This window comes from Eretmochelys imbricata, chromosome 18, assembly GCF_965152235.1.
Source record: "Eretmochelys imbricata isolate rEreImb1 chromosome 18, rEreImb1.hap1, whole genome shotgun sequence".
NCBI classification, from domain to species: Eukaryota; Metazoa; Chordata; order Testudines; family Cheloniidae; genus Eretmochelys; species Eretmochelys imbricata.
This window is the reverse complement of record NC_135589.1, coordinates 13251538-13395716: the sequence shown is the minus strand read 5'-3', so window position 1 is coordinate 13395716 and position 144179 is coordinate 13251538. Positions and strand designations below refer to the sequence as shown.

The 144179-nt window shown below is 44.3% G+C and overlaps 2 protein-coding genes across 6 annotated transcripts; one reads left to right on the top strand and one right to left on the bottom strand.

Annotated features, from left to right (window-relative positions):
- The first annotated feature begins 26656 nt into the window (after nt 1–26656).
- On the top strand, nt 26657–76713 carry PIK3CD (phosphatidylinositol-4,5-bisphosphate 3-kinase catalytic subunit delta). Of its 4 annotated transcripts, none has more exons than XM_077837476.1 (23): nt 26657–26759; nt 41828–41991; nt 43898–44126; nt 44731–44960; nt 45820–45999; nt 46866–47015; nt 52306–52395; nt 54673–54894; nt 59732–59828; nt 60312–60442; nt 61693–61752; nt 62086–62253; nt 62824–62945; nt 63108–63251; nt 64431–64530; nt 67195–67373; nt 67597–67706; nt 68455–68533; nt 69590–69757; nt 70636–70759; nt 72849–72994; nt 74308–74440; nt 75158–76713. In XM_077837476.1, the coding sequence occupies exons 2-23, from the start codon at nt 41851–41853 to the stop codon at nt 75293–75295; spliced, it is 3141 nt and encodes a 1046-aa protein (XP_077693602.1). In that variant the 5' UTR covers nt 26657–26759; nt 41828–41850; the 3' UTR covers nt 75296–76713. The 4 variants fall into 4 exon arrangements, with proteins under 4 accessions (XP_077693602.1, XP_077693604.1, XP_077693603.1 ...); XM_077837478.1 differs by lacking the exon at nt 26657–26759 and adding an exon at nt 27655–27673; XM_077837477.1 differs by lacking the exon at nt 26657–26759 and adding an exon at nt 27772–27817.
- Nucleotides 76714–76765: 52 nt separating this feature from the next.
- CLSTN1 (calsyntenin 1) lies at nt 76766–138557 on the bottom strand. 2 transcript variants are annotated; one of them, XM_077837481.1, is made up of 18 exons: nt 138329–138557; nt 115746–115868; nt 106353–106382; nt 104987–105182; nt 102264–102472; nt 100933–101082; nt 100643–100828; nt 97909–98157; nt 94272–94393; nt 92748–92910; nt 88912–89069; nt 87750–87898; nt 85875–86101; nt 85235–85405; nt 84896–85041; nt 83048–83183; nt 80650–80834; nt 76766–79317 (listed from the first exon to the last, which is right to left on the bottom strand). In XM_077837481.1, exons 1-18 carry the CDS (start codon nt 138417–138419, stop codon nt 79126–79128), a joined length of 2883 nt encoding a protein of 960 aa, XP_077693607.1. In that variant the 5' UTR covers nt 138420–138557; the 3' UTR covers nt 76766–79125. The 2 variants fall into 2 exon arrangements, with proteins under 2 accessions (XP_077693607.1, XP_077693606.1); XM_077837480.1 differs by lacking the exon at nt 106353–106382.
- Between the last annotated feature and the right edge of the window lie 5622 nt (nt 138558–144179).

The window sequence follows — 144179 nt, the reverse complement described above, 5'->3', positions numbered from 1 at the left end:
TGTCGTTCTCCATGCCTGCCATGGGAATACTGACTTTGTCAAAGCCTGGGAGGCTGGCCTGAAGCTGGTCTAGCTGTTCAGGAGTATTTGGGGCCATCCTCGGTGGGTTTTATATTCCTGTTAAAGCTGTGAGTCTTTTGTTGGTAAATCTCCTCCTGCGTCTGTGTCCCTGTGTGTTTCTGTTTAAATGCTGATCTCTTCAGGTCTGTATCATTTTAAGAAAATAAAATAATTGCCATTATTGTTGTCAGTCCTGCAGATAAACCAAGCTGTGTCTGTCCTCAGCCACAGCCTTCTGTGTGAGCAATATGAAGACCTTTAAAAACAAATCCAGAAATGGTTAGTTGCATTTCTCCCACTAGGGATTAGAATAGGATGACACAGACAGCTTTTTTCCCACTTAGCTACACTAGGGGGTGCTCTCTGTCCAAGAAGAACAAGTGTGGATTTTGCATGGCAGGTCTGGCAGCAGTTTAAACTGTGTGAGCGTCAGGTTTGCATTCAGGGCATGTTTTGTCCCCTAGTTGCCATTTGTGTTTTCACATATGTACCCCAGCTGTAGTGTACTCACCCTGTGTATGCACTTGAACAATTCTACACTTGCATGTGTAAGAGACTTTCTACCCACAACACCCAGTAGGGCAAAGGGGTTTTGCAGGTGCAAAGCCCAACAATTCTATGCATACAGGTGTTAGGATTTTTTAAAAGCATGCATGCAGGTATTTGCACTCGTAAAGTGCAGATGCTGATACATGTGCATGCAATTTTGCATGACTCATGAGATCTGATGAAGGCTGTATGGATCTGGGATCCAAACTGATCCTGCAGTGCTGCTCTGGTAGCCTCTCTTCTCTTGTCTCTTTTCCTCTTCTACCAGACAGTGTCTGTCACCCATGCTGAGTTTAGTAACATGCAAAATGAGTACCTGAGAAATTGTGGCAGTGAGGGACACCTGCACTGTTACAAGCATTCTGCTTTTGCATTGCACAACTCTACCCTCATTTGTGTGTACAAGAGACTTGCAACCCACAAAACCCAGCAGGGTGACTTCCACTGAAGTCAGGCATAGTGCAGAGAGGTGCTACGCTGATGCCCCCCCGCCCCCAGCTCTGCCAATGCACCTGAGTCTTGACCTGCAACACTGCCAACTATCATCGTCTTGAGTAGAAGCTGTCAATAATTCTGAACTGTACTAGGTTGTTTGGTGGCTTCATGCTATGAACCCAGTTGTCCAATAAAGGTTAGGCTGAGATCATTGAATGCATTCTTCCTGCAACCTTATCAGAATTGGAGCCTGGGTCTGCAGAGGCACAAGGCCAGCATGTTTCCCTTCAGTATCACTGAGCTCCTTGTGATATGGTTTCTATTGCTCCTACTTTATCCAGTTAATTGTACAGTGTAAAAATAGAAGCAGCTGGTCATGGCAATAAAGCAAAGAAGCTGGCAACCCTTTGAGCAACTGTATAAATAAGGATCATTGATAGGTTTCAGAGTAACAGCCGTGTTAGTCTGTATTCGCGAAAAGAAAAATCTGAGCATAAGCTTTTGTGAGCTACACGATAAATAAAAAGATCTTCTATACTTTCCACAGTATGCATCCGATGAAGTGAGCTGTAGCTCATGAAAGCTTATGCTCAAATAAACTGGTTAGTCTCTAAGGTGCCACAAGTACTCCTTTTATTTTTAAGGATCATTGATGTTGGCTGTTGGTCTGTGCAGTGGATTGTTTGGCTTTCCCACCCACACTGACTTTTTGTCCCTAGCTGTTCAGTTCCCTTCTCCCCACTCCTTAATCTCTGTGTCATGTACAATGGTGAAATGATAAGGCCATGAACAATGACGACTTCCTTGGAATAGAGGCCTCTCCCTCCTCTCAGAAATCACTGGTGATCTCTGAATTCTGAGGGGCCGCAGGGCAAGAGGATTCGCCTTCCATCTTCGGTGGGTGCACACGACTAGGTGAGAGGGAATGAGAGAGCCGCTCAATAATTAAATGGCTGTACAAAAGGAGCCAAAGGCTGTTATCCCACTTGATTTCATGGAAGGTGTTGTGATTTGCTGCAGATCCTCGGTGGGCATTTGAAGCTACAAATCCAGCACACTGGGGAGAAAGGAAAGTGCTCAGTATTGACAAGGGAGAAGAGCAGCCTCTGTGCGGAGTGCATTTCAGGTCCTCCATGGCCACAGGAGTGTGACCTATGGCAAATGCAACTTTTGGAAGTTCTAGTTGAGTGACAGATCCTGCCCCTTTATGGCTAGCTTGGAGAGGGGTGGGTCACAGGGCTGTAGCTGGCAGTTTCTCATCCAACCGTTAACCCCATAAATGGCCAGCTAGAGTGTTGGAGGAGGGCTGAGCTATGGAAAGGACTAAAGAACAGACACAATGGCAGTGAAGAGCAGCAGCACCAGGGGGAAGAGCAGGGGGCTGCATAGTGGAACAGCACAGTCTGTGCTGGGGATGGCACTTGTTACGGCAGGAGCTACCGTGTCCCATGGTCACTATACAGAGACCAAGGTTTTAGAGCGCAGTTGGTGATTTTGGGTGCCCCAAATCCTTAGTCACTTCTTACAATCTAGCCTAGAACATCTGGAGCAGTGAACAGCTGCGGGGGCGAGGAGATGATAGTGGGAGTGGAATCGCTGGCAGCCCAAGGGAAGGCTAGTAACAGAAGGGGAGAGAGAGGAAGCCCAGGAGAGACCACGCTTACCAGTGAAAGAGGGAAAAGCAAGGGGATTCAAAGGGAATGGGGAGGGAGCTGCCATTGGACTCCTAGAAGTAGAGGCTCCAGCTTTGCAGGTGGCCCCCCACACTCGTACAGTAGCTCGCTATTTCTTCTCTATGCAGGATGGGGTCACTGGACACCTGTATCTGTGGAGAGCAGAGGGTGGAGTCATGGCAGCACAGTTCCCTTCCACATTGCCCCGGTGGAGTTCCCAGCGTCCACCATGGACTATGCATGGTCCGAGGACTTGGGTCTGACCGAGCAGCCATGAAGATCTCGCAGGAGTGGGCGTGAGACGCCAAGCTCTGGGGCTCTGCTCCCTCTTCTTAGTTTTGCCGCTCATTCAGTCCATTTCTGGCCTGGGGTCTGCCAGGAATTGTATTAATAACCCGTGCTGCCGGGGATCCGTGAGCCCTTGCCGTACCGCAGCCCTGTTTGTTTGTTTTTTCGCCCTTTTTAATTTTAACACAAAAACCCCTTGAGTCTATATAGGTTTGTAAGAAGCATTTCCCTTCAGGCTGCTGGATTTCCCCTCTCTGGGGCTCTCTGGTCACACTGCAGCGTAACCAGTTTCCCGTCAGAGTTGGTGTGGCACGTCTCACCGAGAGGGGCCTGTGGTAATGGGGTGGGAGGGGAAAGGAGCGGGGAGCTGCTGCAACTGCTGCTGCTTGTTGCCTTGATCTTTCTTCTGTCTCTCTCCTCTGGCTGACTTCCTGTTTTTTCACACCATTGCTCTTTGAAACAACAAGCTGCAAGTGACTGAGAGGACAGCTTGGGGCAGGAGGAGGTTAGTGGGCACGGAGGTGCCTCTGCCTTCAGGCCTAGCATTCCACACTGATGCATCCCAAGAGGCACCTGCAGCTGCATGTGGGGCCATGCCCATGTGAAAGGGGCTACCTAATCTCCGAGACGGGAGTGCTGGCATAGGCACATGTTACTCCAAGGAACATCACTCCTTCACGGTGTCCCTGGCCCAGGAGAGTGCTCAGAGCAGGGCTACCAGCAGGGAAAGCTGGAATGATACAACAATATTTCAGGAGATGTGACCTGCAATTGTTGAGCTGGAATTTGCCCAGGGCACTGGCCTCTTGTGGAAAGTCCCATGGGATCCTGGACCACAAGTGGCCAGAGCTTGAACGACAATTCCATCAGCATCCCCATAGTGTCCTGTGTCCACCACACCACACACGCACGCCATCCTGGGACCGCTGGGTTAAGTTCTGAATTGCCAGCACTGTTTTCAGCAGCATCTGAGGTCTCCTATCCAAATACCAAGCAGGCCCAGTCTTGTTTAGCTTGTGAGACCAGGTAAGCTCACAGCCTGAGCTGGTAAAGCTACAGGCTGCCCTAACCTAAGTGCTAGCAACTTGTGCAAATGCTGGAAAATGAGTGAACTGTTCAGAGAGGTGAGTCCCAAACTCTGGTCCATGGAGCACTTGTGCGTAGTCTGTGGGTGATTGAATGGTGCTGGTTCTTCCTCCTCGTCATCTGCAGCTGCTATATAGCATTCAAAGAAGCTAAAAATCCATTAAATACTTTCCTGGTATTACTTTTCCATGTGAGTGATGTCAGTACCTGTCACATGGATGTTGTTCAGCCATAATAGGAAGGAAGGCTTCCAGAAGGTAATCTCTGTTAAGAAATGGTCTGCTATGAGCAAGATTGAGGTCCTGCCCATAGCAAATCTACAACAAGGTCCATACTAGGACTTGTCATATCCAAACCTGCACAGTTGCAGCCTTGGAGAGTTGTAACACGCCCAGGTTCATACACACTGTGGTTACAACCGTGCTGAACCATCCATCTGGTCCAGTGCTCTGATGGTGGCCAAGAGGAAGGTGCAGGAAGCCCTGCAGCAGGCAGGTCTCGCCCAACTTTGGCTAGCACGGTTGTTACAGAATTGACAATCTTGTCCACCATGACTAAGTGATGCAAATGTGTTGGCTAGAGCCAAAAAAAAGCAAACTGTTCAGAAGCAAAATTTTGGCAGAATGGAGATAAACAACTGTGTTCAGTCCAGGCTGGAGCCAAGTGGGTTCAGGATGCAGTGTGGACAGGACTTTCTATAGAGCAGCTAGCATGTTAAAAATAGCATCCGCATGACTGGCGGGAGGGGCTAGCCACGCCGAGTGCATACCCGTCCAAGACAATGGGTACATACTGGGAGCGGCTACCCGCACTACGCTCTATTTTTACAAAGCCCCATGATTGATGCGGTCTCTCCCCCCCTTTTTTTCCTACACCATTGACTCTGGCAACCAAGGAACCCTGCTCTATTTAATTGTTCTATTTATCTTTCTCTGAGCCCGGCTGCTGTCAGCCAAAGGGTGCCAGCGTAGGTTTGTCTACTGGAGCTATGATTTACCCCTCCAGCTCAATGCATAGACATACCCTATGGCTCTGATGCTGGATGTAGCTGAGCACCCTCCGACTCCCATTGACTGAAAAAAGCTGTCCCTTTGGCTGACAGCAGCAGGGCTCAGAGAAAGGTAAATGGGGACGTTAGCTACAAAGGGAATGAGCTTGCTCTAGCAATGGTTCACCTCAGTAGGTGGTGGATGGGAAGTCATCTGTGAGCAGCTGCTGTAGGAAGAAAAGGGGAGAGATTGCATTGATTACTGAGCCTTGTAAAATAATAAGCCAAGGTAGCAGCAGGCAAAGGGGCAGAGAGGGGAATAAAGCCAGATACAGAGCCCATATCAAAGGCATGGGGAAGGATCCAAACTGAGACAGAAGAGGAGGGAAAATAATAGAGCAATTTTTTTAAATTAACTTACTCTAAGGCAGGAGGGAACTAAAAATGAACATTCTAATTTGTGTGGGTGCAGATCCCGGAAGTGGAGGTACCCTCTATACAGTTGTTATCCCCCCCAAACCCCTACAAATAAAATGCCACTTTCTTGGCCCTTTTCTGACCTCAGATGTCACAGGTGTGAAGATGGGAGAGAGCAGGGTATGCAAACACTTGCTAAGTATGTGAGGGGCTACATGACTTTGTTCTACCTGAAGCAGTTCCAGGGTAACAAAGGGATTTGGTCAGAATATTGGTACCTCCTGGTTCCTGAATGCCAGCTTTCTGGTGGGTATTAACAATTTCCTTTTTCATAAGATTACAAAACAGTGGATAGTTCAATTCAAGGACACTGGCACAAGAATGACCTGGCTGCTGTATTATTTGTGGTCTCAGATATGTTGGCAGAAGTAACTGTTTCTGTGATACAGACATATAGCTAATAGGCTCAAGTAATGGGAGTCTATTGTGTCATAAATGTAAACGAGGTGTCCCTACTGCTTGTGGTGTGAATGTCTGTGTGGTGCCCTTTTAGATTCTTTGTGTGACACCCTGGCACCCCAATATTCACCACTGTCATGTCATTAGGACATGTTTTGTGCAAAGTAGGCCTTGTGAGGTATCCTTTTAAAAGTCTTGATCTGCTAGACATTAATATCTCGTTGGATTGTGTGTGCTATCATCATATGTGAAGTTATGAAGTTTGGCTCTGTGTGTGTTACTGAAACCTGTTTGAGGTTGGAAACACCCACAAGCAGCCTTTCAGGTACGACAGTAAAAAGGCCAAACAATGTGAATGGCTCATTGAGAAAATGCACACAAGCACAAGGATTACCCCAGGAACTGTGTACAACAGAAACCTCTCAGAGATAGCACTGCACAATGGGAACTGTTTGACCCAGGACACAGCTAAAGAGCTTTCCAGCAAGTGGGAAGAAGATCTAAAAGGGGGAAAATGGCATCATAGGGGGGACCTCATTCTCCCTACAACAACAACACTTGGAAACACCTGAGGAAAAAAGACTGAACAGGGAGAAGTGATGGTCCCAGGCTAAAAGAGATTTCTAGCCTGTGTATGAAAACCTGGGAAACCCAAGCTGCAAAACCAAGGCAGCTTGTGCCTTAAGAATCTGCCAACCTGTTTATTACTCAGGGTGAGAATTTCCTAATTCATATCCTACCTATCTAGTGTGTTAAACTCAGTTTGTGGTTTTGTTTATTTTTTAGGTAATCTGCTTTGATCTGTTTGCTATCACTTAAAATCTATCCTTTTGTCATTAATAAACTTATTTTATGTTTTAATCCAAACCGGTGAGCGTTTGACTAAGGTGTCTGGGGAAAATCTCAGCTTGGTTACCACACGTGTGCATGGTCCTCTTCACATTGAGGGAGAGGCAGACCGTGTGTTAAACCCATATATTAGCCAGATTTGACTAGGGCAGGACGGCACTGCTTTGGGGTCCTAGGCTGGTGGTTAGGGAGCCTGCATGTGGCTGCAGCTTGGTGTGCCCCTTCCTGTGTGAATGCTGGTAGAAGTGCAAGCTTGGAGGGTTTTGCAACTTGTCACAGCAGCACAGTGTGAGAGAGCCCAGGCTGATGGGTCAGAGGGCTCAGTGGTACCCCAGTTCCAGGTGGCACCCTGGGGGGAACGTGTCACACTTCGGTCTTCAAGATGTTCATCCATACTGTTTTATTCATCTGCTTGGCTCTTGGCTCTCTCTCTGGTTCCCAGCGGAGATCTCCCCCATCTAGATGGACCATTATTCTGAGCCAGTATGGCCATTTTTATGTTCTCCCATGTCTAGAGTTTAGCTACTGCTTTATCGTGATCTTAGCAAAGAGTCCCATGTGTCTGCTTTCTGTGCTGGCTAGGTGTACACAGGAGTCAAACCCCCTCTCTTTCCAATGTCCTTCTCTATAACCCTCATCAATTTTAAAGAGACGTGATAAACCCAGAAGAGCAATGAAGCTATTACTATGCTTTATTCATTGGAGAAAACTGCTGCCAAATTGACAACCCTCAGCTTTCTGACGGGCAGCTCCTTGCAGGGAGTGAAGAACAACTGACCTATGGGCAGGGCCAAATTAACTCTCCTGTGGGCCCAGGGCTATTAGATTTTGTGGGGCACCTGTATACAAGTCTTTTTCCTAATTTAAAACAAAATGATCACAATTATGGCATCAAGGCTATTAACACTATACTAAACTTGCCTTTTAATTAACATAAAGTTGTTCTGTGGTTACATTTCATTCTTAAAACATGTAGAATATAGTTCAGTTAATTCAAAATGGCCTACTTCTTACTTTAGAACAGCTGGTATATTAGTTTCTTTCTGGGAGGGAGTTTGAGTGCAGGAGGGGGATTCTGACCTGGGGCAGGGGGTTGGGGTGCAGGAGGGGGTGCAAGGTGCAGGCTCTGGCCCGGAGGCACTTACCACAGGTGGCTCCCGGCTGGCGGCAGTGCAGCTGGGCTTAGGCATGCTGCATGCCATGGCCCCACGCCGCTCCTGGAAGCGGCCAGCTGTTGGCACGTCTCTGCGTACCTCCGGGGGAGAGAGACAATGTGTCGCCGTGTGCTGACCATGTCTGCAAGCGCTGTCCTCGCAGCTCCCATTGGCTGGGAACTGGGCAATGGGAGCTGCGGGGGCAGTGCTGGGGGAAGGGGCAGCACATGGAGCCACCTCCCCCCCCTCCGCTGCCCCCCCTCCAGGGACCACAGAGATGTGCCAGCAGCCGGTCACTTCCGGGAGTGGCGTGGGGCCATGTCATGCAGGCAGCCTGCCTGAGCCCTGCTGTGCCGCTGGACTTTTAGTGGCCCGAAGCTTGCGATCAACTGGGAGAGGCTCCAAGATCGATGGGTTGGTGACCACTGAATTGTATATAATTATGTTTGTTTTGTTTTTTTTCTGGGTCCCCTTAGCCCGAGGCCCTGGGCTGCAGCCCCTAAAGCCCATGCGATAATCTGGTCCTGCGTACGGGACCCAGCATGGATGAAGGACCATTGAAGGGAGTATCCCAGCATGAGAGCAGGGAAGTAGCGTGAGTGGAAAATCAGGTGTGTAGCCGAAAGGTGAATTCTGAGCACTTGCAACTGAGAGAAGTGCTGCCGATCATTCTTCCATCCATGGAGAGTCAGCACCATGAAGGTGGTTGGGGATAATTCGGTTAGTATCGATAGGCTCTTGCAGGGAACATAGAAACAAGTTACAAAGTATCAGTGACTCTCCCTATGAGGGTTCTTATCTACAGGAAATGCCCCATGTCTCTCGGTAACATGAAGTCTCTCAGAAACTTCTGGGGAATTTGTACATGGCAATCACAGCTGCTGACTCCTCATGCAAAACTTAAACCTGTGTTTTAAGAATCAGATTCTGCTGATATGTGTTTTCTGTTGGTCTCTTCCTCTATTTCTTGTTCTTTGTGGCACGAGAGAGAGCAGTGCAAGCTTCCCACACACTGCCCTCCTCACGTGGCCTAAAACTGACCACAAAGCAATGGGAAGGAGTTGCTGACCATTCAGTCCTAGGTTTTCTGCTGAAGCTGCCAACAGGGCGGCTCGGTTCTATCCAAATTCAGTGTGACGGGGGGCTTGTGGTGAAAGGAGGCTTGTCCACTAGCTACTGTGCTGCTGCGATTGCCAACTCGCCTCATGCAGGCAAGGCTGCTGGAACCAGAGGGAGCAGGTGGGGTGGGAGAACGTGTTCTCCCCTTCCTCTGTTTAACCGACGGGGGCCCATGGCCACAGCAGCTGCTCCCCTAGAGGAGGATCAAGAGTGGAAGCTACTCACAATTGAGCCAGGGCCAAGAGAAGGCCATTTAAAGGTAGGCCAGGAAGCAATGGGCTTAATCTGTAGCATGGAAGATTTAGGTTAGATATTAGGAAAAACTTTCTAACTCAGGGCAGTTAGGCTCTGGAATAGGTCTCCAAGGGATGCTGTAGAATCCCCATCTTTGAAGGTCTTTAAGAACAGTTTGGACAAACCCCTGTCAGGTTTCCTTGGTCCTATCTCAGCACAGGGGGATGGACTAGAAGACTTCAAAGTCCCTTCCAGCTGGACATTTCTATGATTCTACGATAAGTGTTCCATGAGCTTGTGGGTGCTTTGCTACCTGATTGGAAGGCTTCATTCCCCTGAACTCTGTGGATCATGTGGCCCTTGCCAATACACCTGACAAGCGCCTTGGTTTCCCCAGTATGGCACACGGGAGGGCGGGCAAGAGGGGCGGCTTCAGGTGCCATGCTCAGTATGTTTGCAAATATACACGATTCTGGCCTCCTCCTCCCTCCAGTTAGCCAGAGACTCTAGAGGAGGGGCAGCAGAATGGGTGGGGAGAGTTGCTGTGATGCTCCCTTGCTGAACAATCCAAGTGGAACCAGGCACTGAGCCTTCTACAACAGCTACAACAGCTCATGTGGTGCTGCTTCCAGTCCATCCTGCGGAAATCCTTCCTCTGCTCCAGTGCACGGAGCCTGCTGGTAAATGGGGTGAGAGAGTCTGGACAATCAGAGGTGAGGGAAGGCAACAGTTCTGCAAAGGGGGAGCTGTGGGAGACGAGGGGTACTGCTGCTGTGCGAAGAGTGAGCGTAGGGCACGTACTTCTCCATCTCCTTTGTTACAGCGTTGGTGTCTGAAATTCCATCAGCTGTCAATACCCTTCAGTTACTCCAGACCTGGGCTGGATCTGATCCAGCAGCGGAAATGTTCCCACTACTGATTACCAATTTGCTGAGCCACCTGTCCTCCTTTCCCCAGTCTCCCCTGTTCAGGCATTCTTTATTGCTGTGGATGTTTTACATGTGGTCTGGGAAAGGACTGTCTTGCATTAAGGCCAGGAGTCAGAGGTAGCCTCTGTTCCATGCTCTGCTAGATACTACTTGTGTGACCTTAGGCAAGGCTCTTAACTGCACAATCCAGAAATGTCACAAATAGAGTGTGGGGAATAATCAGCAGCAATAGATGACATTTCAAAGGAAGAGGCAACCCTATGAATAAATAATGTACATGGAGGAATGCAGAGAGCGTGGACCTTCGGCACAGAATGATCTCTACATAGATATTATACCTAGATTCTACAGTGACAGAGTGTTAAAGACCCATATATTGTACGCAGTGTTGTTGTAGCCATGTCGGTCCCAGGATATTAGAGAGACAACACAGATAAGGGAATGTCTTTTATTGGACCAACTTCTATTGGTGAGAGAGACCAGCTTTTGTGCAACACAGAGCTCTTCTTCAGGATCTGAAGGACCCACCTGTCTCTCTAAAGACCCCTGTGGCATCAGAAGAAGTTTTATGCCAGAGGCTCCATTTGGCCCCAGAGCAGATGCTTCTGAATTATCAAGAGAGACAAATTAGGCTGGGAAACAGCAAAGAGAGCAGTGTGCTTCTCTTAAAAAAGAGAAGTCTGAGAAGGAGGCAGGATATATTTTTAGTGTCAAAGGGTCTCTGAAGCTCTTTGCTTTTGCCACATAATAATCACAGGTGTAGCATCTGGCTATGTTATTTAATGCGCCTGTTTTTTGCAAACTCGTCTTTACACAGCTGGGTGAATATCTCAGTTCCTCAGAGCGTCCTGAAGTAACCCTGAGAGACTAGTAAGTGGGTGAATGTGTGGTCAGCGCAGTGGAGAGGAAACACTCTCATTGGGGACACCTTCAAGGTGGTGTGTCATATGTTTGCTGCCTGGAGAGACTCACAAGCCTCCCTGAGACCTTTAAGCTGCGCCTCATATAAAAGGCAGACATCTAAGGCGTCTCAGGCTGGTTTAACTTCTCACGCGTTGCTTTTTTCAACTGCTGTAACATAACCTAGGACCTAGATGTTGCTCTTCTGCATGCTATGGTCCTGCACCACTTAATGGTGACAACTGGTGTTCTGCTCCAGAAGTAGAGGCCTTTACCCCTTGGGCTCAGGGAGAATCTCCATTACCTGGAGCAGTATTAGGGCTCATGACCTAGAAGTGAGCTCGCCTGATATTTCATCGAGCAGAGGGCAGTGGTGAGCCATAGGCACTAGCCAGCATGGTACTTTGTCTAAGCCACATCAAAGAGCTCTTCTCTGGAGTTAAATCTGCTGCAGCAGGGGTGCTTAAGCTCCAGATCTCTGAGCACAGAGGAGACATTTGAGCTGAGGTGGGATGTTGGGGAGTGGGTATCAATCTCCCATCAGCATGGGTATTAGTACAGGGAAGAGGAAGCTGGTTCCTTTTTCTGGTTCCTTTTTCCTTATTATTAAGTCTTTATATATTCATCTTTTCTAAGACATGGAGCCTGAGACCTGATTGCTAACAATCAACTCCATCTCTTATTGACTCTCTCGGCGCCCAACTTGCCTGTCAATTAGTTTATTCTCTCTCGGTTCTTATGTGATCTTCTCTCCTTGTTAGTATCTTGGAGTGGAGCCCAAATCAAAACCCTAGACCAGAAAATGCCAAGCCCAGTAGTGGTTCAAAATCTGCAAGTGAATTTTGCAGTGTGTCTCCATCTCTACTTACTCTGATGTGTGGGTGGTGGCAAATTTCTGTCAATTTTTTCCCCCCATTGGAAATTATTTTATTTTTTATTAAACGTTTTCTCAGCGAGGATCTGCTTTCCCTGAACAGTTATTTTTTAAACATCAGAATGCTCCAAAACTTGAGAACCAACTGTTTCAATCTGGAAAAACAATTTTATTCCAGACAAAAGCTTTTTGGTTTTCAGCCAAAAACTTTTGGAACTCCCCTCCCCGCCCCCCCAACCCCCCAAGATCCGCTAAAACTGATAAAAATGTTGGCGGAAGTTTTTCAGGTTTTGGTTTTGTGATGAAAAGTCAGCATTTTCTCTGTGTGTGTGTGGAGGGGAGCGGGGCAGGGTGATGAAAGCCTTTTCTGACCAACTCTAGTATTTAGTGCCAGTTGTATGCTCAGGCAGGAGGGTTGCAGTGATATGACTAAATCACTTTCTAAAATAATTGATTAAACTAGTCTGATTTTCTTGTGTAGACAAGACTGTTTGTACTGGGTTCTCTCCTCTCTGTTTTCTTTTCCTGCCTCTGCCCCTGTATTTCACCTGGGGAATGCGGGAGTGCAAAACAGCTCATCTTGGACCACATGCTCTGGAAAGGTGAGCCTAAGCATTGAACTTTTTGTGTGGCTGCTCTGCAACATAACGGAACCTCAAAAAAGGTATGGCTGCTCATTTAAGCAAAGGAGAGTGCTGGTTACAGGGCTGTCTGCAACTGTGTCCCCTTTCATGCACCTTACCAGGTGCCAGGCCCCATGCCTTTACCTATTCTGGGGCAGAATTCCACAATTCTCCTACAGTAATTTATGTATCCACTGTACTTACCCAGTAGGACCAACTGGGTTCAGACACCTGCAGTTCTTTCCTGTGGGAATCTGTGACCAGTGATCAGACAGCCTTCTTAAAACTGAAATAGTGTCTATTTTAACAGTAGGAACAAAGTATTAGAGAGAGAAAGATTTGAAAACAACCACCAGTCTGCACACATCTCCCTTACCTAAAGTCTTACAATTCCTGGGTAGCAACTGGGGCTGGCCTCGCTTCTTCAGACATCCCAGCAGATGCCTGTGTGTCAGTCAGATTCCCCCATACAAGTCCCCACTGAGTGTTCCTTTTTAAACTGCTGTACTCCTTTGGACATTCTGTCTCCCAGGCCTTTTCCTGGCTTTGTGTCTTAACAACCGTCATGTGTTTGCAGAGAAGATCCTTGTCTGGAGCCATTCTTTTTCCTTCCTCTATGTTTTTCCTTATAGCCCCCTATTAAACTACACCAATATATGTGTCCAGAAAACCTCTCCATCACCTGGTCAATATACAGCATTTGTAAATTATTACAGTATACAGACCTCTTAACAACTGTCAGGGTGCATTTAATGCAAGAGGTAATTGACTCTTTCTGTGGAGTTTCATCCTGAGTCTTCATGCAGCCATGACTCATAACAGCACAGTTTGCTATAACAATGATAAAAATCAGTCATCCTCCCTACACAATTCCCACACTATCGCTACCCAGCTTCTCAGGGGGCAAGGCTGGCGGAAAAAGTAGTCCTTGCAGCATGCGCTGAAGGCTGTCAGAGATACAGAATCATAGAAGCGTAGGGCTGGAAGGGCTCTCAACAGGTTATCCAGTGCAACCCCCCAGTGCTGAGGCAGGACAAAGTGTACCTCAGGAAAAAATACAGCACCTGAGATCCTCAGGTGGTCTCCCATCCAAGTACTAGCCAGGCCCAGGACAGGTAAGCTTCTGAGATCAGCCAAGACTGGGTGCATTCTGTCCAGTATGGCCATATAGGCATAAACTTAACTTATGCACAGAAAAGCAGGCGACTTGTCCAGAGTCATACAGCAGGTCAGTGGTAGAGGCAGGAATAGAACTCAAGGTCTTGTGATTCTGTGTCTAGGGCCTGATCTCCTAGGCCATGCCTGTCTACATTTTTACTTTTCAATCACCCAAATACAGCACTGCAGCTATTTGAACTCAGTATCTCTGGCCTGGTAGACAAAAGCCTTACCACTAGGCCATCCAGCTGCTTAGATGCAATCAGGAGGTGAGTTCCAAAGAGCAGAGCACTAACACAGACCTACCTGCCAGCTTCCCTGTCTCTCCTATGCCGATAGGGCTTCAGCTTCATTTGCTAGGCATCCTTGTATTAATTACATTCCCCTTTAACAGACAAGGAAACTGAGGCACAGAAAGGTTGAGGTTGGGATTTTCAAAGGAGCTTGAGGAAGTTAGGTGCCCCTCTCCACAGTTTCCATTTCCACCTTTGGAACAGCTCATTTAGGGGAGATTTTCAGTGACAAGAACTCTGTGGCCTAACGGAGACTAGAATTCAGGTCTCCCCTCTCCTAATCCTGTGCTTTGAGTGTCTACAGCACTGTTAGCCTCATTCCCCAGGCACTCAGGCTGTTCTGGTAATTCATGTATAGCTGGAACTGCCTTCTTCCCCATTACACAGCACCACGCAAGGAAAGGATTTTGTCCTTCATTGTTTTACCCAATATTGCGCTGGAAAAAAGTAATTCCCCCCTCCTCACCCGTCCCCCCAAAAATTCTGCAGCTCATTGAGCTGATTTCACCATCTGTTCTAAACACGGAGCTGGAGGTGGGTTGTGGGAGAGGAACAAGAGTTGTTTTTTCCTGTTGCCAGGTACCAAGGAAACACAATAGGAAATGCAAGCTCAGGTTGTCTACAGCTATGAACTTGCTGTGCATTTAGTGCATGACCTGCCTGCACTTTCCTGCAGCACCTGTAAGATGTTGCTTCTTTTTCAGTAGTTGGGCAGAGCCAAACTTTAGACCTCTTTACTGAAGTTACCTCCAGTAGGAATGGACTGGAGAGGCAGCTTCCAGGTGTCACAGGTAAAAGAGAACATCTAACCACTTAGTCTTGGAATGTCATTTTTGTTTAAAGAATATGTAAAGAAGAAACAGGAGTTGCCACGTACTATACTTGTCCAGGAATCAACTAATGAGGACCCAGTGGAAATAAAGTTGAATGAAATTAACTCTTAAAACACTACAACTTTCCAGACAAGTGACGGCTTAGCAGGATATGTGAAGGTGTACAAGTTGGGGGTAGTTATACTGTGTCGTTGATTTTATTTAAAGTGGAAAAAAGTTTAGATGAAGGCATTTTCCTCAAACTTCACTCACTTGCTCTGGTACCAGGCATGGACATTTTCAGATGACTAGGCAAATTAGAGAATGATCAGGGCCAGTCTACTCTCAAAGTTGAATCAAAATGATAAAATTGGTTTTAATTCACAGCTTTTGTTATGTCACTGCAAATTTATGTGTAGACACTTTTTTTTTTTCAGAATAAAAGTGTCCTGTTTTGATTTTACGTAAGGCAGTATTCTGAAATGAGCACCCACAGACAGATGGGCACCGAAATAATGAAAGGAGTAAATTAAAACCCTTTTAGTTATGTTGGTGCAACTTTGTGCGTAGATCCAGTCCTTATATGTGGTGAAAATGGGGATTATGCAACAGAAGTTGGTATGTAAACACGCTAGATAAGATTGCTCTCTGTGAGTGCTATAATACAAAAATATTTATTTATTATTTACTATTTAAGTTCCAGCAGTGCGCTCAATGCTGTAAAAGAGACAGACATGAACATAGTTCCTGCCTCAAGCAGTTTACATTCTAAGGGCCTGCTCTACACACACATTGCACCAGTTCACTAAAATTGATTTAGCTATGGGTGCAACCATCCCATGTGGAAACACATCAGTGTGAGTGGATAACTTTGATTTAGCTTAAACATATGCTTTAAGTGAAGTTCCAACGATTTTATTGGGGCTCCTACTTTACTTAAAGTTAAACATATGCATAAATGCTTTTCTAAATCGGGACCTAAAAGACAGACAGACAACATGACTCACTGGAAAGCTCAGAGGAGAAAGATGGCTAGAATTTTTTAAAATTGTTAAATCACTTTTTGTGGGCATCATGGAAGAGGCAAATAATAATGAGTGATTTGAATGGCGAGAGGATGGTGACTTGACAAACTGGGCTTGGAAGGGAAATCCCTGGATAAGGGGCATATATGTTATATTATCTACACAGAAAGAAGTGAAGTTTGTGTACATATTGCAGTCTGCAAGGGGTGATGTGATACAGTATTTTCAGAAGAGAAATTTGCCTTATTTACAGCACCTAGTGCCAACATTGCAAAGAGAGAGAAACTTATTTGCAAACTATTGGTATGAAAAATTTCACTTGGTCCAAAAGGGTATGGTAAAGGTACATATGTGGGAATGGCTTTTGATATATTTTAGATACAATACTTATATCTAGCAGGCATCTCCTGTATAGCTTAGTTTGTATGGTTTCCATATCAGGCTGGGGGGTAGGGATGTATGTGTGTGTGTGTGAGAGAGAGAGAGAGACCTGTAGGCACATATTTTCTATATATCGTCATTACATAATCTGCTTCTAATATAGGGAAGAGCTCTGTATTCTTGTGGGGGATGCACTAGGTGTCCTGTGTATTGGGGTGTGTGGCCATTTGCAGTCAAAGGGAAGAAGCCAGTTAAAAGTTCCATGTCCCAAGCTTGCCACCCCATTGCCATAGTAAATTACTGCAGGAATATATTCAGGCCATGTACATTTTAAGAAGCGGTTGGTTTTGTTGACAGGTCTCCCTTGTTGCCTTGTTTAATAGTCCAGCAGGCTGTCAGCTGCCAATCTGGAATCTGGTGGTGAGCAAGGGGTCACGGGCCCAAACCAGAAAGCCTTCAAGTAACTTCCCCAAGCTCTTGGAAAGTGCCAGTTGAGTTTGTTGATTACTATAGTCGTATGGAGACAGTTACATAAACAGGTCTGTGGTTTTATTCTTGGTTTGTTCTAGTCAACAAACAGTTTAGAATCTCCGATCAGCGTGGGGAATATTTATTTCAGATGTAACACAGTAATTAGTCCCTATTATTACAACCAGGATGTCAGAAAAGCTGTCCCTAAAGACCGCAACTATTTTGTTTTAGGCTAAAAAAAATAAATAAAAGGGTGGGTGAGGGCGGTGGAGATACCATAGGTGGAAAGACAAGAAAAAAGAAAACCTATTAGGTCTTATTTCTATCCGTGCAAACTAATCATCTCACCACTGGGGCAAAGCACTTTACAAACATTAACAACATTCCTCTCAACACTGCTCAGAGGTGGCTAAATACTGTTGTTCCTACTTCACAAAAGGAGAAACTGAGGTAACAAGTTTGTGAGTTGTCCACAATCACAGAAGTGGTCAGAAGAGAGCTGGTAAAAGGTCTTTGAGATGGGGAATGTAATTCACTATATGTTTGTGCCTAGTACAATGGGGCTCTGACCTGGTTAAAGCCACTGGGCACAACTGCATTATAAACAACATGTCATAATAAATATAAGTAATGATAATATTTGTGAGTCCTTGCTCCCGCTCCTGCTTAAACTATGCCTCTGTGAAACATACCTGTCATTTTTAACAATATGTTTAATAAACTACAAACTTAAAAAAAATTTTTTTTTTTTTTTTTGGACCAAAGTTTGAGTACAAAATCTTTCTGTTACCAAAGATGGTTCCTTTTCTTCCCAGCACTGCCCCCCGGGACAACAGTTGCAGTTTTCCCAGCTGCTGTGTGAACATGTGCTGCTTCTTCATGAATTTCTTGGGTGGAAATTCCCCCTGGTTCACCAATGGAAATTTCATCCTTTTAATAGCTAAACTAACAATTTTTTTGTCTTGCCAAAACACTTTTTTTTTTTTTTTTTAATGAAAGTCTTTTCACATAACTACCTCTTCCCCCTCAGCCCTTTGGCATCAATGACTCATGCAATGGCCTTTGCTGCTTATAAGTGGTTTTTCAGGTGGTGGGAAAACTTCTTGTAACCTCTGTCACGAGCAACTGTCCATTCATGCATAACTCTGTATAGTTTCTGGTTTGGTTTGTTACATACTGGGTGTGGTTCTTTGCTTAAAAAATTCAGCATAAAACACCTTGAACTTTAATTGGGTTTTTTTAATTAACAGTCCAAAGCAAGCAACCTTTCCAGGCCCCATATGTCCCAATCCTAAAGCTGTCCTGTGCAGGCAGACAGCTGCACTTGCATGGGTTTAACAGGGCGCTGTGCATATCAGGGTCCACCCCAGAAGGAGCTTCCAAGATCTGGGCCTTAATGGAAACGGCTAATAAGGACCCCCAAAATTCCAGAGCTAGGAGATTCAAGGGCAATTTAAATATTGAAACACAAGCCAAGCTTTCTCTGAAGCCCCAGCTTTACATTGGGTAACCACTCTTACATTCCTTGTGCACCCTGTTGACTTCCAACTGGAGTTTTGGGTACGTGATGATTGAATGCCCCATCACTGCTGATATCAGACAAGGGCTATATAATCCTCCAACAGTAATTTTAAGAATAAATACCTTGGTTTATTTGAACAGGCCGTTGCAGCTAATGATGGAAATTTGTGGTTTTATGGGTCACTTACTTTCTGCAAAGATACTCCCAAGAAATTTGGGTTGCAAACCACTGAAAAGAAAGTTGTGGCATCTGTTAATGCTCGTTGTATTTAGTACCTGCGTCTTTGAAGATCCTCAGCAAAAAAAAAAAAAAAAAAGGAGTGTGTGTGAGAAGCATTACTGACTTTCTTATCCTGGGGGGGAGGGCTAGGGAAATTGGTACAATTTCTAAAGGGATAAAGAAATTAACAATGTTATTTTCTGTGTTCACATACTAATGCTTTCATTTCAACAGCGCTGCCCTTTGATGATCTCAGAATACTGTATAGACATTAAGACTTACAAAAAGTCCTGTGAGATTTGGAAATAGTTTCATCCCTATTTTGCATATGGGGAAACTGAGACACAAGCAGGCAAAGTGACTTGCCCAAGGTCACAGAGGGTCAGTCCTGGGATTAGAATTCATGAGCTCCTGACTCCGAGATCCCTCTGTGAAAAGGTTAAACTAACTTTTTTTTTTTAATTATTTTTTTGTAAACTTGTTTTGCCTCTTGTTTTATAAGTGAATAACTGACACTATGCCTTATGCTGTTAGTCCCTCATGTATCAAATAGAAGTGGGTCAGTGGCTTTTCCACCCCTTTTTTTAACATGTGGCTAATAAATTCCACTCTGCGCTCTGAAGTGCTGCTCCACTGTCTGTAAAATCAATGCAGAAGTCAGTTTATTTTTTTCCTTTAATGTTCTATTTTGGCACACTCACTCAGAGCTGGTTTCTCCAACAGGGTTTCAGAAGTTAGATTCGAAGAGGTATCAAGCAAGGCCTGATGGTTCTTTTCTCATTTTACTAATCCAAACAAGTTTGAGGGACTTTTTTTTCTTTAGAAGCCTTGTGCTATCATCAGTGATCAATAAGATAGGAATCTCAACTGTCTTGTTCCAGCTAGTTCAGGTCAGTTCTTGCTGCTTATTTTTCTTCTGCTAATATTGCTGGGGTAAATTGTGTAGTCTTTTTAAATCCACAGTGTCCACTATCCAGCCACACAACTTGAACAGTGTTTTCCCCCTAGGAATAAACACTAAAATGTGCCATTCTGTCCTTGAGACAGATAAGGTATTTTTCTTGTCTTCACCTTCCTTATTCCTGCCATTTCTACATCCTGTTTTGTTTCAGCATATGTTTTGATTCAAGGATGCCTTTTAGATGAGACTCCATCTAGGCAAGGTCATTGGAAGCTCATGCTGTGTCCTTCCCAGTACGTGTGTGGTGGCATGGTGCTGTATAACCTCCAATGGATATAGGCTTGGTTCTGTTACAACCAGCACCTGGTGCTGACCTGCTGCTGCTGTTGAGATTTTTCCCCTACTCCATCAGTCACTTTCCGCAGAGTTCACGGAAAGATTCCTTTCTTTTGTTTCCATTTTGATGTTTGTCCAGTGAATGAACAAAAAACCCACCAAGTCCTTATCATCCATATATATGCTTCTCTAGAGCTCCTGGCATCCTCCCCATGGGAAAAATTATAAACTAGCACAGAAGCTAGTGAGACCACCCAGCTGACCCCAAGTCTGGTCTGTGCAATAACCATTGCTTTTTTCATTTTCATCGTGACCACATTCAACACATCTCCTTCTTGGGAAGGTTACCCAAGAGTAAACACAGAGGAACGGAAGGAACTAAATACCAGCTTCTGTGTACGTGCTTCCTATGAGCAAACAGTAGCAATGGAGCTCCGCTTGCACCCCAGAGAAGACCCACACAATGTAGCTAAGAATGGAATCCAGAATAAAATACTAAATGCCAGTTCTTACGGTCCTCTTAGCTGCAGAATAGCCATTGAGTATGCTTGTAACCTTTATGTCCCTATTCGTGGTGTTCATCATGGTCACCTGACCTTTCCCTGACTGTAGTCAGTGTGAGATATACCTTTTTGGTGGTGCTTTGATTGACTGCCTCAACTCACCTTTTGTTCCTTGGTGCATCTGCAGAGGTCAGAAGGTCATTTCCCTTTGATAACATACCACAGTGAATTCTCTCCCTTGCCCCCTCGCAGCCCCCCAATTGCTTTAACTAGACCAAAGATTTTTCAGCAAAAAGAGAGAATCCTTTATAATACCAATTAATTGGAAGCTTTGTGTACTGCAGATTAGCACCCAGCTTTCATGCTTCCCAGAGCAGCTCTCTTCTTTCCGTCTGTTCACATCACCTAACCCTGGTATCCTTTACAATGAGCTTTGAAATATCTCCCTATATCCACACGCTCTCAGGTGGCAACTGGCATTACCCTCAGGACTACTGATCTTCCTTCTCATTGCTCTCAAACTCATGTCTTAAGGGATCATTAGCCAACATCTTTTAAAGACTTCCAGTTATGCGTTTCATTCCGTTGCTGCCTCAAAACCCTAATTACTCATCTGCGCTCACTACTCACCTCCCTGATCCTATGAGTTGTTAGGTTTTGTTTAATTTTCCCGCTACTCCGCAGTACAAGGGATTCATACCGCTGTAAAACAAAACAAGCGCTATAGCTTTGTGGCTGGGGCACTGGATGGGGACTCAAGACCTTGGTTCTATTTTTCACTCTTTTGCTGTCTGCCTCTATGATTTTAGGGGCAAGTCACTTCTTTGTGGCTTCATTTCCCCCTCTGTTTAGAAAAAGGGTGTGTGTAGGGGGGGAAGGTTACAATGATTACTCACTTTTTAGAATACTTTGAGAGCGGTAAAGGAAAAGTGTTTGGTTTTTGGTTTTTTTGCACATTGGTGTAGTGCAGATTATGGACACCCTCACCTATGAAAAAATTAGCTTGTAAAGCCAGCAGCTTTTGTTAGTTGGTTGGTAAGTGTCTTGCTTTTGGGGGTATAACCAGCCAATGAACATTTGTTCTGATGATGCCTCTGATTTGTTGTGTGCTATCACTAATGTGGTACCGCTGTTGATGCTATATCCATAATAATAATAATGGGCTTGAAATTCAAATTTTGGAGCCAGATCTGAACTTCCCTAAAGGCGAAGGGATAGTTCAGTGGTTTGAGCCTTGGCCTGCTAAACCCAGCGTTGTGAGTTCAATCCTTGAGGGGGCCATTTAGCGTTCTGGGGCAAAAGTTGGGGATTGGTCCTGCTTTGAGCAGGCAGTTGGACTAGATGACCTTCTGAGGTCCCTTCCAACCCTGGTATTCTATGATTCTATGGATCTGGGTTCTAGTTCAGTCCCATTAATAATTATTTTTTCCTGTATCATTAAATAGTCTGGTCTGGGAGGTGGAAGTGGGATTAAATTTGCTCCACCTTCTTACTGCTTTCTGCAGGGACTGTCTAAAAAAGTTCATGTATGAAGCTTCCTGTAAAGTCCTCATTGGACTGCTCTGCTGTGGCATTTTAGGTGCTTAAAGGTGGAGAATAGGGAAGCCGTAAATGTGAGAATGAATGTTCATAGCAGTCTGAGGAAGAAAAGTGCTACAGTATATACATGACAGATTTCAGAGTAGCAGCCGTGTTAATCTGTATTTGCAAAAAGAAAAGGAGTACTTGTGGCACCTTAGAGACTAACCAATTTATTTGAGCATAAGCTTTCGTGAGCTACAGCTCACTTCATCGGATGCATGTAGCTCATGAAAGCTTATGCTCAAATAAATTGGTTAGTCGCTAAGGTGCCACAAGTACTCCTTTTCTATTTCCTTAAGTATCCTCACACCTTCTTGTCAACTGTCTAAATGGGCCATCTTGATTATCACTACAAAAGTTTTTTCTCCTGCTGATAATAGCTCATCTTAACTAATTAGCCTCTCACACTTTGTATGGTAACTTCCAACTTATCTGTATATCTATATCACTATAAAAAGAACAGGAGTACTTGTGGCACCTTAGAGACTAACAAATTTATTTGAGCATAAGCTTTCGTGAGCTACAGCTTACTTCATTGGATGCTCAAATAAATTTGTTAGTGTCTAAGGTGCCACAAGTACTTCTTTTCTTTTTCATATATACATGCTAACTATTCCTTCCCCCTAACATCTGGTATAGAAGAACACTGTGAAGTCATAAGATTTGCAGGCTACTCTCTTAGGCTCTGCTCTGTGTTTATGTTCCTGACCCAGGAGAGACCGTGTGCTGCTCCAATTTAAGAATGGATGTAAAAGGCAGCAGTGTGACACTAGAACCCACTGCAGAGACTCAACTTGAGGATGGGAAAAGAGAATCTAGAATAATGGTCATCATATCTTAAAATACCAGTACTGGTATACTGTCCATTGGCCGGCTGTAAGCTCCTCTAAAGAAGGACCTTATCTTCTGTGTGTTTGTACTCTGAGAGGTGAGCTGACGAGGTCGTGGACGTCTTCCCTCTGTGACTTCCAGATTGCATTATTGTAATGCACTCATAGACTTTAAGGTCAGACGGAACCATCATGATCATCTAGCCTGACCTCCTGCTCACCCTACGCAAGCCTGACCCTGCTACGAATCCAGTGGCAAAACCACTCTTTTGACTTCAATAATAATAATGATTTATTTATTTATTACCTAGATTTTATATCATGCTTAAATTAGAGCGGGAACCAGCTACCCTTGCAGATCCACTGGAAATTACAGCTGATGCAGAATGTGGTTGCCTGCCTGTTTAATGGTGTTAACCCCATGGAGAAAATAGTAGCAATTCTCCAAAGAGTGTGATGGCTTCCTGTTTGCTTTGTGGTGCAATTAAATGTGGTTGTGGGTTTTTTTGTGTTTTTTTGGGGTTTGTTTTTTTTAAACTCCTGGCTATTGGAGCTTTGACACTGGCAGTTCTGTGTACAGGTTATAAATAAAATTATATGTGATACTATTATAAAGCCCTATAGGGCTTGGGTCCTGGGAGCCCATATGTCATTTCTCTCCCCATGTTCCACCATGGTAGCTGAGAGCACTCTTGCTAGCAGTACCTGGAGCTGAGCTGTAATAATGTTCTTCAGCTGCCCCTGCCTGCCTGCTCTGTCTAACCTTTAAACATTGGATGAGTTTATTGTAAGCTTCACAGCAGAAATTGGTCTTGAGAAGGGATTTGAAGGAAGGCAGGTTAGCAGCTATATGGATCCGTTCACAGAACATGTTCTGTGCATACGGGGTGTTGTGGGAAAAGCAAATGAGCAGGTGGTTATGATTGACATCATTGTTTGGAACAGAAAGGGTAGAGAGCAATGTGAAAAGAGGCTAGTGGATAAATATGGAGGGAAAGAGCTGTGAAAGGCCTTGATGATGAAGACAAGAGGAGAACAAATTGGTGTAATACATATAGTCATACCCACATGTGGTCACAAGATAGGTGTCTCCTGCCTTGAAAATATACTCTCGATTTGACTTTGGTGATCATGCAGCAGCAGCCCATGATCCAACACACGTACTTACTGTGTTTTATTTTCTGTAGGTGGGGGAGCTGAGCTCAGGGCCTTGTTTATACCAGAAGGACTCGGGTCAAGGTATCTTGCAATATGGGCCAACAACAGCATGAGTTGGAGGGTTTTAATTAATCCTTTCTTCCTGGCCCACACCAGTAGCTTCTTCTATCATAAAACCCAGTCAGACAAACAAATGGTGTCTTTAATGTTGCTCACAAAAAGGTGGGTCTTTTTGTTTTGCTTTTAATGTTCTCGCTTGTGGCTATGTGCATATAAAATAAATTTTGTCCCCAGTTTAGAAACTACCACACTTCTTTCACACTTGCTCAGTCTCCAGAATAATCAGTTAAACACGGGTGTAGGCTTGAACAGTAGTTGTAACAATGTATGATTCTGTTTTCAGGAATGTCTAATAAACAGGAACACAGAAGCTAAATGGACTTGGCTCAGACCATGTGTATACACCAAGTAACAACATGATCCTTTCACATCACATCCACTTCCTACTGATTTGTTATCCTAACTTACTATGTCATCTTTGTAAAATTTAGCTTGTACATTCTCTGGGGCAACGGACCATGTCTTCTATGTTTTTTCTGAAGCCCTAAGTATTCTTTTGGTCTCTATAAAAGAATTAACTCTTGAGTTACTGGAGTAATATGGGATAGAGAGCAAACCAAAACTTACCACTCCTTTCTCTTGCTGTTCTGGAGTTCTTAGGGTCTTACCGGTGTGGGACTGTAACTATTTTTTTTTTCTCCTTTCAACTCCCCTGTCTCCCACAGCCCACTTTTCTTTGTCCAGTGTCATGTGGGCCCCTCTGGCAAGTGTTTTGTTATTACCATATACTGCCACAAGCCCGTGTTGTTGCCATGTACTGCTGCACATGTGATAGGCAAAAATAATGAATAGAAAGGCTGTTACAAAAAAGCAGAACAGAAACCAGAATTCCTGTAAACTGTCTGTCAAAAATATCTCAACACATGTCAGGGCCTATGGTTTAAAACTGAGAGGCTCAGAATTTAAAAAGGTCAGAATAAAATGTGATATCTGGATTTAAACAATATTAAAGACAAGATGTTCTGTCTAACTCTATGATTGATAGTGACATTTTGTACTTATGCTAAGGTTTTGATATTACCAACCCCAAATGTAAAAAATGATGAGATATTTTTAAAAAATATCTTGGGGATTCTTGCTCAGTCACACACTTCCAGGAGTCTGGGACTTCAAGAAAAACATCAAGTGTTGTGAGATTCATGGTAAAATCACAAGAGCTGATAACAGTGAGAGTGGGATAATGCTCTAACATTTATAACATAGAATTATTCTCTTTCTACTCTGATCGACTATTATAACATAAATAGAAACAAATCATAAAGAGGTAGGTCATTAGGGAACTAAGCAAGGAAACAGGAATCAGGAAATCTGGGTTCTGTTGTTGGCTATTTATTATTTAACACCCCATGCGTCAAAAATACGTTTTGAACTTGTAAGAGCGGGAGATTTTCAAATGCACATATGGCAGTGAGCCATCTAACTCCCATTAATTTTCCATCAGAGTTAGTAGCCTAAATACCATGTGTGCATTTGAAAATCTCTCCTAAGAGCCATTAACTCTCTCTGACAACTCAGGCAAGTCACAGACTCTTTGTGCCTCAGTTTCCCTATCTGTAAAATGGGGATAATGGCAACCTCCCGGGGTGTTCTGGGGCTTGATTCATTCAATTTATACTGAGAGATCCTTGAACAGAAGGCACTGACTAAATGCAACGAGCTGTTATGAAAGAGTAGCTACAGTATGTGTATCACAAAGCTCTCAAATGTATCTCGTTTTGATGGATGGCGCTCATTTTAGTTACCTACTTTCCACACAGAGTTAGTGTCCCCTCACTTTTAATTTTGAAAATTAATTGTAATTAGGAAAAATCATGTAACTGAGATTATAGAAAGCTATTTTCAGAAGAGGAATGAATCCCATATCAGCTTGTTTGCTCTGAATAATTTTGTGTGTGTGAGAGAGAGAGATTTGGGATGTTTGTGCTACATTGTGTCTCACATTTGGGCCTTGGAAGGCTCAGAGGTACTCGCCAGTCATTGCCCTCGATTTCTAGCACAAACTTGCAAACATGGTACAAAACCTTCTCCTTCAACTGTCATGATGACGATGATGGAAAAAATTAATGTATTACTTTCAAAATAATTTCTCTGGTTCCCTTCTGTTGTTTGACACACTTGCTTTGTTGCATTTTACTTTAAACTAGGCTGCAAGCTCACTGAAAGGTAGAGGGTGGATAGTCCTCACTCTGTGTTTGCAGGAGCACCTGGCAGGCCAGGGCCCCACTCCTGATGGAGGCTGCAATAGTAACAAGTATAGGCTGGTAGAGTTTGACAAGGCTCCTGTGGAAATCAGTACTGTGGTAATCTGGGGGACTCTCTTTGCTGTGGGATATTCCTGGCCAGGTCAGAGTCTGTCTGGATAGTGATGCTCCTGGGGGTGGTAGGTCTTGCAGGAATTCAAGGGCCAGATCTGGCCTGGGGCGGGGATGTCACTGAGTTTGCCCAGGCTCTCACCCCGGCTCAGTGTAACCCCTTGACTTCGTGCTGCGGGAGCTGGGCCCCCAGCCACCCTTCCCCAGCTGCCAGGTGGGGGCTTTGCCGGGGAGTCCTTGCCCCCCTGGGGCCGGGCACTTTGCAGACGGCCCCTGACGCCCTTGCTGCCGAGCTGGGCACTTTGCCGCCGCTCCCTGCCCTGCCCTATCCCTGGGAAGAGGCGGAGCCGCGCGCTGGGGCCCAGCCCCCCGCTCCCCCTCCCCGGGCGGGGACGGCGGCTGCAGCCGCGCCGCTACACCGGCGGGCGAGCGAGCGGGTCCATGCCGGGCGGGGAGAGCAGCAGCCCGGCCAGGAATGGGCACGGAGCCGGCCGAGTCAGGTCAGTGGAGGGGGGGGAAGCCCCCCCACAATGTTCCGGGGGGGGGAAGCCCCCCCCAATGCTCCGGGGGGGGGGGGCGCAGCCAGACCCCTGCGGGAGGGGGGAGCGCTCCCCACTGCGCCCCCTTCCATGCACCCCGTTAAAGGAGCCGCAGGAAACGACCCGGACTCCTCTCTGCAGCACCCCGGCCTTGCCCCTCGCTGGCCTCCCCGCCCCAGGCTCCCTAGGGCGGTGGTGGGCCCTGCCGGCGTTCCTGCGGCTTTGCCCTTCTCTCCATCCTTGCGGGTAAAGCTGCCGGGCCCGCTGTCCCTTTCCCTGCTTCCTCCTTGAGTCATAATCCAGAGCGCTGGGCCGCCTTCCGCTCCTGTGGGCTGGTCCCATCCTCTCAGGCAAAGCGGTCTTGGGAAGCTGGGCACCCATGTACTCCTGCTGCGCTTTGGCTGCTTAATGCCAGATGTTCTCGTTCTTTGGACTGAAATGAATATTTCATTTTCTTTGTGTGCGGACTCCTGCTGCTTGAGATTTTTCTGAGCCATTGCATGGTATTACTCCATCAAGAATTCAGTCGCCCTGCCTAGAGAACATGCAAGCCTACCAAGTGTTCGTTGTTAAGATGCCTTTGCTATACATACAACAAGAAGACATGGGGTTAAAGTCAGACTCTGATTTTAAAATACGCTTCCTTCCCTCTCCTAGGAGTAGCCGTTTAATATTTTTGCCTTGTGTGATTTTTATAACCCAGCATGTTCATTATAATTTGTCACATCCAATATATCAACACAGTGCTCTGTTTCTAGGATATGACATAGTCTCCAATAAGATCCTCCTCCTTCCTTTGAGTGCTTTATCGTCTCAGTAGCGTGAAGTCGGTCATTTTTGTGTGCTGATATTAGTATGTGATATTAAGAAATGAGGTGAGTTTGTTTCCAAAGCATCATAAGCGATTGTGAGGGGTTTTTGTTGCAAGAGGAAAAACAAGCTTGAAGCAGTGTGTCTTTTTGTGTGTGACAACTTTGACTGCAACGATTGTTTCAGACTGGTCTTGTTTGGATTGAATGGTTAGTGGTTTTTACTATAATACTTGTTGAAACAATTGGAAGTATTTGCCCCTAAAAGAGACATCCCTTTTAGGTAAGTTAAACTGTTTTAATGCCCAAGAACATTTGCTAAACAATCTACATTACAATTTGCTTATCATACTCTTCAGAAACAAAACAGAAAAAAGGAAAAATGCTTTTTATAACAAAGCGTTTTGGAGAGCAGACCATTGTAAGATTATATTTTTGTAGGGGTGTGGGGGGGAAGGAAGGCAGGCATCATTGAAGAGGAAGGGCTGGTAGGACCAGACATGTTTCACTTCCCAGTGTTGAGTTTTTGGATCCATTTCTTATGTCATCTGGCTTCTTTCTGCTCCCTCTTCTAGACCATTTATAGCTCTTTTCTGTTCATAAATTTGTGCTATCTAGAGAGGAAGGTCCACTAGGTCCTTTCATACCCATTCCCTCCTTGATCCCCCTCCCCCCACGTATTCAGGATTGATCCCTGTTATGCACTTCCTAATGTTTTATCCAATCTAATTTAAATTCCCAAATTAAAACTAAAGTGTGTTTCAATGGCATCCAGTCATCACCCTCCCAAAATTTCATAGATTTTTAAATCCAGAAAGGGTACATTGTAATTATCTAGTCCGCTCATAGAATTTCACTTGGTAATTCATGCATGAAGCACAATAACTTGTGGTTAGACTAGAGAAAGATATCCTGTCTTGATTTAAAGACTTCAAGTGATGGAGAATCCACCACATTGCTTGGTAAGTTGTTCCAATGGTTCCTCCTCAATAACAATTTGGGCCTTATTTCCAGTTTGAATTTGTCAAGCTTCAACTTCCAGCCATTGGATCTTGATGTGACTTTGTCTGTTAGATTAAAGAGTTTTCTAGCAACAGAAATCTTCTTTACAAAAATTCCACAACTTCAGAAGAAATCCCAAACATTAAGAAGTCTGGAAGTAAACAGTTAAGGGATGCAGACAGTTTCCCATTGCTGTAAAATCCTCATTATTACCCCTGCTTGATTTACATAACCCACCCAGCCTTAATCTTGCTGTGTAATTAGTTCGCAAGCTTTTTGGGGGCAGCATCTTTTGTGTTTTGTATAGTCCCTAGTATAACAGGGACTCAGTCTTGGTTGGGACTTTAGATGCTAGTGCATTTAGACTATTGTAAGCCATTTTTTTTGACTATTGCAAATGTGATCAGGTTACAAGGTGATTAAGAAATCCTGGTTTTCTAGTCTGGGGAGACATTTCCATTATAGGAAATAAAACTCTCTTCTAAACTTCCCCCCCAAAATTCTATCCTGGCATGAGATATAGCAAAAGAAATTTAAGGGGGTTTAGTATCTTTTGGGGAATGTTACTTGAGGTGTTTGAAAATTTGGCATATCATGGGCAGCTAGCGTCAATCTTAGCTTCTCAAGCAATGGGGCTTCTACCGCTTGCTTTGGGAGGCTATTCTACGAGCCAATAGATGTGACCTTGGCATCAGGCAGTTTTTCCGGATATTCAGCCTAATTATTATCAGCTTTTTGTCATTATTCCTTGTTATAGCTTTTTGTTGACACGCTAAATCCCTTTCTTTCCCTGTTTTTCTTTTCATCCTTCATGCATTTGTAGATTGCTCCCTCCCTTAGTTGTTGCTTAGCATATTTACCCCTTTTAACCTTTTCACATCTCAGTCCCTCCACGCTTCCTAATCACTCTTGTAGCTCTACATGTTGCCATGTGACACTTCAGCTGTTTTACAGATCTTCCTTTAGTGTAGACAAACCTCAATTTAATCTCTCCATTTTTGAGAGATTATAAGGCCTCATTGTCCATTAGGTTCCAATGCTTTGTAGCTTGCCAGCTGGTGAACTCTCAATGTTGCTGTGGCATATGGAGGATCCAGTATAAGTATGTGCTGTATGCCATGAAACCTTATTAATTTTGGGGCCACCAGGAGACCGTCTTATTCTCCAGGCAAGCTATTTCTTTAGCAAGTTTAAAAGAGTCTGATGAGCTATAGTTTGGTGCTTAGGAAATATTTTCCTCTAACACCTGGATTGCTTTGTTGCTTTGAGCCCTAAGAATTTCCTTTCACATTCTCCGCTCCCCCCCATTTTGTACCCCTTTCTCAGAGAACACCTCAGAGAACACCATGTTGCAGTGACTTTCCTTTTGGCCAAGGAGGGCTGAATGAGGCTCACTCTTAAATCTCCCACTGCTCTGAGATTCCTGTTCTGCACCACTAGGTGGAAGGCACTTGACCTGTTAAGACTTAAGCCTGTTCTTCCTTGTTCCTGAGCTTTAGAATTCATCACCCACTCAGCAGATTGCCAGCAGCTATCAGGAGTCACCCACTTATTTTTGTGGCTGGCCAACCGTAGCCAGCCTTACCTCATTGGATACTGGGGTGTGCTGCCAAAAACCCAGTTAATGGCAGCAGACGCTGCCTATTGTGTTCTTAGCTGTGGAGTTTGAATTATGTGGTTTGATGGGGTATGAGGAAGAAGGTCTTTTAAAAACTGAGATATGTGTACGTCTTGTGTGTGTGTGTGTGTGTGTGTGTGTGTGTGTTTAGGGAGGGAGGGAGGGAGTCAAAAACAGAGAAAGGTGGTTCCTGTCTGGTATAGTTAGAAATATGTGGAGGCTTCTTTCTTTTCCACCAGTGAGATGTATTGGGTTTCTGGCTTTATCAATGGCCCATACAGGGATTGAAACATTTATTTCAGAAACGTCTTCTCTCTAATTAGATGCTTTAATTCATCACCAGCTCCACCAAACTCCAAATTGAGCTCAGTTGAGCAGGAATAATAATACCTTCCACTTCTGTCGTGCCTTTCATCAAAGGATCCCAAAGCGCTTTACAAATATTTAAGACTTGCAGCATCCCTGTAAGGTAGATTGTGGTATTTCTGTTTAACTTCTGGGGAAACTGATAAGCAGAGGAGTTAGATAATTTGCCCATGGTCGCACACAGAGTCAGAGTGGGGAATGGAATCTAGGAGTCCTGATTGCCCAAGCCCCTGCGTTAACTGCTGGACTGTGCTGTTTTCCCTAGACATGCTTCCTCAAGTAACATTGAGAACTCAGTCTCTTCACTATGAACGCATCTATTGCGTTGTGACACCCAAAATCTTTCTACCCAGAAAAGGCTCTTTGGTCCCTCTAGACTAGTGTTTCTCAAATGCAGCCACCATGGCCACATGTGGCCACCAGGGGCTTTTCTTGTGGCCACAACCTCCTGGGCAGTGATTGGGGGTGGGGGCAAAGCAACGGTTCCTTCCCTTGGGCTGCAAGGAGGGGTTGGGCCCTGCCCCCCTTTGGCGCCACAAGTCCAAGAGGAGCAGTTAGCTGGTGTGAGTTCCCCACCTTCCCAGGGGCAGTGGGGTTCAGGCTTCCGGCTTCAGGCCTGGGGTGGTAGGTGGCAGGTGGCAGGCTCCGGCCACGGGCTCTAACCTTGGGGCTTTGGGCTCTGGGTTTTGGCTGTGCAGTGGCAGGCTCCTTTTTCCTGGGCCTGGGCTCATCACCCCCCTCATCACCCTTGGCCCCCGCTGCTGCCCCCAACCCTTCACCCATCCATCCCATCACCCTTGGCCCCTGCTGTCTCCCCACCCACCTCCCCATCCAGGGCTTAATATGTCCCCTGGCTTGCCAGGGCTGAGTAAGTCTGATGTGAAAAGTGGTATTTGTTTGTTTGTAAATATCACTCATCACTGCCTCAGAGCTAGATAACCAGTCTGCTGCTGTGAAAAGTGATATTAAAAAATATACAAATATCACTTCACAGGAGCAGACTTTCTAGCTAGTAAGCCTAAAAAACTCTCCAAAAACCACAACCAAAAAAAGACAAGAACATGCAAAACACCTTTTTTGTGTTTCTATTCTGTTTAAGTACAGTAAAGAATAGACACAACTGTACATTATTATTGAGTGTGCAAATAAAAACCCTATGTAAATAACTGATTTGGACAGGTATATGTGCATATTTATTTGTTTTTCTTAAATTAATTATTTTAGGGAAAATTGTAATAGTGGCCACCAAAAAATTTGCAGTGAGAACCCCTGCTCTAGACAGCTAATTTTCCTCACTATTCTTCTGCTGTTCTCTTTAACTTCTCCAAGCTTTTCCCTCTACCCCCTCTCTCAAACCCATTGATTGTGTGTCACTTCCAGGATGGTGCATGATGTTTGGCTTTGGTATTCTTTTTCTAAATGATTTTTATCTGACCTCCACCGCCCCATTCCCCACTTACCCCTGCATATGCTTGTGGTTAGATTCAGGGGTCTGGTATTTCACCCATGCTTGTCTATTAGTGTAAGTGAGGGTGGATCGGTTTGATATTCTTCTTTCTATTTATTCTAGAGCAGGAAGACCTATAGAACAGCAGCCTGTTATGCATAAGGACTTCTTTTCTGTCTCCCCTTGCTGACAGCCCCTTCCCCATTAGCCATATGCACAAACAAGGTTAGTTCCAGTCCAGATTATATTAGCAGAGCTCTGCTTCCCATTATTTTCCCCTGTGAGCTTCTAATGGCTGTATGTGTTTGTGTGAGCAGTGTAAAGTCTCTGGGGACAAGAGTTCCTGCATATGAGAGAGCAGGATTAAACCAAAGGGTAGAAGTGAATGCTTTGGGGCTGACCTTGTGGTCCTTGTGTAGATAAAATTTCCCTCAACTTCAGCAAAGGGTGTGATCTGCAGGACTGAGACGTCAGGCAATGCAGTATTAAATCTACGTCACGTGGGGTGTCTAATGAGACTCCATGGTCACTACACTGATGTTCCTCATTGATATTTTGACACTAAGAGATACCGAACAAGCAATGGATAACATTAGCTCTTCTGCTATCAAGGAAGGGAATCATTGTCTAGTGTTCAGAACAAAGTACTGGTGGGTCTTGACTCTGATTTAGTTCTTGTTCTGCTGTCTTGGACAAGTTGAATTGGACCCCTCTGCTTCAGTTTAATAGTTTTGTGTTTTTAACCAACCTATGAAGTAGGTGAGTAAAGGAGATTAATTGTCAAGTGCTTAGATCTTTAACTCAAAGGCACTGTAGAAACATTATAGCAGATAGGATTATGTATAAACAGCAAAAGGATGAAAAAGGCTATTAGCAAAGGAATGCAGTGAATTAACCAGCAGAATATAAGTGATTGATGTATAAAATATAGGCTGGTTTAGATATGAGAAGATGTGGAAATCCTTTCCCTTGATTTTATTTTAGATAGAAGTAGAGTTCAGAATATGGTTGGCCAAATAGTCTGAAATAGAGTAGATAATACAAATGAGGATTTGAGGAAATTAACATTTATTTCATATTATTATTAATAATTATTTATTAATTTGTATTGCCATAGTACCTAGTCACGGACCAGGACCCCATTGGTCACTATATGAACACAACAAAAAGTCCCTACCCCAAGCAGTGTACAATTGAAGTATAAGATGAGACAACAAATAGATACAGATAGATGGGGGTGCATAAGTGAACAATGAGACAGTATTCATCATCATGATAGGCAATAGTCTCTGCACGCCAACAGTCAGTGTCGCTGTTGTCAATTTTTTTCTGTAGGTATCATGGCAAAGGAGAGGGTTAAGGAAGGATTTGAAGGTGGATAATTAGGTAGCGTTGCAGATCTGTGCTGAGAGCACCTCCCAAGCATATGGGGCAACAGAGGAGAAAGCACAAAGGTGCTTGTTTGAAAATGTAACAAGTGGGCAGTGGCAGCTGGCATTGTGGGCGGATTGGAGGGGAGCGTGGACAGCTTGATAGCAAACGAGAGATGTTATGTAGGGTGGGGATTGACTGTGAAGGACCTTAAAAGGGAAGACAAGCAGCTTGTATTTGATTTAATGGAGGAGGGGGAGCTGGTGGAGGGATTCAAAGAGAGTGATATAGTCCAAGTGATGGCCTAGGAAAAGGATCTTTGTGGCAGCATTCTGAATGGATATGAGCAGGGCAAGATGGCATTTGTCAGGGCCAGAGAGAAGTTGCAGTAATAAAAACATTAGATGATGAGAGTTTTACCTGTGTGGATAAGAAACTAACTTTGGTTAGATAACCTTGTGTGTTTAGTTTATAGGTCAGATCTGGCCACACCATACTGGAGAGGGAACCAAAGACCTTAAGAGGGAGTAAAATAGGATGGATGGTAACAGAAGTTAGAGCAGCCCTGTGGCAGCTCTTATTTATGTGGAGGGTCAAACAAGCTACTGGTTGTCACAGGGATTGGGGGCGCACAAACATGTCTTTAGGCACAGCTGAGCTGGACCGTAGGGTCTGGGCCTTTCATAAATGACTTAATAGGAATTGTAAGGTATAAGCAAAACTTGATGAGCATAAATGTTCTTACTGTTCCCCAAAGAGAATGCCCTTGGTAGCCCAGGAGCAAGGCTTTGGTGACTCCCACAATGATGTGGGCTGGGTTCCTCAGGGGCTTCATAAGGGGGAAGTGAAGCAGCAACTTCTACTAGACACTAGATATAGCTACTGGCTTATATCTGCTCAAGGCTGACAGCAACCAGTAAGTCACCATCTGATGGCTGTTCAGTAGTGGCCTATGTGAAATGAGTTGGTGGTGTCAGTACTCTTGGTAGTGGAACAGAGAGTCCTTCCTGCCTTGCTGGCAAGATTCAATAAAGAAGCCTAGAACTGAAGGGTTTATTGCGCCGAGATGGAGCCCTGTAGGTATGGGTAGATGCATTTGCTGGGATGATGCAGGGGAAGCTTGCATTGCCACAGAGAGATGAATTCAGTCCCCAGGGAAGCTGTTCTGGCACCTTTCACCAGCGTGAAATTCACTTTAAATAAATAAATACATTTTCCAGGTTAATTGGTTCTAGATGACTTTAACGGACAAATGTAGCCACAAAGGCCGTCCTCTTGCAGTGAGCTTGTTGTGGGTGAGTCCACCGTGATTTCTGTCTGTGCAGAACTTATTGCAAGAATGGAGCCAAAATAGGAACTTTGGTCTATTTTCATCAAAGTTGGGGGGTGGGGGAAGGGTGTGTGTGTGTGTGTGTGTGTGTGTCTGGGTATAAATTCCCTTGGTCGTCTTCCCCACCCCCGTCACTGCCTAACATGAAAGTCCCTTCTTGCTGTCCCCTACTCTACGTGCATCACCTGTGAGCTCTGCACCAGGCACTTTTTACAAACTGGAAAGTTATTTTTGCAATCGTGGGATTAGCAATGTTGCTGCTGTCAATTTGTAGGCGTCGGAGCATTCGCATCTGCCTGGTGCAGCATGGTGGAGGCTTGTGTAATGCTGTGCCGTTTGTGATCTTTTTTTTTTCCTCTCACCCCCTGAGTGGTTGCATATTGTAAACACGCTGGAGCTGTGGTTGATAAGCTTTGTAGGAGGAGATAGGTTTTTTGTTTTTCAAGGGGCTGGCTTGCTTAATAGTGACTGAATAACTTTAAGTGTCTCTTTATGTAATGTACTGCATAAAGAAGAGCTTTGTATGTGATGACACCGTCCTCGGGGCATGTTCTGAACTCATAGTACATGACTGAAGCCCCATACTTATGTCATACCAATGTGTTTAGCATGGCAACAAATAATGTAGTTTTGCAAATGCTACCCCAATATACCAGTTCAGGGACTACCCTGCAGTGTAGGTATTTTCCACATTGTCTCACCAATGTACTTCAACCCTGCCCTGACATGCTCTTGCAAATGCACTAAGAAGAAGGGGACGTTCTTATCTCATGGTAATTAACACGAGGTAGAAGCCTAGTGAAGGCAGGGCAGTTTGCAGCTTTCACGTGGGTTAGCAGGGTAAGATGAAGGCTATGGGGGAGTTTAAGGTTTAACCTCCATTTCCAGCTTGTGTTTTAAACTACGATTGCCGTGTCTTCCCTAGGATTTCATGTCGTGTTAGCTAACTGGAAGTAAGAGCACACCTAGTGAAGACAAGGCCCCTACGTGTGGAACGGCGGGCCATGAGGCTGCCATAAGGGAGCCAGTTAGTGCCAGTAGTGATAGCTTTGGTGACATGTCCCCTAGGAACTAGGCCGAACCCACACCATTCATTTTACAAAGGAACTTACGCAACGACCGTTAGTTGTTACCATCTCTTGGTCGCTGCTGGGCTAACTCTGAACCGGCGACGGGGGCCATGGGGAGAGAGCTCAATATCTCATTACCAGCCCAGTCTCCCACAGTTGGTTTACGTTTCTAAAAAAATTATTCCACAGTGTGGCCGTTCCCGTGGTCAGCACACTGTGATGAAACCTCCAGGAGCCGTCAGTGCGCGGAGGCAGTGGGCTTTTCTTAATCGCCCCGTAAAATCAGTTGTCTTTCGCAGGCCTGATCTTCTAGGAGAGGTTAGGGAACTGAGGCATCATGCCTCCTCTTCCGTGCCCGCTGGGAGGTCCAAGCTTTGTCGTCTCTGTCACATAGGAGCTTGTCTGTCTTAAAGACTGCTAGGGGTGATGGAAGGCTCCGCGCAGAGGATGTGTTCATGGCCCAAACCTTCCTCAGATATGCAGGTCACTTTCAAGAATCCAGCAATGACCTGGTTGTCTCCTGCCCTGCATGGGTTCTCCCACGCATCCTCCTGCTAGCCTCATTGTGGTCCCCATCAGACAGGTTTGTTCCTTACAGAAGGGTAAGGGGTAAAGACGGGGCAACTCTGCCCCTCAGTCTGCTGGGGCCCTGCCCATCTCAGGAGATCAGAGAATACATTTCCCTTCGTCTTATTGCTATGCACCCAGTTGTGCCTGCAGCATCCATAAAGGGGGCTGCAGACCGTACACAGCCCCTTCCAAGAGGCAGCTACTGCAGGACTTGAAAAGCCCAGTCAGCCAAAGCAGAGCCCTGGAGTAAGGTGACCATACATCTTGTTTTGGCCAGGACAGTCCCTTTTTAAGCCCTGTCCTGGCTGTCCCGACTTTTTTTTTTTTTTTTTTTTTTTTGGCAGAAGTGGGCATTTGTCCTGTTTGCTTTTGCCAACTTGATCAGTTGGCATGAGCAAACAGGACAAATGAAAGTGGGGTACGGAGGAACGTGCATGGGGGTGAGCAGTGATGCTAGCCCTGCGCGGGCGGGAAGCAGGGCTGAAACGAGTAGCGACACCAACCCCAGCCTTGCAGGGGGGACAGTCCGGACTCCGGTGAGCAGTGACGCCAGCCCTGCATGGGGCTGGGGCGAGTAGGTTGGGTCAGCCTTGCACGGGAGGCAGGGAAGCCTCAGGTGAGCAGCTCAGGCCAGCCCTGTGCAGGGAGGGCCAGGGCTAGCCCCACGTGGTGTCCTGTTTTCCCTTTGGGAAATATAGTCACCTTACCTCAAAGGACATCTCACTGGTGCTCTTATTAAGCAAAGACGTGGAGCTACGGGGGAGCTAAAATGCTGCCCCCGGGGTAAGAGACTTTTGTGCACAGATGGGCCAGGAAAGAGGTTCTTTCCCAGGGTGAATGAGGAAGCATTGGAGGGTGAGGCCCCTCCTTAGGGCTGTGTTCTAATGGGAGGTGCTCGTGGTATATTTTTGTTGCTGTGCTGTGTGTCTGTGGTCTATACACAGACTATTATTTCTGTAAGGTTCTGGGGAGCTCTGTGCTTTTTTTGTGCCCGTTTCTCTCTTTTGGCTTTTCTGTAGCACTCATCCATCACAGCATCTCTTTCTGCCGCTTGAGCAAATGGGTGTGGTGACAAACCTGTGTATATCCCAGCAGAGGGCTATGGTCAGGGCCCTACAGAACAAAGAATTAAAATACACACCCAGGGAGGAAGGGTGTTTAAGATGTTAGGGTGTGAGCCTGGGGCCTGAGACATGAGTTCAATTCCCTGCTCTGCCACCGACTTTCTGTCTGACCTTGAGGGAGTTATTTAGTCTCTTTTATATGGCTCTACTCCTTCTCTGTGACATGGGGATAATAGAACAGTCCACCCTTGCCGGCTGCTGTGAGGATAAATGCGTTAATGACTGTGAGGTCCAAAGATGAAATTATAGGAGCCAATTAAATGCCATAGATAGCCTCATCCTGCAGCCCTTTTCACACGTGCGGCAGGTTTGGCTCTCAGGTGTTGTTCAGCGGGTGACACTGATGACGTAGGGCTAGGCGTAGGAGATGAGAAAAGTGGAAGAAGGTTTCCTGGTGGGCTGATCTTGCTAATATTTTTACATGTACCTCCAGTGCATGGTCCCTGGAGTGCCCTGGGATCCCCCAGGATGAAAGATCAGACTCTGCGACAGTCGTGTAGCCCCTCCTGGAGTGGGGAGAAGCGACAAGTTGGCAGGGAGGACACTGCACAAAGGGGTGAAGCAGTGGATTCTGGCCCAAGGGCACCCGTCCCAACTCCTGGCTTTTACCAAAATGTCATGGTCAGTGTGTTCAGGGTGCTGGGGGGCGGTGTTCAGAACCTGGCCAAATGTCATCCAACAATAATAAACGAACCCTGTAACATTGTAAATGAATACAGGTTGAGGGAGCGAGTGGCTACAGGGTTGGGAGGAAGAATGACTAAGACAGGGACATCAGTCATGTTTAAAACATCACCTGGGAGTGGGCTTTTATTTAAAAGTTTGGGGAAGAGAGAGACCAGAACCTCAAGGGTGAGCGAACTGTGAACACCACAGCTAAAGCCTGGGTCCCTTCTGGCATAATTCTGGTTCTTGTATCACTGTAGTACCTGAGCGCCTGCCAAGAAGCTAACGCCTGTCCCTAGTGGCTTTCAAAGATTTGCAGGCCTTGAACCCTGGACCTTCAGCTCAGAGCCCTATCGCTTGTGCTACAGGAGGAGCATAAGATGGGATCTCTGGTGGCAGGGTGCTGGGCGAGCCCGCATACCCACCCGGTAATGTCTGGAACGGAGCCAGGGCCTGCCAGAGCTTTGAAAGCCAAAATCAGCATCTTCAGTTCTCCACTCCACCGTTTATAGGCAGCCTGGGTAAAGAGTCATATACTATGGGTAGCTCAAAGCGGTGACCCAAGTGTTGCTGCTACACTCTGAGCAAGCTGCATGCCACAGCGCAGCTCCATGGAGAAGGAAATGCTGCCGCTGTTGTCCTTCGTGTCCACAGGTGAGCATGGCACAAGCCAGGGCCTAGCCTGAGGATCACCCTTCTGTGTCATGCTGGGGGGATGGGACGGGACGGGACGTGAGTGATGCATGAATTTTCTCCTAACACACCGTTTCCGGGCGCTATGGTGGTGTTACAGTCCAGGCAGAGTTACTCAAGGCCTGGACTGAGGAATCCCTGCAGGGCTCAGTGCATGGTCTTCAATTTATCTTCCTCCCGAGGAAAGGACTGAGTTAGCCCTGCTGTGCTGCTAGGGAGTCTGGGTACAGTATTTCACACCTGCTGTCTGGATCACAGAGCCACACCTCCAGGATGCCGCATGGGATGTAAAATCCAGTTTAGCTGTGCTGGAGAGTCAACCCCCCGCTGCCCTCCTGGAGAGTACTGGAACCGTGTTGGTGTAGTGGGGAAGTGGAGGTCGTGGGTGGGAGTCCTGGAAATTTGCTACTCTCACTGGTAGTGAGTGGACAGGAGAGCAGGATCATTTCTGTTGCTGTGCCTGACTTGAACTCACAAACCATGCTCCTTCCCTCCCTCTCTAAGACACATGGGTGGCTTGTGGTCTCTGCATCCGGTCCCAGTGTGATACAACATGTTCTTTAAGGAAGCAGGACTGATAAAACATGGCTCGTGTTTCTGGGAATCCTTACCTCACTGCTGATGAGGAAGTGTTGTGCTCCTAGGCACTGGCAGATAAGATTCTGGGCTTCTCTTGTCATGCTTATGCATAAGACTGGCTTACAAGCAGCTCCCGAGGTACTTTGGGGATCCTGCCTGGCCTCAGCAGCCTGCAGCCCAGGTTTCCCCCTCAGATTAAAGGGGGAGAGAACTCACGGCCCCAAACGCGACCCCTTTCTGGCAGCTGCAGAGCCTGGGTTTTAAGTTGTAAACAGCAAATTCAACACAAGTTTCATGGAGGGAGAATAAATGAAACCCCATAGTGTTGCTCCTAGTGTGGGCAAGACTGGGTTTAGGTGCTAGGGAAAGGGGTCAGATTGATAGAAGCCAAAGCTTTGATTATCCACGGCGTGAGAAGCAATAGGGTGAGCTTTCCTCACGCTGCATAGTCTTCGTGCCTCACCCCGACGCGAAGGGGGTCCCCTCTGCAAGCAAGAAGGGACTTCAGCCCTGTGGCTTATTCAGGCCTTGGTTTCTCTGCTGAGACTGCCAGTATGAGCCTGTCTGACCCTCTGGGTAGGTACTTGGGTAGCTAGCCTGAGCCATTGCCCGTGCTGTTGTGGCCACACTGTTTTAGCATGTTAGCTTGAACAGTGCTGGGAAGTATGCTGCCAGCTGGTGTGTAGACGTATCCTAAAGGGCTAACTGGAACCATCCCGATGTGATGTGGGCACCTGCCCATCAGGAACTATACCCAACACCTCCAAACTCACTCTGCACAGATCAACAGATGGGAACAACGCTTTTCTGACCATAATCAACAGAGTAAATTAATCCAAGCTACGTTCTCTTGCGGATGTTTCCTGCTGGATAAATGGGTGGAAACTGATGAATTCTCCTGATCAGCATTACATATCCCCAAAGAAGAAACCAAGTGCGGTAGGGTTGCCAGTTTTGGTTGGATGTATTGCTGGAGGTTTCATCCCATAACATAAACTTTAATTAAAGATTAATTTTTAATTCTGGGAGACTCCAGGACAATCGTGGAGGGTTGGCAACCCTAAAGTGAGGGGATTGGGATAGTCTGTGGCTTCTGGGTAATGACTAATGCCCTCTGCTGTCCTTGGAGTGTTTGCCATCTGAAGTTTGAAAACAACTCTTTGGGTTTGGGGACAGACTCTCCTGCTATTCATAGTGTGGGGAGCAAATTACACATTCCCGCAAGGAAGGAGGGATAAAGCCAGAATCAGCCCCCATCCTGTGCCCCCCCGCCCCCACTCCTGTGCATTTATTCCCCCTATTCTTTTAAAAACAAAATAATAATTTTAATCTTAAAAAATTATAATCTGGACCCGCACCAACTCTTCCTAGTATACCTGGAACTCGGCTCTGGAAGACAGAAATGGGGTTGAGACAATGAGGTCCAGGGAGCAGGATGTCAGGCTGGGAGTTGGGACTCCTGGGGTCTGTTCACTGTTCTGTCACGGACTGAGTGTGTGGGGAAGCCCCTTCACTTCTTGGTGCCTCAGTCTCCCCACCTGTACTGTGAGGAAGAGAATTCTGGAATCTCCTTTGTGAAGCGGGGGTGGGGGTGGGGAGTTGATGGGAAGGCTAATACGAATGCTAGAGCTGATAAAATCATTGGGCTTGGGAGTGTGCGGGGGGGGGGGGGGGGGGGGGTCAGTTCAGGGCCAAGCCAAAAAATAAAATGTAAAAAACAAAAAATTCCATTTCAGTTCAAAATAAACCTTTTTTCCCCTCACCGAAACACACACACACACACACACACACACACACACACACACACACACACACACACACACACACACACACACACACACACACACACACACACACACACACACACACACACACACACAACAGAAGAGAATGTCCACTAGAAGAAATGACATTTCTGGGGGGAAAAAAAATATCAGGTGGTGGTGGGTTGTTTTTTGTTTTGTGTGTTGTTTTTTTTTTTTGACCAAAACTATTCACGGTATGTGACCCCAAGTTGCAAACCGTTTCGGTGCCCAATTTCATTTTTTGGCGCATTTAACATGCACTAAAAAAAAATTCACCCAGCTGTAACACTAAGTATTTCATATTTTCCAGTGACTACGTAAAAACTGCTTTGAAGTGTACGCATGGCAGTGTCTGGGTGGACCCGAACAAGAGTGTCCTTGATTTAAGGCACAGGATTTGGACTCTGGAGATCGGATTGAATTCAGTTTCCCCATCCATGAAATGGGGATGATAATCTGGTCTTGTCAGAGCAGGGACCGTGTCCCAGTGTGTCTGTGCAGTGCTTAGCCCTGGTCTTGTTGGGGCCTCTAGGAATTACTGCAATACAAATAATTGTCCTTTCTCTCCCTTTGTTGCAGATTGTAGCTAAGAAGTGAGCAGGATGCCCCCAGGCATCTATTGCCCTGTGGAATTTTGGTCCAAGGAGGAAAACCAAACTATCCAGGTGGACTTCCTGCTGCCTACAGGCATATACCTGAACCTCTCTGTATCCTGCAATGCCAGCTTGGGGACCATCAAAAAGGTACCAGCCTTTACCACAAGCCTCACCCCTGTGGCTAAAGAGTCACCTTTGGGATCGATTTTACGAGCGTGCAGGGCATTTTTCTTAAGTGAGCTCAGTGCCTGGGAAAGGTGTTGGATTCACAGCCCCATTTAGCCACACACTGGCAGCAATGCAGGCTTCTCCCACACTGTGCTAATAGAATGCCTTATTCCTGACCCAGAGGGACCCTCCTCTGGGACGCTCTCTCCACAGTCCTTGTCAATCCTTGGTGTTGCTGCTGAGGCTGCCAACATATGGGGCAGTTACAGGGCCAGCTGTGATGGGCATCAGTCCACTGGGAACTTGACTCAGTTCACATCAGCCCTCAGATGGTAATAGGTTTTTGAGTAACTACTGATTTGAATCAGCAACTGAGGGGTGAAAGATTCCCATATTCCGTTGCCACTCACTCGCTCACCAGAGCACTCGCTCCTCACCCTGAGCCTTTCAGTCTCAATGGTCTTCTGTGGGCCAGCGAGAGAAATCCTCCCTGGCAAGCCGAATACAAATTCTGGATTAAGTCACATGTTCTGCAGTTGTTCTCTGCTGTGACTGCCCTTTTAGGGTATGTGTCCACAGCAATAAAAAATCCATGGCACCAAGTCTCAGATCCCAGGTCAATTGACTTGGGCCTCATGCGGCTTGGCGTGCAGGGCTAAAACTAGCAGTGTTAGACATTCTGATTCCAGCAGGAGCCTGGGCTCTGAGGCCCACTCCTCTTGCAAGGTTTCAGGGTCCAGCCCAAGCCTCTACACTGCCATTTTTAGCCCTGCAAGCCCGTGGCAGCTGATTCAGGCCAGCTGCAGCCATGCCATGGGTCTTTTATTGCAGTGTAGACGTAGCCTAATTTTTTTGCACAGCAGAAGCTGTGTCGTGGCGATTGGGAACTTTGGTTAAAAAGAAAAGTTTTCGGTGTTTCCTTTGAGGCATAAAATGCTGAACAGAATAGTAGAGGAAATGAAATTACCTTTTCAATTCACTAGGCAAAAATCAGCGTGGAAAAGGTTCTCGTTGCAATAGCAGCCTGGCTTAGATGACTCACACAGCACAAGAGACAGACAGTCAGTGCCAGATCATTAGAAGTTCTTTCTGTGCCGGCAGTTTTCAGGCCAGAAAACTGTGGGCACAATAGATGTGCTTTAGTTGTTAAGTCACCAGCTATGTGGTCACAATCAGGTAATTTGTTAACTGTCTAAATGGCATCCACTGGGGTGGAAGGATGGTCTAGTGGGGAAGGCACTGGACTGGACTGGGGTACAGGAGACCTGGCTTCAATTCCTGGGTCTGTCATAGATGTGAGACTTGTGCCTCAGCTCCCCATCTGTGTAATGGGGGTAATGCCTCCCTACCAGACAGGGGTGTTGCAAGGCTAAAAACCCAAGAATAAGCATTGTGAGGTGCTCAGATACTGTAGATACCTAGAGAGATTTATTGCAGCTCATTGCAAGCACAAAAAAGGAAGCCAGGTTAAAGTCTGGCTGAAAATTGGGTCCTCACAGTTGATTCTGTGAGATCAGTCACTGAGAAATAATCAGGTCAGTAATAGTTACAGCTACTCATGTGGTCTGTGCGTAGAGACCAGGGGATGTAGTGAAAAGGGTTAGCACTGCCTCCCATTGTAGTGCATTGTGCCTCTGCCCATGGGTGTGCAGTTGTGAATTTCCAAGGGATGGCATTTCTCAGGTGTCATACAAATGACTATTACTCTTCTCCAGGGGCTTTCATTAAGGCCCTGCAAGATCCCAGTCAATAGCTGCCCTGCTGTTGTTTGTGACTGTGTGTAATGGCCGTGGGGGATTGTGGGTGGAGAACGGGGCAGTAGGGAGGGGATGTGATAAGTCAGCTGGCACATCGGTGGTTACATCCTGCTGTCGCTTTGTCCCAGGTGGTCTGGCGTCACGCACAGTATGAGCCGTTGTATCACATGCTCAATGACCCCGAAGCGTACGTCTTCACGTGTATCAACCAGACGGCCGAGCAGCAGGAGCTGGAGGATGAGCAGCGGCGCCTCTGCGACATCCAGCCCTTCCTGCCTGTCCTTCGGCTGGTGGCTCGTGAAGGTGACCGCGTCAAGAAGCTGATTAACTCCCAGATCAGCTTGCTCATTGGGAAAGGTGAGTCTCCATCTTAGTGCCAGGAGGAGCTGCTTTAATCAGGGTAGAGCACGAGTGCTGGCTGCAGGGGGAGCTCAGTTACTTCAGGCTCAACCTCTCTCAGCCAGGGTTGCTGTGTAGGGAGTATCACAGATGCACTGACTGAGTTAGGTATCAGGGGTAGCTGTGTTCGTGTTGTTTTTGTGGATACAGACCGAGTCTGGTGGCACCTTAAAGACTAGCAGATTTATTCGGGCATAAGCTTTCGTGGGTAAAAAACCCCACTTCTTCAGATGCATGCATGCTGACTTAGGGGAGCTCTCGGCTATGCTAGTCCTAGCAGGAGTCCCTGTGGACTGACTGAGGAAAAGGGGTGATCTCTCCTCTGGTCTAGTCCCAGCCTGTCCCAGCAAGAGTCCCGAGAAGGGACTGGTGTAATTGTGTAGCCATCATAGTCTAATGCTGTAGACTTGGCTTTTTCTACCGTATGTTATGGGATGCTGCGATCTCCCCGCCCAGCAGAGGCAGCTGATTATCAAGGACCAGTGACCCTACTGCTATGTGGATCTTCTCCTTTTATTTATTTATCTATCTATCTATCTATTGATTTTAACACCCTGCTCAGGTTTGCATGAGTTTGACTCGGTGCACGACCCGGAGGTGAACGACTTCCGTGCAAAAATGCGACAGTTGTGTGAGGAGAAGGCGGCGAAGCGGCAGCAGCTGACCTGGATGGCCTGGATGGAGTACAGCTTTCCCTTGCAACTGGAGCCCTTGGCCAAAGGCCCCAGGACTGGCGCCCTTCGCGTCCCCAACAAGAACATCTTTGTCAACGTCAAGTTTGAGTCTGGCGGGGTAAAACCTGAGCTTCCTGTTATGTGTAAAGGGTTTGCGCGCTCAGTTCTGCATCCAGCTGTGGGATCAACCACCCATGGTTCCATCTGTTTGGGAGTTATCTTGACTCCTTGAGATTGAGATGTTTGGAAGGACTGTGTGTAAACCGGCCACCTCCCCACCAAACAACTGATTGATGGAAACGCTCCCCTTCCCAAATGGGGCTTTGCCCTCACCCTCTCTCAAAATTCTGCACTGCTGAAACAAATCCCCTTCTCTTTCGAAATAAGAGTCAAGTGGTCTCATGATCTCAGCCTGCTGCTTCCAGGCATTAGGCTGTCTCTGCCACAGAGCACCTGATAACTTCTCATTCCTTCCTGCTGCCCTCTGATAACCCCAGTCCTGGCATATTGGGCCCAGGCATTAAACAAAATTTCTAAGGAGGCACCCGCTCAACCTGAATGGAACCATCCATAAAACATAGCACTTGCCAAGCATTCATCCTGGCAGCCACCCCTGATTAGCAGGTATTGTCTCCCTTTTGTGCAGACTGAGGAAGTGGAGGCAGGAAGTTTTAAATGACGTGCTGAAGGCTGCAGAGAGAGTAGACGGCAGAACTTCAAATGGGACTCAGGAAGTTCCTGGCTCCCAGTCCTGTGTTGCACCACTGGACATGTCCCTCTCCACTCTGACCTCTGTTTGTAATGTGGATAATCACATTGCATCTGTAGCCTTCTCTTCATCCCTAGGTGCTTTTGGGGAATCTAGCTATCCCCTCTGGCATCCGGGGCTGCAGGACTCTCTCTGCGACTCCCGATACTAATTTCATCCCCTTCTCAGCTGGTATTTGACTGTACATGTTGTTTTGTTGGGATTGCAGGAGAGCTTCACCTTCCAGATCTCCCCCAAGGAATTCCCTGTCACGTTAATGAGCTATGCCATCAAGAAGCAAGCTACCGTTTTCCGCCACCAGACAGTGGAGAGCCCTGAGGATTATACTCTGCAGGTGAAAGGGAAATGTGAATATCTCTATGGGAACTACCCCCTGTACCAGTTCCAGGTGAGTCTCTTTCCTACACCTACTGGTGAGCTCTTTCCCAAGCATACAGGAACTTTTTTCTCTCTGGGAGGCAGGAAAAGGTCCATGCTATTGTCGTCCATGTCCCTTATGTCGAGCTGGAAATACACCCTAAAGGGACCCAGTCCGTTGTCCGGTTAACAACAGTGACCTGGATGCTGCCCCAATGGATGGCCCTCTGGTGGGGAGTCTATGAGCAGGCACCACGAAGATCATAAGGCTGGGCTTGCTCATGGAAGATGGGTGGAGAAAGTGTGACTTGATTGTGAGTCCATTTGGCATTGAGTGCTAATGAGCCAAACCCATCACTGGGTGTGAGCTTGTGTGTGTGTGTGTTGGGGGGAGGTTCTGAGGGGTGACTCCCTCCATCCCCTCTCCCCAGCCAGGATGTAGCTGCTGAACGTCAGGGTTGAACAGCGCCTCCCACTACTGGGAAGCAACGCTGTCCCCCAAACGGCATCCCCTCTCCTGTGCTGTGACAAAAGTGGGCTCTCTGCTGTCCGGAGCAATGAATCCTTCCCGGCATCGTACCATAAACCCAGGCAGTCCGGTGCATATATGGGGGATGGGTTTGGGCACCTGGACCCACTTACTCTTGCAACTGCACTTTAGTCTTCAGGGTTCTTCGTGCCAGAGACGCCTCTTGGGAAGGATGTAGGTTTAGAAAGGAATTGGCAGCAGAACCTAGTTTTGGTGGCTGCTGGGTCACTTCCACATGCTGCCCTTCCTCTCCTTTCTGACCCAGCCCTGGTTCACCCCCATCGCTGCCCTCTCCACATCCTCGTGGCTTCTAGGCCGTCTCTTCTGCCATGATTACTCTGTTCTCTCTCTGCCCCTCCTCCCACCAGTACATCCGCAGCTGCCTGCACCATGGCCTGATGCCCCACCTGACGATGGTACACTTCTCTTCCATTATTGCTATGCGAGACGAGCAGACCAACTGCACTGCCCACACCCCGAAGATGGTTGCCAAGCCTCCGCCGCTCCCCAAGAAAAAGGTAACCATGCGAGCGCACTGGACACCCTTCTCTCCCTGCCCCCACCACTCTGACACACCCATTTGCTTCTTCTCTGTCTTTTCCACAATCAAATTGAGATGCTAGTGCCACCTGGAAGTGACTGCCCAGCAGGCAGAGTGACACCCTGGCTCCTTAATGCAGGAATCATAACAAGGCCAAAAGGGGGTAATTGGGGAGGCCCCTCCCTCAGTTACATAAAGGACCTGCACAGAGACCCTCTACTTCTTCAAACGATGGTCCCTATATGTCCTCCAAACATGGTTGCGCATGTGCCTGAATCCAAAAGGTTTCCTAGCAGTGTCTGTTGAGCCACATGTGTGTCATGCATCCCCACATGCTTGCAGCTGAGGGTATAATAGGTCGTGTGGGTCGAAGCCTCTCTAGTTCCCTCTTACGGCCACGCGTCGGCCCTGGTCCTTCGCGCTCTTAGTTTTTGCTAAGAGAGTGATTTCTGTCCGTTTGCCTATAGTTGTGTACAGTAGCTGCAGAGTTAGTAGTAGGTTGGTTAGTGCTAGTCATTCCCGTTTGGGGACTCCCTGCCCCCTCTCCTCGCTTGGGCACCAGGCCCACGTTCTGGGGTTTAAAAACTCTCTCTCCTGCCTGCATTCATTCTCTGTGAGCAGCAAGCACCGGAGCGGTCTTTATCACTGTGGTGAGGCTCATGTTGCGGCTCCTTGTTCCCTCTGCATGTCCTTCCTGCACTGGACCTGGGAAGCTTGGGAGCTCCGCCTCCGTTAAGTTCCTCCATGGAGGAAGCAATGAGGCTACTTGCTCGTTTGGATCCAGGACCATCGGAACCGCTGACACAGTGACCTTCACCGGCAGTGTGCGCCCCTTCCATTATTTCCCATGCCCCGGATCCAGCAATACCACCGGGGAAGGGCAGGCCCAGCCATGAGAGCAAGAAGCCCTCTCATGGGCACAAAAGTAGGTCCCCACAGCAGCCTGCTACTAAATGCAGCGTTTCCTCCCTGAGCCGCGCCTGGTTGGATGAGACGTTATGCGTGGAGACGACCACACCGACACCCAACCTTCCCCAGGGGCAGGGAAAAGCTCAGCGCAAACGGGGTCTGGCAGTACAGATGGCCACCCTAGTGCCCACCCGTGCAGAGAGCTCACCAGCTCCTGAACCACCTGTCCCACCGCCACCTTTGTGGCACTTGGACAAGCCGGAGACGCTACCTGGCCCCTCGAGCGTTTCCATGGGCACTTGTAGGACTCCCAGCTGCTCGGAGCCCCTCCTCTCCACCGTGGAATTGGTGCTATCCTCCCCTCCCTCTTTGATCCTCTCCAGCCCCCCCTCGCCTGGGGGGGTCCCTGCTCCAGTGGACAAACCACTCCTGCTGCTCCTGGAATGACCCCCCGGTGGTGCCACCCTGCAGCCCACCTGTTTCACTGGTTCCCCCGCTGCTGGAACCATCCTCGGAGTCAGAGGAATTTTTGGTGTCGGGGCCTTCGTTCTCCCCCCATGTCACACCACAGCTTGGATTCGCGTCCCCGACTGCCTTATCCACCCGTGTATGATCCAGCAGTGAGAGTCTGGTACTAGTACCTGTGGGGCACCCCACAGCGCCCTTTGCCTTGGCTGCACGGGGCACCCTGGAACACCTACCGCTAGGTCTCTCCGCCTTTCCAAACCTCCTGTCACTCCACCCAGGCTCCTCCATCAGCACCCTTGAACACAGAGGAAGAGATGGATGTTGAGCTAGTACTGCCGGCTCCTCCGGTCCCCATGGCCACTTCCTCCTTCCCTGTCTCCGCCAGATGATCACCGGCAGTATCAGGACCTGCTCCAGTTGGTGGAAGAGGACCTGGGAATACTGCTGGAAGAGATTCAGGATCAGCAGCACCAGCTCCTGGACATTCTCCAACCTCAGAAACCATCTATTAATGAGGCCTTCCTCCCGCAGCGCCAACAGAAATCAACCCCTCCAGATCGGGCGGCGAAATGCATGGACCTCTTGGGGAGGAAAATGTATTCCCTGGAGATGCTGCAGTTCTGAAGAGTAAACTGTCAGACTCTGCTAGCCAAATTTGATTTTAATAATTATACGGGGCTAGCAGAGTTCTAGGACAAACTGCCATCAGACCAGGGGTTCTCAAGCGGGGTCATGACCCCTCAAGGGGTCACAAGGTGTTTCGATGGGGGTCGCGAGCTGTCTTCGCCGTCATAACAGCACAAATATGCTGCTACTTGGTGTGTCCCCCTACCTGGACGACTGGCTCCTTGTTGTGCTATCCTGACAAGAACTCACCTCTGCCATCCTCGCCCTTTGCACTCTCCTAATGTCTCTAGGTATTTGCATCACCGAGGAGAAATCAGTGCTCGTACCTACACAGATGATTCACTTTACTGGGGCACGGTTCTACTCCGTCGTGGCATGAACCTTCCTTCCGGTGGACCACTTCACAATGCTGATGACTATAATTGCAGACCTGCATCACAAGCACATCTGCTGTTGTCTGTCTCTCCTTGGGCATATGGCAGCTTGTACCGCCATCATGCTACACTCTCAACTGCACATGCGTTGCCTCCAGCTATGGCTCTTCTCTATCTGCAGACCCAACCAGGACCATTTGGACACCAGAGTCGTTGTCCCCAAGACGGTTGTGACCTCCCTCACGTGGTGGACCAACCCTTCCAAGGTCATGATTGGGACCCCCTTCATCCTTCCCACCCTGCAGGCAACCATCCCTTGCAGGTTGGGGAGCCCGTCTGGACCATCACACAGCACAGGGAATCTGGATGCCACGAGAGGCCAGGATTCGTACAAACATGCTGGAACTGAGGGCAGTCCATTTTGCATGCCAGGCATTTCTTCCCATCATCGGGTCCTGCTCTCCAGCAACATCGCCGCAATCTTGTACATCAATCAGCAGGATGGCGCCTGGTCTCTCACCCACTTCTCCAAGTCCATCCATCTTCAGAACTGGTGTATCAAACACCACATGATGCTCCAAGCCACATACCTCCCAGGCACCCAAAATGCCCTAGCAGATGCGCTCAGCAGGACTCTCTACCTCTCCCATGAGTGGGAGTTACACAACGTCACACTCCGATACCTCTTCCACCAATGGGGCGCCCCAAGGCAGGACCGCTTTGCCACTCATGAAACCCAAAAGCTGCCCCTTTATTGTTCCAGGGGAGGCATGGGGAGGATTTGCAGGGCGATGTTCTTCTCCTCCCATGGATAGGTGACCTCTGCTATACCTTTCCCCTCATTCCCTTCCTCCCACAAGATCCGACGGGACAGAGCTACTGTAATATGCGTAGCCCTGTTCTGGCCACACCGGTTCTGATTCACAGACGACCTCAGACTCTCCACCCGCACACCACTCCGCCTCCGAACACTCCCGGATCTCCTCACACAGGATTGGGGCCGGGTTCGGCACCCAAACCCAAGCCCGCTTCACCTCATGGCCGGGTATTAGGACCTCGAGGGTGGTTAGGGCTTGCTCCACTCTGGTGCGACACATCCTTAACCAAAGCAGGAGGGCGTCCACCAGGGCCTGCTACTAAGTTAAGTGGCAACAATTCACCTCATGGGCTCACTGCCATCACCACCCAGTGAATGCGATATCTATACCTTTCCTCCTCGACTGCCTTCTTGATCTCAAAATGTCAGGCCTTTCCCTCAGTTCTATACAAGTCCACTTGACAGTGCTCAGTGCCTCCCCCTTCTTCCCCACCTCCCAGTAGACAGCGACTCCGTGTTTATACACCTTATTGCTGTCCATTTCATGAAGGGTTTACTCAGTGCCTTCCTGCCAGTACTCAAGCCCCACCCCTTTGGGATCTTAATCTTGTTCTCTCTGCTCTCATGAACCCACCCTTCAAGCCGCTGGCAACATGTCCCTCTCCCAGCTCTCCATGAAGGACAGGGTCCTGCACTCTGTCGACATCCGCCGTGCCTTGGCGTTCTACCTCCACAGGACCAAGGCCTCTCACGCATCGCCGAAATGGTTTGTAGCCATTGCCGACCAATCTAAGGGCCAATCCCTCTTCTCCCAGCGAATCTCCAAATGGGTCTCCGGGTGCATCCGCGCATGCTACGACGCTACCCAACAGATGGAGTCACAGCGCACTCTACACGAGCCTGCTTAGCGGACGTCTCCTGGCAAGACATCTGTCACGGAGCAACCTGGCGCTCTGTCCACATGTTCATGTCCCACTACGCAGTCACCCAAGTGGCAGCTGCGGATGCTGCTGCAAGCCGTGTTGTACTGCGGACTGCACTTCCTCTCACGTCTTTGCACCCATCTCCACGATGATCGTTGCTCGCTACTCACCTGTGTTTGGAATCCATATAAGGACCATCACTCGAAGAGGAAGAGGAGGAGGTTACTTACCTGTAAATGGAGGTTCTTTGAGATGTGTGGCCCTTACCTGTATTGTGATGCAGACTGGACTACCCAGTGGTAAGAGGGATACGAGAGAGGTGTTGACCCATACAACCTATTATACACTTGGCCATGAGCATGAGGGGACGCAGGACAAATGTGTCGGTCAGCAGACAACCTTGCGAACTCGGGCGTATGGCACGCATGTGCGCCCACGTTTGGAATACAAATAGGGCTACCACAGCTCAAAGAACCTCTAGTTACAGGTAAGTAACCTCCTCTTTCCTATCAGAGATCCTGAGGTCAATATGGGAGTGACTCCCTATGCCCGCCGCAGGTCCACCTCTCCATCCCTATTCTCAGGGTTAATAGTTTGAGCACAGGACAGGGAGCCAGGAACTCCAGCGTTCTAATTCCAGCTCTCACTCTGTCACTCTGGCTTCGGATTAATTGCATAATTTTTCTGAGCCAGATTCAGCCCTGGCATGAGCAGCGTCCACTGGCTGCTGTCTTGCACTGTGGCTAGAGCACTGGACTGTGGTGGAGGAGAACTGGGTTCTATTCCTGGCTCAGCCTCTAACCAGCCAGGTGAGTCAGTTCACCTTCTTGTGCCCCAGTTCCCAATAGGGAAAATGATACTGAACATCTCCATAAAGACCTTTTCTGAAGAGCGCTATAGAAGTGCTAGGTATTACAGTTAAAGTGGGAGATCCACCCACTTACTCTGGCTGAATTTGGTCCTGAATCAGTTTCCCATCTCTAAGGTGGGTACAGTACATCCCAGGGGAGCATAGAGATTAGCTAAGTGGCGATGAGGGGCCCTGCTGCTGGGAGGGCACCAGCCTGTCTCCTGGCCACGGAGAATGCAGGTCGGTCTTCATTCTGGTCTATGTGCTGACTTAAGTTCTGTTCTCTCTGCCCTTTCTAGCCAACTCATGAGTCTCTCTGGTCCCTTCATCAGCCTTTTTACATTGAACTGGTGCAAGGCAGTAAGGTGAATGCAGATGAGAGGATGAAGGTAGGTGCGGGCTGGGTGTGGGTTGTTTGGTTTTTTGCATCTGGTTGCTTACCGCTTGTGTGAAAGATAGCAGGGATCAAAGACCTAAGATCACATGACCCCTTGCCGCATCGTCCTTCATTCAGCTTTAGGGCGACCTCTAAAAAGTTTCACAACAGGAAGGAGAAGGGAACTTGTTAGCCAGCAGCTTGCTGAGCGAGTGGCACATTCTTGGAAGCCTCAGCTGCAAGAGTTTCTGAGTACTGAGCCTAGCTACTCATCTGCGGTGATCTCACCTCAACAGAGATGCAGAAGTGCTGGAGACCAGCAAAGGAGGCGGAACTGGGGCTGTGTGAGGGGGGGGAAGGGCAGAGGAACGGGGAGGTGGCCCCAGCATAGGGGAGCAGTAGGGGAAATGGAGAGAAAATGGGCCCTGGGAAACAGAGGACTTGCTAACAGAACGGAGCAGGCAACAAATGGAGTGGGACTCCTGAGATTTGGCAAATGAAGATAAAGGAGGCAGAGAATGGTGCCTGAAGGTGTCACATGTAGACATTGTGGGCTCATAAGGCTCTTGCCTCGCTGAAAGTGGCTCCCAGTATGCGCAGGGGATCCTGACTGGAGGTGATTTCTAGTACCTGGACGAACGTGCAGCAGGAGGGATGTGGCACAGGCTAGGAAGAGGTCTCTTTCCTGTTCTGTGATAGGGTCCAGGCAGGAGAGAGGAGAAGTGAGGGCTGATGCATTTACCCATATGGAGACTTGCAAATGCCAGAAATGCAGCTTCATATGCAGAGGCATTTCAAAGGGGATAACTAACCACTGGCGATGCGCTTTGCAGTTTGTTCTGCATCCACGCCAGTTCTACACATCCTCCCCAGTGCTATTAATTTGCTTCTCCCTTGGCATAAGCTCATGTCCATTTCTTGTTGGTTGCTTTCCCTACGGGGCATGGTCCGGTTTCCTCATCTGGGCCTGTCTAGCCTTTAGGCAGTTAAGATTTGTTAAATGTTCCCACCAATTGGTTTTACTGCTGTTGGATTTTAGTTTATAGTATTTTTGTATGTTTGGTCTAAGAACAATTCCAGCGTCATTTCTAGCGTTATTCCCATATTTAGGGGCTGGTGTGAAATGAGTGACTTGCTCTCAGTTATGTATATGATATGGTTGTAGCCTTGACAGTCCCAGAAGGCCCTGTGTGGCTCAAAAGCTTCTCTCTCTCTCTCTCCGACAGAAGTTGGTCCAGTAAGAGAGAGTACCTCACTCACCTGGGTCTCTGTCAAGGCAGTAATGTCTTATGACAAGGGGTATGCTTTTCATAAGGGCCTAAATCCCATTTTCAAAAGTAGGCTCCTAAGTCACTTGGCCCTTTTGATAATTTTACCCAGCAAGACCACACCAGAAAAAAACCCGATAACAGCAATTTGCATCTATTTTGGCAGGCTCAGCAGAAAGGCCAATGACTCACTGGAGCGTGGAGATTCAAGGGAGGGCTAGTCAGACGTGTCTAAGTGATTTAGGAGCACAATTCCCTGTTGACTTGCGCTGGGAATTGTGTTTCTAAATTACCCAGGTGCTTCTGAAAATTCCAACCTATGGCAATTAAGTGCCCAACTCCCACTGAATTTCAGTGCTCCTAAGAAAATAGCCTAGATTTCCCTATAGAGGAGAGTTTCTCTGGGTCCTGGGTAAGGCACACTGGCAAAGGACAGCTTGTACCACTGTTGCCCATGTGGTACCTGTCCTGGGATTAACAGGATTTAATTCTCCAGGGCTGTTGATCTGATGCCTTTTACCAGCACTGAATTGATCTGCCAGGGTTCCAAACATTACATATATGTGAGCAGAATGTGCTTTCTAGCAAGGGTGATCGCAGTCATCTTATCCTACGCGCTGGGAATTGAACTGGTGACCTCCAGAGAGAGAGACATGAGTTTCTACAGCTTAAGCTAAATAGTCAGGCTCAGTAGCCAAGCCTGTAACAGACTCATCTCTGTTGATCGGGCACAGAAAGGGACCTGTAGTACAAGCTTACTAGTGGATTAAATGAGCACTTTGCAATCATTAATTAAATCTGACAACCCACATGTGAGGTAGGAAGAGATCATATTAATTGTATAGATCATACACTGACACACAGAGAAGTTAAGGGACTTGACCAAGGGCTCGCAGAGAGACAGTGGCAAAAGATAGGAATAGCACCCAGGAGTCATGGCTCCCAGTTCTGGCCCTATTCTAACTGCATCCCCAAGCGAAGAGCTCAGGACATTGTGATCCCAATGCACTCTTCTCTCTCAGTTGGTGGTACAGGCAGGCCTTTACCATGGCAACGAGATGCTCTGCAAGATGGTGTCGAGCGCCGAGGTGAATGTGTGTTCGGAGCCGGTGTGGAAACAGAGGCTGGATTTTGACATTAGCATCTGTGACCTGCCCCGCATGGCACGACTCTGCTTCGCCCTCTACGCTGTCATCGAGAAGGCCAAGAAGGCACGATCCACCAAGAAGAAATCCAAGAAAGCTGTAAGTGAGGCCCGGGAGGGGTTGGGGTGGGTGCTAGGCCAGTCTCACCAGCTCCGTATGGCAGCGGAAGCAGCATTGAGCTAAACACTTAGGACTCTTGCTGTTCAAAGAGGGAACTTCAGCCAATAGAAAAGCTGCTGCCATGAAGGGCTGTCCCATTGCAACTGCTCCAAGGGGAGCAGGAAATTGGGGAATGGCTGCCATTATGATGGAGCTGTTCCATTGTAACTGCTCTGGGGAGGGAGGGGAGAGGAAATTCAGTAACTTACTCCATATTTAACTGCAAAGAAAGGGGAATTATTTTCATTTCCCTTTCTCTGCATTCCAGGGCTTCCTCATTTGTAGCTGAGGTTAAAAGTCATTGTATGATGGCTCTTCTCTATAGTAATGTCTTTCATGCAAACCCTGTGCACGGCTAGTTTACCACCAAGGGAGTGGGGGAAGAGAACAAACTCTGTAAGGAACTAGTTTACAGCCCAGGGGGCGTGAGAACAAACCCTGTGCAGAGCTATTTTACAGCCAAGCGGAGGAGAGAACAAGAGGAATAAGCAGGAAGCAGAAAAGATGTGTTTTCAGGTGACATTTGAAATGGGTTGGACAGGCAGGGAAGCACAGACACATTTAGGGAGGCTGTTTGGTGCAAGCAACAGAAGGGAAGGCCCATGGTGCTCATATTCACTTTGTGAGCTCCTTCTGTTCTCATACCTTCATCGCCTGCACCCCAAAATGACCCTCCTGTGATCCCATCTTTCAGAATCCTCTGTCTGCCATATTCAAGGGTGCATTATGCTATTTCGGCCCCAAGTGAGAAGACACAGGGTAATGTCTGTTGTCCCACATGAGGCCAAGTGCAGCATTGTACAGCCAGTGTACAGGAATGCGATAATTTTAATTCATAATATTATAGATCCAAAAGCATATTCTCTGCACCCAGGAATTGCATATTCCCTGGTACTATCTAATCAGTAAACTTAATCCCTCCAGCTCTTTCCCTTTGGAAAGTTTTCTTAACGACCCCCGAAGGGCAAGAAACACTTTCATTTCTACGCAGATGCTTCGATTCTGTACAAAAGTTTGCAACCTCCATGAAAACATAGGCACAGTCCCGAAGCTGAGAACCAGAGGCATGCAGGGTTCATCAGGCTGCCTTTGCAAGAGGATCGAAAAGCAGAGGGTTGATGCTGTTTGATTATAAGGTCTTACTGATGCCCCAGTCCTGCAAGTGCCTCCTGGCAGATGGGACCCCTGTGCTTGCACAGAGCCATGTTGGCATTGATGGGGCTTCTTGTGGGCAGAATGGATTGATGCTAACAGCGTTCCGTGCAGGTGCAGGTGTCCCATTTGCATGGAGGCCTGAGACTGAAGCACTTTGAAGGAGAGACTGGTTTTTTTTAAGTGTGGGAACCAATGCCTAGCACAGTGGAGCCCCGATCCCTGACTGAGGCCTCTGGGTGCTACCTCAGTACAAATAAAACCTGAGAGTCATTCAAATGCTGCAGTTCTGTGGATGTTCAAGAGGCGATATTCATCTTTAAGGCCATTGGGAAGAAATCTGGGCAGTTGGGTTAACTTAAATAACTCCAGTTTGGTTTGTTAAGTGCCAATGTTGACACAAGTACGAATTGATATAAACTGTCCATCAACAAGTTTAGGCTTGAAATTGGCGAAGGTTTCTAACCATCAGAGGAGTGAAGTTCTGAAACAGCCTTCCAAGGGGAGGAGTGGGAGCAAAAGCCTAACTGGCTTCAAGGCTGAGCTTGATAAATTTATGGAGGGGATGGGATGATGAGACTGCGTACGATGGCATGTAGTTACTCTGCAACTGCTAGCAGCAAATATCTCCAAAGGCCGGTGATGGGACACTAGATATGGGGGGCTCTGAATTACTGCAGAGAATTCTTTCCCAGGTGTCTGGTTGGTGAGTCTTGCTCACATGCTCAGGCTCTAACTGATCACCATATTTGGGGTCAGGAAGGAATTTTCCCCTTGGTCAGATTGGCAGAGGCCCTGAGGTTTTTTTTGCTTTCTTCTGCAGCATGGGGCACAGGTTACATGCAGGATTATACTAGTGTAAATGGTGGATTCTCTGTAACTCGAAGTCTTTAAAGCATGATTTGAGGACTTCAGAAACTCAGCCAGAGGTTAAGGGTCTATTACAGAAGTGGATGGGCGAGATTCTGTGGCCTGTGATGTGCAGGAGGGCAGACTAGATGATCATGATGGTCCCTTCTGACCTTAAAGACTATGAGTCTGAGCTGAATTGTTAGAGGCTCTTACCCACGTGCTTGTCCTGGTGATAGAAGGGAACTGGACTTTAGTGAGAGACTGCTGGTATCGGGAGGATGGGGCTTTGAATAGGCAGATTTGCCTGTGCATTTAGGTTGAGCTTTTCAAAGAAGTCCTTTAGGAGCCCAAATTTCATAGAATCGTAGGAGTGGAAGGGACCTTGAGAGGTCATCTAGTCCAGTCCCTTGCAGTCATAGCAGGACTAAGTAATAGCTAGGCCATCGCTGGAATTCAGTGGGAATTGTATGCCCAATTTCTTTAAATTCTTTTGAAACTCCCAGCCTTGTACCACAATCTTTCCTGTTGTCTAGCATGGTCCCTGGTCAGCCTCTTGCTTGCTAATAGCATTGTAACTGTTCTGAGATGCGATGCATGAACTAGCTGGAGAGCGCCGTTGGTCTCTCTGGACTGTCCAGAAGCAGGAAGGTGAGGTTGAATCACTTACTACCAAGAAAAGAGGCGAACCTGCGTGCTTACAGGAATGAGTCAGATTACTAGTGTTTTTCTGGTTTGTTCTCTTTCCTCTTTGAGTCATGCCAAAGCTATTTCTGCCCTTACATAGAAGATGTTGAGTCATTGCTTTCTGGACCTTATCCACTAAGTATCTCACTTTGTGCTTTGGCAGCCTCCACCATGTGTTTTGATAGGGACTTTTGTTGTTGTTTGGCTTCTCATTGTGGCCTAGAAGCTAATGTTGCAAATGTGATCATGCTGAAGTTACCCAGAGTCTGACTAAATCAACAAAGGGGCTTGGAGATTGTGAGAGGTCAGTCAGAAGTGTTTCATGTTTAGTACTCTAGGGAAACAGCTGACTTCCCTGCCGCTCCCATGAATTAAAAATCCCTTTGCCAGGACTGCTAGAGAAGCCTTAGTGTTTTCTTGAGAACGTGTCAGTGGAAGGATGTAAAGGGCTTATCATGGCTCCTTTTAAATCCGATAGATGCCCCCTTTGTGTGTGTGCGCACATTTGCACTGAAATGTCCCTTTCTGGCTGTGCTGATAATTTCATCTAAGATCTCTCCCCAGCTACCCTCTTGGGAGATCAGTTTCTGTGTGTGTTTTCTCTTAAACCATGGAGGCTTCTGACAAGTCTTGCTTAATGCTGGTTCTGCCACACTGACCAAACTGTTTTGTTGAAGAATTGAGTGCAAACAAACTCAGCTTGCCAGTGGAGTTCCAAGAAGGCAGTGTAGTCTAATGGGAAGAGCAGCAGACTGCGAGTCTAGGGGAGATGGGCTTTATTATTGGTTCTGCCACCATCTCTGTTCTGATTTCTCCTATCGGTAAAATGAGGTTATTTATACTTTGCCACCTTTTGCAAAGTGCTTTGAAATCTGTGGGTGGAAAGTGCTAATTGTTATACTAAAGGATCTGCAATCTGTCCCTTCTCCCTTTATTAAACAATAACAATCCCCCTCTCCCTCTTGATCAGATATACCTGGCTTTATCTGTACAACCTGGTTTCTGAATCCATATTTACTGAATTGGTCCCTGTATTAAAGTGTCTTGGAGGGAACTGTAGAAATATACAAAGTAGCCAAGTGTAATGGTAAGAGATGCCAGCAGATCAAGGGATGTGATCGTTCCCCTCTATTCGTCATTGGTGAGGCCTCATCTGGAGTGCTGTGTCCAGTTTTGGGCCCCACACTACAAGAAGGATGTGGAAAAATTGGAAAACGTCCAGCGGAGGGCAACAAAAACGATTAGGGGACTGGAACCCATGACTTATGAGGAGAGGCTGAGGGAACTGGGATTGTTTAGTCTGCGGAAGAGAAGAATGAGGGGGGATTTGATAGCTGCTTTCAACTACCTGAAAGGGGGTTCCAAAGAGGATGGAGCTAGACTGTTCTCTGTGGTAGCTGATGACAGAACGAGGAGTAATGGTCTCAAGTTGCAGTGGGGGAGGTTTAGGTTGGATATTAGGAAAAACTTTTTCACTAGGAGGGTGGTGAAGCACTGGAATGCGTTACCTAGGGAGATGGTGGAATGTCCTTCCTTTGAAGTTCTTAAGGTCAGGCTTGACAAAGCCCTGGCTGGGATGATTTAGTTGGGGATTGGTCCTGCTTTGAGCAGGGGGTTGGACTAGATGACCTCCTGAGGTCCCTTCCAACCCTGATATTCTATGATAACCCCTACTCTAAAGTCCTTGCCATGTGTGATCACTTCCCACAAGTGTAGGCATTTCAGTCCCGTCCGTGTGGCCAAATTCCAACTCCAGTAACTACATTCTGCCTTCTTAAATTCCCCCTGCAGTTTCAAGTGGGTACAGTGCTCTTCTTGCCCTAAACTGAAGCATAATGTTCTACTTGCTGTTGAAAAGCTGCTGGTTCCACCCCAGGGGTGGGTGCAATGGGTACTATATAGTGTTGGGTGTAATTTTGCCTGCTCCAGGTGCTGGATGTGGAGATTTTTAGGGCTCTTGGGGGGCGGGGTTATTTCTTGATATTTTGGGGGGGACTGTTTTGCTCTTGCTCCCTTGCTAACCCTCTCCTCTTCCCATCAGCCAGCTCCTGGCACCACACCTGGTTCAATCTCTGTGTTCCCCTTGCAGGACTGCCCAATAGCCTGGGTGAATGTCATGCTCTTTGACTACAAGGACCAGCTGAAAACAGGAGAGTGCTGCCTGCATATGTGGTCGTCATTTCCAGGTACCAAGAACTACAGCTCTGGTCTCCTCCATCGGAGTGGGGACGGAGCACAGGAAGGGCAAGGGCAGCATCTCCTATTAGCAGCACAGAAGGAGCAAGAGTTCTTGTATTTTACTGACACTCTGTCTGCCCGCTGGTGGGACTGTTATTAAGTCTCTGTGTTACAGTAGCACCTAGAGGCCCCACCCAGATCAGGGCCCCTTGTGCTGCGCGCTGGGTGCACATGTCATGAGAGACAGACTCTGCCCAGAGTGGCTTACAAGCTAGAGAGACAAGACAAAGCAGGCTGGGAGGGGAAACAGGGCACCGAGAACTGAGGAGACATGCCCTAGGCCAGACAGCAGGTCAGTGACAGAGCTGAGAATAGAACTTGGATCTCCTGAGTCCCAGTCCAGTGCCCTGTCTGCTGTGCCACACGGTGCCCTCCCATCTCCCTTCACTGAGCTTTGGGAATCCAGCCTGAGGATCTTTTTACTTTTTCAGATGAGAAAGGGGAGCTGTTGAACCCCATGGGCACAGTCCAGAGCAACCCCAACACGGAGAGCGCAGCAGCCCTGGTCATCTGCTTCCCCAGCGTCACACCCCATTCTGTGTATTACCCATCCTTCGAGCAGGTAAAGGGTAGGGCATCTCTCTGGATGGGTCACCTTGCTTCCTGGCCTATAGAACACAAAGTTCTCAAGTGTCCCATAGAGCAGCATAGCAGGGCTGGGTGCAGGTAGCTGGTTAATAAAGGCTACCAAGGACTAACTGAAAGCTTTGTTCTTATCGCCACACACACTGGGGTGGGTCCAGCCTGTCAGTCAGTCCCATCTAAGCCCCAGAAAATCTGCTCCGCGTAGATGAGCATTTGTCCGCAGATTGATTTACGAACTTTGCAAGCTGTGGTGGAAAGCGAGGTCTGCCTGCATTTCATCGGGGTCAGAACTTTGGGCTTCCTCTTTTGACAACCTCAGATTATCTGAAGTGGCTTTGTTCAAAAAGGAAGAGTTTCCCTATCACTAGTAGAAGCTTGTTAATGCAAAACCGCCTGATTCCAAGTGAGGGTAAAATTTCAGATGGACAGTTGCAAGTCAGAAGTGAAGGGCCCAGAATTCTGCAGTGTTTACAGAAGGGCAGGTTTCTGAAAAGGCCTGTCCTGGCGTGAGGTTTGTGGAAAGGAGGGGAGAGACACGTAAGGGAAAATGAGTGTTGTGAGAGAGCTCCCAGCTGGCCAGCACTCACTGATAACTGAAAATGTGGTATGAGAAAGCTACATCTATTGCTCATCTCCACTGACCAGACATCTGGAGTGGAAACAGCTTCAGGAGAGGCTGTGTCCATTCCAGAAAAGGAAGTGGGAAGCTCTTGCTGGAAGAGATTGATAATTCCCTGCACACATGTCCATGACCGACTCTGTCACCACACGTGGCAGCTTGTACAAAACCATCTGCTTGGCTGGAGCACTTCCAAGAATCCATCACTCTGTTGTTGCTCTGGAGGGAATGGCTTGTGTTATCTTGGACATCACTGAGTGTGGCTGTGCCTCACATCTCTGCGATCGTTGACAGGCGTGCCATTCTCATAGAGGGACTCGAACCCTTGGCTTGCATGATTGCTGCCCTGTTGCCCATTTCTCTACCTTCTACTTTCTGCTTGGTGTAGTGACCCCTGGTGGTGAGAGCAGAACTGCATGGCTGATCACTACACACACTCCTGCTGCCGAACTGTCAGCAGGGCTTGATTCTGCTCTGGAGGGCTTGGGAACTCGCTGGGCTCTCATGAAGTGTAGCTGAAGAGCGGGTTCCCCGGTGGGCATAAAGGGGAGGTGGGCCGTGAAGAAGATGAAGGCAGATGCTTCACTTAGCCTGTATTTGTATTGCAGCTGTTGGAGTTGGGGAGGAACGGAGAGTACACCCGTGCCGTACCAGAGGATCTAGAGGAGGTAAGTATCTGGCATCATCCAGCAACCTGCTGTCAGGTCTGACAGGCCCTCCCTAAGGAACTACACACATAGGACTCTGTGGGTGCTTTTTCTGGGAGACCCGCCCCCTACCCCATCCTCACCCAGCTGCCCTCAGCTCTGCATGGGCCTGGCTTTCCTGGGAGAGGGCCCCCACAAGCTTTGTCCCATGTCCTTCCTGGCTCCTTTCTCCACTTGGGTTGTGCACCCTAATAGCTCCCCCTGGGGCCCAGCCTTGCCGCATCTCCCAGGGAATGGAGTGAACTGCGAGGCCATTTCAAATTCAGACTGAGCCCCATATGTTCCTGTGAGCAGAAGCAGCAGCTGAGGGAGATCCTGGAGCGGAGGAGCCACACCGAACTCTACGAGCATGAGAAGGATCTGGTGTGGAAGATGAGGTACGAGATCCGGGACCAGTACCCAGAGGCCTTGGCAAAGCTCCTCATCATCACCAAGTGGAACAAACATGAGGATGTTGCCCAGGTGAGGCTGGGGCGGGTGAGGGCCATGGGTCAAGCAGCCAGCCCAGATAATGGACTTCGGGGACCCCAGTTGGGAAGCGGGACAGTGTGCAGCTGCTTTTGTCTTCCATTTTCCATTGGCCTTTGCTCTGTGCACAGGCGCATTGGGGTGTCCTCAGCCCCTTCAGGTCCTAAGATCCCAGAGCTTGTGGATTCTGTTACAGTGCAGGCAATATATGCTGTAGGGCTTTTGGGTTGGGACTTGAAGAGCTGGCTCCTGGGTCTGTTGGGTCCAATGAGACATTGTCCCCCCCCGCAGTTGTGGTGAACTCCCCTGAACCATCTCTGACAAAGTCAAGGTTCTGCTGTGTTCTGGGCTTTGCAGTCTCTGGGCGCTATATAAGACACAGATGAAAACTGTCCTTGCCACCAAGAGCATACACAGCTGCCGAGGCCAAAACTAATGCAACCTTGTCAGTTAGCAAAGTGTTCCAGGCTCAAGGCCTGGCTCCTTGCATCAGTCTCTCTCGATGGCCATTGTCTCCTCTTCCTTTCTGACTACTTGTTCCACATCTCATTCTTGCCCCTGCAGATGATCTCCCTGCTCCAGTCCTGGCCGGAGCTGCCTGTCCTGAATGCCCTGGAGCTGCTGGATTTTAGCTTCCCGGATCGCTATGTTGGTTCCTTCACGATCAACTCATTAAAAAAGCTGACGTAAGTACACACCATGGCGGGGAAGCTGTTGAGTTGCTTTCTGATTGGCTGGAAGGTGGCAGAGGAGGATTATGGGCAAATGCTTGAGCTTCTTCTGTACACATAAGTACAATTGATGCAGCCAGGGTGATGTCATCTTTGATCTTCCTTTTCCTTCCCCAGAGATGATGAATTGTTCCAGTATTTGCTGCAGCTCGTCCAGGTGCTCAAGTATGAATCCTACTTAGACTGTGAATTAACCAAGTTCCTATTGGACAGAGCTTTAGCCAATCGCAAAATAGGACACTTTCTGTTTTGGCATCTCAGGTAAGGAGCAACTTTATTTCATTCTCTGCCTGGGTAACCAAGTAAAACCAGCCTTTACTGAAATCCTGATTGCACAGGAGTGTGTGTATGTGAGAGAGAAAGAGAGAGGGACTGGGTTTAATACATGTATTGAAAGGCTATTGATAAGTCTTACCCAGTCTCTTTCAGTTGAAGTATTTCTATGGTTGTGAGACTTCCAGGAGTGCAGTTTTGACTCTGAAAGTGACTGTTAAAATGGCATCCCAGGGTCCTCTGTGTGTTTCTTCTCTTGCTGATTCCATATCAAATGGGACTCATTTGACGAGTAAAAAGATGTTGAGTACAATTTTCAAAAGTACTTTAGTGATTTGGGAGCTTAAGACAGGTTGATGTCCCAGAGCACTGAGGCTTCTAAGTCAATTTAGGTGCTTTTCACAGTTTTACTTGTTGTTTCTAACTGCCAGCCTGGCAAATTCACCCTGGAATCTGAGAGGCAAGATGGTGGCATATATTTTTAGACTCCAGATTGCTGAGATTCTAAACATTCTGGGACAGACCAGGCCTGATCCACACCCAAAGTCGCACTAGTTTAACAAGAGGTATGATGTTCCACACACAGGGTTTAACTAAGTCAGTGCGACACAATTTCATTGGTTTAACTCTGGCTTGTGTCAGTTTAGCTTGCACCTGTAATGTACGTCGGTGATCCTGATATAAAAGTTGCATTTTCAGGGTGCGCTTTCCCTCCTCTTCTCTCCGCTCCCCATGAAGCCTTAGACACATCTCAGTGTATGCCCAGATTTGGTGATTGGGGGATGCTTCCACTGGGTGCCCTACAGGGGCCTGCTTTTCAGAAGGCAGGTGCTCAGCGCTTTCTGAAAATCAGGCTCCTTTAAGATGTCTCAGGCTAGGCACCCGGGATCAGCAGTCGCTTCTGAAAATGTGGATTCAGGCTCCTCCAGGCCAGAACACTGAGGTGGTTCTCAAGAGGAATGCTTAACAAGTCAGTCTCCAGTAAGAAGGCTCGTGGCTTCAGACGATGGAGTTTTCTTTCGAACCCTCTGGGTTTTTTTTTTCTCTCTTACATAAAAAGAATCTAAATGGCGCCATTAATAATATTTTTCCTGTGCTGGTGTGAACAAGAGAACAAGTCACTAGCTACAGAGAGTCAGGCTGGCTTTAATCTCCCTCTCTCTATAGGTCAGAGATGCACGTCCCTGCAGTCGCCCTCAGGTTTGGCCTGATTTTGGAGGCCTATTGCAGAGGCAGCAACTACCATATGAAAGTTCTAATGAAGCAGGTAAGGGCTGCTCTGAGGCAGGAGGCCGACTGTCCCCTGCTCACAGCCACGTCATCTGTTAGTGTTTAAAGATTTATTTGCATTGCTGTAGTGCCTTGGAGCCTTAGTCACAGACTTTAAGGCCAGAACGGACCATTGTGATCATCTAGTCTGTCGTCCTGCACGTTGCGGTCCTCCACAGAACCTCACCCACTCCTGACATAAGCCCCTAACCTCTGGCTGAGTTACTGAATCCTCAAATCATGATTTAAAGACATTGTTACAGAGAATCCACCATTTACACTGGTTTAAATCTGCAAGTGACCCAGGCCCCACGCTGCAGAGGAAGGCGAAAAACCCCACGGTCTCTGCCAATCTCACCTGGGGGGAAATTCCTTCCTGACCCCAAATATGGCGATCAGTTAGATCCTGGGCATGTGGGCAAGACCCACCAGCCAGACACCTGGGAAACAGTTTCCTCTAGTAATTCAGAGCCCTCCTCATCTAGTGTCCCATCACCGGCCGTTGGAGATATTTTGCTGCTAGCAGTCGCAGATCAGCTACATGCCATCATAGGCAGTCCCACCGTACCATCCCCTCGATAGACTTATCAAGCTCAGTCTTGAAGTTAGTTAGATGTTTTGCCCCTCACTGCTCCCCTTGGAAGGCTGTTCTGAAACTTCATTCAGAGGATGGTTAGAAACCTTCATCTAATTTGAAGCTTAAACTTGTTGATGCCCAGTTTATATCCATTTGTTCTTGTGCTAACATTGGCACTTAACTTAATTAACAATTCTCTCTCCCTGGTATTTATCCCTCTGATATATTTATAAAGAGCAATCCTATCTCCCCTCAGCCTTCGTTCGATTAGGCTAAACAAGCCAAGCTCTTTGTCTCCTCTTATAAGGTAGGCTTTCCGTTCCTCAGATCATCCTAGGAGCCCTTCTCTGCACTGGTTCCAGTTTGAATGAATCTTAAACATGGGACACCAGAACTGCACACAGTATTCCAGATGAGGTCTCACCAGTGCCTTGTATAATGGGACTAACACTTCCCTGTCTCCACTGGAAATACCTCACCTGATGTGTCCTAGGACTGCATTAGCCTTTTTCGCAGCTGCATCACCCTGGCGGCTCTCTGGCTTATAGTCATCGTGTGATCAACAAATACACCCAGCTTTTCTCCTTCTCTGTCGCTTCCAGCTGATACATCCCCAGCCTGGAGCCCATTGTATTAGGCACTGTGCAGACACCGAGCAAAAGGATGGTCCCTGCCCCCAGGGACTTAGTCTGGATAACTAACTAACATCAGACTGACAGTGATAATTCTTTTCTTTATGGGGTGTTCGACCCAGACTTCCCCTTCATGTGCAGTTTTGCTCACATCCCTCCCCACCACACACACAATCCGAGGTTTAGAAGTGAAGGTGCTCTTCTTCCAGCTGGGTTGGTCCAGAATGGATAGGACTTTTTGCAGACCAGCAGTACAGTGCAATGCAATGTTCACTAGTGAGGACTGAGTCCGATCTCCTGTGTCAGTTCCTGGTTCTGCTGTTGTCTCACTGTCTGATTTAGGGCCATGACTCTCTGTGCTTCACTTTCCCCAGGTTGGGATTATTTAAGTACTTGAGAAATCTGGGTTTCAGTCATTGGCTGACAGGGGCTGTAAAAGTGCAAAGCATTATCTGTGACTGTTAGACACAGCTGTCCCAGGAGAGGGCATGTGACTGTGATATCCAGGGCATAGGCCAAATCCAAGATGTGATTTGAAAATCACTTACCACTCTGGTGACCCACGGCATAAACTTCAGCTCCTGAGAGGTGCTTGCGCACAGCCAGAAGCCCTCAGTTATACTGCAGGATAAAGACATGTTAAATTCCCCCCCCCCCCCCGCACCCCCAGCAGCAGGTTTGGTAACTTCCCCTCAGCAGAGAGCGATGGGGCACTGCCCTCTTGGCTGGTGCTCTGATGAAGCTGCATTGTTCAGTTCATGGTGAACACGGAATTGTTTGTTTGTTTGTTTAAATTCTGGATGAAATGTTAGTGCTTATGAGAGAGGAAGGAGGGTGCAGGGCACAAGCCTAGGACTTGGGAGACCTGGATTCAAGTGACTTCGGGGAAGCCACTTAGCTTTGCTGTGCCTCAGTTCCCCATCTGTAACATGGGGATAATAGCGCTGCCGTCCCTCCAGGGCTGTGCTGAGGATCAATACGCTAAAGACTGTGAGGTGCTCAGGTACTATGGTGATGGGCCATGGAAGTACCTTAGATAAAGAGGAAGAGATAAATTAGAAGGACCCATAGGATTGTCAGCGGATCTAGCCAATGCATGTCAATCTTGATCCACAGCATATGTGTTGTTCCAGTTCTGGGACCCCTACACAACTCTGCCAGAGCACTTCATGGCTAACCCACAGCCCCCTCTCTTATTGCAGTCCTGGGCCTCTACACTAACCCGCTATTTCAGGACTGAGTCCCTCCCCTGCTTTGCCAACATAAGCTCACTCCTGACCTGAAGGCTGTCCTGCTATTCAAGTTCTGGACTTCCATCGGGCAGCCACCCCCAAACATGCGGTGTGTAGCCAGTGTTCACTACAGGGAAACAAGAATGAAGCCAGCAGTACGTTCCCATGTGGCCCTATAAGCAGGGTTTCTTACTTTAATTTTTTTCCTCTGTCTGTGTCAGGGGGAAGCACTTAATAAAATGAAAGCCTTGAATGACTTCATTAAAGTGAGCTCTCAGAAGGCCACCAAACCACAAGCCAAGGAGATGATGCATGTGTGCATGAAGCAGGAGACCTATCTTGAGGCACTTTCCAATCTCCAGTGCCCTCTGAACCCCACCATTATTCTTGCTGAAGTTTGGTAAGGAGGATTCGTGCTCCATGCCCTTAACTGCCATGTGGTTTTTGCATTACTGTTTGGTGGAAGAGCCTAGGCCACTGGTTTTCCTGATCTCTCTCTCCCTGCCATGCTAGTCACTTGTCTGTTAAGAGCATTTGCAGCTGGTTTTGCATATGAGGCTCCACACCCCATGTCTGAGCGGGAAGAGACCCTGACTGACGAAAGGTTTCTTCTCTTTCTCTAGTGTGGATCAATGTACTTTTATGGACTCCAAGATGAAGCCATTGTGGATTGTGTTTAATAACGAAGAAGAAGGTGGAGGGGGAGTGGGCATCATTTTCAAAAATGGAGACGGTAAGTCCTACGAGTTCTGTACCTCTGATCACCAGGGAGCATTAATAGATATAAAACATTAACGTGCAGTAAATGGGCTGGGGCTTGGTCTCTGAACCGTGTATCATTGTTAGGTAAGGAGGCTGCGGCTTTGACACCAGGATTTCCGATGGATATCTAACAGGCTTTTATCTAAATAGTCACCAGGCACAGCTCTGTCATTCAGACTTTCTTGTAGCTCTGTAGCCCCAGTCGCTGTAAGGAATGAGGCTGGAGCTGCGTGGGAGCCCTAGGCTCTCATAGCAGGAGTCACTGCTGGGAATGGGGAAGGAGTCCTGGGACTGGAAGAGCTTTCAGGTACTCCTATCCCAGCCTCTGCCAGTAGGGGTTGCTGTAGCAAGGGGGTTCCCGCCATGGTGCATTTTGGCTCACTGAGGCTCAGTGATACCTGTGTTCAGAGAGAGGCTTTCTGAAATGCCCCAGACAGAGCCATGGGAACAGAGCCAGTGGCAAAATGAAATGCAATAGACAAACCTGTCCCGCTCCAGGGAGAGGGAAGGCATCTAACACTGCCAGGCCCAGTTGCGGTGACAGTGGGAAACTCTGCTGAATGCAGGTGCCTCCTAGTGGTCAGCTATAGAAAGTGCGAAGTATGGCAAATGCATCTTCCATATGCCTGTGCTCTCAAGAAAGCATTTGCTGAAGCTGAGCAGGAGGAGGGGAAAATGAGAGAAGTAGAACTCTGTCTTCATTTGTAACGTCTGACCAGATCTCCGTCAGGACATGCTGACTCTGCAGATGATCCAGCTGATGGACGTACTATGGAAGCAGGAGGGTTTGGACCTGAGGTGAGTCACTTGTGCTGTGGCAGTGATAGTCTGCATTTGGACCGAATCACTTTGTCAGTCGTCCTATATTGCCCTACCAGGGAAAGGCCGAGACACAGCCTCTGTGCCGGAGTCTGTGTGGAGTGGGTTGTTTCAGGGGGAGGTAAGAGCAGAGGTATGATTGGGCGAGGGAGAAAGAACTTAAATGTCTGATATTGCAGCTGAAATCACAGTAGATGTGGGCTGATTGGGTCACAGCTGTGCCTAGAGGGAACCAGTGCGGCTGCTCTTACATGTGAAACCAGCTGCTAGCCCTATTTAGGGGGCTAATGAGGGAGGGTGGATGGAGGAGGCAGAAGAACTGCAGCTCCTGCTCCCCTCCTGCTTACCCCAAGAACCAAAGGGAACTCCTCCAGCTCCGTGTCCCATCACCTCTTTCCATCATTACTACAGTTATCGGCCCTGACATTCAGCATTGGCATGAGTAGTGGTCAGAGTAGGGCACAGAACGTTGGGCCGCCTCAGCTTTATTTGAAGCTCTGCCACTGCATCGTGGTGAAGCCTTGGGCAAGTCACCCTGCTTCTTTGTACCTCCCTTTGCCCTTGCTCATCTTTAAAATTGTGGAGGGGGGGCATGTGTAATGAAACTGACCGGCCTCCCAGGAGGGTTATGACAAGGCCTAGTGGATGTCTGTAACGTGCTTAAAGAGGCTCAGAGTAAAGATGCTAGATGAGGGCAAAATATTTATTGTTTAACCTGGGCCTTCAGGTGAGCACCTCTTTCTTCTGTACACCCAGTCCTCCAGGGTGCAACCTGCCCTCAGCTCACTTGGGAGTCATTGGAAGTCGAGGCGCTTGGCACCTTTGTACACTGATGCTTGTTACTGGCTGAGTACCCTTGGGATTTGCAGAGGTCCCTGGTTGCTGTGTGTGAAGTTTAGGTGAAGTCCCCCCTTCCCGCCCCCGGATTTATCCCAGCAAATCCCCTTTGTAAAGTGGAGGATGGGGAATCCCAAAGAAAAGCCAAGCCAACGCTGTGTGAGGTCTCAGTGGAAGGGGTTTCTCTCATCTCTGCAGGATGACCCCTTACGGCTGCCTCTCCACAGGCGACAAAACGGGGCTGATCGAAGTCGTCATGCACTCGGACACCATTGCCAACATCCAGCTGAACAAGAGCAACATGGCAGCCACTGCAGCCTTCAACAAGGATGCGCTGCTGAACTGGCTAAAATCCAAGAACCCAGGGTAGGTGGTACTGTGCTCACTGCAGCTTCAGGCTTCCTTCCAACTGGAGACGCATTCTGGTGCTTTGCCCTGTTGTCCCCTCCCCTCTTCGGTTCCTTCTGATTTCCAAGCCATTCAGGAACAGTTGGGAGTGCATGCTGCATCCCTAGGCTATAGCTTCATTCTCATGCCTGTGTCCTTCCCCGATACACCAGCAAGCATCCCGTGTGTACAGCTGGGTCTTGGAAATGTTCTAGGGCAGGACAAAGCTCACTACTCCCGCGGGATACGAGAGCCTTTTTTCAGGTTCACCCCCAAACTGGGGGGCTGAGAGGTGCTGAGCTCAGCATCCACAGCTTTATTGGGAGTCATGGATGCTCATTACCAATTGGATCAGACTCTTGATGCACTAAGGGATAAGGGCCTGCATCGTCCCCATTTTGTAGAATCCTGATACTTCTTAAGGGATATAAATGAGAGGGACAGATTGATGGCCCTGCAGGCTTGAGTTCTCTATCACTTACAGTGTGGGGCAGTAACAGTGCTTCCCTCCTCCCCAAATTCACCCTGCCTATCCCAGACCTGTAGGAACCACCACTAGGGATGAGTGGGGTTGTTCAGTCCCAGAGCCCCTCCAGTCCTGTGAAGCCAACGGATTTAGTTAAGACCGAGCAGGAGGCCCATCCACCCTTCCCTGATGGAGGAGAGACAAGAAGAGTCCCCGGTGAAGGACCTTACAGAAAATACAGGATTGGTAGTTTGTGTACATGTCACACCATGTTCAGCAAGTTTACACGGGAGAGAGGATATGCGAGCGAGAGTCCAAGGGTGAAGTATTTGTATTCAAAGTAGAACCTTCTGTTTGGGTTTAGACTCATCTTTGTTTGTGTCCCCCGCAGTGAAGCGCTAGAACAAGCCATAGAGGAGTTCACTCTTTCCTGCGCTGGGTACTGTGTGGCAACGTACGTGCTGGGCATAGGGGACCGGCACAGTGACAACATCATGATCCGGGAAACTGGCCAGGTATGGAGCATTCGCTGGCACTGGAGATCTCGTTGCTGCTGTTTGTATCTTTCGCCATAGGTGTGTGCATGCCACTCCGAGAGGAATGGAAACATCCCAGTTGGTTTCTTCACTATCTTCAGATCAGATAGTGTGGGAGCTGCTGAGGCCCAGATAAAGGCCCCAGACCTTCCAGCCCAACGGTAGAAAACGGAAAAATTCTCACTAGCTCTGCCCGTTTGTGTGGCCAAAACAAGACTTGACTTACAGGCGATTATATAGCTTCAGAATATATTTGCCCTTCTTTCTTGTGTGCCTTGATGAGCTGTGAAATAGTTCTGGACAGTGGAAATGTCAGTATTTATTAGACTAGTGTTAACATCCACTTTGTAATGGCTAGGGTGCAATTCACACTTCACAGCTATTGTTCGAGGTTGTCATTTACACTGGCTTCCCATTTTGAAACTTTACTTTGCTATTACAAAGACTAGAGGCTTTAATGAAAGCTGAGGTCCCAAAGAAGGTAGTTAGTTACCTGTGCTGTAATTTCACTTCCCTGGGATTTTTAATGACCATTGGGTTTCAGGTCTCATCTTGAAGCTTATATGGTGTCCTTTACTTCCATTATTCCAGAGGCTACAGGCAGAACTAGGAAGGGGAAACCCCTTTTGCCAACAGGACACGTTAGACTGTTGGGACAGTCTTGTGGGAAGGGGTGGAAGTCCCATCTCTTGTTCAGTCTAGTTTGAAATGAGCCAAAGCCATAGGAAACAGCCATGTACTGGTCTATGGGAGATGAACTAGAAAGAGGCCCAGTAGATTGCTAGGTGCTATAGTCCAGTTTGAATTGCTGTCTGATGTTAGTGAGCAAGCGATCAGCTGCTGAGCTCTGAAATTCAGAGCTGTGGAAAATAAGTGGCTCTGTCTGCACTTTCTTCATGTAACATCCCCTAGATCCCTGCTTCACCTTACTGTTTTAGATGCCTGTTGTGGGACAAGTGCTGTCCTGGAAACAAGCACAGTTATTGTTGTGATGAAAGACCTTATAAAAACCTAGAGATGCCTTTGCTCTGTGAATGCAGCAGGAAGGGGGCCAACTTCGCACTCTGCATCTATGGGGCTCAAGAAAGGGGGGCAGGGATAGCTCAGTGGTTTGAGCATTGGCCTGCTAAACCCAGGGTTGTGAGTTCAATCCTTGAGGGGGCCATTTGGGGCAAAAATTGGGGACTGGTCCTGCTTTGAGCAGGGGGTTGGACTAGATGACCTCCTGAGGTCCCTTCCAACCCTGATATTCTACGATTCTATGATTCTGTGAAAGCTCTGGAGAGCTGCAGCTGCTGAGGGTTTCTTTCTGCTTGACAGAAATGACATGGAGGCTTGGGAATCTGCAAGGCTCATGGATATAAATTCTGCACAGCTTGTGACAATCCACTTTTTGCCACTAGAGTGTGCTTGGAACCCTTTGAACAGCAGCATTGATTTGTTTATTTCAGGGTTTAGAGCAGCCTTGCAACCTGGTCATGAAAAACCTGTACTCACCTAGTGAGTGCTATCTAAAAAAAAAAAAAAACAACCACTTCATCGGCATGTGTAGAGTTTTGCAGCTGCGTCCAGCAGGGCATCAGCCCTCCAGCCATAATGCAGGAATCAGAATTGCCCTCCTGGAATGAATCATTGGCTCATCTAGTTTGCTTCCTGCCTCCGGCAATGACCTACTCCCGAGGCTTTAGAAGAACATAAAAATCCCCCATGTGTATCAAGTGCTGCAGGGGTAAGAATCCTTCCTGACCCAGCCAGCACTTAACTTATGCATGGATGCATTACTGGTAACACTTGTGTCCTACAAAGTAAATACTTCCCCTGCTATCGATGGACTGACATGCAAAAGGTGGCCTAGTGTTTCCCATGAGACTGTGTCTGATTGCTTTGGAATAGAATCCTGAGTAGAGTACAGATGCCAGGCAGCCACTGGGGCCTGATCATTTTGAGTAGGTTTTTTTTATTTCGCTTGGAGAGATAAAGCACATTCTCATACGGAGAAGTGCAAGGGAGTTTAATCAGCAGAAAGCAGACACATCCCCCTAATAATTCTTTTCTCTCTTAATTCCAGCTGTTTCACATTGATTTTGGCCATTTCTTGGGGAACTTCAAGACCAAATTTGGCATTAACAGAGAACGCGTTCCTTTTATCTTAACCTACGACTTTGTGCATGTGATCCAGCAAGGGAAAACTAACAACAGTGAGAAGTTTGAAAGGTAAGCTCCACTGATCTGACTTGGGCTGTAGTAAAATGTTTTGGGGTGGATGTGTCCGTTTGTAGCAATCACTTCATCTTACAGTTGCCCCCAGATGCACACTAACAGTTTTGGACACAGAGCAACAAGGTGGGTGAGGTAATCTTATTTGGTGGGAGACAGACAAGCTTTTGCGCTTACACAGAGCTCTTCCTCAGGTCTGGAAAATGTGTTCAGTGTCACAGCTAAATACAAAAAGTGGAACAGATTGTTTAGCATAACTAGTTAACACAGGTTTCAAGGGACCATTCAGTGTGAAGTGGCCTGTTACCACCTCTGTAGTCATGAAGGGGAAAGAGAGGGCAGGTATAGATTTGTTGTTCTAAACTGTAAATCCAGTCTCTCTATTCAGTCCATGATTTTTAGTCTCTAGCAAATTTAAGCTCCCAGACTTGTCTTTTGAAGGTGTTGTGCAGGTTTCCTTTGAGGATGAGGCCTGCTAGTTTTGTGAAAAGTGTTCACTTCCAGGTAACAGGGTGTTTTTGTCTTTTATCGTTATTCAGTGAGAGTTCATTTGAGAGTGCAGTGATGGTCTGGTTTTACCCACAGAACTGTTGCTGGAGCATTTAGTGCCCTGGATGAGGTACACCACATGTTGCGTTAGGCATGCATGGGGCCCATGGACCTTGAAAGGTCTGGTGTGCGAAGTATTGATCATCATAGCAGTGGAGAAATATCTCCAGGTTTTTGCATCTGTTTTGCTACAACGCTTCCTCTTCCAACCACACCAGCAATTTAAATTTAGGGTGGGCGAATGTACTTGAGTTCAAAATGACCCAGACTACCCCTTAGCACTTGCTTGAGCTGACAAACCCTTGGGGATTATCCACTGGTATGAGTGGCTGTTCCTAAGATAACGCATTTTTAGAAGATTTGGTTACAGGGCACAGCAGAGAACTGGCTTTCCCCTGCAGGAGATCTAGCATCAAGTACTCATGTCATAAGAATTGGCCTCACTCAGTCTCTGTCCATACCCCCATAAAACACGCAGTTTGTATGTGAGAGAGACTCAGGTCTGGATTTGGGGCCAGTGTGCCACTGGACTATACATACTATGAACTAAGTCTTTTCCAGCTCTCGCTAAAGCATATTCTTTTGGTAACAAGTGGAAGCATGGGCTAGTCGAAAAACATTTGGCCAGCTGTTGGAACACCTTGTGTTCAACATAGAGGTGAAGCTTCAGCTTGGCCATGTTTTTATGCTATCATGGCTGTACTCTTACTTTAGTTGGCTGCTTGTCTCACTTGCTCTTTGCCCCTTCTCTTCCTGTACAGATTCAGGGATTACTGTGAAAAAGCCTACATGATCCTGAGGTGCCATGGTCTTCTCTTCCTGCATTTGTTTGCACTGATGAAAGCTGCTGGCTTGCCAGAACTCAGCTGCTCTAAAGACATTCAGTATCTCAAGGTGAGGCAGGGGGTGGGAGAGGGTAGGACTAAAGGTAAGCGGTTAAGGAGTGGGAGTTAAATTGCTCCTTTCAAGTTTCAAAAGCAATGAGTAGATATTCCAGCATGCAGGAGCCAGCTGTCAGATAGCCAGCACCAGCTGGTAATTGATTCTCTACCTCATGCTGTTGCTCCCTGCTCATATGATTTAGGGTTTCTCACTCAATTCTAGGAGATGGGACTCTGCTGGAGATTTCATTTAAATGAATGAGATTCTCAATTAATGTGGACTACAAAAAGTTCAAACTAAACTCATTATCTCTCAATTAAAAACCAATAGGTTGCTTGAGAGACCTGTTCTTTTTGAAGAGTTGGCAATATTACCTTCTGCCATCCTGTCTTCCTTTTCCTTGCCCCCTGTTGCAGCCAGGTATGCTCAGTTGAAGAATCAGCTGCAAAGAGGCAGGCATAGCATTGAGTGTGTTAGCTCTCCCAGCTACCACCTTCTGTTCCCACTGTGCCTTTGAAGTGCTAAAAACCTGGTTTCCTGCAGCTGGATGAAATGGGGTTGTGCTGTAAGCTAGTGTTTAAAGGATTGTTTTCCCAGCTCCAGCATGAAAATAGGATGTAGTTGACTTTGAGAGAGCAGCCTGCCTAAAACAAAGGTGGTGGGGGGTTTGTTTGTTTCTCTGTCAGTTGGGTGGGCAGGGCTATACTAATTTCTGCCTCTTTCCTTCAGGATTCTCTAGCTTTAGGGAAAACAGATGAGGAGGCATTGAAGCACTTCAGACTCAAATTTAATGAAGCCCTGCGAGAGAGCTGGAAAACCAAGGTGAACTGGTTGGCACACAATGTATCCAAAGATAATAGACAGTAGAGCAACCAAAATAGCCCTTGTGTGGTCCAGGTGAATGTAACAGCAATAGACAAAGACTGCTGAATGTTGCCATGTTGAAGATCAGCACCTGCACCTCTACAGATCAAGTGTTTGTGAAGAGTCTACCTAACCAACAGCTGCACAATCCCATTCTAGATCTCCTAGGGCAGAAGGGGGACAGCATGAGGCAATAAAATTACTGTACACACTGAAAGGTAGGTGTATGTGAAGCTTGCAAATGTAAGTTCTTAAGTATGCAGCCCCTCATTTAAGGGTGGAGGTGAGGCTGTTGAGCAGTAGGTGAGGAATGTACTGAACTAGCACAGTTTTAGGGATGTGGAGCTGTGCTCAGAGAGGCTGTAATTTGGCCAGTGGCATATCAGCTTTTTAAAGCCAGACTAGAATAGCACTAGCAGTGAAAATAGCATGTTGGTGCATCTAAACTTCAGTCTCTCTCTCTCTGTAATCACAGCGGAAGGTGCTGCTAGGCAATACTTTTTCTAGTTGAAGATTTCACCAGCTCACCCACCCCCGCCCCTTTCAGGGCTGTATTTTTAGAAATGGGTATACCATCTTGTGATGCTTTATTGACAGTCGGAAGATAATGTTACCAAGCTCTAATATATAAAATACACAGTAGTTGGGAAACATCACCATAGAGCCACCTTCAGCCTGGCTTGTTGACTAAGGAGAGAAGATGGGTGGTGCCACCTCACCCACTGAAGGTAGAAGATGCACTGTCCATATACAGGGTGATGGCAGTGGATAGAACCAGGAAAGTTGCACCTTCAGTTTATGCGGTGATACAATATTCTGAAGCATTTTTGTTTACATTAGGTCAGACCCTGCTCTAGTTTTGTTTTTAAAAGTGCAATAGATAGCAGGTGTACACCACACCAAACAAGCAGGCACTAAAGTGCTTTCTGTCTAATCAGTCTACAATGGGGTCATGGCAGTCTTGCAGAATTCACCTTATCTGCAATGAATAAAAATAATTTAGGTTTTTCCCCCCTCACTTCAGTTGTGGAATAACTACAAAATTGTTAATCCCATCTTGTATAGCAAAATCATAGCCTATATCTGGTAAGCAAAGATCTAGTCAAAGCAAACGTATCAAACAATGGTTTCAGCCTCTTTTAAATGAAGGTTATTACCTTTTGTAAATAAATCCAAGACACAAGTTGCATTCTTTTTAAAGTGATGAAATTACCTTTTACTTTGATACTTATTTATTTAGAAAGGTATTCATGATCTTATTGTGTATGTGCCCTCTGAAAAAATGAATTTATTTTTTTAAGCCATGGTATGGTTCTGCACCAAGAGAATGTTTACATAATGATGGATTTTTTTCAGTTACCTTCAATCTGTGATTTTAGGTGCACTTTTGGTAAGTCTAAAAATAAAACGTTTAAGTTGTATACTAGTCCTGGAAAAATCTTTCCCTCACTTTAGGCATTAAAGTCAAACTGTAGCCACTTCAGACAAACATGGATAGTTATCACTTGACTCATCAACTTTGTACCATTCAGAAAGCATAGCAAGCAGATTTTAGAACCAGAAATTTATTGTAGCTTAGACTTTTTGGACTGACTTATTACCAATATACAGATCTGAAAAGTTACATCCACACTGGCTACAAACTGCATCAGAAAGTTTACAGCCTTTCAGCACTAGCATTCAATCATGATCAGTTTTAGTCTAAAATACAGCAGCTACAGTATATGGAAGAATAAGTCTTCTACACATTGACATTAACACAGGACAACTGTCAGACATAAGTTAAAAGTTCCCCAGTTTACTTAAAACTAATAGTTATGTTACCACATAAAAGTAGTCAAACCCATTTCCCCATTTTAGAAATCTAAAATTTTACATTAAAAAACAGTAAGTAGATTGTGTGGGTTCTCTCCCCTGCTTTCAGGTCCATTATTGTAAAAGGCACTCCAGAGTCAAGCTTTACCCCAGATAAACCCACACGTAGGTCCTGTTTCACACACTGGGAGGCAAGATGTGTAGTAGGTAAGAATAGGTCTGCTCTGAAAAGATATAGAAAGTAGCTGGGTCTACTTTTCCTTCAGTTGTTCACACCCATTGCTCTCTACCCTTCCCCCCAACCCCCACCTTTATACCTGCTCAAGGAACAACTGGAAACTATTCAACATTTGCCACTACTGGGGTGGAAGCTGAGCCACTAACCTGTTTTAATCCATGTACACAAACAGATTACATGCAATATCAAAATCTGGAACTCTGCTACTATAATGAGTGAATGGAGTTCTAATTTCACATTGCAAGCAAATCAAGTTACCTTTTAACCCACCTCCAAATGTTAAATTGACTAAGCAGATATACATAAGACAAGGCTCTGAACAAGACCAAAAGTATTAAATAGAGAACAAGACCTGCCTTACGAAAAATCTAGCACTCACCACCATGGGGTCATAACTTACTTTTCGTACCGTTCAGCCATTCCTTTAAGTAAGTAGTCGTTTGCACTTCCAAGTTAGAGGTCTTTGATCAGAAAATCAGCCTGCCATGTCTTGGAACAATAATCTTAACTCAGTTTACAAGGTTTGCTGGTTGGATAATATATGCCATAATTTCATCAGCAGGAAAACAGATTTACTAAGTGTAAACAAAAGGTTTAAATACACCAACAGTCCAAATTACTGTACAAGGAGCTACAGGGACTAAGCAAGAGTGTGTTGAATAGGAATGATGCCAACTATGCCCACCCATGCCCTAAATCAGAAAAGTTCACAACCCAAAAAAATAAAATCCCTATCTAGACTGGTAGCCAAGGTGCATGTGTACACAGGTCTCAGATGCTTCAGTTACCATTATTACAAACAACTGAATAACTTGCCCTGCCAGCAATGCGACCAGCGAGCATCAGCCTTGGACTACAACCAGCCCCACTCTAATTAACAGAATATCAAGAGCAAACTTACTTGCTCTAGATCCAGGCAGTATTTCTTCCTCTCAATTTAGTAATCCTTACACTGAAATAAGCGAAGGATCAAAACTTAAACTGTAGTAGGCTGTACAGTTGAAATTCTGAAAAACCTTTACAGTTGCAAGCTTGTCTGTTCTCTCCATAAAACAAAGTGGGGAGGAGGGGAAGAAAGTAACAGCAGGGCTGGAGTGAACACAGCAGTCGAGGCCAATGACACTGCATTATTAATACATCTACACTAGATAACTGTGCCTGTGCTCCTGCTGCAATAGTTACGCAACTTGTATTATTTCATGCTTCATGATTTTTACCTTAGCGTGTTTTAAACCCCAGTCCCTGTTTTCACTACCACAAATGACATAATTCAATATATTTACAAAATATTCAAAGAGAGTCATTCTACATATTAACCTCATTCTGCCACTTTACACATGCACTAGTTTGGGGGAAAAAATTCACCAAGCTGAAATAAGCAACTTTACCCTTTGTCAACAAGTGACCTTTGCATCTTTCAGAAAGAATAAGATGAATCAAGCCAAAGTTGTTTCACCGGGGGGGAGGGGGAGGAAGTGTCCAGAAACTCATGTGCAATGGCTACACATCTGTAGAGTCACTTAGCTGAGATGACACGAAGAAAAAAGTGCAAGGTGGTTCCTCACATAGTGTAAAAAATCCAGTCAGTGCGGGACAGGTGACGGAGGAGAGGTGCTAACTACAGTTCTAGAGACAGTATTAGGAACTAGCCAATATAACACACATATTGGGATGTGTTGGTTGGCTCTACTGGCCAAAATGACTTTTTTACACCATGGATCCTTGATGGAGAGGGTTACAGTGAAGTCTTCTAGAGCAAAAACAAAGGGAACAGCTGGAATCAATAGCTGAGTGTAGAGTCATCCCATTCCAGCTGTTGCTGTCTGTTAACATTCTGTTGGTCCTCTTCCCGCTCCCCTTCCTCCTCCTCACTGCTTTCAGACTCTGCACTAGTGATATCATCATCTTCCTCTCCATCTTCACTTTCTTCTTCCTCCTCCTCCTCCTCACTGCTGTGCTGGTCCTCATATGTCTGTCAGACACAAAATTAGCCATTGACTTTTCTAGCTGCCTATAGGCTCCTATCCTTTTATACGCTACCTTCATTGGGAGTTGTGAATGCTCAATACTCAGCTGGCTATTGTCAAAAGTAAAGTGGCTCTGAAGTAGTTCTGAGATTTCAGAAAGTTACTAGCCAGTCTTGTCCCTGTTTAGTATAAATACATTCCTAAAGGTCATCCAGTGCTTTGAAGAGAGTACTATTGAAATAGGATCCTTTGGTGTGAACATAGCAGCAGCATTAGTGGTTTAAAGTGTCCCTGCTCTCCCCACCCCCCCTTTTTTTTTTTAATATCAAAAAGTATCAGAAGTTAACTGAAGTAGAAATGATCCCAAAAACTAACTGCATCAAACCAGGACGACAGCAAGAATAACTCAATGGAAAAAGCTGATGTGGTGGGGGTTTATTGTAAGGAATATACTGAAGGAGCCAGTGATATTTATTTACAGTCTGGCACAACACACAGATATTTTTTGAGCAGTTTATTGCCATCAAGCCACACCCAACAGATCACAAGAAACATGGCTGCTCCTCACACAACGTACAGTCAACCTGTGGCACTCTCTGCTAGAGGATGTTGTGAAGGCCAAGACTATACCAGGGTTCAAAAAAGAACCAGGTAAGTTCATGGAGGATAAGTCCATCAATGGCTATTAGCCAGAATGGGCAGGGATGGTGTCCCTAGCCTCTGTTTGCCAGAAGCTGGGAATGGGTGACAGGGGATGGATCACTTGATGATGACCTGTTCTGTTCATTCCCTCTGGGGCACCTGGCATTGGCCACTGTTGGAGGACAGGATACTGGGCTAGATGGACCTTTGGTCTGACCCAGTATAGCAGTTCTTATGTTCTCTTTCTGAGGAATGGATTCAAATTTTCCCTGTGGCATTAAACGTGTTGCGGCAGTACCCCCTTTCCAGATCTATCCTGCTCTGACAGTCATGCATGTTTGACAGATTGGAAAGCACTATTTGTAAAAAAGGATTAAGGGTTCTGTCTACTCTGCAAGAAAAGGTGTGATTGTATTACTAGTGGGCATACCTAGGCTAGCTTTAATCTAGCTAGCACAGGTAACAGCCGTAGCGTGGACGCAGTGGCACAGGCTTCAGCACAGACTAGCAACAGTTACATACAAACGTCCCCAGCAGGCTTTTTGTTCTGATTACTAGGCTGTGCTGAAGCCTGTGCAACCATGTCCACACGATTACATGTGCTTCCTAGCTTAAAGCTAGCCTAGGTATGCCCACCAGTAATACACTCACTCCATCAATTGCAATGTAACATAATCCTGGGACACAAGCCTTACCTCCATAGGATTCACAGTAATCGTCAAGGCAGAGTCATCCCAATCCATCTCATTTTCCTTTCCAGTATCCTGGTCACGCATTGTTCTCTGATGCGCAGCTCGGATTCGGAACACACCCAGAATAATCATGAAAACCAGGAAACTGACACACACGACAATGACAACAGTAGCAGTACTTGGAACAACTGTGACAAGAAAAAGGGAGTTTAACAATAATCATACTAATACCACAGTACTTACAATTTTTTCAAATATCAACCCCATATTACAGATGAATAAACTGAGGCAAATTTATCCACAATCACAGAATAAACCAGTAGGAAACCAAGGACAAAAACAGACAGTCCTGGCTCCCAGTCCTCTGGTGAGATTGCTAAACTAGTAAGTTTCTTTATTGGTGGCACAGTCCAATGGGCTGGATTCATACCTTGCTCAGGTAAGAAGTGAAGAGTTTGGTGCTATCGATCTAGTCTGATGAAGGAATGTTGACAAAATAAATGCAGTTTCACTAGGGTTAGCAGCATCTGCTCAGGAGTCAGAGGCATGCCAGTACTTACAGGCCTAGGACCAAGCTGCATGGCAGAACAGAACCAGGCCTATTATGCTCAACTGGTGCTTTTATATAGATACTGAAATCAGACAAACAGGGACTATGAGGAATAAGTATAATTGCATCAATCTGAAAGAAGATCAGCCACCAATTAAAAATTTACTATGAAGGCTCCTTTCTTCAAAGCCTATTGCTTTCCTCCCACATGCACCACTGGAACATTAAACAATTCACACCAAGTTAAAACATAGTGGAGGAATGGCAGATTTCCTCAATGGAATAACGAGATAACTGGCTCTGTGGATGAGGGGAAAGCAGGGGACATGTTATTCCTTGACTTTAGCAAAGCTTTTGACACAGTCTCCCACAGTATTCTTGCCAACAAGTTAAAGAAGTATGGGCTGGATGAATGGACTATAAGGTGGATAGAGAGCTGGTTAGATCGTTGGGCTCAACAGGTAGTGATCAATGGCTCCATGTCTAGTTGGCAGCCGGTATCAAGTGGAGTGCCCAGAGGGTCGGTCCTGGGGCTGGTTTTGTTCAATATCTTCATTAATGATCTGGAGGATGGTGTGGACTGCACCCTCAGCAAGTTTGCAGATGACACTAAACTGGGAGGAGAGGTAGATACGCTGGAGGGTAGGGATAGGATACAGAGGGCCCTAGACAAATTGGAGGATTGGGCCAAAAGAAATCTGATGAGGTTCAACAAGGACAAGTGCAGAGTCCTGCACTTAGGACGGAAGAATCCCATGCACCGCTACAGACTAGGGACCGAATGGCTCTGCAGCAGTTCTGTAGAAAAGGACCTGGGGTTACAGTAGACAAGAAGGTGGATATGAGTCAACAGTGTGCCCTTGTTGCCAAGAAGGCCAATGGCATTTTGGGATGTATAAGTAGGGGCACTGCCAGCAGATCAAGGGATGTGATCGTTCCCCTCTATTCGACATTGGTGAGGCCTCCTCTGGAGTACTGTGTCCAGTTTTGGGCCCCACACTACAAGGATGTGGAAAAACTGGAAAATGTCCAGCAGAGGGCAACAAAAATGATTAGGGGACTGGAACACATGAGTTATGAGGAGAGGCTGAGAGAACTGGGATTGTTTAGTCTGCGGAAGAGAAGAATGAGGGGGGATTTGATAGCTGCTTTCAACTACCTGAAAGGGGGTTCCAAAGAGGATGGAGCTAGACTGTTCTCAGTGGTAGCAGATGACAGAACGAGGGGTAGTGGTCTCAAGTTGCAGTGGGGGAGGTTTAGGTTGGATATTAGGAAATACTTTTTCACTAGGAGGGTGGTGAAGCACTGGAATGCATTACCTAGGGGGGTGGTGGAATCTCCTTCCTTTGAAGTTTTTAAGGTCAGGCTTGACAAAGCCCTGGCTGGGATGATTTAGTTGGGGATCAGTCCTACTTTGAGCAGGGGGTTGGACTAGATGACCTCCTGAGGTCCCTTCCAACCCTGATATTCTATGAATAAAAAGTCATACTGTTCAGAGAAATCCGTTCCCCAGTTCCTTTATGTAGGTCCTTATACAGCACCCACTGCAGTGTTCTGTATTCCAAAATTACCAAGTCAGGAAGGGCTGGACTTTGTTTCTGTCATTAGATTGGCATTTTCTAGATCTCTAGCAGGCTGTTCCCTCCTGAGTGGAGAGCAGAACAGGACTTCGCATTTTAGAGAGCATTAAAGTTAATAGCTGTGTAGATTATTAGTTTAATTTGCTGGCTGTCTCTGGAAAGGCACCCCAAGAAACTCCAACCCTCTGCAACAAGAAGCCACACAGTCGGGCCCCCAGTTTAAAAAAAAAAAAAAAAAATCAATTGGAGTTAAGTGACTGACCGTCCTTACCTGAAAAGGGGTGGGGGTTAGCTAGGTTGTGACCAGAGAGGTCAACAAACGTGTGATGCACTGGATGAACAAACTGTGGTTGCATAGCTATATGATTTGCATGGTCAACTGGGTTAGCTGTATGGATAACATTCACCTGAAAACAAAAAGGAAAAAATAAGGTAGGGAAATAAAGCAGCTTGTTTATGCACTTGGTTCAAGTAGATGGGATCCAGTTCCTATGTGTCAGTATCTATCCCCCTCAAAACAAAATACAACACAACACCAACCAGCACAGATCTGTCACAGGCCCACCCCCTATCCAACCCCCCTGCTCCCCACCCCCTTACCATGCTGCTCAGAGCAGCAGGCGCTCGCAGCCCCACCACCTGGCTGGAGCCAGCCGTGCTGCCCGGCAGAAGCGGCAGGCCAGAGCGCTGGCAGCGCAGCAAGCTGAGGGTGTGGGGGAGGGAGGACAGCAGGGGAGGGTTCAGGGGCTAGCCTCCTGGGCCAGGGGCTGGGCTGGACAGTCTCGCAGGCTGGATGTGGCCCGCAGGCCATAGTTTGCCCAATTCTGGTGTAGGATCACCTTCAGTTAACAGCAATGGGTAAACAGCAGGTCACAGACAAAACACTGAGACACTCAGATTCTTTGGAACTCCAGAGACCATTTGAAAAAACGTTTAACAGAGGTTCTGAAGAGCTGGTTCATTAAGTTAGGCTCAGCTACAAGTTCAGCACATTTCATGTTTTGGTGAGCTTCCCTTTCCTCTCCACCAATGCATTGCTAAGCGTATCCTTCTCTGTAATGGGGAGTAGTGACTAGACAGATGTGGTGCATGGCCAGCTGCACAATAAGGAAGAGGGGAAATATAGTAAATGACAAGGAAGCATTTCCAAGGACGGCATTTCCAGTTTGCTGAATTGTAAAGATCCTGGATCAAAGTTTACAGTACTTCCTCAGGAAGCATAGCCATGTTAGCTACTCATGCAATTTCTGCTCCTCGATGGGGAAAGGGAAGCGGGGGATGGTTATCAAATGCTGGCTAGTCAGATTTAACTGCACTGTCCTCACATTGGCTGATTTTTAAAAGTGCAGCTTACGAAATTCAAGTTTACAATGGACAGATATACAGATATGCAACAATGGCTCTCAATACAACAATAACTTCATGTTGCAGCAAATATCAAGATCATCATCACTCAGAGGACCTACTGATGAATTTTGGTGTATATTTACACTGAGGGTTAGTTAACTTCGATGTTCACATCAACAGCAGGACTCATTAATTCATACTCTTCTATAGATACTGTGTAGCTTTAAGCTTCTTTCCCAGTGTAAACATGGAGGGCAATAATAATTTTTATTTCAAGTAGTTCCTCCTGTCACTCAGGATTAGTCTTCCTGGTAACCTCTGTGTCATGCAAGCAAGACAGTAGTAAGCCCCATTGCAAGAAAAAATAGAGTAATTTACAGAATCACAGAAATTAGAGTTGGAAAAGACTTCTCAAGTCCATTTCCTTAGGGCCAATGCAGTACTGTTCCCAACAGTCCATTTTCTAGTGTCCCACCTCCCCATCCAGCCTCTTCCCCACTTACTCCCCTTAACTGCATTCCATATAGTAGGATACACACGGAGTCCCAACTCCATATGATCTGGTTTGTGCATCACTTGGAGTTGGAATCAGTGAAGGCAACTTTCAGATTGACAACCCATTAAAACATAGCCTAACACACCCTAGTCTACTCTGATGACGTAATATTTAGAAAGCAGAGATCCAACCAGTTACTGATCAATTTCTTGAAGCATTGACTTTCATCTATGCAGGCTCTGACCACTTTCAAAGGGATGAGATTAGCTCACATACCTCCACTTTAAATTCATTGCTGACATAGCGACCATTAAGCTCAGAACAGACCAACTTGAACTTTCGGTCAAACAGGGAGACAGTGTGCCAGTTTCTGTAGCGTATCAAGTGCAAAACCTCCTCATAGCTGGCCATAGTATCAACACCTGGGGGGATAAAAAAACCCAGCTACTTGTCAGAACTATAGACTTGGGGTTTTGGGGTGGGGGAAGGAGATGGGACAGGACAAAGTTTTCATTCACTTATATATTTCACTTAGTAAGCACACAAATACACAGTTCCTGTTCTCATTTGCCTCAAACCCTTCCCAGCACAAGGCCAAAGGTGGCAACCCCTTACCTGTGATGATCATGCCAAGGTTGGAGCTGCTCATCTCAATGCCCTTCTGCTGTAACTGTGTCATGTCAACCTCGAGGCTTTCCTGCTCCTGATTTAGCTCCTCTCCTAGCACTGTGACCTCACATGTATCCAAGTTGTGCATGATTTCCTCTGATACCAAAGATTCTTGGACTGAAGGAGGACATGGAAGCCAAAGAAATAAGCAGAAAGGCCAAAGGCAAAGTGGAAGGAGCTGTCGTAAGCAGCTGTCGTAAGCAGCTATAATTCTTCCCTTCTGACTACGTACGATGGATTTGACCATGAAGAATGATCTAGGTGTAAGACTGAATTCTCATTTAAGAAACCACACCCAAAAAGCATTCTCTCCCTTGGAGAAGAAACAGTCTAAGACTGTTCTCACTTCTGACTGAAGTTCTGCAGGCCCAGGGGAAAAACAGTATGCCCACCCTCTCACCCAGCCCTGCCTTCCCACTCTCTTCCTGCTACATCAAAAAGACAGTATCATGAAGAATTTGACACCTACCCCCTCTGTTCTGTGCTACAGTGGGGATATCCACACATGGAGGGCCATCCCCACACTGCAGAGAATTTGCAGGACGGGGACAGATTCCACAACCAGGTTAGTAATCAAGTTTGTTACCTGTAGGATCCTCATCTCCCTCTCCCTCTGGTTCCACCTCCCGAGTGATGGTGCTGATTATGCGAAGCTCAGGGAAGAGAGAAACTCCCTCTGGACTCTCAAACTCTGAGGCAGAACGGGCAAAATGGTTGATGCCACTCAAGCTGATCTTGGGTTCCTCAGGCTGCAAGACCATTATATACCCATCCACAAAGGGAATGGCAATGCATGCTTCTTCATTGAAACACCTACAAAAGATACAACGGCTGTTTAAGTGTGCAAGACAGGCTTAAAGGAGAGGCAGTTATGCACTGCAGTGGCAATTAAATAGTTAAAATACTACAAAACATTTCAACCATTTAATTAAATCCCATATAAATAAGCTCTGTCTCAGACCCAAGGGTCCTATAATAAATCCATCAATTGTGTTGGAAATGTAGATCACCACTACCACCCCCTCAAAGGGAACAATGTTAAAATGAATTTTTGCTCATAGAGAACATTTTGCCCCATTTTCTGGGCTATGACTAACATCCACAGATTATGCCACTAGGTAAGGCTGCAATACTGGAGAAGTCCTCACAGTGCACACTTGCAATGATCACAACCAAGATTGCCCAACGAGGAAAAATAAAAATCAAACCAGACACTAAGGAAATAACTAACCAGAAATAAATTGAGTAGAAATATAAATAAGACTCGAAATGATGGGTGACATGCCTATTAACACGGCCTGGAGAACTTTGGTCATTAAAGTGGCCAAATGATGCTTTTTTGTTTCATGAAAATACAGATGGATTTAGATGCCTAACTACATAATGGTTCATAATTCACAATTTCATATGCTCTGATGCAAACCCAGGAGAAACTTTTGTTTGTGAAGATTTTTTACACCGGAGCATTCCAAGTTTTATTTTGGGATACTGAGTACGTTCAAACCCAAAACTTGGGTAGGAAGCCAGGAAAATGCATACCCAATGAGAAACATCCCATGAACTACTGTAAAGCAACAATGCCAATAGCTCTGTTTAAGTGTCCAAACAGCATAGCAGTTCCTTTCAATAAACCATCTCATACAGATGCTTGTAGACGGCCACTAGCTAAATCAATCAAGATTACCAGCATATTCAGAAATATTGTGCATTCTTGTCACCATGAAAAGTCCTGAAGAATGACAGAATACATCCAAAATAGCCTTTTCCTTTTTTTTTTTTTTTTTTTTTAAGTTACCATTTTCCAGCCTGACTTTGGTCACCCCCCTCTGATCAGCGTCTTCAAAGTCATCTGAAACCAGTCTGGAGAAGTTCTGATAGCAATGCTAACAAATATGCAATAGCTCAAGGCACTTAAGGCTGCTGTTCACAGCAAAAAGATTCTGTCCCAAAACACTATTCCAGAAGTTTCATTTGACTTAAGCGGGAATTGCAGGTGCCTAACACCTCTTTTAAAAAAAAAAAAAAAAAGTCACACCACTTGTTTAGGTACCTAGATACTGATTTGGGCACTTAAATTTGAACACTTTGGCCATAATCAGCATCAAATATCTTACTTTACATCTAGAACAACATTTATTGATCCCTGGATCAGATCCCCCAAAAATGTTACAATACCACTGGTATCTAATCAACAGTCCCAAGAAACAGATCAGGATTTTTATGTAACAGAACAAATTTGGTATTGGTAACTGTTCTAAGGGCTGATTCAAAGCCCTCTTTAAATCACTGGAAGATTCCCTTTCACCTCAGTACTCAAGGCTCATGAACAAAGCCTTCACAAGTAAAGGTCTGCATTAGTGACCATGTCAATGGCATTGCACTAAAGAATTTTGTTCTAGTTTATTTCTCCAAGTCCCCAATATCCTTATGTATAGATGCATTTTTCTGCACTAGGACATACTTGACATTGCTGGTGATTTTGAGCCTCCGGATTCCAGGTGTTGGGAACTGGCGGGAATTCAGGTAGGAAATATGTTGCATGGCTTTGTCAAACCTGTCAATATCATCCCCTTCCAAGGTCAATGTTGACCGGCTGGGATTCACATTAATCTGAAACCATTCCAAAGAGCAGAAGAAAAATCAAAAAAAGAGATCCAAGTACCAATGTGCTAGAATAATTAAGCCAAAAAGCTCAGCACTGCTTAAACTATTAAGTACTGAGATAATTAGCATTTGTATTCAAAGCAGAAAGAATCATTAGTCACTGGCTTTACAACTCAGTTTAACTTCCCCAATTAGCCTAAAAGTTTAAGTCAAACATTTACAGTATTTCATTATCCAAGAAAAATTCCAGGAATTTGGAACAATGTTGTCACTCTAGTCATCCGAAAGAGATATAGCTAACAAGTCAGGAAAACGTAGCCTTGTTCTCACAGGCCTTGCTACTGAAATAAAATACCTACGCATAAATGAGACCTATTATGTTGTTTTGTTAGGCTCCATACATGTGCGCTTATGCATCCATTTGCATTCTCAAAGGCCATTAGAGGCCAAGCCTACACTAGAAAACTTTTGCTGGGTTTATTAATATCACTAGGGGTGTGATTTTTTTTAAACTGCATCTCTATACCACTAACAGTCTTAGTGAAAGGCAGCTATCCTAGCACAAAAATGCTTTAGTCGGTATAGATTATTTCATTTGAGGAACTGGTATAAGATATACTGGAGAAAAAACACTCTTGCTTTTATAAGCTGCATCTATAATATAGCTATTTGGAAAATCTTTACCAGGTCAAGTACGTGCTTTCTTAGGGCTAGTCTACACTAGAAAGTTAGGTTGACCAAATACATCACTCAGGGGTATGAAAAATTCACAGCCCAGAGCAATGTTGTTAAGCCAACCTATGCCCCACTGAAGACAGTGCTAGGTCAACAGAAGAATTCTTCCATTGACCTGGTGACCAAACCTCTCGGAGAGGTGGGTTTACTCCACCAACAGAAGAACCCTTCTGTACTCCAGCAGTGGTGCTGCAGAGCCGTAGCTGTGCCGCTGTAGCATTTCTAGTATAGACAAACCCTTAGTAAATCACAGCAGGTTTCACTTCATCCATATGCACATTTACCTTCATGCCTTTGCCAATGCCGTCTGCAATTTGCAAATCTAATCCTTCCTTGCAGGTATAGAGGCAGTCTATCACCTTCTTGTTCTCCAGTTTACCAGACCGGATCATTAATCCGGCCAGATTGCCTCGGAAAAACTGAGCCATGTGGAGTTCGCCACCTTTATAAAGAGAAGGGGGAAAAAATCTTTATAGACCTTAAACCTTTTCTTTTTATCATCAAATGTGCTTTATTTTACCATTATGTATTCACATGCAAGTTAGTTTATATCCATTCCGGGTATTAAACTTGTGATCATGTTCAAGCACAATGAAAGAATTAAACAGTTCATCATGCATATGGCCCTCAAAACAGACATGTATGGCCATCCTGAACTGTGAAGCAGAGGCTAGTGTTTCCATCACAAATGTTACTTTTGCCTATACAGCGAGGTGGTGTACTTAAAGAAGACCATAGACAGAGCTTATGAGCTCTCTGATGAGACTTTAACCCTAGTGCTGAAATGGTATCTCCTATTGGTCATTAACGCTAGAAAATCAGGAGACACCTATCAGGACAGGAGAAAGTGCAACAAAGTACAATTTATGCTAAACCAAGAACCTGAAGTGTTGCATACATTTTAAACCAGAAGGGATTGTTACAATGATCCAGTCTGCCTAACACAGAGCACAGAATTTCACTTAGTAACTCTTATTTCAAGTTCATCATTGATTGAGCTAGAGTGCAGTTTCAGAAAGACATCCAAGTGATAGAAAAATCCACTGCAGCCCTCAGTAAGTGATTCCAATAGTTTCCCTCATTTAAAAGTTTCCCTCACTTCCAGACTGAATTTGCCTAGCTCCAACTTCCAGCCCTTGGATCTTGTTATGCTTTTGTTTGCCAAGTTAAAAGTAAGCTATCAGAAATCTTCTCATGTATGTACTTCTACGGCATTCAAGGCAGTTCCAGACCTTACACAAATATTAAGTACCTAAATGTATTCTCTTAGAAATATGTAGTAAATTAAATCTCAAACCAAGACATGAAACCCAGAGAACCACTGAAACTATGTAGAACAATAAAACATTGCAACGTCAGCCAAATGGGAAGAAAAGCTGGTATTTCTGTTGGCTCCAACTGACATTTTTACAGGCTTCTGGTCAAGTGAGTACTCCACTGGGAATTCTAGGCGTTATCAAGACATATTGTCCTTTGGGTTACATATAAGATCTATGCAATGATATTTGAATAAAACTGGATAAAAAAAGTGTAGCTGATACTTTGTATTAATGGCTCATATTACACCACTTCACTGCAATCACAATGGTTTCAAGTTTGTCCATGGATGTGCACTTATATGCAGTAAAAATAAAATCAGGAAGTGAAGCATTGGAAATAACAGTACAATGAAGAAACAGCCCAGAAGCAGATTATGTTGGGGTGTCAATGGCCAAAATGCAATGCCTGCATTTCATGCTATGGGTGAGATGAAGCAATGTCTTGGCTTAAAAATGAAATAAAAAAAAAGTAGTGGAAAATACTCCAGCAACCTGCAGATGTTTCAGGCACAGTTTCATTGTCATTTTCATTTCCTGTATATTCTGTAGAAAAGCAAGACAAAGAATAGGGACAATGGGGAAGGGACCAAGTAGTGAGGGACTTGTAAGTTATTTCTCACACACACACACACACACACCCTTTCACCAAGCATATTCTGCTTATATCCCAACCAGCTCCTCACAACTGGTATGAATTTAATCAGTTTTAGCCTTGGGCACAGAGTTGGATTTTCTTATATAAACCATTGCCAAACCCAGCAGCTAGTATACTTCATATTCCCATCTTCACAGGTATGATGGGGAGATTAAAGTCTATGTTAACAGATCTCCTAAGGAAAAAAAGTATTATGGACAGATCAAAAGGAGCCATTACTGACTAATAATTCAGACCAAATTAATAATACTGCATATATTAATTGGCCAATTTTTGATATTGCAGCTTTTTAAAAGAGTAGTAGACTAAAAATGTTAAAGAGGATTTAGAAAGCATAACTTTAAGGAGGGAAAAGTTTTAAAATCTTCTTTAAATAAATTGGGCTGATCTAGATTATATATAAAGTTTGGTAAAGCAAACAATATTGCTCTCAGGTCAAGACCTTAAGCATTAGTTTCACTCTTGCATAAATTCTTCTCTGACTGAGTTATAATCCTCTTAAAATAAGGTTTTCAATAGAATTTCCTGATAGACCCACAAGTCCTCGATCCCAAAGTTTTAGCATCCCCATTTCAATCAAGTCCATTACTGGCAACAGCCATGATGGAAGCAGGAAGGAATGAAAGGATTATATAGTGGTGCTAATGCACATCACTACAGGGAACCTCTATGTGGAGACCAAAGGAACACAAATATTAACAGGTAAAAATGATTGGGCTTGTGTTAGGATATAAGAGCCTATATTGAAGCTTTGGAGGATTCCAGACATTTAGCTGGCAAATTATTTCTGGTTTCCCCTGGCACACTGCAGCGCTCTGGAAGCTAGTTACTGCTCCACTTGCTGCTGCACTATAGCAAAACAAAAAGGGATAATCTGAAATCCATCTATATAGCAATAAATGAAGTGAACCTCACTAATTCACTCTAATGATTGGGAGACTGGATGCAAGTTAATAAATTTTGCAAATGAGCAAGTATTGAAAAGGTAATAGGCCCCTCACAATACGTAATGCTTATTCTGACCACTTGACTGTCATTTTATCTTTCCAAGGCCTCAAATCTCAGAGAAAAAGAGGCACCATAAGACTCTCCTTACTGCATGCTCTATGAATGTCCTATGTACTGTATGCAGATGCAACAGTTTGACATAAGCTTGCAGACCTATAGTAAAATATCTATGATCTAATACTTGTCTACTAAAAAAGTATTCAGAGTAACAGCCGTGTTAGTCTGTATTCGCAAAAAGAAATGGAGTACTTGTGGCACCTTAGAGACTAACCAATTTATTTGAGCATGAGCTTTCGTGAGCTATAGCTCACTTCATCAGATGCATACTGTGGAAACTGCAGCAGACTTTATATATACACAGAGAATATGAAACAAGTACAAAAAGTATTGTTCTATTAGGTCAAGATTTTCTAGCTAGATCAGCAGTTTTCCAACTCGTAAGTAATTTCATCAGTAAGCAAAATGCCTTTTTTTTTTTTTTAAAAAAAATGCACTGAACTGAGCAGCCCACTGCAGTGCCTTGGTAATCTACTTCCAATGCTCCATGTTCAGAGGACACCTGCCCCATTTTCTCAGGCTTTTGATGAGCAAGCATCACCAGTAATATAGGCTGTGAATCAGCATTAAGCAGCCTGCAGAGAATCACAATTGAAGCTTAGTTGGCATATAAAACTGCTGCTATTTTTTTCTTTTTATAACCACAAGTGGTAAAATCCTCAAGGGAAAACATTACTGTTACTTAATTAAATCCTCAAATAGAAACATGGCCAAAAATGAGAGCTTGGTTTTTCTAAAGTCTGTTTTCTAACCTAATTTGAAACAAAGGTTCTGCCTAGTAATCTTAAGAATAAAATGTACCTTTGTTAGTATTACCAAAAATGAAACTGACTATACTCCCATAGTTATTACAGAAATTACTTCTTAAGTGAAACCCTGCCTGGCATTTCTAGATGTAATTTGGTATTTCATATCTACCTATGTGTGATGAGTACAACGGCACTCCAGAAAAGGTGACTAAATTAAAGAAGAAATATGGGATAGTGGGCCAGAGGAAAAAATCTGTAGGAGATGAAAGATTGCTTTTTACATTGCCCTGAAGAGAACTAACCATTCATGGAAATGAGAAATTAATCATTACCTTGCCAACATGCTCCAACTACCAGCTGAGTTTCTATCTTGGAAGGATGTAGTGGGTAATCCTCAGTCACTGGGAAAGGATCATATGAAACTCCATCTACATAAAGCGTCACTGTTGGAAATTCAACATTGAGGACATAATGATGCCATTCCTTGTCACACACCTGGGAAGAGAAAGACCGGTAATGTTTAAAAACAGAGTTCCACCACCTTTTATTTCTTAAGTAAAATTTTTTGTCCAAGAAACAATTTTTTTTTTAAGTATATAAATAAAGTTGTGGACAGCAAAGCTGTTTCCAAAGAAGCTTGTCTGTGTTAAATCCATTAATAGTTTCTTCTATTGCCAACAAAGGAAAGTTGCAAAGTCACCATATGGGCAAATATTTCTGTGCAATGAATTTAATTTTTACAAAACCTATAACACAGCACAGCCGAAATCAGAAAAGAAAAGTACTCACTGGAGTACATTTAGTACACTGCCATATTAAAACACTATTTGAAAAATTTTTTTCCTGTTCTGCTGAAGTATTCTGTGTAATATATAAATATGGCAATTTCTTAAAAAAAAAAGTCCCAAGCCAAAATCAGAGATCTTTAATAATGGAAGCTGGTTGCAATTATGGGAATGTTGTCAACTCACTATACCTATGCACAAGGCCATTTTATAATCACAGTAGCATATGCCAGTATGTGAAGAATGCTAGAAAGTTACTAATTGTGTGGTTACATTCCAGCATCAGAAATTCAGATGTGTCTTACTGCTTATATAACTGGCAGCAAACAAACAGATCCTCAACATTAGCTGGAAGCAGTTAAAGGAACCTCTATATGAGAGCTATTAACCACACAAATTTACTTATTTTGCTCACATTTATTGGTCCAATAAAAAAAAAATTAAACTCTCTAATGTTAGTCTTCCTGATCATGACTGCTACCAATATTACAAAAATTGCTTTACCAATAAGTCAGTTTGCTTATCTAACGCCAGCAATGCACATGGTGTCAGGAAAATTTTTCTTCCAGTGTGCAAAATTAAAAAACAGTTTATCTATTATCTTATTACATTCTTTGGCTACAAAAAAGTCATATGCTCACAAGTACTTAATTGTTATAAACACATGGGAATACTTGCAAGTACAATGGTCATTCATTTTTTATTGTGTTCAATGGAGACAAGTTCCATCAAATCTGGTTCCTATCTTTTAAACACTTAATTTACTCACCTAAAGTTAGTTTCTACCACCCTTACTCATACGGAGTTGAACTGTATTCCATAACTAATCCCCATTGACTTCCTGAGGGACACTACAGAAGCAAGATGTAACTCTACATGAATAAGGATAGCAGAATATGGCCTTGAAACTTTAGAACTATAAAACACAGTTCAGTTTATTTTAGTAAACTGTGGAATAAGGAGTTTGGATTGCCACAAAGACTTAATTTACAAGTAAAACTATCATGCTGTTTTAGGCTCCTATGGATACTTAAATTGTAATTTCTTAACAAGTACCCTTTTCATACTCACCTGGTTCAGTTTCCAGTGGAATTCCGCAGGTTTGTAAGTTTTTCCCTCTGAAGGATCTTGGCGGAAGAGGAAAACAAGTCGGCAATTGTGTACATAAAGAGAGTAGTGGTGCCGGTTCATATCTGCACAAAAGGTTACATTAATGTTACTCTTTCCCATTGCCCTGTGCCCTAAAACTCTAGAACTGGAAATGATAGTTGAGAATTCACATAACCCTAAACTACATGACTGATATGTGAATGTGCTATTAATACCGTCCTACAGAATAGTATTAAGCTTCACAAATGAGAGCACGAGACAGATTTAAAAGAAATCAAGCATGCTATAGCTTCAAGGGAAAAGAAGTGCCCAGGAAGCAGTTTTAGGTCATCCATTCCTAAACAATACAAAGTAATACTGATAACATCATAGCTAATAAGACACATGTTCTTCCTTCCCCTTCCTAACCAAGGACTACTCACAGGGGTAAGCCTACCAATAGGAGAAAATCGAACAAAATTCAAATTGTGGGTAGTGAAAAATCTTCTGTTACCAATTAAACAGCATATCTTGCTGGTAATTAACACCATTTAACACGTATATAGCACTATAGGTAGGAAAGATGCTTCATGAGGATATTAAACATATGGTCCATGCCCTAAAGGATTAACAATCTAAACCAGGGTTTCTCAAACTTCACTGCACCGTGACCCCCTTCTGACATAAAAATTACTACATGACCCCAGGAAGGGGGACTGAAACCCAACCCTCACCGCCCTTGCGGTGGGGTGGCCAGAGCTGAAGCCAAACCCCTGCTGCACAGGGGGTGGAGTGGACAAAGCCAGGAGCGGGGCCAAAGCTTGAGTGCTTCAGCCCAGGTCGGGGGAGACTGTACCCAGGGCTGAAGCCTGACTACTGCTGCCCAGGGCTCAAGCCCTCAGGCTTCAGCTTCAGCCCTAGGCAGTGGGACTCCTGCTTCAGCCCCCAGGCCCCAGCAAGTCTAACATCAGCTCTGGCAACCCCATTAAAATGGGGTTGCAACCCACTTTGGGGTCCTGACCCACAGTTTGAGAACTGTGGATCTAAACTAAATATAAAAGGAAGATGTTAGGAGATACAAGGAAGTGAGAGTGAGGATGAAGTAATTTTAATTCAGGTTACCCATATCTTGCATAAATCAGCCAAGGAGGGAGAGAAAGGAAAAGCCCCAAACCTTGTAGTTTCCCATCCCAACAACACAAATGTATTATGAATAGAAACATATTATGATTAAATATAAGAGACCTAGTTTTTTTAAAAAAAGAAACTGTATAATATCCTGCTGAAAAGAAGATGAAAGGGATTCATAATTTCAGAAATTATCAACCTCAAACAATACTGGAATATGCATAACTGCGCAGAAAAAGCAGCCTGTTTTGGAGATATGCTGCATACCACCTCTGTACACCTCCCTCCCCTGTTAAAATAGGGCACAACTCTGAACTAAGTTTATTTTTTCTCATTCAAATTACTTCAAGGATTCCAATAATTCCAAGGATTCTTTGTTGATCCTATCTGATACTCTCAAGCAAACACACACAAAAAAGTTTCAAAGAATGATCTTTGCTACTAGGTAGACAGTATCAGCAGTAGGTTGAAAAATATTTCTTAGATCAGATGTAAAGAGATGTCTCTCTCTCTCTTTTGATCAAATTCAATTCTGTTAATGATAGGGGGCCTGTTTTGTTTTGCTTTGCTTGTATTTTTGGCTTGGCTTCCTTTGAGAGACCAGACAGCTTGTTACCCAGAAAGCCTTCTTCTAAAAATCACTGAACAAATCCCCTGCTCTAGCTAACAAAGGCAAGAATCTTGTACTCTATCAGCAAGCAATTACAAAAGAAGAGTTATCAGATATTCTTTTGTACCAATACAGTGACATTGCACACCATATACTTTGTAAAAATATGTTTATGAGTGTAAATATGATGTAACTGGAATATGCTTCAGGCAAAAGGTCTCTTGTAAAGTATCATATAACCTACTGAATATATTCCTCTTATTTGTGTGCATGTATCATTTTTGTATCTGAAACTAGGAATATGAAATATAACTCTGAGGTCCTACTGTAATTATGCAAAGTGTGGGCCATTAATGGTGGTTTAGAATCTTGATGGCTCTCACTGACTAGGACAATTGGTTGTAAATGGTTTCTTTACTTGCAAGCCTTCCTGTATATGTGCAGACCAGCCCTGGAAGAATGGAGGGGGTCTCACAGGACAAGTGAATGTGTCACCGGATACTGGAATCCATCTTAAACCTGGTGCTTTTCCATTTAGAAGGAGGGGTGGGAACCCAGAGAGACAAAAGATTCCCGCCTTGTGCCAAACATATGAAAGGGGGTGGAACAGAACAAAAGGGGTCCCAGTCATGAGAAAGTCCCTGCTTTTCACCCAAAACGCCTGTGGAAACTAACAAGGACTGTACCAGGGGAAAGGATTGGGCCCAGACTAGGAAGGAGTCTAGTCTGCGAAAGAAACCTATTGGAACATCTGAGAGTGAGATTTATTTGTAATCAGTTTCTTAATGTATTAAGCTTAGACTTGTGTGTTTTGTTTGATTTTGCTTGGTAACTTACTTTGTTCTGTCCGTTATTACCTGAAACCACTTAAATCCTACTTTTTATACTTAATAAAATCACTTTTATTGATATACCCAGAGTAAGTGATTAATACCCAGGGGAGGCAAACAGCTGTGAATCTCTCTCTATCAGTGTTATAGAGGAGGGACAATTTAGGAGTTTAACCTGTATAAGATTTATACAGAGTAAACGGATTTATTTGGAGTTTGGATCCCATTGGGATCTGGGTGCTGGAGATAGGTGACCTGCTGAGCAGTTTTTGGTTAAAGTCTGCAGGTTTGGGGGCGTGGACCAGACCTTGGTCTGTGTTGCAGCAAGCTAGCATGTCTGGCTCAACAAGGCAGGGTTCTGGAATCCCAAGCTGGCAGGGAAAATGGGCTCAGAGGTAAATTCAGCATGACAGGCGACAGTCCCAAGGGGGTCTCTGTGACCGAACCCATCACAAATACTGTCTTCGAAACGGTGTTTGAAGCATTCACAGAAACTATTCAAAGGATAAGAGCAGCTTCACCACGGAGGGGGTGGAAGGAGAGGGAGAGAGCTATTTTCCCCTAGAAGCAAATATTCCACATTCAATCCTCTTTAAAAAAAAGAGAACAGAACAGAACAGTGAGGATCCATATTGCTAAACCTACTGCATATAGCCTCATGATAGTCATGAGGTATCAAGATTGAGGTTCTTTCAAATAACACAATCTAAACAGATTGTACTGCCAGATCAATTGGTATATCACAATGGCTAAAATCTCTACAGTATAAAGAAACTGGTATCAAGTTCCCTTTATCTACACTAAAACTAAATACTCTAAGGGCTTGTCTACACAGGAAAATTGATCAGTAGAACTACAGCTGTATAATTATACTGTTCTAGCTATGCCAATATAACTCCCTACCTGGATATTACTCCAGAATAAAAGTGAGTTTTTCAGCGTGGCTTGTTGCTTCCAAAGTGAATCTAATCTAGAAGAGCCTTGAGTGACCTGCAACAAATATATCACCAAAACCAAAGAGAGACTGTTTACAATTGAAGTATTTACAAACCTGTTTTGTCTGAATTGCAGAGTACTGTCTCCTTCTCCTTGGTACTAGGCCCATGCCTCATCCACACCGAAATCATAAAGGGCTCTTTTAGATTGACTGTGACAATGCCATCTGGAATCTTCACAGCTTGAGTGCCATTAAATTCAAAGACTTGGTCACTGTCATGGCCATTATCAGTAGGAAGTCCTATTGTCCAGTTAGCAGTGCTACTTGGAGGGGGAAGCAGCTCAGCTGTGCCAGAGGAAACACCTACAATAAAAGTATATTACTAAAAACACACAGAAGGAATCTAAGAATTGGTGTCAAACCAAATTGTATGTTTGTTTTGATTGCTAACCTTTCAGCATTAGCTGTAAGAATCCTGTATTAGTGTCATGCACCAAGCAATTTTAAATTAAATTGCAATGTCGTTAAACATGGTCAGGCCTAACAGCTTTGAATTACTTGTTCCAGCCATTTAACCTCTTGGTAGACATCCAATGTAGCAAACAATGTTTGCTCTCTAGGCTTTGCCTACCTAGAGCCTCTTTGTCACTGTTTATGCTAGGAGTCATAATATCATACATTAAGGCATTTTACTTCCTGAATTCCAGAGCCATGAGGATGACACCACTTTTCTCCTGTTATAACTCTTTACCAGTCTTGAGATCTTTACTTCTTCTGGTTAAAGAGGGCTGGATGAGATTCCCTTTGGAGCCCAAATCAGTCACAAGAATGGCCGTTTAATCATGCAAAATATCCACTCCCTAAAAGAAGCTCAGCATTCTGTTTACTCAGAACTCCAAATCCAGGGTAACTGATGTCACAGTGAAGCACACCAGACTTCTGCATTGATTAATAGTGCCAGCAGCTCAGGAACTGCCACAATATTAAGTAAAGTTCACAAATATGGATGTTATTGGTTAAAGTTTCAGCAGATAATAAGACTGCTGCACACACGTATCCACCTAAAACCTACATACAAGTCAAGTTCAGCCCCTGAGTAAGCAGAATTGCTCATGTAAAACTTACACCATTATAAAGACAATAGTGTAAAGAGGAGAGATGACAAGGGACAGAGAATAAGTTTAAGCCTTATCTATACTACACAGTTTTGTCAGCAAAAGGCAGCTTTTGCTGACAAAACAGTAGAGATGTACATACTATAATGCTACTTTTGTTGGCAAAACTCTTGTTTTGCCGACAAAATAAAGCCACCTTGACAAGGGACACAGAGCTTTTTGCAGCAAAGTTAAAGAGACAAAGCATTGGTGTAGACACTGCCATTCATTATGTCGCCATAATTGGCCTCCCCCACTATCCCACAATGCCCACCATGACCACTCTGCTCACTGTTTCGAACTCTGCCGCACTGCATACAGCTACGTAGGCATGCGCCTCTCCGTTTTTAAATCTCTGGGAAGTTCTGACAGCTAAGCATATGGCAGCAAATAGCAAATCATTAACCCAAAATCCTGCTTTCCCCAGGCAACAGGAACACAGGGGCAGACAGGCTACTGCTGGAAGGGGGAGGGGGCAAGGGCAACTGCTGTGCAGAGCCAGGGAGGGAGGCAGTGATTAATATGGGGGGGAAGTGTCCCCCTCTCCCTGCCGCAGGACTGGTTGCTCCAGCCTCTGTCTGAACTTAAAGAGACAGCACGCCGACACACTCACTCTCCCCCCAACACACACACAGTATCTCGCACATACACACTCCCCCAGTACATGCTAGTTTGTCTCTCCCCCACAAATACTCTCCCCCAACACTTCAGTTGAAAAGTGGCTGGCAATCTAGTTGGATGCACATGGAAGATGGGATTGAGAAATCTGCATCATGTGATGCTATACCTGCCCCATGAGGCATTGCAAATCCTTCCCAAAGCACCCTGCCGCCAGTTGCACACAGAGGGATAGCTACCCACAGTGCACTGCTCTCCGTGTCAATGCAAGAGCTGCTAATATGGATGCGCTCTGCCGACACAGTGCGGACATGCAACAGAGGCATAACTTTTGTCGACGAAACTGTAGCGTAGACATAGCCTCAGTTAACATTTTGGGAGGAGAATTTCCTTCTCACACCCAATGAGACGGTTTGGCAACACAGGCCATTATAAGCATATGGCCAGACTTCCAGAGGTGCTAAACCACCCACAGTTTTGGGTGACTTCAACTGAAGGTGCTGAACATCATTGACAGACTGGCCCATAATTTCTATCCTTTCATTTTGCATCGGAGGGGCTCACAAATTTTAATCCTCCTAATCAGAGCATAGGTGAATGCAAAAGGGCCCTCTAGCCCCTATGCAACAGAGCATAGATTTAGCTGGTTTAAGTGAAGTCCTTCATTCCAGGACTTATTTTCTCCACTTTATAATCCATCTCTTCATCACGGCCTCTGAAAAGACACCCCCACATTTGTCCTGCATCTTGAAAAATAGGCAGTTTTCAATAATGATGAACATCCACACACACACCCCAGTCATTCAATTCTGGAGCATTTTTCACCAGTAAGAGAAATTACTGCCCAAAATAGGAGAATAGGGAGGTTAAAAGGGGACTACAATATGATTCTTCTTCCTCTGATGAGATAGTCATTTGAAAACATCAAGTTCAGTCAGACTCACCAAGTATATAAAGGTCTGCTAGATAAGATTTTGGGGCAACTTTTGTACTGACTCGTTATTGAGTCTGCCCATTCGTTTGATATTCCTTATTCTGACTTTTACTCAGTTTCAAACCAATCAATGCATTCTTACCACAGAGTCTGTGAAGGGATTTCTCAGAGTAAGTATCTCTGTCACAACCTTTCCCAATATGATTAGTCTCTAGTTCAACTGTTGCTTGTATAGAAGTTATGGGTTCATCACAGGTCTCCAAATGTATATTAGGGAATAGAGCCAGAGAACCAGTCCCAGGCTCATATTCCATTCTTTTGCTCCAGCCTGTATATCCACACAAAGAAATAAGATTAGAGATCTCTGGTGTTTACCAGTGTTTAACTGCAGTAAAGTAATAGCAGCTGGTGAAAGGAGGGGATTGAACTAACCTTGCCAGCCAGGCTTGCATGTAGGCTTAATGCTAATCTTCACCAATACATCCTCAGCAGCTCTTTTCTTCCCACAGTCATATGCAGTCACTGTAAGCTTATACTGGTGCTCCTTGCCATAGTTTAACTTTTCTGTATTTTTTATATAACCTGGCAAAAGTGGAGAGCCAATTAACAGCAAATATATGTTCATCTTTTAGACTCAGCTTCATTAAGTATACTTTTTTCCCCTCCAGGTGCTAAGACTTGGATGGTAACATGTAATTAAGCTTTAATTAACCCTTCCCTCAATTTATGTGGGTGTAATACCCTAAACAGCAAACTCAATTCTTTAAGATTAAATCCAGAAGATTAACACAAATAAATACAGCAGCAGATGCAGTCTTAGCACTGTCTTTTTGCAGCTCATTATGTTAGTGTAAATCTTTCAATAAAACCAAAGATTTAACTGTCTGCAGATGAGGAGTGAGAACTCTAACTGTATGTGGCCTTCACAGTTCAGGGAGCAAGTTAAATTTGTACTTTTCATTGACCACAGCATCCTCCACTCCATAGTGTAACCTCTCAAGCCCTCTCTGTGTCTTAAATAAGGTTTTACATGGTGTTTTCAAGCTTTATAGAAAGTTTATTTGTAAAACCAATCCTAAATACGGAAGAACAGTTATAGAAAGAAAAACATCTTAACAGCTGGTTTAGAACATGGTATATCTATATTGCTGTTTTTAAAAGACAAAACAGCAGCAGACCATAGGCTCTGTACTTCATGGTTAACATCCCATAAGACCTGAACTTGGCACCAGCTTCTTCAATAAAGCCCACAATTAAACATGCTACAGAAGTTTGAAAAAGACTGTCCTTCCTGACCAAAACAGCAAATGCCTTAGAAACTGCTCTCTTTGGTCCCTGGGTTCTAAAATATTGGCGGGGAAGGGGGTGTGTGGAAATACGGATGGCGCGCTGGACACGGACACAACACTTTCCAACAAAATAAAATTTCAGAAGCAGCAAACACTTGAAGTCACTGCTATTTGAGTGTGGCACTGAATGTAGACTTGTGGAAGCTAGATATGTTAGACAGGTGAAATAGCGAGGTTCATACTAACGGTGAAAGACAACCTACCTTATATTATATACAGTTCAAATAGGACTCTAAAATGCTCACAAAAACATGTCTGCTCAGTTACACTGTAGAACTAGATTATAAAATGGAGTGATTTAAGTTTGTAATAGAATACTCTGAAGCACTAATTTTATTTTGACATTGCCCAAATTTGAAACATTATTCTAAAGTACCACGTTAGAACAATTTCTCTCCCCTCCTTGGTTCTTACCATCTTTGTCAACAGCAAAGGGAACATCTGGAGTTACAATTTCATAGGTGCATATCTGGCTGAACTGGGGAGAACAATCTGCATCCACAGCTTCTACTTTCAGGATGTTGTCATACCTCTTCCCCTCAATAACTGTTGCTTTGTAGGACTTCTCTTTAAACACTGGAGCATACTCGTTAACATCATTCACCTGAATATGTACTGTTGCTCTGGAGAAGAGACAGAATGGTCAGCTTTTAACACTGGGTGAAATAGGAATGTTAGAGAGCTGCCATTCAACTAACATAGGAATGTCAGTTGAAATCTGGGGGTATGCTGGGGATCTGGGTGCTTATGGTTCATCTCGGTGGCCCAGGAGCAGGGGGAGTGGGGGTCTGGCTCAGCGCGAGTGTCTGGATGCATGGCTGGTGGGGGAGCAGCTCCGTGTACAGTGATTCCTCCCCCTGTAGCTGAAGGAGCGATCAGAAAGTAATTTTTCTGTAGGGAAGCAAAGAAATCTACAGGGGACATAAATCCTGCACATGCACAGTGGTGCAGAATTCCCCCAGGAGTAATAAGTCCTCAACACCCCTGTGCAATAAGTAAGTTATTGCCATTTTACAGAGGAAAAGTGAGGCAAAGAAAGGTTAAAAAACTAAAATTTGTGGCAAACTGGGAATAAAACCTCAATATCTGATTATTAATTGTGTGCTTCAAACACGCTACTATCCCTTTCTGCTATCATGCACCATCAGATAGCAAGCTTATACTACACCTAATATTATGTTTTAATTAACAATTTGTTATGGAAAACAAATATAAAATGACAATTAGAAGTCAGGCTTCAGACTACTGGCTCAATCAAGAACATTAGACTAGTTTTGTTTCAATAAGAATATATCAAGTTGTGTAAGTCAGCTAAAACAAAATTAGCTCTTTTTTTGTAGGGGTAAGTGAAAGGTCAGAGATTATGAAAATAGCAGAAAACCCATCTAAAATATTTTATCATGAGCCAAGTAATCCCAGAAACTCTGGGACACAGTGCCTTTCCTCTTGCACTTGTCACAGTGTGTGCGTAAATACAGAATGGAAAAATGTGTCAATGAAGAAAACAACAAAGAGCAAAGTGTGAATCATGGAACAAGTGTCAGGAATGTAAAAACATTAGAGAGAAACATTTTATTAATGCCTCCGTCCTCCAGAAGTAAATATTTCTAATGCTTACCTAAGAGTTTCTCTTTTAAAAAGGGGGCTTATTTTAGCCAATATGGCCAACAAATGCAGTGCAAAGAGACTCACTAGACATTTAAATTTCCTTTAATGCAGGATACATTTTCATCAGCAGGAAGAGATTAACTTTATTGCCACACATCAGTTAAGGAGATTCAGGATAGTACATTCTCAATAATTTGTATGAGAGTAACATATTTCAACACCAAGAGAATGAGCAATACAGAGCTGATGACTAAGAGCCTAGCCACCCACAAAGTGAAAGTGCAGTTTTTGACACCGGGGGTGGGTTTAAGCAGTCATTTATTGATGCTCTAGGAAGCAAGTATCACAGTGCTGTTGCTTTTTTACCCATGCACTGGGCTTGCTCTAAACTGTTGACTCTGCTTGTCTTCCCTTTTGTATCTAGCCAATGTTCCTTTTGGTGGGAACTGGCATTTACATTTTGTGTTTGGTATCAGAAGGGTAACAGTATTAGTCAGGATCTGTAAAAGCGGCAAAGAGTCCTGTGGCACCTTATAGACTATAACGTGCCACAGGACTCTGCCATTTTGTGTTTGGTCCGTCTCCTGCAGCAATGGGGAAAAGTGGCTGAAAATTGCAAATTCTACTACAAAATGAACAGCTGCTGTGCAGAGGGAGTCACATGAAGCCACACTTTACAGAGGATAGAATTCCACCCAGTCTCTGAAGTGGTTTGTAATCTTTTCCTTTTGAGTATTTCTTCAATAGTTGATTGTATTATCAAATATTTCGTTTACCTAAATATCACTTTTCCTACAGCATCTTTCCCTACGAAAAGGCTTCCCATGCTTGTGTCCCCTTTAACTTAGGTAAGATATATAGCTAGGAAAGTAATGACATCTCCTCCTGACCCAATCCTCATCTTGTTTATGCCCTTCTTCCCTGAGCACTACCAGTAGTCTGCCACATGCTATACAGACGTTTCTTCCAAAGTGCTGTATTATTTTTAAAGCAGATGTTACTATGTGGTTATTTCCTTTCCATCTACATAAAGAGCAGATTGCTCTGGTATTGTTGTTTTAATCTAGAAAGAGAGGAATCTTAAACCAACAATTTGATTTTCTATTCAGGCTGCTTGGAAATTATAGAAACATGTGTTCCTTTACCCCTCCACAATACTAACACCTATTGGAGAGATTTTCCTTGGACTACTCTTTCAGCTCAGTTTCCCTTGGAGGTCCTTGCTCTCATGGGATTTTAACTGCTTTCCTCAGTATTTCCAATTTAGCCTAATTTAGCACATTAGTTTCCTGTGGAACATCCGGAGGTGTCAATATGTCAAAGGACAAATAAGTCACTACACCCTAGAATTTACGTGTAGCGACTTCAAAGCAATTCTCGTTTTGCTTTGAACCACTTGCATTAATATAATTTTTAAGCCTTCAGAATCACCTGATTTACGTTCATTTCAAATATACAGACTATAGGCCACATCAATCAGAAGACTACTTAAACTGAAATTCCCCTCAGCCACCCTCAGATTTACTTACTTGTGGGATTTTTTTGCATTAGCGCCATCTGGTCCTTTTCCACAATCATAGGCCTGGATGGTGAATGTGTAGTCCTTCTGTAGTTCACAATCAAGTTTCTCTTTAGAGCGTATTATTCCCTCACCAGTGGATTTATCCACTACCACAGCATCAAAGGGGACATTTTGCCCATGAATTTTAAATCCACAAATCTCACCTAGAGATTCAAAGCAGCACAGGTTAGAATTTCAGTCAAAAACCTCTCCATGCATTTTCAAATGTAAATGACTCAGTATTTTGCAGCCAGGGATTTGTGAGGGTCTGTGGACAAAGCAAGAGCACTGTGCTTTAAAATGGGTGAGTTCCGAGAAATTTAGTAAAAAAAGCATATGTCTGCCTTCCAAGCAACTTGTTTACTTTGCATCCATTCATGCAGGAATACAAAAGAGAAACGTAGACAGGCATTTCACAGGAGTACTTGAGATAGCTCTAGGGTAAGAGTAGATCTTATGAGAGCATACAGCCAAGGCCACTGGTAATATCTTCTATGCCAAGCTACTGGGAATAGCTGAGCAGCTTGTTTACTTTGACCAAAGCAGAAGGTTAAAATGCACATTTACAAGTTGAGAGGTGAAGAAGCTTCAGGTAGAGGTTCAGCACCACAACTACAGAAATTCTGTCAACAGGTCAAAAGGACAAAGTCTTCCTGTGCAATGTACCTGGCTAAAATTAGGGAATCAAAATAAACTACTGAATGAGAAAGGTAGAAATACCAACTTTTCAGGCATCCATTTCAACACTGTCTACTAATATACCAATTATGTTAAATCTTGACAGTTATTTCATGTAGAGGGATTTACTAGATATTCCTTTCTAGTCAGACTTTTCTTTCTAACAGACCTAAAAAAGAAACCTAGAAAGTAAATCACTTTCATTATGTCTAAAACTATTTATAAACTGGATTATAAATCAGATCTACTATTACTACTTAATCATATAGTGAGGAAAGTGTATTGCAGGTTGTGGCTATGTTTTGGCAATTATATTACTTCTTCAAAAAATGTGTGGGAGAAACCTAAGATGCCCCAAAAATGTAAGCTACAAGTGAAAGTACTATTTTTTAACCAAAGCTTAACTGCAGTGTTCATATATCCTAAATATAATCCCAAACAGTTCAAATGGATGTCTGATTTAAAGATATTTCTAACCAAGGGTTTGGCTACATAACAGTTTCTATCAATATATTTTAAAATAGAAAAAAACTGGGAGAATAAAATGGGGGTAAAAGAGCATGACAGGATCTTCTGTTTAGGTGCTGATTCCCCATTTCATAACCAAAGTTAGTGGGTTAATATTCATAAAAGGGATAGAAAGAACCCTTTATCACCTTCTTTGGTGACTGTCACCTCAAAACTCTCTAAAGGGAGAAAAGATAAACCCAAGTCAGTAATACAGGAAAGACTGAAGAGGGAGCAAATAAGGAAAAAGTCAAAGATGCACACATTACACAGAAAAGCTTTGGACAAAATTGTATGAACAAATTCCAGTGGTCTTAACTGTTACAAATCTAGAGCCTCATTCACTAATGTGATTTAACCTCAGCCTTCAGTTTATCATACACTGAAATTCTCAGGTTAAATTAATACTTGCTTTCAGATTGTAAAAAGATTTCATATTCCCTTATTGGGTACTGGTGATAAAACTGGATATTCATGTGTTAAACAGGTAGATACTAAGTGAACTTCTGTGTTTTTGCAGAACTCCATCAAGTTGAATTCTCCACGGTATGCATCTGATGAAGTGAGCTGTAGCTCACGAAAGCTCATGCTCAAATAAATTGGTTAGTCTCTAAGGTGCCACAAGTACTCCTTTTCTTTTTGCGAATACAGACTAACACGGCTGTTACTCTGAAAACTGAACTTAGTGTACACTAGTCTCTCTATTTAAGGGATACATCCTGAATAGGGGTTTGGCTTTTTAAAATTTTTTGGCTTTTTAAAATTTTACTTAAGGTTATTATCCCCACTTCAGGTTTCTAAAGTTTTTTTTAAATCTAATTTACATTTCACCATTAATGAAGTTTACAGTTAACATTTCTCACAGCTTGAACAATGCAAACATTCATCAGTTTCACCACCAGGTTTTCATACTAAATGATGCAATGTATGGGGTTGCAGACAGCAAAGATTTCTTCATTGCCACTGGATTTTTATGTGTCCTGAAAACATTTCTATCGTATAGGTTCTATAATAACTTGTGTTCGCAAACTAAGTTCAATGTCAAATTTAACTTCACAGTATTTCTTTAATTCAGGATTTAAAATGAACATTTATGTTAACTTAAGCAGCGTACTCAACGTAAAAAAAGCTTTAACTTGTGAAGACCTTCCCCCCCCCCCCATTTTTTCATACCCTCAAGTATATTTTCCAGACTTAATGAACAAGGAATAATTTCCACTCCTCTTACCCAGCCACACTCAGCCGCTTAACTTCTTGAATCTGGACACATGATTACTAGATACAGCTGACAGTATGCTTTGTCCAAATAGAAATTATAGTATTAAACTATGAACTTGCACTTGTTACACACTGTTGAACATTACACTTTTGACTACTATGATCTTTGATCTGAAATGCAGTTACAGAAAAAGCCGACTCTTAATATGCAAGTCAAGTGGAACCAGTGTTAATTCTCATTTATTTTAGTAATACATAAGTGTGCAATAGTAAACTTCTAAATATTGGCTCTAAAAAGAGATTATCTATGCAGCAAACAGACCAATGCTATGTTTATAAGTACAAGACAAAATATTGGTTCAATACTAAAGCACACGTATCCTACAGGATAAAGGAAAAATTACTGCAGAATGCCTCACTTTTAAATAGTGGATCCTTATTATAAAGGAGCTAGTTTCTGAAATCACCTCTTACGAAGTTATCCCTGAAGACCACAGGTTTATAATCAGCTCCTTATTTTAATGCACCAGGTTTATGATCCCCTAGGGCTTCCGTACAAACTATTCCAAGGTATTTTACATAAGTATAATCCTGAATTTTAAGGTATTTTTAACGACATGATTATTCAAAAAAACCTGGACGCTTCTTAAATTCCTGGCTAAAGCTACAGAAAAATGACTATAACACAACTGCATGCTTTTAAGTACTGAGCACACCCCACCTAGGGAGTCAAGAATTCTGTGCAAGGCATTAAGGTTACAGAAGACTACATAACTGCAGGGCCATGATATGGCAGAATAACCCCAACATGCATTATTGGGCTTAATGTCTTGAAGTGTGTTAATGTGACAGTTGTCTTTATTAGGAGGAAAAAAAGAGCTGTTCAATTCTTGATGAACTGAACTCTAACTCTAGCACCAATGCCAATCTCTGCCACTAGGCAATTCAAGTACCACATTCCTTGGCATCCCTCCACTACAGTAATCCACAACTAATCTTCCTGATAAATACTCATGTGTCTCCAGATACTCCCAAGGGTATTAAAGTCTCTGCTCAAGATATACTACAGTTCAATTTATCAGAACAAGAATCTACCCAATATGTTAACTTTTACCATTTCATTGTAACGAGATCTTATTTTAATAAAAAGCCCATTTTAAAAAACATTATGGAACAAAAACTCTGACATTACAAAGAAAGGGACTTATGCATCAAAAAGCTGAAGCCCATAACGAACTGTTAGTTACGATAAATTGCTGTTAACAGACCATATGCAGCTTCAAGTTTGAGCAGAGCTTGTCAGATAATACCAGCTATTTCCCCCCAAATGGTCTCTAACATAAGCAGCAAAACAGAACATTTCAGTTTCCTAAAGTACAAAATATTTCAAGGGTGCAGGCTCCCTTTTCTCCCTCCAAGTTAAAGGTATTATTACAGAGCATATATCAAGATGGACAAGACAATGTGCAGATGGCGCACGGATAACATACACCTTAAATCAGTACAACTAATAACTGAGATTTTGCAGCAAAACTCAGGAGCCTGGTACATCAAGAGCTTTCGTATGATTAAACAATTCTTTTTAGTAAATTTCTTCATCCTGACACAGCAAAGTTAAGTTCCATATAATGCATCAAGCACTAAACCGGCCCAATAAGAACAAGCACCATGCTACATTATAACTACTTCATATAGCAATGCTTTTTGTCAGAGCTTTCTTATCTCATTCTGGAATTGAGGTGAAACATGGTTCCATCGCTGCCACACCCAGAAGGGAACAGAAATTAATTAGCATGTTGAATATTAGTTTATCATTTGATAAATTTTCATCTCTGTAGCTAAGCAAAACTTAGATACAGTTCAGTATAAACTGACAAGATTATTTATCCACCTTACTGAAGCCTGAAAACAGATAATCCAGTCTCCTCAAGGGCATTCTTTATCATGGAACCTTTTACTGTTTTGTTGCAGCACGCTCTGATGAGAGTAATATTTTTTAGGCTCTCATGGTATTATGCTGTACTTTGATGTAAAATACTTTACTGAAAATTAGTTTTTAAAATAGTAGAACTAGAGGGCATAAAGAGTTTGATGTCTAAATTCTTCTTAAAATACTGGTGTCAGCATCTCATACCAGCTCCCTTCCAAAGAGAAAAACATTTCTTCCAAAGAGGGAAAGTATGAATATGTTCTAACAAATTCCAGACATGTATCATTCTATTACTAGGACTTTGAAGTGTGGAAGTCATTTGGAAGCTCACCCTTTATACAAACTGTGCCACTCATCTACCCAACCTATCCTTTATTTAGAGCCACTATACAGTTGACTGCCGCATTACACATTAGCAGGCTGCAGACAGGACGTCAGCACAGTTCCCTGCCCTAAACAAACAAGGGCTGGCAGTACAGTGTGGAGAAAAACCAACAGCAGTCACCAACTGGAAAATGTGAGTTACACGCATCTCCAGGAAGGGGCTAACAGACGTGTTTTTTGTTTTTCAAGAGAATGAACAGAGATCTTACAAGAGCATTTTTCAGAGTTGCATACACATGTACTCTCTAAACACAAAGATTCCTAGTCCAAGAAATATTTTTGTGGGGGCCCTCTTTATATTTATTAATATGGGGAAAGCTAAATAACATGGTTTAAGAGTGGTTAACTACCACCTTTTAAAAACTCTATTATAATCATGCCGAAGAATCTTAATTCCACTAGTGGCTCATCTCAAACAAAGTCCTACTTTAAACCCATTTAAAGTCCATCAACACTGCAAATTCAACAGTTTTGAGGGACCCAGTGCCACAAGCACCATAAAAGCATAGTTCCTTATTGAAGTGTAGATAGAAGTTCCTTGTATGCTAAGAATTTAAGGCATTAGCATGATTTTTAAACACAGTTTGATCTCATTTATACTCAAAATGTGATTGTCCCAGGAAAAAAAAAGTTATATTTGACCATATTCTCCCAACAGCTAGATTTGTAGTGTAGAAGTGCTTTCACACAGGATTCACTGCACAACTTTGTCAGTCATCCTCCCCAGGCATTCCCATGATACATAATAGGGTATCAGCAAGATTTATTACACAAGGACTACTTTGACGTCAGAAAGCAAGACAAGGCAATTTGGTAGGACCACATTCAGATCCCTGCTTTTATTTAAATATGCTATATTCCATATGTCCAATCACTCAAATTAACTTGGAAGCAGATATTTGGATAATCACATTTAGCTTCAAACACCTGGGATTCTTTGAATGTGTAATCATATTTAAGCCATAATATTGGGAACCATCCATAGTGCAATTCAAGTGAGCAAAGCAATATTAATGAATCATAAAATACTGCTGTTCCTTGTCCCACAATTCAATGCATTATTAAAGCACATTGACAGGTTTCAAGATGGATAACATGGAGGATGATCAGAGTGGTTAAATAGTTCACTTTAAATATTTTAAAACCAAATTAGAGTTTAAGAAGTGGTTTAATTTCTACAAGCAAGGGCAGTTTATTAGAACTTCAGCTCTTTTAGGCAACACAAATTGTGCATGTCTAACCAATTTAAGTCTTTACCACTTAAAGCAGAATAAAACAATTAATCTGAAGCTCTTTGTTTTGCTATGACAACATCTTGTCACTGTTCTAACAGGGTTTCTCACTTAAACACCCACAAAAATGATGCTGGACAATGACAATACTATTCTCTGTTCTAAGATATGCATAAGCCACCACCAAGTATTATCCAGAATAGGTCATCATGCTGATTCAGCACCACGCCCACATCTTCACTCCTCAAAAGAAAAGGAGTACTTGTGGCACCTTAGAGACTAACCAATTTATTTGAGCATGAGCTTTCGTGAGCTACAGCTCACTTCATCAGATACATACCGTGGAAACTGCAGCAGACTTTATATATTCTCTGTGTATATATAAAGTCTGCTGCAGTTTCCACGGTATGTATCTGATGAAGTGAGCTGTAGCTCACGAAAGCTCATGCTCAAATAAATTGGTTAGTCTCTAAGGTGCCACAAGTACTCCTTTTCTTTTTGCGAATACAGACTAACACGGCTGTTACTCTGAAACTCCTCAAAAGGAAATTAGAGTACTGTCCTATTTAATGCTAGACAAATACTTTTAGAAATTCTCATAATGTATTTAAATTTACGAGTCCACCAGCTCTGAATACATAAAGGAAAGCCCTCGGCATATTTTGTTTATGTACACCATATAAAGTCTAGGATCTTAGCCAATTTGAGACTGTTGCCCTTCGGACTTTGCTAATTTTAGTTTCCTTGGAAGTCACAGTATTAATGTTTATTTAAACTCACAATTAAGTCAGCTTACAATTGTCACAGGCACTTGCTAAGGTAAAGCAGGTTTACATACATATTTTTACTGCTACCACTGCACAGGAGTTGTTTTGTAAAGTAACATGATGCTCTAATCTTGAACCTCCCCTTCACAAATTTGATATGGTATATGAACATATCCTGCAAGTGTTTTCTTAAAGCTTAATTATACTTTAAATGTACCAAGACATTTACTGCCCAGCAGATACAGAATACCTAATCTGTTGCTTTTACAAACTACTGCATAGCATCAATTGACTATTAAGGCAAGCATTTGAAGTATTTCTGAACAGTAAGAAAGAAGTCCTATCCTCTTTTCCTAATCAACAGGACGGAAGGTCTGTCTTCCTATATCATTATTAGATTATTTTTTGTTTAATAGTCTCTGTGCATACCTGTAGAACAACATGGAATTCTAAGAATACCCATGGTTAAGAATCACTGGGGAGGGAGCAAGCTGGTAACTGATCTACATACTCTTATTGAGAGCCACCTCTCTATGCATGGTTTTCTTTTCCCTTGTACTAGAAGGGACAGATGCACACAAGTGAGGAGATCAATAATTAGATGGTTAGAACTTTATTAAGTCTGTTCTTGCTACAGATAAGTATCTTTCTAAGTTAGCTGTTAGAGGGTCTGGTAAATTAGAACAGTCTCCAATTCCAAGATAAACTACATTTTAATTTAGTTTAAAGATTGAATGTAAATATCATTAATTTAAGGGTGAACCATTACAGGATGCTGCAGTTTTCTCAAAACCAATCATTACAAAACTCACGAAATTCAGGGTTATGGTTACACTTAGGAAATCCAAAGACATTAAGATACCAAAGAATCTTAACTCTGTCCTGTAAAGACATGTGATAAGTTTTTAAAATCATTATAATGTTAAGTGTTTATGGTCCCAGATTAAACTGATTTCTAAAAGACATTTCCCCCCAAGTTATCTAGTCTTCCTATCGTGGATTTATTACAACCAATGTAATTGTTTCATGTAAATTAGCTGTATAAGAAGGGTGACAATGGCTCCTCTTAAAAATTACCTGAGCTGTTGACCTGACCCTGTCTGTAGTTTACATAGCTACAATTAGATATAGTCATTTATAACTCAGCTACAGCCTACTTCTTCAAATTATAGCCTATACGTAAGATTTCAGTTACTTTTAGCTATATAGACAGTTTGAAGAGTATCATCCTGTTAAGATCATTCTTGACAAGGAAAAGAGACTATGAAGCTTAGCATCCTGTGTCAAAGGACCCAGTTTTAAATTAATTTCAGCTCAAATAAATTTGTGGATTGTCTTGTAAATTCTTGTAAAATTAGTTCTGTACTTAAAGTGTAAACGCTATATATTTGGCAGAATAGGCTTTATATTCATACATAAAGAGGTTAAATCCCTGCTGTAAGTGCACTCTTAGCTAGGGAGTTGTGACCAGTACATCCATAACACTTGACACAATTAGAAAACTCAACATTTCAGCTGGCTGCTGATTTAGTAAGTTCATTTCCATATCATTTCCAGTCTTTATTGCCAGGCTGCAAATAAAAGATAAATTCCTAAACTTGATAAGGCCTAGAATGTTGAATTGCCTCTAGTTCCAACTATTTTACAGGAACTCTAGATTCTTTAAGATTTTACTTATACAAGAAAGTGTCTGCAGACAAACATCTCATTCGGGCTGAGAGCTGAAAACACGAAATGTCCTTCAAACACAATCTTCTTATATCTAGCCCAAGCAAAGAGACTATCTGTGGGATAGCTGTATCCCATTGTTGGCTACTGTATCTTTAAACATAGTCATCAGCAACAATTTCTTTCTGAAACTGAAAGCCATTATTCCCATGTAAAAAGTAAAACACAGCCTATCTTCAAATAACTAACGTTTTATCCAATAGCTTAGAGACTGCTTTCTTTAGTGTTCACTTGAAGCACATTAGCAAGAGGATGGTCTTGCTGCTGAGGCATCTGCTTATGGACCAGGAGATCTGGATCCAATTCCTAGACGTCTTGTGCAAGCTAGGACAAATCACTTACTCTGTGCTTCAGTTCCCTATCTGTAAAACAAAGTATAACAATATTACCTATCTCCCTTTATTTTTCTGGTCTATTTATATTAAAAGCTCTTTGGTACTGCGACTGGCACTCTATGTATCTGTATGGCACCTACTAGAATGAGTCTCCATCTCTATTGAAGCCTTTAAGTACTACCATAATGCCATAGTAACTTGATGGGATTTTTAAGGGATATAAAAATGATAAGATGTACATTTATGGATTAGCTACCAGAAGTAAGCACTCTAAGAACGGCCATACTGGGTCAGACCAAAAGGTCCATCTAGGCCAGTATCCTGTCTTCTGACAGTGGCCAATGCTAGGTGCTTCAGAGGGAACAAACAGAACAGGCAACCAAGTGATTCATCCCCTGTAGCCCATTCCCAGCTTCTAGCAAACAGAGGCTAGAGACACTTCAAAGCATGGTTTTGCATCCCTGCCCATCTTGGCTAATAGCCATTGATGGACCTATCCTCTATGAACTTATCCAGTTCTTTTTTGAACCCCGTTATAGTCTTGGCCTTCACAACATCCTCTGGCAGAGAGTTCCACAGAATGACTGTGAATATGTGAAAAAATACTTCCTTCTGTTTGTTTTAAAACTGCTGCCTATTATTTTCATTAAATGACTCCTGGTTCTTGTATTATGAGAAGGAATAAACAAGACTTTCTTATTTACTTTCTCCACACCAGTTACAATTTTATAGACCTCTACCATATTCCCCCCACCTGTCTCTTTTCCAAGCTGAAAAGTCTTATTAATTTCTTCTCATTAGGGATATGGAACAGCTTCCATATCCCTAATCATTTTTGTTGCCCTTTTCTGTACCTTTTCCAATCCCAAGATATCTTTTTTGAGATGGGGCAACCAGATTTGCATGCAGTTTTCAAGATGTGGGCGTACCATGAATTTATAAATAGATCAATATGCAGATGCAAAACTCAATTTTCTGGATATATTTTCTGCCCTATGGCAAGAACAGGCCAAACTATATATGACACTTTCAATATAGAAACTAAGGCATTCTGCATACAGACCATGAGGTGTTTTGGTTGGTCACTTGAGAGGGCTTAAGAGGAACAGTCAGTCTCCCTACCAAGAGGATGCAGAATTCTTCCCAGGCTACTCTGATTGGCAATCAGATTTCTAACATTATACTTCAGGCTAAAGGATCCTCAGCTAACAAGCTATATTACTGGGATAAAAAAAAGATGCTTAAGATACTCCATAATACTAACTTTAATATAGAAAACAGGACAGACAAATAAGATATCTTCTCATCTCCTAACACAGAGGAAGCATATGGATAGCATTAACTACTAGACTGAGTGACTGTAGAGGTAGAAAAGGATATCCATTTCCAAAGATTATCCAACATTACTGAATAAACTGACCCTTTGGATTTCTGCAGAAAACCTCAATCCAAAAATGGTGCAAAAGGAACACAACATTAATCTTGATAGCAATTAATCATACCCTCACCAAACCCCTTCAGTCTATAATTGAGAACCAGCACAAGCCAAGAAGACTATGAAGATAAATGGTGGGTCCTTTCAGAATGATAAGAAAACGGACTTTCGCAGAACGTTTTCTGTGTTGAATGGTGCAACTGTAATCTGGAGCACAAGTATTTAAGAGATGGTTAGAATCTACACTTGTACCAGTCTGTCTGGATGTTCCTTGTGAAGTGAAATGTGTAAGCATAAAACCTCTAGTCTGCAAGATACAACAACCTCTTGTTTAGAAGAGCTGTATCTTTTAAACACAAACCCAGTATCATGAACCAACATTTGCTATGGAAAACCTTAAGAAGCATTCTTAAGCTGCAGTTCATTAGGAAAAAAAATGCTGAGTAACACACAGCATCTTTAACAAACAAGAACTTACATCAACGGAAAAACCAATAAAGATAGATTCTGTACCTGCAAACCGCAGAGGCGCATCTTTATCCAGGGCTATCAATGGGGGATCCAGGAGTACTGTGTTGTCATTTTCTGTAACTATACCATGATATGTCGTTTCAATCCATGGCTTGTGCTTGTTAACTATAAAGAACAATAAAAGATTATGGAAACAAAGTTAATTTTTATTTTAAAAGTTATTAAAATACTGAAAATGTTTTCCCACTTTGAATTTTCAGATTTTGAACCAGCACATTATTAAAACAAAGAAATCTGGTTTCTTAATGTTACATGCATTTATGCCTCCATTTTTCCAAAGTGTTCTTTATTTAAAAAAAAAAAAGTTTTCTGTCTATACCTTCATCTGCAAATACTTCCTTTTTGTATACGGATACATATGCAAGAACCTTTTACTGATACGAACAGCTCACCAATTTCTCTCTATAGCAGCTTTGCAAAGTTCTGTTTACCCACTCATGAAGAGAGTTGCTTTAGACAGGCAAGTGAAATTCATTTTTTTATTATTAACCAGGCATCAGAACAAAGAAGATGAATTGCCTGTGCCAGGGCTCAAATTTTTTCATGGCGATTTTTCAAGGCCACTTCATGGAGACTACTGTTGCTGATGCAACATCTGCTTTGGTTTTGTTTTTTACTTCTATCTACACTCATGTCAATCTTGCACATTTTGTGTGTATGAAATTCTCTTTTTAAGAAAGTTACAGAAAAATTAAAAGTCGTATTTTATTTAAAGCTAAGATAAATTAATTTAAATTTAAAAGCAGGTTTAAGGAATAAAATGAGAGGACTGCTTATTTTCCACACAACCTCACTGCTCTTCCTACTGCTCCACTTAATGCTCAGCATATAACCAATCCAATTACATGCTTAACCTTTGTATTTACAGCACCTTTTTACTATTAAGTGTTCAAGGAGACTGGAAAATCTACCAATACCACAGATGTAAGAAACTGCAGGTTCTTGCACATAAGCTTCAAGAGCAACATTCTCACTGCAAATGTACATCTAAGTACTAGAGTTAAATAATTACATAAACAGATACTCTAAAGAGATACAACATTGCTACCTGTCAGCTTTGAAAAGTAGTTTGTTTTGGTGGTCCATTAAGGTCCTAATATGTACAATCACCAATAGGTCTCTCCTCTCCTCCTCCCCTCAAAAGCAAGGCAGAACCATTCAGCTCTGCACTTTTTGGAGTAACCCCCATGTCTGACTTAAGCATATACACCAAGATTTCATGAACTGAAACAATTACAAGATACTAACTGCAAACAATGCACCAATTAGTTAAAAAAAATTTCCCAAAATAATGTGAGAAAGTGGATCTAGCTGCATTTGTCATCATCATATAACAGGCAATTAGTGATCTAAAGTATCGGTTCTAAAAATGCTGCCTTCTTCTTTACCAGAACTCAAGTTTTAGCTTAACTGGTTGAAGATACTCAGAAAATAGCTATGTCCTATGTATTCTGTATACCTGCATATGAACAAATTAAATTATGAAAAAAGTTCCTCCAGTGTTGCATAATTTTGAACTCCTCCATAGTACTAACCCGTAATAGTGGTTTCTGATCTACCAGAATTAAGTTCAATGAGCAGTGGACATGGAGGGTAGCTTTTCTCCTCTTTAAAGCCATTCCTGGCCAAAAACAGAGTTCCACTTTTTATTTTAGTGAATTTATTTCTAATAATGTAATATACAGCTTGGAAAGAAAGTAAGGGAGTTTCAACTTTACTCACATATATGCACAAATAATGCAGAAACAAGTGATATACATTTATTTAAAGTATTTTAATTCCACCCCATGAAGGACTGTGTTGCTGAAACAAACACTCAAATATGCAAGGTCCATACCACCAACGAACTACCAACTCCTTTTCCTTTGTGCAAGTATATCAAATGCAGATAAAAGTAACCTGTACAGAAAGAAAATGGATTTGTCCCTTTCTTGCTTTTTCATGTTTGAAAAAGGCCCAAGATGTCTCACTGCCTGCTCAAAAATAAAGAGGCAGGGACTTGGTTCTTCTTATTTATACAGTACACATTCCAGGGTCTTGTCCACAATGCTTTTCTTGGAGGACCTTATGGAGGTCTGGAAAACTTACATCATACACCAAGGAAACATAGCCTGATTGAGAAGGGGGAAGGCATTTTTGTTCAGACTTGAACTCCTATTAAAACTTAATAGGGAATCTTGCCTATAATCCTCACACCTGATAAATATTTAGATTTTTATCCTTCAGGATGCTTTTGTCTACATAGTATCTCAACATTCACAGTGCTAGACTCTGCAAACTGAAGTCAGTGTACATTAAACAACTAGCCAGAGTTGTAAGAAGGAACTGAAGCAGGGGGTCGGGTTGGCAGGGTCATATATTAAGCGCCATGAAGGCACCACTCCAGGGAGTTCCACAGCCAACCCAACAGGAGCTGTTAAGGGAAAACTTTCCGACAACCGTACATGCAGTGCGTGCACACCTGATTGCAATTGACGTGAACAAGCACTCGAAGAAGAACTGAACATACTTTGTCTTATGTGGAAAACTGACCAGTTGTTGCAGCTGTCCTGAAGCTTCAGACAAGTTTGAGTAACTGAAGGCCAACTCATTACATTTCCTTTTGCTACAAGTAACAAAACCATACACATTAACTATTCTAATTTAAGTGCTTACAAAAAGCTGAACTACACCACTGCAGATTTAAAATGAGCAGAATTATGTTCTTGTTGAATGGCAAGGATGTATGATTTATCAGACATCCATGGTAAAATATACACTTATGGTCCACTAATTTTTGCACAATTGCTATTTCACAACATGGGTAATTTTTCCTTTACCAACCATATTTTGCCACCCCAGCTACATCATGGGTGGGAGGAAGAGGTTAAAAATAAAAACAAAAATCACACCCAATTGACATAGCTGTGCCAGCAAAACTTTCAAGTATAGAACAGACCCTACAGTAAGCCTGGCTTTCAATACATTAGTCAAACAATTATGTGACTAACGGATATCCTGAGCCAGATGTTTAAGATCATTTATTTCTATTTTTAAAACTTTAAATCCTAGTTATAGTAAGAGTTTTCTTATTAGCATATACATTGGTTTTTATTCTGAAGAATAAATAAACTGGTTTGCCTTATATTGGAAGAGAAAATAGTAGTTCTGACAAAACGTTCAGTTAGAACATTAAGACATCCTTATTTAGCAGAAACACTAGCTGCAATTGTGATTTTAGTTAACTGCCATACAAGGGATCCAGGTTCAGTTCCCAAGTCTGAATCTCACACTTTAGGCAAGGTGAGACTACAGTAGAGGCACAAATTTTCACCTATACTTAGGACTTCAATAGCTCAGATATAGGTGAGAGGCTTTTCGCAGGAGTGGGTGGGTGAAATTCTGTGGCCTGCGTTCTGCAGGAGGTCAGACTAGATGATCATAATGGTCCCTTCTGACCTTAGTATCTATGAATCTAAGTTATAGGATTGCAGAGTCCATAAACAGTAGAGGCTGAACCAAACCGTAAGAGCTATCTCTCCCCAACCCAAAAGTCCACATGCTTCTCTTAAAAATTGTTTGCTTTGGTGAAAGCACTCAACTCCTTTCTGCAGATAATGCTGTCTCTGTACCAAGTTTAGGCCACATCCGGACATTGATTTTTAGTCAGAACCCACTACTGAAATTAGTAGTTTACGGAATGGTCTCATAATAGCAACCTTTCCCACATTTTTTTTTTTTTAAATGAAGTTCTACAAACTAAAGGTGTGTCAGTCAGACCCTTCTAGCACTGCCAAAAATCCTTAAGCCAGCATTTTCTGAGTATTGGACATGGCCTATGTGCAATACTTTACTAAATAAGTTTCATTAAACATCAAGTATTTACATAATGCTTAATAGTTACTTATTTCAACTTTGACAAATCACAATTGGTTTATATAACATTATATGCTCTGAACACTACTAGAGTCCAATGACAGTTTGTTAGATAACAAACAATGGTTTTGTCAGTCTGATTTTCCTTCAGTTTGTCAGAAAACTAGAAGGATTCCAAAAGCCTGTCCAAAAAAACAAAACAAGGTTAAACTCTTTCCAAAGGCCCTTGAAATATTCAGTTCAAAATAAAACAGAGGCAGCCCACTTTAGCTCTGACATTCACAACATGCATAATCTGCTGTTAATCTCCTGTCACATAAACAGGTTAAGTTACACTGGTTTCTCTGAAACACAATATTCATCCTAACTTTATCAGCCCCTGCTGGAATCTGCGGTAAATCCCATGATGAATATGTGACAACATTATATCCTAGCTCACATTTAATTCAGTTGAATAAGAGAATCTTCCTGGACACACGAATGACTGCAGACTGAATTTTACTTTAACTCTGCTAGTCATCGTTAAAATAGTGTGCACTGATTTAAATCACCAAGTGGAAAGCCTTGATTTAAATCATTTAATCAACTTTTCCATTTGCACTTCAGTTATTTTCTAAAGAAAGGTGCATTCTCATTGGTTGATATAACCATTAAAACATGTTGATTTACTTATAAAAGAATCTTACCACTAGACTTGATACATCTTTTGCTACTCAGTAGGGTACACTATAACTATATACAATTATTTAAGCAACTACATAACTTAATATTTTCAGATTCTTATTAATTTTTAGCATGTTACAAAATGGTGAATGATATATTGCTATTTACTACTATTGTGCCATATTTATAAAGCTTGATCTCAGAAGTGAGAATCGGAGGGGGGAAATCTCTCTTTATATAGAAAAACAGCCTTTAATTGAAAGTTTTTGACAGAAGTGCCTGGATTCAGCATATTTATTTTTTATTTAATTGTTTCAAGAGATAAGAAGTTTAGGCCTTAATGTATTTTGTATTTAACTCATATTTCCTTTTAAACAGGCTTAAATCCAGTTCTTTTTTTTAAATAAAACACACTGATTTTTATCCACACTGCTTTAAAATAGCACTCATTTACCTATTAAGATGGAATTTTAAATATAAAACTCCCACCAACAAAATTAAGAAAGCAGTAGCTAAACAGCCTCCTTTGTCCTGATGTTGGTAATATAAAAGGAAAATTTAAATGTCAGGTTAGAGCTGCTAACATTCACACATGAGCCAGCAACATGCTCTGTTTTGCAAGGTCAGTCCAAGCACCTGTCGAATTCTTAATCTGTCTAATGGCAATTGCTATTAAGCAATGGGGGGAGAGTGGGGAGCATCAATGCCTGATACGCTATCTGCTTTGCTGAACACAAGTTTTAAAAAAATTCACTGAGGCCTAGTCTACACTTAAATTTCACACCAAATTCCATGGTTAGGTTAGCCAAACCCCCAGTGTAGAGAGAGGTAGGTTGATGGAGTAACTCTTCTGTCAAATTAGCTGCTGCCTCTCAAAGAGGTAGATTAACTACATCAGTGGAGAAACCCCTTCCGTCATTGTAAAACACATCTACACTATGGTGGTACAGTGGCACAGCTGTACTGCCACAGCTGTACCACTGTACCAGCTGCAGTGTAGACATACCCTCACTGTAGACTAATATGTCCAGTTTCTCATACAATGAGAAATGGAGCACCCAAGTTTCTGCTAATGCTAATTCATATTGCTACAGATAGTTCTGCAGGATAATCTGAGAAAGTGTGGTACTCTAGGCATTTTGCTTCTCTAACAGCAACAGCTTACAGTAAAGGGTGTGACTTGTCAGATCAAGCGATAGGCAGAAATTTCTGCTATTTCTTACAGACGCACAAAAGGATGAAAAAAAACCTAATGTATATGTGCAAGTGGGGAGTGTTAAGGTTGGTATGGGAACCTCAAATGAGGATTTCCTGACTTTTTAATAGTAATTAACATTAAGAAAAGAGTACCAGATTGAGTCCTGGCATTCAGAGGTGTAAATGCGTTGAGTGAGTTATAATTACATCAGCATTGCATTTAGCACACACCCCTTTAAATTTAAAAAAAGAAGAAGCAGGAGAAGAATTTAAAAAGCTTAATCCCAGTGACTTTTTTTTAGAACTGCTCATGCATGTTCAATTTGGTCTGTACATGTTACTTTTTCCCCACTGTGGATGCCCTGTTCTTTCCTATTGCAAGTCTTTTCTAACATGTTGTGGGGCAAATTATCACCTCTCAAGGAAACAAACAATGCCTGTTATATTAGGTTAATGAATCTGTCAGAAATGTGATGTATACAGAGTTGGGCCATGTCAGTCCCAGACTATTAGAGAGACAAGGGGATGAGGGAATATCTTTTATTGCACCAACTTCTCCTGGTGAGAGAAAGAAGCTTTTGAGCTTACACAAAGCTCTTCTGCAGGTCTGAGAAATGTACTTGGAGTATCACAGTTAAATACAAGGTGAAACAGATTGTTTAGCATAAGGGAATGGTCCCTTTAAATGTTTGTTAACTATTTATGCTAAACAATCTGCTCCACCTTGTATTTAACAGTGGCACCCTGAGTAGGATTCCCAGACCTAAAGAAGAGCTCTGCGAAAACTCAAAAGCTTATCTCTCTCACCAACAAAAGCTGGTCCAATACAAGCTATTACCTCACTCACCTTGGGCATCTTATCTCTATAAATGTGATGTGGCAGCTGGGATACTGCAGCTTTAGGTAGTCTACCTAGCTAGAACTAGGATGTGTGAAGAAAAACCATTTCATGGCCTCCAGATAATTTGTGTAATAACATTTGATGACATGCTTGAGGTGCGGCTGTTAAACAAGATCACATCATCTGGAATATTCTTCACAGCTAGGTTAGAAAGACTGAAGTCAAAACAACTCCTTTGAGAAATAAATCAGTGAACTATTATTTAAAGTACACTATTATTGCCTAATTAAATATCATTGAGCTTCACAAGCTCAGTCAATTAGGTGTCTAATACAATGACAAACTATTCAGACAAATTATTTCCTTAAGAGTCTTTATTTAGTTCAAAAATCTATAAAAATATATACACATCATTAAGCATAGTATAAGCACATTACAAGATAATGGTGACCAATGTGAGTGTAAATGAACTCCTCTGAAAATGTCACTACTCTCCTCAATGGTTTGAATAAATAGAGGATTCTTGCCTTGAAGGTCAAGAGATTCAAATTTTGTTGATTATATCATGCAACTTTAGCCCACTGCCTTCCTCTTGGATCAAACACTTCTGTTTTGCTTGCTGTGATACAGTGTTAAACAGTGAGAGAGCTGTAATTTTAAAGCCTTCTACCACTTTCATATTCCCAGGAAAAATAAAAGCATAATCTTTATATTAAAACAATTTCTTTTCACGTGCAAGACTCCAGGTGGATTTTAATGTAGTAAATATACAAGGATCATAGAACTGAGGAAACGGAAAAGTCAACCAGATTAGACTCCAGTTCCCTTTGAGTTAGTTAAAGAATACAGTCTTATAGAACCTATGTATTCACACTAAACTTTGGAGAAAAAGAGAGAAGCATGGTCTGTAGGTTGAAGAGTGGGTTCTATTCCTTGTTCTGCTACAGACTTACTATCGAACTTTGGTTGCAGTTCACAGTTTCTGTGCCTCTACTCTCCCTCACACAATCTGGTATAACAATACCTATTTCAGTCCTTATGAAGTTCCGAGATTCTTGAATACTAGACATTACTTCCTCTTGAATTTTAGCTGCAGCTTTGAAAATGACACAGATTATAATGATGGAAATGAAATGCCTATTAATTATTGAGATAAAGGCTTTATAGAACTCTTCATACAGATAACCTCACCAAAGTACACGTACCTGACATAGTCTGGCTGCTGCAGACAATTTTTAAAGCAATCCTTGGATAGGTTTAAGCAATGGGGGGAGGCACAGCTCAGTGGGGGGAGGCACAGCTCAGTGGTTTGAGCATTGGCCTGCTAAACCCAGCGTTGTGAGTTCAATGCTTGAGGGGGCCATTTAGGGATCTGGGGCAAAAATTGGTGATTGGTCCTGCTTTGAGCAGGGGGTTGGACTAGATGACCTCCTGAGGTCCCTCCCAATGTGGATATTCTAGGAATGGGATGAAGTAATGAAATGAAAATTACAGCTAAGTATGAGGAAACTTTCCCACAGTGAGAAATTTGATTTGAATTTACTCTATTTGATTCTGGAACAGTTTTACAAGGGAATAACATAATGCTTAATGCTTGAGACATTAAAACTGCAGAAAGTAAGGAAGCTGAAGTTATCTAGTCTCTCTCCCAGTGCAGGCTTGTTACCTACATTAATTCTCTACTAGGTCTAGTTCTATTATTAGAGACCATATAAAGTTGGAGAGAAAGTGTTCATAGCCTGAGCTGAAGTATGAATACGGATAGCTTCCAAACCTCCATAACGTTCAGGTGAATAACTACTCTGGAAATTAACAAATCTATATAATTTACTGAGCCCAGCATGTTTCCCATGAAACTGAAATCTCTCTGCTGCCTACTTGTTCACTGCTTGAAAGAGGAGGACTAGTTCCCTGTTTTCTCTGCATCTAATCAGTTTCTCAAATTTGAATTTACTAGTCCAAAGAAGATATTCTTGATATATCTGAAATGGTTCTTCTCCAGCCCTGAAATTGGTAATGACTGGTATAATTTATTAACAAGTGCAGAAATGCTCATGCGTAGTTGCAGAAATGGGCCAGAGCTGCAAAGCTTACATTTGAACTTAAATTGTGGTATTAAGATCAGAGGTATTGGTTTAAGCCCCCTCTCTACATAGTAGAACTTTTCACAAAAGCAAGAGTGTTAACTGTAGTATTCTCACCTAATTTCAATTTAGGTAATAATATACTGTCCAATACCACTTGTACTCTTCCTTTAAAAACACATTAACTACTTTAAAGATATGTTATATTGCTGGTGCAAGATGGATGCTACTTCCCACCCTAGAGATAGCTAAATTTCAGTGGGGGTTAATGACCCCTACATGGACATTGTCCATTAAGTCCACTGGAATAAGATACTCCATTAATATAATAACCTAATTTTATTTGATGTAACTGTATTGATTTTAATAAATTTATAGAACATTTATTTTCAATTATTTAAAAAATATTCTATTATGCTGGGTTTAGTGATTTTGTTCATTTAAATTGTAACACATAGTTTAGAATTACTTTAATGAATTCATGCCCAAGTCAAATACAACTTTCACCCATTTGTACCATTTAAGTATTTATACCCTGCACCACACTATGATATCAGATCTCCCTAAAAAATAAATAAGTAACTTGTACTTTGATTTCCTGACTCCATAGCAATCCAGTAAAATTGTGAGGGGAAGTTCCTTTTCCCCCCATAACCATGGGAAAATTAAAGATAAGTCCTGTATTTTGTCCAAATGTCAGTGAGCTTTGTGGTCATTCTCATGTCCTGCAGAAGGAAGTTCCAAAGCCATAAGCCAACCAGCAAGAATTCTGTCTCCAGAGTTCACAAACAGTTTGGATTGAGTGGTTCTATTGTTTCTGGAAAAATATAATTTTGCAGGCATGTAGAAGGACGCACTCTGAGGTAACCTGGGTCCAACCCATCAAAGGTTTTGAAGATTAAGACCATTCCTTCTATTTGACCCAGTATACAATAAGGAGCCAGTGCAGAAAACTGAACATAAGAATGGCCATTCTGGGACATACCAAAGGTCCATCTTCCCTAGTGCCAGATGCTTCAGAGAGAATGAACAAAACAGGCAGTTACAGAGTAATCCGTTCCCTGTTGTCCAGTTGCCATTTATGGCAGTCAGAGGTTTAGGGACACCCAGAGCATGTGGTTGCATCCCTGACCATCTTGGCGAACAGCCACTGATAGACCTATCCTTCAAGAACTTATCTAATTCTTTTTTGAACCTAGTTATACTTTTGGCCCTCACAACATCCCCTAGCAATGAATTTCACAGGCAGACTCTGCATTGAGTGAAAAAGTACTTCCTTATGTTCCAAGCTTTTAAAAAAAAAAAAAAAAAAAATCTTCAGCAGTTATCTGGTACAGAGGCTGATTTAAGCGACAAGTTACTTACCACAGTTAGTAGCTCTGCAATTTCCTATTTGAGTTTCTTCAGAACTCTTGGGTGAATACTATCTGGCCCTCGTGACTTCTTATTGTTGAATTTATCAATTAGTTCCAAAATCTCCTCTACTGACACACCAGTCTGAGACAGTTCCTCAGATCTGTCATCTAAGAAGAGTGGTGCAGGTATCTCCCTCACTTCCTCTGCGGTGAAGACTGATGCAAAGAATTCATTACTGTCTGAATGCATCCGATGAAGTGAGCTGTAGCTCAAATAAATTTGTTAGTCTCTAAAGTGCCACAAGTACTCCTTTTATTACTGTCTCTGCTATGGCCTTGCCTTCTTTGAGTGCTTCTTTAGGATCTTGATCTTCCAGTAGAACCACTAACTGTTTGGCAGGCTTCCTGCTTCTGAATGTACTTAACAATATTTTGCTGTTACTTTCTTAACTGTCCTTAACTAGTTTCTCTTCATATTCTTTTTTGGCCTGCCAAGTTTTTCTTTTACACTTGACTTGCCAGAGTTTATGCTCCTTTCTATTTTCCTCAGTCAGATTTGACTTCCAATTTTTAAAAGGATGCCTTTTTGTCTCTAACCACCTCTTTTACCCCGATATTTAGCCATGGTGACATTTTTGTGTTTGTTTTTTATTTGGGGTGTACATTTAATTTGAGCCTCTATTAGGGTGTTTTTAAACAGTTTTCATATAGCTTGCAGGCTTTTCATCCTTGTGATTCTTCCTTTAAATTTCTATTTAACTAGCTTCTTCATTTTTGTATAGCTCCCCTTTTTTATGTTAAATACAATTGTGATGTGTTTCTTTGGTATCTTCACCCACACAAGGACGTTTATACTTAATTATGGGATGGTCACTATTATGACCACATTATGATCACTATTACCAAGCAGTTCAGCTATAACCACCTCTTTGACTAGATGCTGCACTCCATTTAGGATTAAATCAAGAATTGCCTTACTCCTTGTGGGTTACAAGACTAACTCCTCCAACAAGCAGGCAATAATGGTGTTTAGAAATTTTCTCTCGCTATCCTGTCCTGAGATGACATATACACAGTCAATATGGGGAGAGTTGAACTCCCACATTATAATTGGGGTTTCTATTTATGTAGCCACTCTATTCTCCTGAACATTTCACGATCACCATCACAATCCTGTCAGCAGTATATGCCTACAGCTACAGTCTTATTATTCAAGCATGAAATTTCTATCAGAGATTCTATGGTAGGGTTTGATTCATGTAAGATTTTTACTATATTTGATTCTATGCTCTCTTTCATATATAGTCCCACTCCCATGCCAATTTGACCTACTCTGTGATTTGTATATATTTTATATCCTGGTATTTTCATGTCCCACTGATTACCATTGTTCCACCAAGTTTCTGTGATGCCTATTATATCAATATACTCATTTAATACCAGACCCTCAGATTCACCCATCTTAGTATTTAGGTTTCTAGAATTTGTATACAAGCACTTGTAAAATCTGTCAATATTTAGCTGTCTGCCTTCATGTGATGTAATGAATACATCATTTGACTGTTTCTCTTCAGTATCTACCTGTACTTCATCAACTTCTATCCTCTCTTCTTTGCTAGATTATAAAGTAACCTTTTTAATAAATCCTCCCCTAAGGGACATCTTTGTCCAAACTGTGTGCTCCTCCACACCTGTCAGCTTTCTCCCAGCTCTTAGTTTAAGAACTCCTCTACAATCTTTTTAAATTTTACATGCCACCAATCTGGTTCCATTTTGGTTTAGATGGAGCCCATCCTTCCTGTACTGGCTCCTCCTTTCCCAAAAGGTTTCCCATTCCCTAATAAAACGAAATCCCTCCTCCCAACACCATCATTTCATTCATGAGACCCGGCAGTTCTGCTCATCTAACTGGCCCTGAATGTGGAACTAGAAGCACTTCAGAAAATGCTTCCATTGAGGTCCTGGACTTCAATCTCTTACGTAGCAGCCTAAATTTGGCCTCCACAGCCTCTGTCCTACCTTTCCCTATGTCATTAGTACCTACATGTACTACGACCACCAACTCCTCCTCAGCACTGCACACAAGTCCATCTAGATGGATCAAAAGGTTCGCAACCTTCCCGCCCAGCACACAATTTATTTAGTAGTTCTCCCAATCATCACAAACTCAACTACCTATATTTCTAAGAATCAAATTGCCCATCATTATAACCTGTCTCTTCCTAATAAGTGGAGTTCCCTGCCCCAGAGAAGTATCCTCAGTGCGAAAGGATACCAGGACATCATCTAGAAGGAGGGTCCCAACTATGGCATAAAGTGCTCACATCTACTGTTGTTACTTAGCAGACTGGTTACAACATGCTGAACTGTATAGAGGTTTTTTTCCCCCCAAAGACCTCGATCTTTATCTCCTGGTCAGTGCCTTGCATTACTCAAGCCTGGAAGACAGACCTGAAGACTGAATAAGTGTATAATAATTTAGGAGACAAAAAGTGATCTTGCCATTAAACCACAGGACTGACTCAAGGGTCTAATTGCCAGCTTTTCCACAGATTTACTATGTGACCATGGACAAGTCATACAGCCTCACTTTATTTCCATCTATAAAATAGGGGAGTGATGATTCTTTAGACCCAAAGATGCTAAAAGAGTTGAATGAATTCATGTCTGGAAAAATTGGATGAATTTTGAGGCCTTTTAACAAAAGATATTAGAAAAGAGTAAAATATAATTATTATTACCCAGTATGAAAAATCCACTCTAAAGTGGGTAGCTCTCTCAGTAACTGAGGTGGCATTTCTTTTAACTGAAAGCTTACATTCTGCAGAAAGTTTTCATTCCTTATGATGGAAGGAAAACCATCTAAACCAGTGGTGGACAACCTGCAGCCCATCAGAGTAATCTGATTGCGGGCCGTGAGACATTTTCCGGACGTTGACTGTCCGCAGACACCATCCTCTGTTCCTAGCCAATGGGACCAGTGGGAAGCAATGGCCAGCATGTCCCTGTGGCCCCTTCGCCTGCAGGCGCTGCTTCCCACCGCTCCCATTGGCCGGGAACAGAGAACCACAGCTTCTGGGAGCTGTGGGGGGCGGTGCCTGTGGACAGTCAACGTCAGCAAAATGTCTTGCGGCCTACAAATCAGATTACTCTGATGGGCCGCATGCAGCCCATGGGCCGCAGGTTGCCCACCACTGATCTAAACATTAGCTACTAGCTAAAAATATGATTCTCATGAGCCTCCAAACACTGTTTCAGCACTTCTGCAGCTGCTCACAGCTTTACCAAGCAACAGCAGCAGTACAAAGTTAGCAAGCAAAGTCATGTTCAGCACTCGTGCCAAAATGTCATCACCTTCTCACTTGCCAGCAGTGGGGTGTGTCTGGGAAGCTAGGAATCTAAGAGCATTGAGGGTTGGCCCCAATACCTTTTAAATCTGCTAACAGGTAAGAAGACAAGAATAGCCAGACGGGTCAGACCAAAGGTCCATCTAGCCCAGTATCCTGTCTTCCGAAAGTGGCCAGTGCCAGGTGCTTCAGAGGGAATGAACAGAACAGGTAATCAAGTGATTCAGCAGGTATCTGATCATTTTTCAAGCCCTGAAATCAGATCTGGCCAACTGAATTTAACAATGAGGATTAACATCAAACTCACACAAACACTGGTCAATGAAGTTTAAGTATCCTTAAATACTAAAAACAAGATCATAATGTCTATCGTATTGCTTTATTTTTTCAAATTAAATGAATACTGTACATTTTAGCAGAATTGGTGAATAATATTTTCCCTTTCATTTAAAAGAATGTATGTTACCAGGTCCAAAAGCGCTATCACTGTAAGCTATTTTTTTTTTTTTTTTGGTATTACTGGGCTTCATATATTAACCTTGTCATCTATTGGCAGGCTTGGAAGGATTAGAATTTTTTTTGACTGGTAAATGTTGATTTCACCATACATAAAACAAACTGACAAAAATATTTCCATCCATAATCGAAACTGACAGCCTAAGTACAAAAATGCTTCTTTTCAACTTAGAGTTTGATTTACAGATATTTACTTTGTATATTTTGACATGGGTTGTTGAGAGTTTGTGTTTTAGCAGTTATAAAGCTTTAACTTTTTGAATCTCAACGTCCGTCATTAAATAATTGTTATGACCTCACCCCATAATTTCCTGCAACTGTGAAAATTTAAAGTTAAAAAAAAAATAGGAAAAAAAAACAAACATCATCATCTGTCAAAATTATTTTTAAAACAAATCTAATTCAGCCAAGCCTTTCTACTGATTAGGAAAACTGCTTCCTTGCAGTGAGTACAAACTTTGACTGAGAAACTGCCTAGTTTCCATATATGCAAGCAATCATAACAGGAAACAAAACTACTCAGAGGTTAGGATACCCTAACTACCCAGATACCACTATGGATATATCCATTATGCCCATCAACGAAAGCTAAAAACAGGCTTCTTTACTTTGAGAAATACTAACTCATTCCAGATGACTGAAGATACAATTCTTTTTAAACAGTTTAGCAAGGCGCAATATAGTAACTTCCCACCATAGCTTTTGTATATTCTCTCAACTCCAGAGTGTCATTTTTCAGCTATAATTAAACAAGACTAAACACACAACAGAACAGCAAACTTTAATGCTGCAAAGCTTGAATTAGCAAAGCAGCACAATATTTGATTCAACCGTTTTGGGAGCAATGAATTCCTGTGATGAAGTTAAGTAGCTCTATGAGCAAGATTTAACGAGGACTCTCACCTTCATTGTACACAGCACATATATCACTGCTCAGGCTGAATAGTCCAAGTCACAGATGCCTTTTAAAATACACGTGAATACAAGTTGATGTTACTATCTCTTCACAAAAAGAAAAGGCGTACTTGTGGCACCTTAGAGACTAACCAATTTATGTTTTTATATATCCGATGAAGTGAGCTGTAGCTCACGAAAGCTTATGCTCAGATAAATTGGTTAGTCTCTAAGGTGCCACAAGTACTCCTTTTCTTTCTGCGAATACTGACTAACACGGCTGCTACTCTGAAACCATCCATCATGGTGTCTCATCTACATCAATTTTTTTTTAAACAATCCTGAAGGAAATGCTGACAGTCCCTGGATGTCTTCTCCAATGTAACCAAAACAAAAATGGAAAAAAAAACTCCATCCCCATGAATTTCTAACACTCTCACTAAACAAATGATAAACACTTTTGTTTAAAGGCAGCCTGCATTGTCATGTGGTAGACCCAAATCAGATTATTTCCAGTTTCTCACTCCCAGGCAGAAGTAGCGGATCTGGACTAGAAATCAAACTTAGCCTAGATCTGTATTATAGACACTACAGCAGCCTAGCTATCAGCACTACAACTGTGCCACTGTGGGAATACAGTGTGGACACCTGCTAAGGGAAGGGGTTTTTTCATTGATGTAGTAAATCCACCTCTCATAGGTGGTAGCTAGGTCAACAGAAGAATTCTTCCATCAACCTAACTGTGTTGTCACTGGGGATAGGTTGGCTTAACTACATCCCTCTTGTACATCACACAGGGATGTACCTAGGTCAACCTAAATTTAAGGTATAGACCAGACCTCAGAGGTCTCATGCACAGCCCGACAGACTGACACAAATTACAAATGAAGTTAATAAAAATGTAGGTTAATGAGTCTGTAGCCTGTGATTTTGAAGTTAAAAACCAGATAGACAGACGGGCATAGGCAGTGGGCAAAGAAATTTACAATGAGTGTTTCATGGATAGTTCAGAAAGCAGAATGAAAGCTTACATGGTCACATTCAATTTTTATTACAAGGTAACTAAAAAAAGGCTATTTCTATAACACCAGAGATTTCTATCAGTGTAACTTACGGCTCATGTTACTTTGTTGGCTGTAAGGGGGGGAAGACATGTGACCTGTACGCTATTTCTGCGAGAGAAGAAAAAGTAGGTAGTGGAATGCTGGAAACATAGGCATAACAACGGATACTTGTTTAAACAGAATCATTTTTCTTCCACTTTAATCCCTGCAGATGCACGTCATCTCATTTGTACTATGGATGGAAAAACCACTTAGCATTGTCTCATCCAACTTACAGGGTGGCCATTATACCACGCCTTACCCAACATTATACATGCATTAATAGAAAGGTTTTTCTATCAGTAACTTATAAATTTCTCCTTCATATTTTCTCTTTTAGACCCATAAAGGACTTCTTTTATTTACAAGGGTACAAGGAAGTCCCTTTTGATTTAGCCATCTTTTAAGAAAATCTGAAACTTTGCCTTTTCTAAAGGGAAAACAGGAACCAAATATACCACTCTGTATCAAGAAGACTGGCCACTGCAATATCTTGAATAAACAATCTGAAAAACCATATGCTACTTGTGAGAAAGTTGTTTGTGGTTAGGTTTGAGAAATTCTTAAGAACACAGGAAACCTCTTGAATTGCTCAAAATCAGTTATGATTTCCTGGGTATTACTACTGTTTTGATTTTTACTGTTCCTTTCTGTGATCTGTATCACTCAGTTAAAAGACAGGACTTAAGGATTGAGGTGAAGCAGGGGTACCTTAATGTTGTACCTGATCAGTAAATGACTGCTGAAGAACTAGTCACTAAATGTACTGCTTTCTCATTTAAAAGAAAGACAGAAAGAAAGCACTCTTCCCTTTTGCAATTCAATTTCCCTTTCAGTTCTATTTATCAGAGTGAAGTATTTAACCAAAGCATTGAGTATTTCTCAATACTAACGCTACACTTTTCTTATAATTGATATTAAAAGGTTTAACAACTCTGGTATTATACTCATTCTTAGTGCAACATAACTGATTACAAGATAAACACTAAAGAAATAATTGCATAAAAATTGCTTTTTATACTATGGACATTAAACAACATAGTTTGTACTTTTAACATTTATATTCTAGTTCTTTATAATACCTGAAAGCACCGATTAAACAAAAACTGAAAACTGCCATTTAAGCTTATATATATATATATAATTTCTTTGAAGGATAGAAACAGTAGGAAGAAATCACAAATAAAGTATTAAAAGGACACAGTCAGGTCAAATTCAGACAACAGCTTTGTGTGTGTGTGTGTGTGTGTGTGTGTGTGTGTGTGTGTGTGTGTGTGTGTGTGTGTGTGTGTGTGTGTGTGTGTGTGTGTGTGTGTGTGTGTGTGTACACGCACGTGCACACACACACCCTAGCCCCACTTGAAATGTTTCCATGTTTTGTCATGTTGTAGTTATTTATTTTAATTACCACAAGAGAACCAGCTTCCCATCCCAAAGACATTTTCATGCAGTGTTTGCATTGTATTAGGAGGACTGGAAAGTGAAACTGATTACAAACAAAACAACTAAATTGATTAGTCTGTTTTCACTGTCAAAGATGAATGACATACAAGTATTCAATTTTCACTGTCTGCTTTTTTAAAACTATTAATGTATTAGTAGCATATATAAGGAAATAGTATTTTTAATCTAAGAATTTAAGTGTGTTTATTCAGTTTTATGCATAGTAACAGAATGCTATATACACATTATAAATTACACCACCATGAAAAGCTTTGCTAGCTTTCACTAGTCACGATTCTATAATTTACTTATAGACAGTTTGTAGCTTCAGATAAACGTACCTTCAGATAAACATTCTAGTATGTGCTATCTATAGTAATTAAAGTGTTCAAGTGTAGCAGCCTCTATCTGTGGATGTACCGAAGCCAAACAAGGCCTCATAACCCACAATTCACAACAAGTTAGTTAAAAACTAATCTTTAGAATCTAGCAGCTCAGGATTCTACTCCAGTAAAAGCAGCTTTAGGCTGGAAAATAAGAACAGACTGAGTTCTGACAAGAAACTGCAGATGAAATTCTAGTGGATTAAAACAACTACCATTTATGTACAGTCTTCTGCAGAAATCTTAGCAGTAAATAAAAATAGCAAGTGGAAAATTAAGTTTCTGCAGCCAACTTTTCAAAGAAATAGAACAAAGGTAAGCGTGTATTCCGATCTTCCTTTGGATATTTCTACCAATACTTCAACAAAGCAACCAAGTATTCATGTTCTGCAGATACACAGGGTTAAAATGAGATGATTTCATAAATATTACATGTATAAAATATTGTTACATTTTGGTCTTTAGACTCATAATAACTGGTCAGAGTACCTGAAAAGAGCTTGTGCACTTTTAATCATAGCCACTATCTATAAAGTCCTGTAGACTTTCAATTACTTATCAAGTCTTGATGCTATGAAAAGAAAATGCAGCAAGAGATTGCATTTCACTCCGGTGAATTTATAGAAGCAAACATTTTTACAGATTAAACAAATAAAATGTTTCCATCGCAAGAAGTCAGTTGCATTTTAGTATCTCTTCAAATATTCTCATTTTTGATGCTCCACCTTTAAATTATAAATTTAAAGTCCACAAATACCACCATCAGATCAATTAAAGTATCTTGTATGCCTTTCAAATACATAGGTTCACATTCTGGTAAAGAATAGTTTGCAATACAGTACTCTAATGAAATCTGTTCAAAAGCAGACCTGCAATGCGTATGCTTTCAGTTTGCAAGATCAATCAATATCCAAACAGCTAACGTTTAAGAAGGGTATATAGCAAAAGACGCAATAAAACTACGTGTTTACTTTAGGAACAAGACAATGTTCTCTATAAAATCATGAAGATTACGTTCCAAGGGGCTCTATAAGGTGTTAGATTTCCCATTTCTTTTCACAGTTAACGATCAAAGCTCTTCTACTAACCAAAATACCATCAGGGTTTTAAAACTGCACACACACACACACACACCTGCCTTTCAAGAACCAGGGGAGAAGCTGTATTTACAATACGCAACCAGACTAGGATTGGGCGGGTAGTCTCATCACATTTCACGACTTTAGCCTTTCTTTGAAACGAGTTACGACCTCTATTTCTCTATTAATTTCAGAGCAAACTACCTTTAAGAGGACGAAGAAAATATTCACGATGTAAAATCCAAGATTTTTTTGTGTGCGTGTTGGGGGGGGGGAATTATGTAACACACACACCCCTTGCTGCAGACTCCATCAACGCAACAATCAAACCAAAACAGTCAGAAGCATTATGCTTCCCGCATTCCTCTCCTTCCTACCAACATACATCTTAAAACAAAGTCATTAGCAGAGCCATTGCCTCCCCAGCCACTCCCGGTGACCTGGGCAGTCGAGCCTCGAGCTACATCTCTCAGAAGGAAGAGAACAGCCACCCTAACCCAAGGTGGGCAAGTCTCCCTTACCGGGAATAACCCACCACTACAACCCATCATCACGCCCGGCTCAGCATTAAACAGAAGTGCGGGTGGCAACTCCCCTCCCTAGTTTTTGGGGGGTTAAACTTTCCCAACCACAAACACACACACGATAAACCATCCCCATCCGGCTGTCGGGAAGTCTCCCTCACTAGGACAACTCTCTCCTCCCTCCTCCATCATCCTTTGATCTATGATTAGGATCATGTATTGCACGCTGTGTATAGTGCATCGTACCTCTTGCACCCCCTAACCCAGCACCATGGAGGAGAGGGAGTAACCCCCTTTCATCCCCAGCACCCTGGAGAGAGGCATCATCATCCAGCAGTACCCATCATCCCCCAAAGAACGAAGGAAGCCGACCTTGCCTCCAACCCCAACTCAGCCCTCGCATAAAAGGTGGTTTTACTCAAGGTAAAGGGATTAATTCCCATATGAAATAAGAGAGGGTTAAATTCCACCGCGAGAGAGGTAAAGGGGATATTACCATGGGGAAAACGGGTTAGATTCCCCCCCTCAAGGAGAGGGGCAGGGGGCTCAAACCACACAGACAGGTAGGTAAATTGGGTGCCCCAAAGAGAATGCGGTTAGACCCCATCAAAGAGGGGAACTGGGGGTTAAATGCCATAGAGATTATAGATGGGATGCATGAGATGTCATTGTAAATAAACTTCACCTCCAAAAAGGGGAACAGGGGTCCAAACCTCCCAGAGGGGACAGCTAGGGTGCCATAGGGTTAAATCTATAGATAGGGTGTCACGGGGAATTGGGGGGGAGGGAGGGGCTCAAGCCCCGCAGAGGACAGGCGGGGTGTCACGGGGAATTGGGAGGGCGAGGGAGGGGCTCAAGCCCCGCAGAGGACAGGCGGGGTGTCACGGGGAATTGGGGGGGGGCGGCTCAAGACCCGCAGAGGACAGGCGGGGTGTCACGGGGAATTGGGGGGGGCGGCTCAAGCCCCGCAGAGGACGGGCGGGGTGTCACGGGGAATTGGGGGGGGGGGGCGGCTCAAGCCCCGCAGAGGACGGGCGGGGTGTCACGGGGAATTGGGGGGGGGGGCGGCTCAAGCCCCGCAGAGGACGGGCGGGGTGTCACGGGGAATTGGGGGGGGGGGCGGCTCAAGCCCCGCAGAGGACGGGCGGGGTGTCACGGGGAATTGGGGGGGGGCGGCTCAAGCCCCGCAGAGGACGGGCGGGGTGTCACGGGGAATTGGGGGGGGGGGCGGCTCAAGCCCCGCAGAAAACGGGCGGGGTGTCACGGGGAATTGGGGGGGGGCGGCTCAAGCCCCGCAGAAAACGGGCGGGGTGTCACGGGGAATTGGGGGGGGGCGGCTCAAGCCCCGCAGAAAACGGGCGGGGTGTCACGGGGAATTGGGGGGGGGCGGCTCAAGCCCCGCAGAAGACGGGCGGGGTGTCACGGGGAATTGGGGGGGGGGCGGCTCAAGCCCCGCAGAAGACGGGCGGGGTGTCACGGGGAATTGGGGGGGGGCTCAAGCCCCGCAGAAGACGGGCGGGGTGTCACGGGGAATTGGGGGGGGGCTCAAGCCCCGCAGAAGACGGGCGGGGTGTCACGGGGAATTGGGGGGGGGGGGCTCAAGCCGCGCAGAAGACGGGCGGGGTGTCACGGGGAATTGGGGGGGGGGGCGGCTCAAGCCCCGCAGAAGACGGGCGGGGTGTCACGGGGAATTGGGGGGGGGGGCGGCTCAAGCCCCGCAGAGGACGGGCGGGGTGTCACGGGGAATTGGGGGGGGGGGGCGGCTCAAGCCCCGCAGAGGACGGGCGGGGTGTCACGGGGAATTGGGGGGGGGGGCGGCTCAAGCCCCGCAGAGGACGGGCGGGGTGTCACGGGGAATTGGGGGGGGGGCGGCTCAAGCCCCGCAGAGGACGGGCGGGGTGTCACGGGGAATTGGGGGGGGGGGCGGCTCAAGCCCCGCAGAGGACGGGCGGGGTGTCACGGGGAATTGGGGGGGGGGGCGGCTCAAGCCCCGCAGAGGACGGGCGGGGTGTCACGGGGAATTGGGGGGGGGGGGCGGCTCAAGCCCCGCAGAGGACGGGCGGGGTGTCACGGGGAATTGGGGGGGGGGGCGGCTCAAGCCCCGCAGAGGACGGGCGGGGTGTCACGGGGAATTGGGGGGGGGGGGCGGCTCAAGCCCCGCAGAGGACGGGCGGGGTGTCACGGGGAATTGGGGGGGGGGGCGGCTCAAGCCCCGCAGAGGACGGGCGGGGTGTCACGGGGAATTGGGGGGGGGGGGCGGCTCAAGCCCCGCAGAGGACGGGCGGGGTGTCACGGGGAATTGGGGGGGGGGGGCGGCTCAAGCCCCGCAGAGGACGGGCGGGGTGTCACGGGGAATTGGGGGGGGGGGGCGGCTCAAGCCCCGCAGAGGACGGGCGGGGTGTCACGGGGAATTGGGGGGGGGGGGCGGCTCAAGCCCCGCAGAGGACGGGCGGGGTGTCACGGGGAATTGGGGGGGGGGGCGGCTCAAGCCCCGCAGAGGACGGGCGGGGTGTCACGGGGAATTGGGGGGGGGGCGGCTCAAGCCCCGCAGAGGACGGGCGGGGTGTCACGGGGAATTGGGGGGGGGGGCGGCTCAAGCCCCGCAGAGGACGGGCGGGGTGTCACGGGGAATTGGGGGGGGGGCGGCTCAAGCCCCGCAGAGGACGGGCGGGGTGTCACGGTGAATTGGGGGGGGGGCGGCTCAAGCCCCGCAGAGGACGGGCGGGGTGTCACGGGGAATTGGGGGGGGGCGGCTCAAGCCCCGCAGAGGACGGGCGGGGTGTCACGGGGAATTGGGGGGGGGCGGCTCAAGCCCCGCAGAGGACGGGCGGGGTGTCACGGGGAATTGGGGGGGCTCAAGCCCCACAGAGGACGGGCGGGGTGTCACGGGGAATTGGGGGGGCTCAAGCCCCACAGAGGACGGGCGGGGTGTCACGGGGAATTGGGGGGGCTCAAGCCCCACAGAGGACGGGCGGGGTGTCACGGGGAATTGGGGGGGGCGGCTCAAGCCCCGCAGAGGACGGGCGGGGTGTCACGGGGAATTGGGGGGGGCGGCTCAAGCCCCGCAGAGGACGGGCGGGGTGTCACGGGGAATTGGGGGGGGCGGCTCAAGCCCCGCAGAGGACGGGCGGGGTGTCCCGGGGAATTGACGGGGGGGCGGCTCAAGCCCAGCAGAGGACGGGCGGGGTGTCACGGGGCAGGGGTTAGAGGCGCCCCCTCACACGCCGTCTCCCAGGGAGGGTTCAGTGCGGCGGGTTCACCCCCCCCCGGGGCTCACTCACCTCTAGCAGCCCAGACTCCAGCGCAGAGCAGCCCAGCGGTGAGGAGCCAGGCGGGCGTCAGGAGAGGGCAGAGCATCCCGGGGCGCAGCATCGCTCGCTCTCTCCCCGCTCAGAGCGGGTGGGGGGATTGACCCCTAAGAGACAGGGAAGGGGGCGCCCCCAGCGGGCCCGGCTGCGTCCCGCGCCGCGCGGCGGAGGGTCCGGGGCGCTGAGGAAGCTCCGCTCCCTTCCTTCCTCAGAGCCCAGCACTCCACCAGCGGCCGCTAAGATCAAGATGGCGGCGGCTGATGCTTAGGTTCATTCTCTCCCGCAGCGGTTACCAGGCGGGGGAGGGGGAGCTAGGGAGAAACCAAGTCAGCGAGAGGGAGAGGGATGGGATATACGGGATGGGAGAAACCACCTCATTCCTATGGAGGAGGGGAACAAACCACTTAATCTTCGCAGGGGGAGAGGGGCAAAAGGAGAGAACTCACCTGGGGCAAGAGGGTAGAACCATTTATGGGGGGGGGACACCCACACCTTATTTCTTGGGGTGGATTAGAGGGAGGAGAGAAATCAAACCTGTTGCGGGGGGGGGGGTGTTCATGGAGGGGAGAGACCACCTCATGGGGGTGGATAACATTTCTGCGGGAAATGTTGGGGGGCGGGGGTTGAGAGAAGGAAAGTACCATCTGGGGCGGTAGACAGATGGGGAAAAAACCATCTCATCCCTGTGGGGAGAAGGTTGTTTTCACGCTCTACCTGGAAGAAACCAAAACTACCCCGCCCTCTCCTCTGGACTCCTGTCACAGCCAGGGCTGATTGTGCCCCTGCTCTCCCTCTGCAGAGCCCGGGGCTTCCTCCTCCAGCGTGGGGATGGCTCCATTCCTTTTGCACTGGAGGGGGAGGATGCGGGTGCTCATGGCCCTGCCCGTTTGCATTGTACTAAACATCACACATTGCAATGCCATCTCTCATGATTTGCTCTGTAGAGGTAGGAGCGCAGGCGGGAGGTATGTAGATGCTGGCGCACCATCCATTTTGTATTGCCTTGCAAGCTCTCATCGCTTGCATTGAAAAGGGGGCAGAATGCAGATGCTGCTGCTCAGTCAGTCGTGCCCTGTGTTAAGCACCACATAGTGGGCGCTACCAGGATAAAAATAAATAACATTGCAATGCATACTACCGTGGTCTGTGTTGGCTGGAGTGGAAGGCAGAGCTAAAGACAGATGCGTTATTCAGTTTGCTTTACACTGCAATGCAGACTCCCTTGGATGCAGGGAGGGAAGGTACAGATGCTCAGTTCCTTTTGTGTCGCATTAAACTTCATATTCCACTGCAAACTCGCGTGGTTTTCCACTGGATGAGGCAGAGGCGGAGGAGTTAAAACGGTGGCGCCCTGTTACTTATTTAATGGGTGCACATGGAGTGGGTGGATGGTGGGAATGTAAAATGCTGTATCACTCGCAATGCTTTCTCCTTTTTGTATTGTACAGTATTAAAATTCACAAACTGCAATGCAATGAAATCTATCCAGAAACCAAATCCTTCAGTCTTTACTCAGCCAGAAGCCTAGCTGAAATCAAGGACATTTCTCCTAGATAAGAACTGATGAAAGATTGTAGGATTTACATAAGGAACAGTTTGCAGCATAATTGGCCTAATGCAACAGTTATTTTCAAGAGCCTAGATTTCTCTCCGAACTATGTAGGATTGTTGTCTTCTTTCTATTATTGTGTACTCTATTTCCATGGTTGTGTTGTTAATTTTTCCTGATTTTCTCCAAAGAATAATTGTTTGCATTCCTGCCATTGAAATTAACTGTGTTACAAGATTGCTCTGTATCTTGCTAATACAAAAATAATATTTTGCTCTTGTATAGCTCCTTCCACGTGAGGATCTGGAGTTACTTTACAAACATTAACTAATTAAAACTTCATGACTCAATAGTGGGTCACTATCAAGTCATTCTTTTAAAAATTACTTTTTAAAAATTCCAGTTCCTGATACATCAGCTTTTAAATAGTATATCCTGACTTTCTAAACATTCCTTTACATTTTTATAAGGGATTGGCCTGCTCCCATGTTAATATTTGTAAAGATATTTCCAGCAAGGCTGGAATTGTTTCAGGGCCCTGATCCTGCTATAGGGGAGTAGGATCAAGCCCTTAGAGCCTGATTCTTCAATGACAGGCGTAGAGGTCTGCCCACAAATATCACATTGTAGGCTGGTAGCTTACCAGGGAAACGGTAAAAGAGACCTGCATAAAGTACTGTCAAATGCACAACGTGAAAAAAATAGAGAAAAATATGGCAAGGGTTTGTTTGTTTTTTAAAGTAATCTAAGGCCACAATGCTGCAAAGACTTATCTATATGCTTAACTTTAAGTACGTGCATAAGTCTTTATAGGATCAGGTCTATAGGTGATTTTTGAGTTGGTGTCCTTTTAAGAATTATTAGCCCAATTTTACAGATGGAGAAACTGAGGCACAAAATGCCTTTCTCATAATTGAGTAATATAAACGTTTCTGCATAGAGTAGCTAAACTGTTTTTCAAGTACCTAAGAAGCATGCAGACATTCAGATTAGTCAGATGCATTTTTATGTACATTGATTCTTTTTTATTAAGACACAGCATTAAGTTCTATCTGGGAAAACGTGCAGGTGCCTCATGTGGAAGAAGCCTGCATGTGAATAATTCAGTTGCACAGAACCTGTTCAGCAGCAGAAGGATGATGGTCTCAGGTTCCTTTGTTATTATTGCTCTTTGATCAAAAAATTCAATCAGAGAGCCAATTTCAAAAGAGGAAAATCTACCTTCCCAGATGTATAGAGCTTCATAAAAGCCAAAGTGAGACAGACTGATTTTATCATTACAGAGATGACTGTTTTGCACCTATTCGCCATTTCACGCCCACAGTAAAATAAAACAGACTGTTTTGACATCCCTGATATTGTTTTTATTTCCATCTTTTTTTATATATTTAAACTCATCATGTGCCTTTAGTGCTGGCATGACAGACAGCTCTGTTTATCTATAGAACAGGCAGTCCCAGTAACAGCTCCTGCCACGTTGCCCCATCAGTATACCAGCAAAGCAAACTCCAGATGTAGGGGACATCCAGCCTTCCAGAGCCAGGAGGATAATTTATTCACCACACCAGTCAGTCCTTGCTCTACTCTACTAAAAGACAACTAGTAACAATTATTGTGCTGTTTTTCTTACTCTTATGGACACTTCACCACTGGGAATTGGACAAAGGCCACCAAAGAGCCATCAGAGGCAACTTTCACTCCCTAGCATCCTGGGCTGGATTTAAACTGGATCCTGCAGGTGAAGATTTTCATGCATTACCAGTCCCCTACATTATTCATCCCACCTCCAGGATGCTTATTTTAGTTTAGCAGCTATATATTCTATGTTGTTGAAATATGACTGCTTCCTCAACATGGAGGCAACATCTTGTGAGCATGTATCCCACTGAACATCAGAGAAAAGTAGGGAAAGAAACAACTGAATGTCCCACATCATTAAAAGGAGCTTGGGGAGTCTAGTGCTTGGAGCAGGACGCTCTGAGACAGAATTCTTGAGTGCTATTCCTAGCAGTGCCAATCATTTTTTTAAAGCAAGTTACTTAATCTTTCTGTGCCTCAGCTGACCAATCTATAAAATGGTAATAATAATACTTCCTTGTAGAGGTCATTTGAAACTTGTGTTTGTAAAGTAATGTCAGGTTTCAGAGTAACAGCCGTGTTAGTCTGTATTCGCAAAAAGAAAAGGAGACAGTGGGGTGGGAGGAGGTATTGTTTCATGGTCTCTGTGTGTATATAATGTCTTCTGCAGTTTCCACTGTATGCATCCGATGAAGTGAGCTGTAGCTCACGAAAGCTCATGCTCAAATAAATTGGTTAGTCTCAAAGGTGCCACGAGTACTCCTTTTCTTTTTGTAAAGTAAGTGTGATTCTCACATTTAAGGTGCTATGGATATGCACTGTATTATTATTAAAACAGACTGTCCCATTAGAAGATGACAGAGAGGATTATAGACTGTCTACAAAAATGTAAGTAAACTAATTTATTTTCCCAAGCCCTGGGGCCTGATCCAGGGAGGTGCTGAGCATCCACAACTTCCCGTAACACCAGTGGGAGTTGTGGGTGTTGAGCATCTCTTGGGCTCAGCCACAGGGCAGGTCTGGATAGGCCTACTTTCTTTACACAGTTCCCTTACAGATGCATCATTTCCTCTTTAAACTGATGCTCAAAAAAAATGAAACCCTCCAGGGATCTTTTTCTGTGAGGCTCCATCCTGAGGGAACAGCTTCCACTACTCAGATTGCTCTTTGAATTTCCAAGGTGCTATTCGGCAGCTGGAGAAATGCCATATGATGCATTGTTCAAAGAGTTTTATTAGAGCTTAATATGATGTCCAAGATGTGCCAAGTCTATCACTACCTGACAATAGAATTTTGTTAGTTCATAACAAAATAGTAGGGTTTGGACAGCTTGTATAAACACATTTATGATGTTATTACTTCCTTGGTGGAGAGCAAGAGGGTGGATTTTTATTATTTTATTTTAGGTATAAGCAGCAGCATAGATACTAATGTCTGACTTGGCAATCAAATACAGCTGGTATGACTACATCGACCAGAGATGGACCCAGAGCATCAGGACAACCCGAATCTGACACTTTGCTCACCAGCACATAGAAAGACTGAAAAAACCAAGAGTTTGAAAATCAGAAAGCAAACCAAAGTAGTCCCATAAAATTAATTTGCATCCAGAAGAGCAAACCCCCGTTCATTCTACCCACACATTACAACACCTTTGCTAGAACCACCATGTTCTGAAAAGAGCAGGAAACTACAGGATAATACCCTGAGGGAAGACACTCAGTGTTATGCTCCCTGTTTGCCAGTTGGGCAGTGCTGCTTCTAACTTTGCTGTGTAACCACCCTTGGCAAAGTGACCAGTTTACCTCACAGCTATTTATTTTGGGGGCTAGACGATGACCCAGACCACTTGCTTTATCAGCAGCTAGAAAGTCAATCTGCATTTCTTATTCAAGCTTCCCATAAAAATGTCTTGATTTAACAATCTGCTCAACTGTGACGATTTGGAGGTTCTGTCTGTACCAATTCTGAGTTGTGGATGAGGTTATGAAATTGTATCATGACATTACCGTGTCTTAGAAAGCCTATATGTTTGTAGAACCACCGCGAGTTAGCAGAGTTGTTTCACATTTTTGCCAGGCCAGAGACAATGGTGGGTGACAAAGCAGACAATAGCCTATTCAAAGTAAAATACCTTTGGACAATGGATTTGCTCTAGCTGGGATAAGACACTTCCTCCTCTTGTCTGAAGGGGGTGGGGGGGGCGCCTTGGGAGCAATGGAAAGTTACCAAAAAGCAGAACAAAAGCAGCAAGTCACCCCCACTTCCCGGCAGGAAATTATAAAGGGACACACAGAGGGGACATGAGGGAGGGAGCCATTTTATACCAGATTAAGATGAGGGAGCCTGCAGCGGGGGCAGGATAGGCAAGGGGGCAGAGAACCGTGCCTGCCTGATGGAACACAGATGAGCTCCCAAGGGAAAGGTGAGCTACTGAGGGACATTATGTTTAGGATATTTTATGGTTTTCTGTATGATCTGTATTCTATGTGTTTTGTTAAGTAAAGAACAGCGGTGCTAGAATTGGTGCTAAGCCTATCTACCAATATGGTTTGGTCTACACTGCAAGGTTAGATCGACATAGGGTGACCAGATGTCCCAATTTTATAGGGACAGACCCGATATTTGGAGCTGTGTCTTATATAGGCTCCTATTACCTCCCACCCCCGTCTCAATTTTTCACACTTCCTGTCTGGT

Coding starts and splice junctions, on each gene's coding strand:
- CLSTN1 (XM_077837481.1), bottom strand. CDS start 138,419: ATGCTGCGCCCCGGGATGCTCTGCCCTCTCCTGACGCCCGCCTGGCTC. Junction 106,383..115,745: donor TGCGCCTCTGCGGTTTGCAG/GTACAGAATCTA, acceptor TTCTCCCTTTAG/AGAGTTTTGAGGTGACAGTC. Junction 100,829..100,932: donor ATGCAAGCCTGGCTGGCAAG/GTTAGTTCAATC, acceptor GTGGATATACAG/GCTGGAGCAAAAGAATGGAA.
- PIK3CD (XM_077837476.1), top strand. CDS start 41,851: ATGCCCCCAGGCATCTATTGCCCTGTGGAATTTTGGTCCAAGGAGGAA. Junction 59,829..60,311: donor TATGTGGTCGTCATTTCCAG/GTACCAAGAACT, acceptor TTACTTTTTCAG/ATGAGAAAGGGGAGCTGTTG. Junction 60,443..61,692: donor ATTACCCATCCTTCGAGCAG/GTAAAGGGTAGG, acceptor TTTGTATTGCAG/CTGTTGGAGTTGGGGAGGAA.